This window comes from Atractosteus spatula, chromosome 12 (genome assembly GCF_055471065.1).
Source record: "Atractosteus spatula isolate fAtrSpa1 chromosome 12, fAtrSpa1.hap1, whole genome shotgun sequence".
NCBI classification, from domain to species: domain Eukaryota; kingdom Metazoa; phylum Chordata; class Actinopteri; order Semionotiformes; family Lepisosteidae; genus Atractosteus; species Atractosteus spatula.
The window spans coordinates 37,746,088-37,890,266 of NC_142717.1; the positions used below are offsets into that span (position 1 = coordinate 37,746,088).

At 41.5% G+C, this 144,179-nt stretch overlaps 5 protein-coding genes across 9 annotated transcripts; 2 read left to right on the forward strand and 3 right to left on the reverse strand.

Moving 5' to 3' along the window:
- Positions 1-9,561: 9,561 nt before the first annotated feature.
- On the reverse strand, positions 9,562-48,879 carry cep192 (centrosomal protein 192). Its single transcript, XM_088929718.1, has 48 exons — positions 48,560-48,879; positions 47,055-47,246; positions 46,022-46,132; positions 45,189-45,325; positions 44,303-44,361; positions 43,754-43,898; positions 43,334-43,452; positions 42,880-42,969; positions 42,105-42,260; positions 41,537-41,693; positions 40,693-40,907; positions 40,088-40,207; positions 39,319-39,700; positions 38,570-38,722; positions 38,092-38,156; positions 37,607-37,825; positions 37,171-37,312; positions 36,916-37,004; positions 35,313-36,474; positions 34,795-34,924; positions 32,012-32,183; positions 30,935-31,784; positions 29,630-29,778; positions 29,013-29,243; positions 28,316-28,441; positions 27,461-27,601; positions 27,101-27,164; positions 26,182-26,321; positions 25,486-25,578; positions 24,995-25,113; positions 23,964-24,164; positions 22,866-22,956; positions 21,879-22,058; positions 21,360-21,620; positions 20,751-20,872; positions 20,353-20,462; positions 19,351-19,498; positions 18,702-18,883; positions 18,386-18,509; positions 17,889-17,994; positions 17,453-17,657; positions 16,888-16,967; positions 16,180-16,275; positions 15,575-15,694; positions 14,043-14,170; positions 13,519-13,645; positions 12,739-12,797; positions 9,562-11,955 (listed from the first exon to the last, which is right to left on the reverse strand). The coding sequence occupies exons 2-48, from the start codon at positions 47,219-47,221 to the stop codon at positions 11,817-11,819; spliced, it is 8,382 nt and encodes a 2,793-aa protein (XP_088785844.1). The 5' UTR covers positions 47,222-47,246; positions 48,560-48,879; the 3' UTR covers positions 9,562-11,816.
- Positions 48,880-51,466: 2,587 nt separating this feature from the next.
- Positions 51,467-66,271, reverse strand: seh1l (SEH1-like (S. cerevisiae)). Of its 3 annotated transcripts, none has more exons than XM_088928755.1 (9): positions 65,997-66,271; positions 65,023-65,073; positions 62,179-62,325; positions 61,004-61,215; positions 59,416-59,514; positions 58,200-58,340; positions 57,579-57,736; positions 56,700-56,853; positions 51,467-52,241 (listed from the first exon to the last, which is right to left on the reverse strand). In XM_088928755.1, the coding sequence occupies exons 1-9, from the start codon at positions 66,105-66,107 to the stop codon at positions 52,052-52,054; spliced, it is 1,263 nt and encodes a 420-aa protein (XP_088784881.1). In that variant the 5' UTR covers positions 66,108-66,271; the 3' UTR covers positions 51,467-52,051. The 3 variants fall into 3 exon arrangements, with proteins under 3 accessions (XP_088784881.1, XP_088784882.1, XP_088784883.1); XM_088928756.1 differs by lacking the exon at positions 51,467-52,241 and adding an exon at positions 53,066-54,531; XM_088928757.1 differs by lacking the exon at positions 51,467-52,241 and adding an exon at positions 53,066-54,601.
- Positions 66,272-69,189: 2,918 nt separating this feature from the next.
- ptpn2b (protein tyrosine phosphatase non-receptor type 2b) lies at positions 69,190-94,649 on the forward strand. 3 transcript variants are annotated; one of them, XM_088928904.1, is made up of 10 exons: positions 69,190-69,571; positions 74,835-74,925; positions 77,378-77,478; positions 79,383-79,481; positions 80,746-80,883; positions 81,240-81,449; positions 81,840-82,001; positions 82,396-82,601; positions 83,675-83,773; positions 89,946-94,649. In XM_088928904.1, the coding sequence occupies exons 1-10, from the start codon at positions 69,515-69,517 to the stop codon at positions 89,965-89,967; spliced, it is 1,185 nt and encodes a 394-aa protein (XP_088785030.1). In that variant the 5' UTR covers positions 69,190-69,514; the 3' UTR covers positions 89,968-94,649. The 3 variants fall into 3 exon arrangements, with proteins under 3 accessions (XP_088785030.1, XP_088785032.1, XP_088785031.1); XM_088928906.1 differs by lacking the exon at positions 89,946-94,649 and adding an exon at positions 89,795-89,868; XM_088928905.1 differs by having other exon boundaries at positions 69,207-69,571; positions 82,402-82,601.
- A 2-nt stretch (positions 94,650-94,651) lies between these two features.
- On the reverse strand, positions 94,652-100,290 carry psmg2 (proteasome (prosome, macropain) assembly chaperone 2). Its single transcript, XM_088928907.1, has 7 exons — positions 100,123-100,290; positions 99,827-99,998; positions 98,921-98,979; positions 98,387-98,505; positions 97,511-97,684; positions 96,554-96,674; positions 94,652-95,375 (listed from the first exon to the last, which is right to left on the reverse strand). Exons 1-7 carry the CDS (start codon positions 100,177-100,179, stop codon positions 95,295-95,297), a joined length of 783 nt encoding a protein of 260 aa, XP_088785033.1. The 5' UTR covers positions 100,180-100,290; the 3' UTR covers positions 94,652-95,294.
- A 300-nt stretch (positions 100,291-100,590) lies between these two features.
- On the forward strand, positions 100,591-115,498 carry cep76 (centrosomal protein 76). Its single transcript, XM_088928908.1, has 12 exons — positions 100,591-100,823; positions 102,394-102,549; positions 102,806-102,887; positions 103,288-103,512; positions 105,023-105,208; positions 105,873-105,970; positions 107,223-107,351; positions 108,007-108,195; positions 110,219-110,385; positions 111,015-111,348; positions 112,361-112,578; positions 113,383-115,498. Exons 1-12 carry the CDS (start codon positions 100,761-100,763, stop codon positions 113,519-113,521), a joined length of 1,986 nt encoding a protein of 661 aa, XP_088785034.1. The 5' UTR covers positions 100,591-100,760; the 3' UTR covers positions 113,522-115,498.
- The last annotated feature ends 28,681 nt before the right edge of the window (positions 115,499-144,179 follow it).

Genomic DNA, 144,179 nt, shown 5'->3' on the forward strand with positions numbered 1-144,179 from the left:
GGCCCAACTGTGGTGTTTCCATCCATCCAGCATTAGTAATAAACATATCGGGTAAGGGTTAAAAAAAAGACCACAATTAGCCTGGAAGCACAGGGTGCAAGGCAGGATAGTTTGGAAAAGACAAAATCAATGCGAGACTTGGCCTTCCCAATCTGTGGGATAGGAATGGGTAATGGGAAGTACACTGGCGATTTCAAAGAAATGCTGGGTTGTGCTTGACAGCTCTGAATTTTTCAGTTATCAACTGCAGTTCTTCCTTGCTGAACAAACATGTGATTTCCATCTTCTGAGTTGTCGAGTTCGGCCTGAATCACGTTCTTCAATTCTCAGCTTCAAAATTCCTTACATTTAATTGAAACCGTCTTTTCACTACGTACCCTGAATTCTGAAGTCAAAGACGACTGTTTAATGGGCTGTTCACAGCTTTTCGATGAGCGACTAACTTCTGACCCAATACTTTTGTTCCTTCTAAAGGACGTTCAACATGATCAACTTAGCTGACCCAAGAGGTTAAAGTGAATTGGCGAATAAAAATGGCTCAGTTTATTCGTGAAAAGGGCATCTGTATAGTTTACAATACTTTTGGCTTGCACTGTAAGTGCAATAGCCATTTGATTAAACACATGCAAAAAGACCCATAAAGAGCCAATGAAAGACTAGTAAACTATCCAGCAAAACCTCCTCCAATTTACTCAATTCAAGCATCCTTGGGGCAAGGCAGCTACTGTACCTTGAAGGCTTTCCAGAAAATCTCTCAGGATATTTTTTTTTGGGCATACAGCAGATCTGTTGTGTAGCAACGTAGCAATAGAAATGCAATATGGCACTGAAGGGGAAAAAAACACTAACAAGACAGGATGCTTGCTATCACTCCAACAAAGCCCTGGATGGATGCAAATTATACTTGGAGACAGAAATCTAATTTTAAAAGACCTCACAAATTTCACTTGTAATCAGCAGTATCAAACACTGCTTTTGAGTATACATTCCCGAGTATTTCAGGGGACCTAAAACAGAGAGTGGCATTTTAGATGTAACATTCAAACAAAACACCTTCCAGAACATAAGCAAGGCTAGTCTCCGAAACACTTTTAGCATTTTCTTAGCCTTCCGAAGACGAGTTACCCCCGTTTCCAATCCTTCAACTATTCATTTTAAATCCACAGATTTGCTTTCTTAACTATAAAATCCCTGTGGCTACTGCCCTTCCTCAAAATGAATTATTCTGGTAGTTTTGAAGGGTTAGGAAAAATCTAATCCATCTCGGCACTAAAATCCTTTGGAGTAACAGATGAGTTCAGCAGGGATTTTGATCAATATTTATAGGGCACATATTTCAACAGACTTCTTCAAAGGAAGTTCAAACGAATTGGAAGAAAAAGCATTTTAATAAACTCATCGGCCCTAACCCACTGGGCTGCTAGGCATACTCCATACTAACAGCAGCAAAGGCCCTGGTTTATTTGAAAGACTAATTAAGAGCATGCAAATTCAGCGCAAAACTCTCCCATCTTGTCAGGTACAGCTCTCCTTCAGTTATACACCAGCTTTTCGATAAGTGCTTCTGGAGGTTTATTTCATTAGGCCTGCTGAAGAAGGACTGGGTGTGCACATGCAACAATGGACTACACAAAACACAAACCTCAAATTGGTGGAAACATCTCAAAATAAAATTGAATGCTTAGGCCTGGATTCAAAGATGTTTGCAACCTTCTCTATACTTGAATCCATCGAATTCCGCAGGATTCCTTTTCTCCAAAAATGTTTTTTTTTCCACATTCATATTACAAAAGTCAAGAGATGTTATTCTGAGATGGTTTATGGTTAGTTGGGGTTTTGAGCTCAGAACTTCAAGGTGCATTAGTGTCAATATTAAAAAAAATCAACAAGTGCCAGAGAAAATTAAATTCTTTCCACTTCATCCTGCAGGATGCACAGATGTAATGGTACACAAAAGCAGAACGAGAAGACCTGAGGAAAGAGCAGCTTTGGCAAGATTTTCCAAACAGAAATTGAGAGAAATCTCAAAGAACTTGAAGAAAAAGCTGCCACTGTCGGAGTAACCAAATAAGTTTTGTGCACAACCAAAAGCCACTTCAAGGATGAAAACAAAATCTGTTGCATTTGGTACATTACGAAAGACCATAAAAGAAAACCAGCTCCGTGATGCACATCTCAAAGAAACTTAGAGTGCAGCTATTAAACTGAATGAAAAATTAAAAATTCAGTTATTCTGTTAAATAATTTTCCATTAATTTTTCAAGGAAAAAGGGTCAATTACAGCAGCACTAATTCTAGAATTACCATCTGGTAAGGTAGTGAGAACAAATCTCAGCATTTGCTGGACAAAAAAAAAAGAAGGAACTTAGTGTGCAACAGCTTTGCAGGCTTTATTATTCATTTGCTTGACACTCTTACCCAAAGCGATTTATACTTGAAGTTCAATTTATATAGCTGGGCATTGTACTGGGACAATGCAAGTGAAGCACCATGTTCAAAGGTACAGCAGCATCCCCATCTGGGACCCTCCAGCTAAAAGTCTAATCCTAACCACTAGTCCACACTGTAGCCTTTAGGAACAGTGTAAACTTACCCGTTTTACCGAAAACCCAACCAAACCTTTCACCAGGCTGCCCCGTTCGTCTGCACAATTCTCACAGAAAATGCGGAACAGAATGTGGAACATTCCCAGCTGGTTCACGAAACCAGAAACTTGTAGACAGGGGTACTCGCACTGTTTCACATACAGTGGCCCACCTTAATATGCCTACGTCAACATACTGAACCAAGCTATACAAGCCTGTTCTGTGATTTTAATTCACTGTATTTAAAGAATGATGCTTCAAAATCCTTCAGCCTTACCACCAAAGGAATCTCTTTATGTAGTTGAGATGTGTATCACAATCTACTCTAAAGTATTGAGCGCAGAGCTTAAACAATGTCAACATAGAGACCAACTGCATGTAAGCAGCTGGAGAGAGAAGTGCACAATTTCACCTTAACAAAAAATTTGGGGTCTTCTCTACAACTTTTCATATAAAGTCAAACATCTTCTACCCATCTACAAAGCAGTCCCTAAATCTCCGATTTCCATCTTGTACAACAAATGCAGTACCCCTGAAGGCTTCCAATGGCCAGATTACATCTGTGAAATATCAAGAGAACAGGATGCACTACTTCATATAAAGGGCTGCTGGAGTCTGGAACTTAGCCATACTGTCACTTTCCTTCTGAGATATTATAATGCACTGCCTATATCAACACAGAGTGCTATTACAATATTGAAGAATTCCAATGGCAAAATATCTGCGATTGAAAATCTGACAACTTTTTTGGACACTCGCCATTTATTGCCCAATAAAGAATGGGAACGCGATATGACATTCCTTGGAGCAGTAATGATAGCTCTCCATTATCACAACATGCTGTAGTGAAATCCCATAGCCCGCAGAAAAACATCAGCTAATCTTACAGGACATTCATGCTGACTGGCCTGCTGCAGTATGTCAAAGAACATTGTTGACATGCATACAAGTAAAGGTCTGACCCAAGCTAAAAAGCAGAAAGAAGAAAATGCTTGGGTTACTGACCCTTCATCAGATGAGGTAGACTAGATGGTCCAATGGTGGATTTTAGCCAAGACACGGGGCTTAACATCCCCGTTTTAACTAAAAGAGTAATGACCAGTAGTCTGGACATCCCATCCAAAGACTGGCATGCTCAGTCACCATACTGTAGACTATTCCAAACCAGGGTTTGATTATAGTGATTGTGAGCGGGGAGAAGAGTGCCACCTACTGGTCCACCAACAACTTGGCACTCTTCGCAGAGTACAAAAAGCAAATACCTAACAATTCTGACTCTTAAATGAAAAGCCACTGATTAGTCTCAACAGTGCAATGCACCTTGCAATTGTTTTACAATATAAAACACTTCATCTAGCAGACAACTTCTGCCTTAAAATGGAACACCACCAAATTACTGTATTGCTCCTTCAGTGCCATCAAAAGAAGTCATTAGAACAGATACAAGGATACATCAAGGGAAAAGGCGGATGATGCAATTAATTCCACGAAGGATCCGAGTGCGCTGCTGACAAAATGGACTATTCATAAACTAACCTTTGTCCATTTGAAATGGAAAGCATTTTATCTCTTTGCCTTATAAACCACCGAATATTTAATGTCGTGATGCTGTCTATTACAATTAAAGAGCACATACTTTTTTTGCTAAATTGTGTATCATTGTAAAAAAAATAAATAAAGGCAAGCAAAAGAAAATGAAGTGGTTACCATACTTCTGCAAGGTCAGTGGAAAAGGAACACGGAGAGGGCAAACACCACCATTTAAAAAGTCTATCCTTGTTGGACTGTGATTAACATTACATTCAGGAAACAGAAAAGCAAGACATCTTTGTGCAGTGGTACTCTGCCAGCATATTATGAAATAAATCACAGGGAATCACAGTAACACCCACCCCGGATCACAAACTGCAAGCCATTCCTGCCTAGCACGATCAAAAATTGTCAACCTCCAATGGCCTTACACCTGACTAAAGCAAATACTGCACACTAATGTAACTCTGGTACTCACACACCTCTTTCAGAGAAACGGCAGTGCAAAACATTAACCAGAAAGAGTGTCATGTTTCTGAAGGCTGTAGAGTGAGCCAGCAGCAATACTCTTTGAGGTACTACACACGATGCTTTTATTTTGAGAGCCCGCAACACGGAAAGACCAGCCTCTACACTTACCGGTAACAGCACGTTAGAAAAAACATGATACCTACAGCCCCCCCCCCCCATCTGAAGCAGGGAGTGAAGTTTTACACAGTGCAGGAGTACATTCTCAGCTTGCACACTGTTGCGGTGAAGCAGACCGGAGGAACCCAAGGGGAGCTGGTACTGCTGGTGTGATTACCGATAATTAACGAGCCTGTCAGACACGGCCTGGTGGCACAGTGTTAAGGTGTCAGCGGCCGTATGCCAGCACCAGGTCAAAGGGCAGCTGGGCAGAGCAGGGGACGAGCCAGTAGCTGTTAGAGTTCCACGGAGGCGGTACTGCCGCGGCTGTTCATGCCCTGACATGCCAAGTCTGCAGGGACATGGGCAGCGACCAAGAGGGGAACTCGCACCACAGCTGAGACGTCAAGAGACTAGGACTGGGGCGTGAAAAGAGTAGGACCAGGCGTAAAGTAATGCCGCCGAGGGCGGAGCTACTTGGCGTACAGATCTCCGAGCCTCGGACGGAGCAAGAGAGAAAAATACACAGAGGCTTCCATGGTAAGACACAGACCGCCTCAGGTCCTAGCCTGCCCCCCGACGAGGGGACACACAACATTACTAATCGGAGGAGAGCACCCCGTACTGAATGGAGATGCAAAAAACAATGATGGGATGTATGAGGGCGTTGGTCCCTTCTGGGGACACCCCTCGCGCCATCACACTAGTTTGCAAGAAAAAAAAAATCTTAAATATTGACAGCATGTGGCCAAGCTAAAAACTGTAGCTTTTCAAGACCCAAGTTTGGTTTTCTGTTTGCCACATTGGGCAAAAAAATTAAACGAGTAATCGTCTGCGGTCAACAGGCATGTCTAACCGCAACTGCAGCCTGCTCAGTGTTCCGGTAAACTGCAGGGAGGGGACATCCAAGAAAGAGAAGATTTTACATTACAGTCCGTCAGAAACATTCCGGCTTCTTCAATTCTTCGCACAGAAAACTCACATTATCCAGCAAGGGTTTCGTCTCATCAACCAGTGCACATCCGCCTAATCACAGAGAAGAACCACTTGCCCTCAGGAAAAACATATACATGGCAATTTGTGTGGTTGCTAAGCGGCCACCTCCCAGAGGGGAAAACGTACTAAAACGTGCGCTGAAACTTACTGGTGAAACGGAGAAGGTTACTTAGAGTATCTTCCAAACAGCTTAGTGAATGAAACTAATAATAGGTGTTCACCGCTTTAAAAATGATCTATAGATGGCACGCAACACCCTGCACACACCTCACAAACACTGCAGCTGATCTCGTTACCGAATACCAACAGGTAGTTAAATATGCGCAACTGTCATTTAGTGGCACATCTGTGGGTCCTGAACAAACCGCATTGATCTCTCATGAAATCGCTGGAGTCTAGACAGCACGCTGCCGCATTAGTCAGCAGGACCTGACACAGTCACGGAGTGGAAAACAAGAGCCGCGCTCCCTTTCCTAACGCGAACTCAGCCTTCCACGGGGGAGCTATCAAATTGTACAGAGCATTTCAGACCTCGACCACGACTACAGATTTAACGTCAGATTTACCGTTGAGAAATGTGAACTTTGGGGAAGGGCGTTCGGGCTTTCTGAACGAGAGATGACAGCTTCGCAGTGCCTCCCTCGCCGAGCGAATTGCGGTCATTGAATTCCCCAAGTATTACCTGCACAAATCTCGAAACCCACCTGCGGCTGTTGCAGGGATGCCCGTGCGGGGCAGCCAGGCAAACACAGGTGAGAGCCATGGTCACAGACACGCTCCGCACAGCCGCGGCGAAATGTTTGCGCCCAAGTTCACCCCGGGGTGGTGTGTGTGTGTGTGTCGGGGACGGGTCTGCCACTTAAGCAGGCAGGAATGGAAACCGCCCCCCAGGCTAAGGGTGCTTTTCCGCCGGGAGTGCGAGAGGGCTCCACGAACACCAAGCCCGCATCGGAACATTTCAACTGAACCGCGCCGTTAAGCTTGAACGAGTTAAAAATAGCACAACGCCGCACTTCAATTGTGCGCGGAGAACGGGCTAACGTTATGCGCCGCACAGCGCTTCCACCGTCTAGTCTGGAGAGCAACCGGGCGCACCCCCGTCAACGACACACAAGTTACCCGCAGTAACGGGGTTTAACGGGAAAATAACTTCGACCTCCACGCACAGGCTCCGCTCCACACACGCCAGACCACCGCTGCCGCAGCAGGCTTTACTCGCGGACCCACCTGCTCGCCAAGCCCCTGCACGGAAAGCAGTAGCGGCGCCTTTAAGAACCGGAGACCTTAAACTTGAGCCCGTTTTCGCCCTGGCTTGTGCGCTCGTCCCCGCAGCAACTTTCCGCTGCCCCGCTTCTCCTCCCTCCACGAAAAGTGCGCAATGAAACCGTCCCCGCCGAGCCCCTCACTCCTCGCCTTCTCCCCTTCCGCTAGACACAACCTTTCAAAGTTTTAGCTGCCGGGAACTTTAAGGAATAGGTGGAAGGAGGAGGGGGGGGTGGTGGTGGAAGAGAGAGAGACAAAACCCCAAAACGCCTTACCTTCCAAACCCGTCCCCCGCTCTCCCGCTGAGTCTAACAGTCCGTAGCAACTCGACTTCCCTCCCTCCGGCTTGTCTAGTGCGGCTGGTCTCAACCTCAATGCCAACGACTCGCAAGCAGCCGCACAAGAACTGTTAATCAGTACGGAAAGAGGGAGGGGGGAGACGGGTTGGCGAGCCGCCTTCGCCGCTCGCAAAAAGCTGCAGCGACATCTGCCGGCGAGGAGTACTACCAACACTATGTGGCGAAGAGGGGAGTTTTTTTTTCTCCTCTTCATCGCCACAGCTTTTAGCTTCGCTTGATAGGTAGTTCCGCACCACAATTTACCAATTAATATCCCTCGCGTTTACCATTAAAGATTTAGAAGCCGCGCCCTTGCAGTTTAATGGGTGAATCAAATGGGCGTTTTAACTTAAATATAATATATAAATATTGCTTATCCTGTATCTGGTACCTACTGTATACTAGCATTTGTAATGTATGTTAGAGTTGTACTCCAGTAAGTACAATAATGTTTTCGATTCTAAATTCTAAAGTGACAACGGATACTTATTTTTATATTCATATTTTATAATTGTTTTATTCGGAGTGTTTCCAATGTTCTCCAAGGTAAATTTGATTGAGCTACTCGTCAGAAGGTGTTGTTTGTTGATATGTCCTTGTAATTCTGACAAAACGCGTAGACTGCAGGTAGCTACAACTTAATAAAGAAAACGATACGTTCATCCAGGTGCTGCAAGAATTGTAACTTCTGTTATCCGACTATAAAGAGAGAGCTCTGCCAGGGGAAATGGCCAGAGAAAGAAGGGGAGAAAAGCATTTTCTTCCTCCCATGCTGCTGTATGGTGCCTTAACTTCACCTGAAGTTTAGGCCACATGATCGTTTCACCTCTGTAGCCTGGACTCGGATTCTTTTCCTGGTCTCCTGAAGATGGTCACCCTCACCCATTCGCCTTCACTCACTTACCAAAAACCAACTGAACGGCACCCTTTCTTTTGCAAACGTGTGTACTAAGTGCACTCCTGTACTGCAAACAATCCAGATGAAATAAAAGTGATAGAAAAACAGTCCTTTGTAAGAGATCAGACGGTGAAGGCATCAGGTTTGACAAGCTTCGGTTTTAAATATCCTTCCATATAATTTCCACCCTCGTTTGACTTTCACAGCTGATGAACTCTACAGAATGAAATCTCATTACAACTGGGGATTTCGAATACTTGAACTGGGAGCCCCTGTGGTCTTCTCAAGACTAAAAAAAACTCTAGTTCTATTCACCTGTCAGTGAAGAACATTCCTTGAAGAGTGTACTTTCTTGCTCTTCTCCAGACTGATTCTGAATTCTGACAGCAGCTATTCTAAAACAAACCCGTGTTACTGTGTTAGTTACATCAGCCCAATTGTAACACCCACCCCTGCTCCGATTCCTGTTAACCACCTCTTAACCCAAATACAGCACATGTATTCAATGGAACACCTACTTCCTGGGATTGGTAACAAAGTGTATTCAATCTTGTTAAAAACACTGTACAGTCTGGTTGGCACGCCAAGTATTTAGACATTCAGACCAACTCCCTCAATGTCTTTGGTATACACATTTTAAGTCTTCCACACCTTAAAAAACAATTTGTTTTATATCATAGGACATAAGCTTTCTATAGCCTTTAAGATTTCTGCCAAACGCTGTGAGGTTGTCCAATTCAGATAGAGCTAGAGGCTTGTCAGGTGCCCAATTAGGACACCATATGTTCTGTAGGCTCCACTTTAAGAGTCCTGAAGGCTACAGCCCCTACAAGCTGCAAGCCAGATCGGTCGACAGAACAGCTTGAATGAGCGTTGGTGGTTTTGGTGCATTCTGTAGACCCTTCCCCCCCTCAAAAAAGAAAAGTATCCCCATTTAAAGACTCGCTTGTTAACTAGATTTAGGTTGAAAACATGCTCCCATTCAACTCCACCCTGTCTGTTTTAGGAAAGAAGTGTACTGTGAAGTCTGCAGGAATTTTGAAATGACCTTTATAAGAACCTATTATTTGTCCGATTAAAGATGAGTGATAAAGTGTTATCAAAAAAGCTTAAACTACAGAAGTGATTAATTCTTTAGTCGTAGACACGAGTGACTTTTACTGAAGAAGCTGAGCCATTTACCTAGCTAATATATTCAACAAGGATCACTTGTGACCTGGGTAAAAGGAAAGAATAGAAGACTTTCAAACCAGACCAAAGAATGAAAAGAATGTCAGATAATCCACTACCCTTTTGAAACATAAGCCAAGGAACAAAACGGGCAGAAAATGCACAACTGTTTATTTTAATACAATTTGTTTTTTAAAAATAAATACATTCTACATTAAGATACAACAAAAATACAAAACATGTGCAAAATACTTTTCTTCTGCCCTTTAGCAGTGTGAAACAAGTGTTAGTTTCCCCATCATAGTTAAATAAGTTATTCTAGGCATTTTAGCAGATTGTGACATTAACCAGATATGGTTCTGTTCTGTCATTTTACACATGGATGATTTAATTATGAAGGCTAATAGAAGTCCAGTCTTTTTTTAAAGTTTACAATAGATTCCCTTTCTAAAGTTATTAAGAAAAAGTTTAAAAAAATTAAGTTTCTTCAATGTTTGTTCTAATTAAGGTTTATTACTCTTTACTGAAGCATCACATTGCTTACATTAACACATTACACTACAGTGGCTTGTTTGGACACACTGCCTTGTCCATGCCTCGATCCACACTCAAGCATGCTTGTGTGCACTCAGTTTGCAGGTTCTATACGCAGTGGCCTGGAAAAGACTTCAGACATTCATTCACATTCTGATAGACAAGAGATGGGTGGAGAGTCAGCACAGTAAAGTGACATCAGCTTGCCTACCTACTGTATCACTGAAGTTGTGGTTGTAGTTTTAAAAGTAAAGCTTGGCTTTAAAACTTTCAGCATCCAATGCCAAACATGTGATAAAGTTTCAGGCACTGTTTTAGTAGATGTGTTCTGTGCTTGCCTGATCGTAAGCATGTACTGTAAACCAAGACTGGCCATCCTTGATTTTGAAGAGCCACAACCAAGCAGGTTTAACTGGTTAATGTCAATAAATGACCTCCTAAAAATGTAAAGCATTTTTAATTTTGGCCAATTTCAGCAGACAATTTGCTCAAATAGTCTATTATCTGAACTGAGAACGACTCTGCAGCTCTTAATGATCACAGCTGGCTATTCCTGACTCTTAGGAATCAATAGATTTAGTCGATCAAAACCTCACGTATTCCAAGTTTTTGTTTTTCAGACTGATAATTTATGGGTAACTAATAAGAAGAGCTGGATTATGGCTCTCCAGGACACGAGGTGGTGACCCCCTGATCTACATGAGGAATGTGCTACTGTGGTCTTGGAGGGTGTGTGTTTCAACAGGTTTTCATTCCAGCTATCCAGATGGTTACTGGATCAACTGAACCCATTTAAATAAACCCAGCTCTTCATTTGCTACTGCTTTATAGAGACCTAGACAACCTGCAGACACAGCTGTCCCCGCAGGACCAGGACTGGACAGCCCTTTTTACACACCAGGACACTTCCCAAGAGCCATCACATGGCACATGGCATGGCCAGCGGGATAGCAGCATCACTCCAGCACAAATGCAGGCACGTCAATCTTAGAAGCATAGAGGATCCATTTTGTTATCTTAAAGACAGCCTGAAAAAAATGGTAGTCAAGCAAACCTTAACAGATGTTTAATGTTTAACAGACGTCTATGGCATCATTTAGAGTGGTGACTATTACTCTACTTATGTGGACCAGATTTTCCTCTTAATGTCCAGTCCAAAAAAAACACTAGAAAGACTATAACCAATGCCTGCTGAAATGGTCATATTAAGTTACAGGGGCTCATACATCTCATGTACTGCTGAGAACTAATGAATGGATAAGTTAAGCCAAGTGGTGATGTTTTACTCACTTTTTATAAAAACATATTGAATGAAGTCTTTATTTCTATGAAAGCCCTTTAGTAAATGTAGGGGAAAAGTCATTTCTGAAAAGCTTTATTTGGACAAGAAAAGGCACTTGATTTTGAATACCCAGACAATTACCTCCTGTAAAAACTATCATTTTATCTGTGCAAAAGGCACTGTGGATGCATGAAAGGGGCCATTCATTATCTGTCAAAGACTACAGCACTCGATCTGCTCATCTCGGGTGAACCCCCCTGGAGCTCTGCAGGGAGTTACTTGTGCACGGTCGCTCAAATCTAAATCCCATCAAGAGGGGACATCACTAAAACCTCCAACCACCGTCAAAGCAAGGAAATGAAACTGACCCCTTTACTTTGGCAAGAGCTACCCAAGTATTGTGCAGAAGCACCCTTGGCGCACACATTAAATGGAAGAAGGAAAAATAAAAGGAAACCCTCTGTAATGTAAAAGGAACAAACTGCTAGAATGATGATACCAACACCACTCCTCAAGGCAGAAGAAGTCATGTAGTACAACTAATGACCTCCAAAGGTAATAGCATGCACAGACTTTGGTGCCTCTAAAGGCAATTAGACATTTTCTACAGCTTCACCAGTAAGTTGAATAGCGAGACTTCCGCACGTGTCGGTCTGAATGAGCAGTAAGGTGGCAAAGTTCCCTGCCGCCCCTGGTTTGAACTGGACTGGTAGGTTGATATAGTGTTGGGACCTGCAAGGAAGAACAGCAGATGCGTTTTTAAAAGGAAAATGCAGAAATCCACCAAGAAACGGCTCGATGAACAGTTCCCTTCATCATCTTCAAATTGCTTATGCTCAATAGCACACAAAACTAAAATAAAATGTAATGGCAGGCACTAACGAGAACACTGTCCTTTCATGTTTGAAAGCCTCCCATTAAAGAAAATGCAAAGTAATAAACAAATCAGTAGTAAGTGGTTTGAGACCTCCTCCACCTTGATTTAAGTACTGCAGCAAGTAATCTAACCAAAAAGGAAATGACAAGCAATTTTACTTTAATCATTCATATTCTGCATACTCATTATTCATTTGTGAGTTACAACTTTAGATCAGCTCAAAGCTTTCACCACGACTGATAATTTACATATAATCTCTTCTGCAATCCAAGCAACAATACATAAAAATGCTTTATAATATGATATATACGAACAGACAAAACCTGTTCTTCCTATATGGTTTTCATATGAAGGTGTATGCAGAACACTGCATTCTGAAAACATGCAAAAACTGTCACAACAGCAGTGCTCACGCTGTGCTATCAAGTGGAAACATCTGAGTAAAATGACAAAAAAGAAGTCTGGTAGGATGACTTTCAATAGATCTGCTCTTAACAGCTTCAGGTTTCTCCAGTGGGAGCTGTACTGGAGTTAATCACACTGTCAACTAAAATCATTGTATGTAACAATTTCTATTTCAGCATTATAAGCTTCCCTGTGACATTGGAAATTGAGGATTTTCCGAACAGATCACTCACCTTAAGGAATATTTGGAATGCTTGATGTGGAATGGCTCCCTAGGGCTTATGAATTTCAGCTGCAATTCAATTAGAAAAGCTAAACATCAAGTCCATGCAGGTATATTAAAACATTCTCAGGAGTTACTACAACATTCACACAATGCTAACAAACGCATGCTTTCAGTAACTAGCAATGGAGGTCGAAAAGCTCTATTGTGAAGTTAATCAAAATGACCATGGTTAACTAGGACTTCCTCACACATGGAGCAGGAAGCACACCCATGCACAATTAATGAAGAACCCTAATATCATTATATGGGAAAAGTGCATTTAAATTGCTCAAATTCCTAAAACCCTCAAAGCAAACTCTTCAAAAGCGTTTGCTTCAGTGTTCCACAGAAGCCGAGTGCAATATGAACACTGCAAAACAGCGGGTCTATGTAGACCTCATTCGTGGGATACCTCTGGTGAGAATTTCACCTGTGGTGGTGAACAGCACCGAGAATCAACACTGCTCATAATACAGACTTTAGAGGAATTGATTAGCCTGTTTTAAAATAACCCATTTCGCCAAATGAAGGACAGCATAACTCTTGCAGCTAGGACATCATGCTGAAATTTCCTCTTTTTTTTTAGCACTCGGGTATCCATGTGCACTTAAGATATTTAAACTCTAAATGACAATTAACATTTGGTTAATTGAGAAAAATGTTGCTGGTTCACTGCATTTTCTGTGGCTACCTCCTCCTATGACCCTAACAGTGTCGCCAGTGGTTCAGTCAAAGACTCCTCACTTACCACATGAGTTGCGAAGGAGTTGTTGCGTACATTTACTTTCAGAGTGCTGGACTCTCCCACTTTGGTCAACGGGAAGGCATAGAGATCCTGGGGCGCGTACACTCCCCGCCGACTCGCTTCCTCGCCGCTGAAAAGCAGGGCAAGAGTTTCCTACTGTTCCCAGAGTAATGGGCAGAAGACAAACTCCTACGACTCACTCTCCATGTCGTAGTGGCATGATGGCACAGCCCATGGACAAGCACAGGCCAGTTCAGCACTGCTGTGCCGAGGCACCAGGTTCCGATTTTACGACGATTAGCCCAATTAAAAAACAGAAAGATGCAAAAACAAAACAACCATCCAGAAAAGTAAGAAGCAATGGGCAACCAGGCATTCTCAATATGCCTACATCGAGCAATCGAGTTGTACAGCATGAAATCTATCTGCAATAAGACGGGATCTACCATCCATTAATGGATCCTGGAACTCAAAAACAGGCTTTTAACCTTTCTCCACAGAATGGGTTTAATATGCAAACTTCTTACCCAGGTTTAACTGCAGAAGCATCTGACCCAGATCTCTTCCGCACTTTCACAGTGGTCTCCGTTCTTATCAGGGTGTTTTCAGGGTCTGTCTTCTTCTTTAGGCCTGCTGCTGCCCTATCTTTTACTCCCTAGGATGAAATTTAAAATAAGGCTTTAAAACTTGACATCAAGAAAACGGGGGCAGGGACACTTATGAGGTCACAGTTTACTGGGGTAAAAAAAAAAATAACCACAATCAGACTTATGACCAAGGTTCTGCTTTTTTTAACCAGTAATTGAGGCCACGAAGCCTCAAGACATGAATATGGAGCAAGTCAGGTCACGCAGTGAGCCATCATTAATCATTCCATTATACTAATCATTTCAATTAATCTTCCCATTACCACAAGTAGTTCATCAGCAGATGCATACATAGTGCTGTAGATAACTACAGACATTCTGTTGTACATCTTGATGAATATCTACAGTTTAACAGGACAGCTAATGGATGTTTATGATTTGTTTCTCTTCAGTCAGATAAACTGGTGCAATGTGCTATTATATTAATAACGATGAAAAAGCTCATTGATAATAAGATATTTATAGCCTTAAGATTCAGTTTGTCAAAAGGTGATGGGAAGTATTGTTAGTTAAAATTATGGTAATAATAACAGCTATTTCTAGTGCTGACCTCTGAACAGAAAATAAGATTTCTAGACAAATACTTGTGTTTATGGGATCGCGAACAATGTAATATTAAAAACAGTTCATGAGTCCGTATTCCTTATTTCTGACTAAACGATCTACAGAACTGGTTGTTAAATGTTAACATTTTCTGTTCATGGATTGACATCGGAATGTTGGTATTTGTGGTATTTTTAAGAAAACACTGTATTGTGTATTCACAGAACTGGCAAGAGGTCTAATATTCTTTAGCCCTCCCAAACCAACCATTAGATGCATGAGCTACGAGTTGCTTCCTGACAAAAACACCTGGCGGATTTTCACACATCCGTCGAAAAATTTTACATGTGGCCTCAATTTTTCCTCCCTCTGTAATGGGGGGGGGGGGCGGGGGAGCTTTCTAATGAGACGGTTAAATGATATCATTAGAAGTTTCATTAGTAGAACCTGTGTATGCAGTATATACATTTTAGAGATTGGGACATTACAGCCATTTTAAAAGTCTAAGCGTGAAAAAAGTACAGAGCCCATCTATGTGGATGGATCATCCAGGTGGAGGATAGACAGGTAGTGGAGGGGAGTCCCCATTACCTGTAAAGCACTTTGAGTGGAGTGTCCAGAAAAGCGCTATATAAAGGACATTATGTAATCTTTATTGCAAGGGTTGGAAAAAATGCTTTTTAAATGGCCTGTTGCTTTTTTTTTTTAAAGCATTCACGGACCTTCTCTTGAGTGAACTTGTTTAGCAGAAATCATAAAAATAAATGCCAGTTTTAATCTCATAGTTTACATATATACATATTGCACTAGACTATATTCTAGCTTCATTCTGGGAACACGTAAACTTCAGAACAACTTAAAGCACCCACTGTCCCGCAAAGCTGGAAGCGAATCCGGTGTTTCATGTGCGGCTCTGCTACAGGATGGCACTCAAGGTCCCAGAACTGGGCATAGTCTCCTCGGTCCCGGGGCAAGAAGGAGACTGGCACCTGCGGCAAGCAAAAAAAAAAAACAACAACTGAAAGCTGGCTCTTCACTACGTGATGAAATAACAACATGCCCATCCAGTATTGTTGAAAATATTCAAGGCTGCAGCTCAACAACATTTTCAAACAAAGCTAGGAAGCATTACTGCAGCTTGCATTTTAATCATCTGACCGCAACTTCCAGTTTTAACACAGACAAAAGCTTCAAGTCCTCAAACTGGTCGAGCAGGTTTGTAAGACCATTCATTATAATAACCGGCCTGAATAGGGCTTTTCTTAAAGCTTTTCTATACTTCCAAACAGAGAAATAAAGATGAGAAACATAAAAAAGCGTCTTCATAGTTTGCAATAATCATAAAATAATTCTAAAATGTTTTATAACGCCAAATTTGTGTTTTACTTTCATGGTAATAAATACCACTTCTTTTACGTACTCCAGAAATTCCTCCTTGCCTAATCCTGCTTTTCCCCTGAAAGCGGGATTTTACCTTCAATTTCTCCTGGCTTCCCAGGGTTCCAGAGACCCGGGAGCACCTGAAGGCAGTGTAGGTAGCGCGATACACATCTCCGCTGTTGTCCACCCCCTGGGAACATTTTAGAGAAAAGTTTGCTACCACAGTCTGGGAAAGAGGGCTTTTAAAAAGAGATGAAACCGATGGATTTCTACTCCACCACATCCCGTTGAACACAGCTGTTTCTGTAGCCTGCATCTCTGTAGCCATTTTGTACAGAGTGGAGAGCCAAGTCAACAGACACCCATCTGAACCTGATACTGGACATTGCACTGCCCAGTATGATATTGGCAGACCTGCCAACCTTGCGTTTTTGTTTTTGAGTACCAAGCCAGGGATTTTTGCTAGGGAGTTAGGTGCAGCACTTTCAATAGTAACTGCAGGCACCATCACAGAAGAGCGATACATGTCGTTTGATGTATATTGTTAAGTATCGCTCAGCTTCAAGCTGACTGTAGTCTCCATTCCCTGCACATCTCTGAAAAAACAATGTATTGCCAACTGCACTACAAATATGCAAATGGAGACAGCACTGCAATAGAAAAAGCTCACAATTTGATCTGGAACGCCACTCAGTCAGGACTCTGGTAGACATTTTGTAAGCAGTGCACATGCGGAATACATACATCCAATATCAAGATTAAAGTTACATGATAGACTCTGGAGAGGGAGGCGGGAAATCACCTTAACATAAGGAGGTGCAAATGATGACAGATACCATCGAACTTCCTCTTCACCACTGTTCTCTACCTCTAGACAGGACTCTGGAGAAGAAAGAGGGTTCTAATCAGAACAAGGGAAGGAGCGTCGCAACTCGCTTGTGTCACACAGAGCTGCTGTGAGGGAAGTACAAAGTGAGATTCAAGAAGTCCATTTAAAAAAATATATATATTTATGCGTTTTTCCCCCCACATTATTTCACCAAGGTTTGTATATCCAAACTTGACTTCATCCAAAACAAGATTCAACATTCTCTGTGACATTCTAAGCAGACACACACCGTTTTTCCAGTTAAAAAACATTGATTAAAAACAATATTTGCGATTCAACCAAGAGCAATATTTTTCTTTCAATTTAAACAATGTTCTGGCAAAGCTCAGTACAATTGCTATCCTTTTACTAGCAGCTTCTCAGCCACAGAATTATTCATTTTTGAATGGCAAATATACACGTTCTTCCCTCAAAGGGTAATCTGTGGATTTATTAAAGGCCTGAGAGCCTGCAGGAGACATCAGTGCTGGAGTTCTACCTGAGCTCTCTCCAGACACTGTGGTGGGGAACACCAGGGTCCTGTTCTTGATCTCCACTTTAGTAGGCAGGGGCATTGGCTGTGGTTTAGCCACGTGAAGCACTGGGGTCTCCGGCTGCGCAGTCAGTACGCCAAGCGGCTTTGCTGAAGAGGCTGTGGCCGACAAATCGAGGGCCAGACCTTCGCGGATCTGCACCTTAACGAACTACATCAAGAGACAGCAGAGGATGTTCACAGTGGGAGCTACAAATAAACTAAGTCACTACTCAAACAATATGAAGGCCACGCAAGCCAATTTATTAGGTCTGATCTCCATTTTTCCACACTTCTGGCTAAAATGTATAAGTACCATCCCTTTTCAAAATTGCAGGAAAAAAAAATTCCAATATAGAAGCTGCCAACACCCCACTACCCCTAAAACTAAAGCAGCATTTACCTTCTGCTGATTGTCACACTGGATGTAGATCTTCCCACTCCAGGGCAGAATGGAAGATTTGGTAGCAAGGGATGGGTTGGGACTAATTAGAATTTGCAAGTGACTCCTATGAGATGAAAAAGCCAAAAACAGAAATTTTACAACATTTCATTGGAAAGGACTAAACATTCTATTAATGAAGCAAAACTAAATACAGTACTAAAAGCATACCTATGATTTTTTTTTCTTTAAATTTTTTGATGGTACAAGCAATTCATATTAAAAAAAATCAAACAGGACCTTTGTGCATTAAAACATACCAACAGAATGTGAAGATTAAGAAAAAAACAGATCTATAAAGCTAAAAGCATTTTACTGGAAGGATTAACCTAGGTTTCAGTTATTTAACTCTGTGTGGTTCTATGGGCCTCCTATAACCTGAATGTCACAATAAAAAGGAAAAAGCTCAAAGCTCATGATGAGGTTTGACTGACTGGAATTCTGTATTCTGTACATACTCTGGCTCAATGAGTCCGTGTTGTGGAGTGATGGTCAAGCAGTGGGCAGGCCAGGACAGCTCAAAACTGAGAACTCTGGGGGATTTGTTCATAATTTTCACATGTCCAGTGTCGGCAGCACAATCTGCAAAAATGGGGTCTATTAACGCAAGTGGTTCAAGCAACATCACACTGCATATTCCCCAAACACAATGTGTATGCATCTTACATAGATCACTAAAGAGGACCAGAAGTTACAGAAAGCAAACAATTATTCCCATTTAAGAATCTTCCTACTCTAGTTAAAAATTACAAATCCCAGCGATGAGGAACTCACTGATTGTTGGAGCGGTCAGAACCAGCTGCTCTGGAACGACACTCCAGGTGTCTGGAGGTTCGCAGGATGTACTCAGAACGGGATCTGGAACATTCAGGGCCAAAGGAGGGCCCTGAGGTCCTTTCACCGGGAGCACATCGAGAGAAACGTTGCCGATGTGACGATCAGAGCTCCCAAAGCCACTGTAATACAAACATCCTGAGGTCAAACACGCATTTCCCCACCTTCGTTGAAATCTTATTCCCTGCAGCTACCTAGCTGAGGCATTAGGGCTGAGACTCATCAGAAAAAGACCAACAGCACCTTGCATCTTTAACCACGATACAGACTTGAGGTTTATGCTTGGTTTGAGCTCATAGTAATCCAAAAACCAGCCATGTCACTTTCCCAGAACTACCAAACATAAAATAAAAATCTATCCTAGCTGTTGCAATTCTTACACTTCTGCAATTTACAGTAGTGAAAGCTATAACCGTTTTGCCATCTTCTATAAAGTTCTCATCATCTTTCAAAACGCATTCAATAATTCCCTTGGAAAACCAAGCCTTACAAAATCTCACAGAAGTGTCCAAGAAACCCATGAAATGAAGAAAACATGCCAATAAGAGTCTTTGATAGATCTGACCGAAGGCTACCCAGTCCAGCATACCTGTCTGCCTCAGAACTGCGTCTTGGAGAAGGCTGGTGTGACTCTGTACAATCACGAGCTTCTGAACTTCCCAGCACAGACAGGATTACTTTGTTCATGCTGCCATAGAAAACCTGAGCATCATTAGGCCTCTCAGGTAGATCATACACTACAAAAGAGTAAACAAAAACCAAAAAAATTAAACTTTCAATAATAATAATTCCTTACTTAGAGCGACATTTCAGGTCACTTCACAGGTAAAGCAGACACCTCTCTATCAACCAGTGTGCAGCCCCACCTGGATGATGTAACGGCAGCCCAAGCGCACCAGTACATTCCCCACACACCAGCAATCAGTGGGGAGGGGAACAGAGTGATGAAGTCAATTCATAGATGGGAATTATTAGGAGGCCATGATTGCTAAAAGGCCAGGGGGAAATTTGGCCAGGACAAGAGGGTTAACACCCTTACTCTTTTCAAGAAAAGCCCTGGGATTTTTAATGACCACATAGAGTCAGGACCTTGGTTTTACGTCTCATCCAAAGGATATTGTCTTTTTACAGTATAGTGTCCCCGTCACTACACTGGGGCATTAAGACCCACACAGTCTGCCAGATGAGCACCCCCTACTGGCCCCACTAACACGTCTTCCAGCAGCAACCTTAGCTTTCCCAGGAGATCATCCATCCAGGCACTGGCAAGACTCACACCTGCTGAGCTTCACTGGGTTCCCAGTTGTGAATTTCAGGATTATATAGCTGCTGGCATGCCTTTGGGTATCATTCCACTTTTCTCTAAGCACATTAAGAGTTCTTAAGATTGTTGTACAGTTTTAAAGCATTGGAATGTACAACCTTATCTTGGGGAAACGGGGAACCTTGGATTTTATACATACTGTCTTTCCACATCAATTCAACGAAATAGCTGGTTACACTATAAAAGCCATAAAAAAGACCTGTGTGGAATCTTAATACTACGAAAGGCAAACTCAGGCACTAGTCTCCCCCCCCCCATCAACTTTACCTTCTGTTACTTGCTCCTCTCTAAGGAACCTTTCATTGAAGTTTATATTCTTCAAGAGGCTGTTTTCAGAGAGTACCCGCCTTCCAACCTCTGGTTTGCTACACAAAAACCTGAAAAACGAAACACCCACATGCACACTGTGATAATCATATAGTTAAAACCTCCTGTTTCTAAGGTTAGACAACAAACTACACCTGGATGCTCGAGCTGTGTATGTCTACATGTTCTGAAGCTGCTTTTTGAAAGGCACAAAAGGTTCAATATGGAAATGAACCTTAAGTTTTACAATGGCACCAAGTATTGATAAATAATCCCCCTCCCAAAGGCAGATTAACACACTCATCTTTTGATTGCAAAAGCATCAAACCATAATGAACACGTTTATTGTTTATAATTACCTCCTGAACTGCCGTCTTGAAATTTCATCTCCACAGAAGAAATAGACCGTAGACAAGACAGAACTGCTGGACTGGCACAAAGCTTGCTCCCTTCTCGTTGACTTGCACAGCAAAGTGATAACCTGCATCAATTAAAGCCGAACGCCACTGAAAACAGAAGTAATACCTCCCCTGAGCCACAGCACATCATGCAGCCAGACCCCATCAGCCTTAGAACAGGCTACTATAGGAAGAGAACTACAATTTCTCACGCACAAAAAAAACCACTTGAATCCTGAACCATTGCATGTTATAGTTAAGCAGCTCATTAAGAAACAGGAGCATCATTTCTTAGTCTATACCAAGACATTTGTTAGCATGAAGCAACAGTTCCTTATTTTAAAAAGTATAAAAATCCATACACATTTTTCACTTCACAAATCTCTTCTGCATGTGTGGAAAAACACCAGGAGTTCAGGAATTTCACCATCCCCTTTACTTCTCTCTGGGGTCAAGTCGGTGCGACTGTGTGACTGTGCGGGACTGGGGGAAAGTGTGCTGCAGGGGCCCCTACTGAGCCCCGGATGTCTTGTGTCTTGGGCCGTCGTTCCAGACCGCCTCACACTTTACCTCCTGAGTCCTCTCCTTCAGGACAAACTGGGCTGGAGATATGCTGACGACCGCGGAATCCATTAGCGTCCGCGTCTGCAGGTCCGCAAAGGCAACCGCTTTGACGAAGGCGGCTCGTGAGCCGGTGTTCCGCATGCAGAAGGTCAGTTTGCTGACTTGGCCAGGAGCGATGCCGTGCAAGGTGACCACATAGCTCTCCGACAACTTCTTCACCTCCTCCAGTATGATGTTGCTCGTCCCTCCGTAACCTGATAATGGAATCTGAAGGGGGGGGGGGGGGGGGGACGGAGCAGGACAAAACCCAATTAACGTTCAGTAAACTACAGTATTCCAGCCTCAATCTACAGGCTGAAAACCAACCGAGGCAGAGACTGAACACTGATGCAAACATTAATACTGATCCGGAGAAACACTGACGTACTGCTCAGTTCAGCTACTTAGGTGTAGCTGTTTACCTGCAGGCAAGACTCATGAAAACCTACACATCAGCGTTTACAAATTCACCCGACATTTGCTTACAGTGAATTTTATTCCCGGCTGAGAGGAACGCATCCCCGACTGCTTGATCTCCAGCTTGGCGAGCATACACGCAACCCGGGTCGGAGCAAACAGCAAATGGATAGACGCATCTTCTCTGGGGCGGATAGCCAGCTCACGATGGTTTGTTAGCCTCTCTTCTGGACCAAAGGTACTCTGAAGCTGTTGAAAGTGAAAACGGCGCATCAAGAAAAGACACTGGTCAACTCCAGCTCATCACAAACTGAATATATACTATGCAGGAGCAGTTCTTCAGTTCCAGCAATCTTTATTACCCGTAACACTACCCGCCCCCCCCCCACCATTAACAAGTTCCATCTTTGCATACAACTATTTCCTTAAAAGCAATGTATGCAAAGCTCATACTGTGCTGATACAAGGAAAATCATTTAAGTACAATAAAATGAATTAAAATAACTATAAAGCACAAAGCCAGAAGTGCATCAAGTGCTGTACAAATAAAAATGAAATATTATGAAGTAACACAGCATGCATGCAAAGCAGTAATAGGTACACTCTGTAAGAAAGTTTAAGAAATAAAAACATTACTGCAATGCAGTGTAGGAAGGTACCGAAGGATGTTTTGGATCACGGGTGCTATCTAAAAAGACAAGCCTTGAGCAAAAGTGTTAGGAAACTGTGCTGTTCCATTTTTCCAATGAGTGGGCAGCTCATTCCACCACTGAGAAGCAAGGCTAGAGAGAGAGGAGGAGGGCTCTGGAACTGGGAGACAAGAGGAAGAATAGAGAGGATTATACGGTGTGCAAGGAGGCAAGTTTTGAAATCAACACAAAAAGGGAGGTGGCAGAGGAACTGGAGTAACAGACAAGCATGAGGAAGACCAGGAAGAGAGAAATTCTAAAGGAGATGTAGTGGTGAGGTAACACTGGCAAAGAGACTGTAAGAGGGCATTAAAGCAGTCCAGGCAGGAGAGCTCAAAACGTTGCTCAGGATAGCCGGAGAGCCCACCTGAAAGCAGTCCTGATCCTGCCCTCTGATCAAGAGCCGCAGCTGCTGCACCGAGCTGGAGGAGTTATTCCTTAGAACAAGCTTCTGCTGTCTGAAAAGCAAACAAGGAATAAACATTTCTTTAAGTCCCCGCAATTATGACTGGAATGATCAACCTTCAATCAGGATCCGATCAAAGACCTCCTGCCCTACGCAAGCCTATTAAATCAGAGCATCAGTCTGCCGATTGGCCATTGTCGTCCAGGCCATTCACAGTCAGAGTCCAGGCTCCATTCCACAATAGCTGTGCTTCAGGACAATGTTTCCACAACAGTCTCAGCTCCTAGCACACTTCAACTTTTCATGGCACAGTAAATTATTTTTAAATCAACATTAATTTTGCAAGGAGACACAGACTTTGATTTTAATGTGAAATTTTAAACTTCTCTTATTTGACTAGAATTTCAAGGCAAAATGCGAGCTTGTCTCAGTGAATAAAACCGAGAAGTATTTGGTTCAGTGCTGGAAAGAGTGAAACACTCTTGATCCACACTTTCCACAACACTCTGTTTGGGGAGCACTGTTTTAGAGATTACCCTGCACTCCCAAGTCAGCATCTCTACTGGCTGAAGTGAACGCGAGACAAGAAGAAAGACATCTGCCAATTCAGTTTAGGAAGTAATTCAGGACTTAACATGTATTCCAACCTATTTTACATGAATTAAAGTTTTCTGCAATAGAGCTATGCCCTAAAACTTATTAAAAAAATCTTTGTTGAGAATTAATTCAATTTATTCCCAAGTGTCACTTGGTTACAAAAAGTTCTTGGAAGAATCATAGCAGAACTGAGGAAGCCATGAAAAAAAATTATCAAATGAGCTGAGATCAAGCAAACACACCGAGAACTTTCACTTCACAGATACATTAGTGATCACAGCTAAGCTGCAGAATTTTGCAGCGTACAGGCTCTTAAGTGCGAACTTGAGACTTTAGACTACACATCAAGGAAAAGCCGCATGTGTAGGGTGTAACATTTTCTTGCATAAAAATACTGAAAACAAACTCTGCAACATAAAACTACGAAGACACTACGAAGAACCAAATTCCTACATCTCTTACACAGCTCTGCCGAGAGTGACACCTCCCCACGCCATGAACTGCTTATTGGAGAGAATGGGAGGCACTTCACTGGGCAGCACAGGGTTTGCAGACAGTGGTTTTCCGGATGAGAGCGATTTCTCGGCCTCCTCCGGCGCAAGCTCCCCTTTCAGCATAACTTCATATTGAGGCCCAGTTGGCAGCACCAGGATCGTCAACACACTGAAATAGAAATGCATACACCCATGGACATAAGGCGATCATGATGCATTTTAATATGGTTGACCTCCGCGCAAGTAGTGTGACTCAGAAAACCCCTTTAACTACATTAGAGCAAACACGGATCTGAATCAAAGAGGCAAGAACAAACTGGGCAGCCTTGCGAAAATGTCAGGTCATTGGTGCGGATCTTCCTCCCTCCCCTCTCCACCACCTATCATTCACGTGTTTTGTGTAAAGCAAAATCCATCTGTGATGATCCTCCACACCCCTTGTTTAATGAATTCCAATTACTCCCATCCGAACACAGATACCAACTCCAAAACCAATAGATTTAAGTTCTCATTCATACCTGTAGCCGTATCCTTACTTAACACTTGATATTCTATGCAAATATATATATAGTTGTTTTCTTTCCCCTACACCAACACTGCTGCTTTAAAACAAATTCTGGGGATAATCAAGACTCTCTCTCTCTCGAGAGAGAGAGAGAAACTCTGGCGCTGGTAGGACAGTGGTGCTCAATGCCTCTCCGGGAGGACCAGAAGATAACTGGTGACTCTTCTCCCCAAGCTCTGAATTAACCAATTGAACATGCCGAAGTATTTCTTCGATCTGTTGGGCACCCAACCGTTAGGCCAACTCTGAAAGATCTTTTTCAGAGATCTTTTGCTTTACAGAAACAAAACCTGCACGTTCCTGAAAACACGTCTAACCTCATAAAAGCTCGGGGCAGTACTACTGTGCACCTCAGCAACACGGCTGGTCATCTCCATCTCCGTACCCACCACCGTTCTGCTAGCTCTTGAAAAGGAGATGGAGAGCTGCCTCACCTCTCTCTGTACTTGTTGCTCCCCCGTGCAGTAAAAGAGATCACAAGCCCCTGTTCATCCCCAGCATGGAGGTGAAGCTCCTCTGGTTTCACTGAAAAGCAGTCTTCAGAGTCCGTACACTGTGGGTTCAAGAAACAAAACATCCGAGTTAGAATGTCTGTAAAATGGTGAATTAAAAATGAAAAACTGAATGGGGAAAAAAGTCATTAGAATACAGTGGTTTCCAGAGAAAAACAGTGAAAACTTTAAAATGAGTTTTTTATCCCCCAGTTTTGTTAATTAGCAAAATAAAGGTAAAGGAAAAACAGCTTAAAACATTTGCTTGGTTTTTGACTGTCCTTCCTAACAAACTGCCAGACTTATTCAGTTGGTGACACCTTCTTGGTTCCCGCACCAAAATCAAAAAATATCAAGGTCAAGAGAGACACAGTTTGAATAAATTTGGCATTTGTCAAACTAGAACTGAGACAACACAGGCGAAGCAACATTACCTTTATCTTCAAATGAACATTGATGTTGCCTGCGTTCTTTAAAGGTAAAGTCTGTTGGACGGTTTTTCCAAAGGCTGCCAAAAGATGAACAGTCTGCAAGAAATAAATGCATTTCAAAAAGGCAGTATTTCCAAATAGGGACTAAGTGGTGGAGGGGCAGAGCAGTGGCTCTGTGGCTAAGGATCTGTGCCTGTGGCTGGAAGGTTTAAATCCCGCGGCCAGCAGAGGAATCCTACTCCGTTGGGCCCCTGAGCAAGGCCCTTAACCCCACTGCTCCAGGGGCGCCGTACAATGGCTGACCCTACGCTCTGACCCCAAGCTTCTCTCTCCCTGTCTGTGTGTTTCATGGAGAACAAGCTGGGGTATGTGAAAAGCGAGAAACGCCCTGGGATTTTTAATGACCACAGAGTCAGGACCTTGGTTTTACGTCTCATCCGAAGGACAGCGCCTGCTTACAGTATAGTGTCCCCGTCACTATACTGGGGGCATTAGGACCCACATGGACCGCAGGGTGAGCGCCCCCTGCTGGCCCCACTAACACCTCTTCCAGCAGCAACCTTAGTTTTTCCCAGGAGGTCTCCCATCCAGGTACTGACCAGGCTCACACCTGTTGAGCTGCAGTGGGCTGCCAGCTGTGAGTTGCAGAGTGATATGGCTGCTGGATGTCTTTGCCCGACAGGGACACTTGGGGCTCACCTGCAGGTCCTTGGGCGCGTGTACTCTGGCAGTGCCTGATCGGGCTCGGAGAGGAACGCTTCTGATGACCTGGCTGGGGCCAGGGCTGTCCACTTCAATGTCAACCCGGGCAGCGTACTCCTCCGCCGGGCCCAGCTCGCCTGCGGGGCAAAAAAAGAACCCACTCTGCACTCAAGTAGGAAAGCACTGCCACGGGCAAAACACCCAAACTAAAGTACGACAAACTTAAATACATTAAGTAACAAGTAATGCTGAAAAGAGAAGAAAGAAAAACGTTTTGGCTGTGAAGCCTCACACCCATGCGGACGCAGCTACCCACCTCAAATATATAAAGTTAAAAAATATTACATCTCATTTTATTAATATAATAGTATAAAAGTTATGATTAATAACATTTATAGTACATATATTTTATACATCCTGATATATAAAAAGTACTCACGAACTAAGCAGGTCACATTTTAAGGTGTGTGTGTGTGTTGGGGGGGGGGACTGTGTTGTATTTGAGCTACATCAGCCCTGCAATGGGCTGGCCCATCCAGTAGGAGAGCAGTTGTGCCTTATCAGACCTGCCTGTTCTTCGGGGATAAACTCTGGTTTTCTCCAGTCAGGGTAAGTGGCATTTTCATTATAGATGATATCAATGCCACTAGACAGCCATTAAAGCATCTTCTAACCCCTCCCCAATCCAACCCCCCTTCAAGTTATTGCACCAAGGCAATCGTATCTATATTTACAGACCCCACCAGACAAAAGTGTAGCCTACTGCATCCCTCAATCACTCCATTACTCTTTTTCCATGTCTGTTTTGGGAGATCTGTCTGTTCTCTACACCATTCTCCATCTAGAAAACAGCCATCTTAAATTTTAGATGTTTTTTGTAGTACATACAGGAACCAAAAAGGTGTTCTCACTGTACCTGAGCTGGACACATATTTCTGAGGAGCACGGAAATGAACCCACACCAAGAAGGTTTCTGGATTCTACACAAGAAGGAAAAGAAATGTATAAGCTCCGGATTTTTCCCCCCACTTCCCCAGGATCCTCCCCCAACATGACTTACACCATGCAAAAAAAAAATGAGTGCATTGCTAACTCCCTAAAAAGCAATTTTGGACAGACGGGCTATTAACAGCTTGTGAACAACGCTCAGATCGCGCTGCGTGAAACCGAGACTTTCAACCCCAGCAGAGCGCCCCTCCGCATCACGGGTGTGGAGTGGACGTGCCAGTTCAGCTCCCAGTCACGCCAAGGCAGAGACGGCGCTGCCGACGCGTACCTCCCCGTAGTTGGCGTGCATCACATGGCTCATGACAGACGGTGCGGCCAGCGGGGAGACGCTCCCAGCCTGCAGCACTCCCTCCGCTGGCGCGGCGACGGGGCTTTTGGAGAAAGTGAAGCAGCGCCAGGCTGTGGCATTCTAGAGCAAAGAACAAAGGAGGTGCCGTTTCTTTTCAGAAATTCAAGATTGTCCTCGGAAGGGGTGCTTCCAACCAAACAAGATGCAGGAACTACATAAAAGGGTCAACCAAATCTTCCCCCCCCATTAACCTCTCTCTCATACAAATAAAAGAAAATGCACAAACTTCCACCACATGAGAATTTTCTCACTTTTTGCGAGCCAAACAGCCACACACACACACACACACACACCACTGGTGTGGCTCTGTTACCGATTTTCTAAAATTTATTTTCATTTTTTTAAGTTCAAAAAGGATACAAAGGCAAGCTCAAGTAAAAAGAAAAAAGAATTCCAACATCCAAACCTCACCAACATTTCTTTCGGCCTTTGTATACCCATTTTATGTTATCAATAATAAGTAGCAAAGAAGACGGAGAAGACTAAAATTGTGATGCTTTGATTGTTATTGCCAGTAATATAAAAGACACCACTTTGTAAAGGAATTAAGTTTTCTGACAGTATAACCGAAAATATGAATATACACATCCACCCTGAGGTGACACTCAACACGCCACATCCAAACAGCGCTTTCAACCCAAACAGCGCCTCAGCTAGTATCCGATGACAGAGGAACACCCGTGGCTGCTGAACAGGCAGAGCACCTGATCGGCTCTTCCTCTCACAGCCTCTGCAGGAAGCAAAGCTGAAAGGTGGGGAAGCCGCCTCACTCACCGTGCTGATCACCAGTCGGACGGGCACGGTGGCGTGGGTCCGGTTGATGAGTTTCAGGGACAGGGCTTTCACGCTGCCACTTGTGAGGTCGCCAAAATCCAGAACACCCGCTGGCCCCACGTCCACCTACGTTTGAGCAGAAAAGACACATTTTACAACAAACGGCTGAAGCAAAGAAATGAACCTTTAAAATAGAGAGGCCAGAAAAGAAGCACGACCTGAAAAGAAATGCATTGCTTACTATAGCTCTTGACTCGGGTCAATAACCTCAGTTCAGCCAGACCAAAGACTGAGCTTCACTAAAGTCATGAAAACCACAGTTTACTCAAAAATCAGACGGGCCATTAAGACTAAATCTATGATTTGAGCTCCTGACTGCCTGAGGCGGTAAGTCAATTTAGTTCTCTACATGAGAACTGCACACTATAATCCAGAGCTCCCGGGTACGTTACTGTGCTGCCGTTTAACCTTGCACAATCCTGACTAGTCAATATGCCAGCTTTTTTGGAAAATGATCAACCAAGAGGAAGAAATTAGGTGGTGCCACAACATTACAAGCAAGGGCCACGAAGAAATGAACACAACGAAAAACAAGCAAATTTTAAAGAATACAGAACACATAAGCACAGCACAAAAGGAGCTTTTCACTCCACGTTCTGCAGTCGGCATAAGAGCCAGCACGACTCCATATACGTGCCTCTAATAAGGGGGTCTCCGCCATGGCCATCAGGACCACTTTCTGCGCGAAGGCTTCCGCCTGCGCCACGGTGCCAGACTCCGCGGAGACCGGCCAGGAGGACACGCTGAGAACGCAATGGTACACGCCAGCCTGGAGGGGGATGAACAGCACCTTCTGCTCCTCGGTCGTTCTGGGTCCAATGATGGTTTTGTTTTTCACGATCAGCAACTGGTAAGGCAAGGACTCCACCTGCAGCAGACACACACGGTATAGGGGAACACATTCACAGATGGGCTCGTACTGACGGAAAGTCCTTTTTGGACATTATTATTTTCAGATTATGACGACACACGCCAATCATATTTAAACTTTCTTTAACACTGAAACTTCACTACCTTTAAACAAGATCTACATTTATAAACGTGACAGACTTAAGTCATATTTAATATTTTTTGGTGCGTTCTGTTCTTAAGTAAGGCAACGGAACACACGCCTTTCCGTGATCACATTCACAGAGTGAATCGATATGCTGGGAAAATCGCTGCAAGGTCCAAACACGGATGTTGTGCAAACACCAAGAAAGATGCAAGCACCTCTGGAAATATAAAATACATTTTCCATCCTCATAAACGGACCTTCTCCCCGTCGATAGACAGGCTGGTGGGGGCCATGTTGACCTGCAGCCAGCGCTCGGTTGGGTTGAAGATGCTCAGAGAGGTCTGCGATGCAATTCCAACACAGCACGCGTGGGGAAATTTGAGCTCTTCTGGCACAACAACACGTGCTGGGGGAAAAAAAAAAAAACACTGCCATGAACTTCTGGAAGAGCATGCTTTGTTGTCGTGTTATCCCAGCATTTCCGTTTTTAAAAACCTTATGTACCAAAAAAAAAAGAGTTTGCAGTGTAGAATCCAATACTTCAAGCAAGTAAAAAGGTGCTCTCGAATGCAAAGTTAGTAAAACAAAAAAATATGGAAGGGTCTGTCAAGACAAGCCATTATTCTATTCAGGTGGGGAGCTGCGTCAGCATGCGTAGGCTGCAAAGGAACAAGTAATAGGTTTATTCCATTATGAAAAGAAGAAAGAGAACACAACGTTTCGGCCGTGGGCCTTCTTCAGGTGAAGGCTCCACGGCCGAAACGTTGTGTTCTCTTTCTTCTTTTTTTCAGCATGGAATAAACCTACTAATTATTCTATTCATACTAAGTGGAAATGTACCAACTGGTTATATTGGTACTTAAAGGCACTGCACAAGGTTTTTCTCGAACTCAGGTCTGAATAAATCTGTAATCAGCAGTGTTTAAATGGGAAAGATGCACTGAATAAGAGTAGGGCAGAACTTCTGCTTGGGTAGAAGTTTCCGTTGAACCCAGAGGTCAGGGCTTTAATTCTCATATCTGCCAGAAGGAAGAGAGAAAAGCGCATTCCCAGGGTGGTTCTGATTCTTGGTTATATTATCGTTCTGAGGCAGCGCGTGGGGAAGATGGTCTGGATGGAGGGATGTTCTGTGCCAGTGATGACCCTGGCTGTCTCCACCACCTTCTGCATGAGCTGAGCAATTGCCATACCAAACTAATGCATCCAGTGAGAATGCTTTCTATAGCGCATCTGTAGAAATGCATTTGTAAATATGTACCAAATCTCAGAGTGGAGAACAGGCAACAACACTTCCTCACAGATTGAGGTCTGCCCATTAGGAAGTCCAGGCTCCAGTTACAGAGAGGAGTTCTAAGGCCCAGGTCCAAGAGCTTGACCTCGTATTGGCATCCGTGCAACAGCATGTGGAAATGATGGCCAAAGTATGCACTGTACTAAATATACATTAACTAGGATTCAACTTTTCACCCCAACAGACAAGTCTAAACTACAACCACTCGTGAGCTTAACTGAGGAATAAGCACAGACCACTGTATGACATTCACAAGAATCGGACAACCTACCTTGGACATCCGCAAGCCCTCCTCCAGCCCACAGGTCCAGCGCTCCCAGGTCATTGTGGGAGGTGTAGGGTTTGGCGGCACCGATCAGGGGCGGCTCCAGAGAGGAAGGAGTCCTGTAAAGCTGGACTGGATTCAGGAGATGAGTGGAAACTGGAACACCGAGGGGCCCTGAACTCTGGACGTGCCCCACTGGGTTGCTGGTGCCAGGCAGGCTGGGAGGAACCCCATACAGCCCAGTGGCTGGTCCCACGTGGTAGAGATGCAGAGGGATATCAGTTCCCAGGTACTGCTGGGCAATCTGAGAAGTGAACAGGGAGCGGCCAGTAAGGAGAGTGGGGACCCCGGGAGGGAGATCCTGCACAGACCCCTGAGGCTTGAAGCTGGAGATGGGAACGTATCTCTGGTCCTCGGAGCCGAAATGCCGATGGCTCCCAGCAAAGACGCTGGCGGGGGCTGGGTCTCCGGCGTGTTTCCACTGCTGGGAACTCTGGTCAGCGCTGAGCTGCGGCTGGATGCTGGTGGCGGTGGAATAACCCGAATCCGTCGGCGTGGCGCGGGAGGCAGCGGGCTCGGAGCGCCGCTTCTGGCTCCCCGGGCCCGAGGCAGAGCCGCCGCCGCCGCCGCCGCTCGCAGGATAGGAGCCGCATTCGCTGTGGCTGCGAGCTCCGCCGGGATCCGCGGCAGCCCGCCGCCGGTCGTCTCCAGCGCTCCTGGGTCTCGGACTGAGGGCGCCCACGGAACGCGCCCGAGACGCAGGCCCGAGTTCCGCTACGCCAGGGACGCCCTGCTGAACGGGGGGAGTCGGACTTGCCCGGACAATGGTGGTGCTCAGCGCAATGCTGCTGTTAGTCTGAATGCAAAGGGGGGAAGGGGAAAAAAAAAAATACAGGTACAGATGGTGTATACAATAATTTGCTTTCTTGCAGTGCAAGAATCATCTTGCACCACTTATGGCAAAATCCTCAAGTTTGTCTTACACGCACAGAAGAAGAGTTCCACTGGGGCTTTGCTCGCAGCATGCGAGGCTCTTGGCTTAGTACTGAAGGCTGAAGCTAGGGGGCGAGTCCTGCTCCTCACCTTGTTCTTCTCCGGGCTGGGAATGCTGGTGCTGTTCTGCAGCGTGCTGTCGCTGACGGAGATGTAGGTCAGCCTGCTGAGGCTGGGGCTGGAGCAGCTGGACTGCGGGGACAGCTGGCCACAGGCGCACCGCTCTGGGGCACCAGTGCGGGGCAGAGGAGATGCGCCGGACCTGGAGCAGAAGGGAGAGGGCACCAATTACAGGCCAAGCAAATCCAAAATGACTGCTGGGGAGTGGGGAGATGGTGCAGGAAAACGGTCATCTGTCAAAGCAAGTCAGAAAACTGACACATCACCAATACACAAATGACATCATTTTTAAAAGTCAAAAGTTTACATTTTTTTTATACAAATTAAAGATGAGATCCTCAAAGCATTTTATTGCTTTTGAGTTCTAGTTACTAGCAAACAAAAATACATCATAACCAGACTGCAGCTATCAATGACAGAATTATCAATCTTCTGATTAGAATGCCACTACTGAAGTGAAGCCAAGATAATGGAGTTATCCCAAGGATGCCCTGTGGTTATTTCAATACATAAATCTTCTTGGCATGAGTCAAGACATTGGTCCATTACTTCACAAATGTATTCCCTCTTAAGACCCATGCAGATGGCCACATGAATGTCTGATAATTTGCTTTAGGAATACACAACGCTCACAGCATGCAAACCAAAAAAAAAAAAAAGAACACCCCAATTATATGGATGCATTTTCAGAATACAGGCATCTTAAAAACTGTCATTTGTAAAACTTTGTCAAAACTACAATGACCTTTAAATTTTAAGAGATACTTACTTTTGCTGTTAATGCTAAAATTGATGCAGTTTAACAAGTTGGCAGATTAAAGTTTATCAGTAGTTACAGTGCTAGAAGGACTGATTTCACAGAACAGGATTTCAAGTCCACATTTTTGGGTGTACATGACTTTTCTTCCTCTGTGATGACAGACAACCCTTTGTGAGAGTTTTAGCAGGCAGTATTACACAGTTTTTGCCAGTGTGGTTGTCTCATAATATTACATTATCATACATATTTTAAACTGATGTAGGAGTTACATGGAGTGCTCAATTATGGCACTGAAATTTTACAGGTTACAAATGAGAAGAATACCAAAGTACCCCTCACCACATTAAAAAAAGGAACTGCCAAAACTTACAAATGTGCATCAAAGAAGTGTAGCAAATGTTTTCTAAAAACTAAGGAGGAAGTCTTCCACAGTAGTTATTTGTACACGTTACCAGACCTATGGCTAATGAACTCATGAATTAACTACTTAATAAAGTAAAGGCTTTACTCATGGCATTTTCTTTCAATCAATTATTCTCTCTCATGTGGATGGCCGACTAATCCACCCATTTAGAACAGGTCTGTTAATACTTTATTCATGTTTGGTCTGTTAAATACCATTCGCTCAGTAGGCATTAAGTGCAATGTAAGTAATGCCTGTCAGTTCCCATTTAGGCATTAACAAAGTGGAAAGAACAGTTTGCTTGGTGCATTAAAGCATGTGTCCTTAAGGGAATAATAACATGCAGATCTATGCATTTCTAATTTAGACTACGCCCTATTGCTCTCATTCCATACACAGGAGGCAAGTGCGGTGGAGTTTGTTCTTGGCAAAGGAAAGGTACACCAGAGACTTATTATATCCCTGTTATATCATTGAAAATGGTGATATCGCTGCCTCTGCTATGGCAGTTTGAAATCACTTGTGGCTCCCAGAGTTTCTCCCCAAACAGTATAAGATGGAACAAAAATTTCACATAATTCTAAATATTACTGTTATCTTTGTAGCATTGGACTGAGAAGTGTATTTATCATAAATTAAGTCAACAAAACCCAGGGCTGTAAGGAAATGTGGCCTTTTTTTCCCCAATAATTTGTAAATCCTCCTCTGGCAGGGATTACACTGAAAAGACTACGACGACGACTCTAGTGTGCCATGAGGTTCTAGCATTTTTGTCCATTCCTCCAGACAGAGTTATTATATTTACTTCACAAACACAAACTAAAGGGTATGAACATCCCTCATGATTTTGAATCACCGATGCTTCATTGGATTAAAGTCCGGAGATTTAGATGGCTAGCCTAAAAATGTAAGAATTAAGCATTTTTTGTTGATTTGAAGTGTGGTCATGCTGGAATGTCCATTGCTGGCAAAGTTTACGCTTATTAATACAGGAAAAAGGCTGTTTGGCTAAAAAGTCCAAGTATGTGTTGGACTTCATGATGCCTACGATCTCAAAAAGGGCTCCAGGACCTGAAGAAGCAAAACACCTGCAAAACATAACAGACATGCACCCATACTTCACAGTAGCAATGAGATGTATATTAAATACAATGCTCATGAGCATGTCCAAAAAGTTCACTTTTTTTGTTTCTTCACACCACAAGACATGGTAACAACTGTCAATCAGATGGAGTCAAAATGCATACTTGTGTTACTTTTTTTGTGAGTCATCCTCAGAAAAGGCATCTTTCTAGCAGCCTGGCCTTAAATGCCACATTCATGCAGGCAACATTAAAGCAGGATGTTTTACTATATAATATTACCTTGTTTTCTCTGAAAATCCAGTAACCAAATTAAAGCAGATCACAATGTACACCTCTCAATACACCTCTAACCCTGAAGCACATTTTTCATATTCTAAAGTTTTAATGTTCAATTGCAAACTGCCTTTAAGACCCATAAGAACAAAACTGTCTGAGGATGCTACCACAAGCAACAGGTCCAGAAACCAGATAGAAACTAGCTCTGTAAGAGGGTGAAGTGATTTACCCTTCAGCACCCTGTGATGAAGTCTGGCTGGGAGAAGAGTGAGTGAGAGGGGATGTGGAGGGCCTGAAGGTCATGTGGCTCTCTTCGGGATACTTGGAAGTCTGCTCAGGAGATCTGGATCGGACAGCATCTGCAACAGGGCAATTCCTTCTAAATCAACTGACTTGGGTCAAGTCAAGATAAAGAACACACAAAATGGACCATGAATTCTAAGCACTGTGGTAGAATAAAAGAATGAATAGCAATCAGCAATAAAAAAAAAACATTTAAAATCAATTAGTTGAAACAAAACCCCTGTAGATGAAAGTATAAGTACATTTCCCCAACACCTCTATGGGTCACATTAGGCTGCTTATTTATCTAACAACTTATTTAAAGTGGATAACTTTCACAGAGCATCTGTGTTCATAGGTACTGCAATCTGGCAATAACCCAGGTTTTATACATGGCAGGAAATTTAAATTGTGCAGGAAAACTCAATTAGAAAAGCACTCAGTGTTCTACACAGCAATTCTTACCATCTCTATTTTGTGACAGTGCCACAGGAGAAGGACTTGGGCCCACAAAACTGACACGCTTTTCTGCTCCACCTCCCCCCTTCCCCGCTGGACTCTTCACCGCCGTCTTCATCTTCGGAGGACTTTCCCCTGCGTCGTTCGGACTCTGGAGACCGGCTTTGGCGCTTTTGTTGGAAGGCAGCCCCGACGGCGGGCTCCGCTGGCCTGGCGAGTATCTGGGAGCCGAAAGTGCACAGCCAGGCTCATCTGCCTTCGGGCCGCTAGCGCCAAGGACTTGAAGAGATGTCATCTCTGAGCTCGAAACATTTGGTCTAACCGTGCCTAACCTTGTGCTGCTTTTTCCATTGTCCTTAGCCAACCCTGAATTGCCGTGCTTCTTTACAGTGCTGCTAGGTATCGGCCTTTGCAAACCACCCCCATTAAAAGCAGGAATACCTTCTAATGCAGTACCACAGGCATGCCCTGTGCTTACAGACCTCTTACTTGCAGCAGAGGAGCCAACAGGAGCATAGCTCGTCTTTGGTCTCGGAAGAGCACTTCTTTGTACAATCTCTTTTTTGGCTGAGCCCGCGTTTCCGGTCACACTCGTGCCAAGGGAAGGAACTGACAATTTGGTATTGCTGGAATTGTCTGCATTACTTCCCCAATCAGCAGCGTTGTCCTTTCTATTACAGGCACTTGTGCAGACGCCTTCCTTGACCCTGGAAGCACCCCCATTGTCCGCAGGGGGAAAAGAGTCCCAGAGCGTCAGTGGGACACCAGCGCCGTCAGCCCAGTCAGGAGAGTCAAAGCTGTAGGGGGACACTGAGCGGGTCTCAGCTTCAGTGTCACTACCAGGAATCTCGGTTTTCTTCAGGTACTTCTCAATGTCCAACACACTCAGCTCTCCAGCCGAGGTACTCTTCTGCAGAGCTTCGAGAAGGCTGTTCTGTTCCGACTGAGAATGGACAGCACGCCCCTGCACTCCTGTCTGAGATTTCTTGCTCTGGTTTTTCTTAGACAGCTGCATTATCATGGCAGCAAGCTGCGCTGGATCGGAACTGACGGAGGCATCTGCTATTGCGGATGCAATGGTGCTTATGCTCAGCATAAAGTCTTCATGAGAAGAGCCTCCATTTCCTTTACACGTTTTCTGACTACTGGGGGTGTTAGGCTGCAGATCCTGAAGATGGAAAAGAAACTACTGATTGGAGTGTACCTATGCACACTTTGATCAATTCACCAGCAGCAGAGAATCGTCACAAAAAAAACAACATGATTTAGAGACCAGAAAAAATTGCTTTTATGAAATGACAGTGCACTCGGTTTCCCTGTGCCAGAAGCAGGAAAATGAATGAACGGTGCCTCAGCACAAAATAAAGCTACTTAAGTCACATTCTCATAGAAGTCTTATTCTAACGTTTACAGTGACATTCTTTTGGCAGGTAATTAAGAAGATAAAGTCACAATTCTACATAAACTAAAATGTGTTTTTTCCAACATTGTGATTTGTAATTGAGATAAGTTAAGATTGCTTTTTCCTCATCTGTGCACAAGGAATTCTATTACTTCACAAATAAAAGATTTCATTTTGAATACAGAATTATCCTTTCCTAAAACAAACCTGATTGTCCTTTTGAAGAGATTCCTTACGAACTTCTGCTTCAGGTACAGCCGCTGACGTCTCTGCTTCTAATGTTCTGTCCAGATCTTCTGCATGCGATTAAGAGAAAAAACATTGCAACAATTTACATGAACAAACCTACTATACTCTAGAAGCAATGTAATATTCACATAAATTAGCATTAACACATTAAAACAGTTTTCCCATCATAATACTATTCCTATCATTAAAAGGAATTTGTCCATTCTCACACACCTGGGTTCATGGTTTCGTCCGCGTCACTGAAGGTCAGAGCATCGTCAGACCCTGGGCTGCCTTGGGAGGAGAAACCGGAGGGCCTGATCAGAGCAAAAGGCTCCCTCTTTTCTGGAGAGGTGATGACGTAACCAAACGAAGGCTGTGAGAAAAGAACGCGTTACTATTTCCATCATCCCCACTCTTCAATGACAAAAGAATTCAAGAAATGGGCACAGAAGACCGATCCGAAAGACATACCTAACATTATGATGTTTCAAGACCACCTTAATACTACACACCTGACAAGGTACATCTCACAGAAGAGATTTTATGGGTTTTACATTCAAACAGTCAAAAGGTTTCTCCAGGACCTAGCATAACACTGCCTCCACATGTTGTCAAACCAATGTGTTTAGCGGTCAAGGTAAAAAGCAGACGAGGAAAGGCCACCGACCCGTTTCACGTCGTCCTGACCTTCGACTCCCAGGCACCCCAGAGCCTCGGACCTCTGCCCGAAGAACTGACCCAAGGACAGGCGCAGGTAGCTCTGATTGCTGTGCTCAAACTCGGAGGAGACCTGCGATGCTCGCATGAGTATGGAGTTACTGGAAGGAAGCCTCCAGGAAGTGTCTCCCAGCCCGAGACTTGTGCTCTGGGCCACCATCTGCTCTTCCTTTAAGGTTACATATAAAGACAGAGACACACACACACATTAGAAGTCAGATATGCTCACACAGCAGTTTTACAGAAGTGCAAAAGAAATGGAAGCACAACTTGAGCAGTATGGCACAGAGCCAGCCTTCACACTAAAGGGAAAGTTATCCATGGTGTGAAGAAGACCAGCGTCTTCTGGGCTGGTTTTATTTCTAGAGTTCAACCAACCTTCAACCTCAACATTTCAACTCATTGCAGTCATGCCAACCACACGAGAAGTCTCACCTGTATGAAACGGTTCTCCTTTTCAAATTCCTCTTCAGCTTCAGCAATTTTTTCAAGAGCATTGCCTGGAAAACGGGCAAAACACAAGATTAAGACATCTGAGGAAAGAATGGTACCAGATTTTTGCCTGGCACACTCAAAAACCTTTAAGTGGATTTCAAAGATTCAGTCTGCAGGTGCAGGAACAGAATTTTATTTCTGACATGCTCTGAAAAATCCAGATACCTTTTCTTTAAAAATAACAATGGTGGCACTAAATAAGCTGTCAGCACTTCTTACTGCACACATTTCTATAAAACAATGAAACACTATGATCTATTAAACCACATGTGCCACACTGCATTGCAACCATTATGTTAAGTAATAGCACTGTGACACAGATAGCACACCTATAATTACACATCATATGCAAACATGATTGTAGCCGAGTTCAATGTTTTATCAAATCATGTTTTTTGCACAGACGGTCTCTGCTTACTGGCCGAGATGAAGTCTTCAGTCTGAAACTGTTCAGCAGCATTTTCTAGTCCGTTAGCCTCCAGCTCCTTCTCAAAAGAGGAGTAATATGCCAAATCGGTCACCCATTTCCCTTCCTCGTTCTGGTAGACCACATCATGCTTCTCATTTCCCTCTGAAACAAGAGAAATACCGGGGCATTTCATAATGTTCTACATAGCTTAAAAAAATGACACAAATCCGTTTGTATGGAAAATGGCTCAAAAGAGCCCTGTGAAACCTGACAGAGCAGCAAAAGCTTTAAAAGGGCACCTGCAGTCCCAGTTTTACAGACTGATTTTTTAAATCGAAATAAATCGACGTTATATGACGACATAGTCATTGATGTCATGGGAAAAAATATACAAATTGTGAATCAGACACAAAACCGTGACCTTTGTGAAAATACTTTTGTGAAAAGTCATCATGTTGTCTCAAACTCGCATTCGAGTTCCCATGAATTTCAACGGGAAGCAGGCCTTCCTGCTCACTAGTCACAGTAATGCAGGAGCGCATTCTATTGGGTTAACAGAGATGTATTCACAAGCTGGCTTGTTTACGGTGTCATAGGGCCACACACACGTCACCAGACGTTTGTTGCCTTGTTCTGAATCGCAGAAAACGACACTGTGCATACCTGGAAAGCTAGTCTATTTTGCGATGCAAACTGGAGTAATGTTTTACACATGACTGTGCGCATTTTACCTTTAGTGCGATTCGAAATGCACTCACCGGGATTTAGGTCGGGGGCCGTGCTGTCGGGGCAGTTGCTCCAGCCATCGTCGGAGTCTTCCATCAGGAAGGTCTGGGACAAGTACTTGGCCTCCAGGGAGGGCCGGCACCCGGCAGCGAGGAGGTGCTCCTCCTCGCTGTGGCTGTCCGTCTGGGGCTCGGGGGCCGGCGAGTCCCCGCAGGGCCCCCCCCGGAGCCCCAGCGCCTCGCCCTCATCTCCCTGCGGAGGCACCACCTGGGAGAGGTGGAAGCTGCTGGGGGCCTCCTCGAGAGAGGAGTCCGACCGGTCGGGCGGCACGGAAGGTCGGGGGGCAATCCGCAGGTACAGCGAGTCCAGGTTCCCATTGGCGAGTGCGGCGGCCTCCTCGCTGTCCATGGCACCCTCCAAAACATAGTTCAGAGCACCCTCAGAAAGAGCTGGGCGACGTGAAAAACACGTCACCAACTAAACTGCTTTTCTCGCAAAGGCGGCCCCAAAACTTTTTAAAATGAGGAGAAAATGATAGTTTCTAGATGTAAAGCAAGCTGAAACACAAAATAAAAACTGAAAAAGGGGCGTTAAGCGAGAAACAGGTTTTACGTGCTCTAAAGAAAAGCACGCAAAAGAGGGCTACACTTAATAACAGGACTGAAACATGTACGTTTTTGGTTTTATAAATGCTTTGAAAATAAATATCAGCTGGCTAATATAAAGGCTGAATAGAGTAACGAAAGTAAATAAAGCCAGGTCTTTGGATATTTCCAAGAAAGGTAATGCTCATGGGTTTACCAAGGCTTCCTGTCGGTCTAGAGATGTGGTCCTCTGAAACGCAAATGCAGCAGAAAGCACCAGCTCAGTGGTGGAAGACCCAGCTTCTCCCGTTCCAACCGGACCCACACGATCACCCATCTGAAATGCATAATCAAACCGTCCCAGTGCCCAGAGAAAACCCTTCACATTTGTGGCTGAGCAGATAACCAAAAAATTAAAAAGCCTGAAAACACTGAAGAAGAAAACGAGGCCTGGTACATCCAGAGAGAAGCTGTGTTGACACGATGGTCAGTGGAGGAATTAAACACAAAACTATGCGAAAAACAGTGAAAGGACTGTCTGGAAAAGGGCAGAAACTCCTCTGTCCTCGAACAGGCCCATTACTACGGTTGCTGCTGGATGCTTTCTCAGCCTCCTCAAGAGAGAACTTCAAGTGACCTTTCGGGCTCTTTTTACAGGATAAGGGAAGCCAGTGTCCTTGTTACACAATTGAAGCAACTGATAAACTTTTGTTTATACAAGCTAAAATGCTCAAGTTCGCACGGCATTAATCCAATCCAGCACCTACATTTCTTGCCGTTTTTCTGTGACAATTATCACGAAGGCTACAAAGAGTTTTGTACCTCACTGTGTCTTGGGACCAATTCTCTGCTCGCCAGCTGCAAGGGCAGAGGCTCGTCGTCCGCCTCATCTTCGGCACCGTTCCCACCCACGATACCCTGGCCCCGCAGCACGTCATAAGAGGTAGTCTGCGCGTTATTGGAGAATAAGGGGACGGTCGACACTCCACCATCACTTCCCTCCTTGTCACTTCCACTGCTCCCATCTCCTCCTCCACCTGTCCCAGTATCCAGAACAAAGCCACAAAATAACAAATGAGACCACCTGCTGGAATTACTCATCAGATACCCGAAGGAAACTAGAGGCTGGATTTAGGTCAATATCGCTTTCACAGTCAACTCTTATAAGCCTTAAAGATCTCTGTGGGAACATGTTAAAAGCTTCTATGAAAAATACTCAGAATTGCCAGTTTTGTTATACCCTCCTAATTTGGAAAAGTCAACTCAAATAGTATTTTCATGTCTCCGCTTACAGCTACGATAACACCTGGGCAAGGGGAAGAACGAGGAGGTGCAGACAGACGACTCTGGCCACCAGCAACACAGCCCCATACAGGAGGTGAGGCGCGATATTCACTGACAGCGCAGCATACCTGGGAGTTCCTGGGAGACCACAGAAGTGGCTGCCTCACCATGAGCCAAGGCCAATTTATCCCACACTGCTCCTAGGTGATGCTCAGCCAACTGTGTACAGCTGCTTGAGAAATCGAAGCCCGAGTTGGCTAGTGACGTGACCCAGGCCCAAACCCATGATCACAGAGCTCTATGTGCATGACCTCCCTAGCGGGGGTCCACTAGGGAGGTCCTAGCACTGAGGTTTTTTTCTAAACCAGACATTTTACCGTACCTGTAACTGGTGAGCTGATGACCTGACCCTCAGCTGAGTGCCTGAACTCAATCCCGGAGTTCGTGGCCAGGTTCCGTGCTCTGACGGGGGTTTCATCATCATCAGAGCTTCCCCCTTCCAATCCAGGCCTGAAGCTTGGATGATTGCTCTCACCAACCTGGAATAAAAACACATCACAGCTGGTGCGTCCAAAACCCCAAAACCTCAAGAACTGGCCTGAAACCACCACCACCCCAAGGGTTTGAATCAATGCCATGTGATTCTTCTTGCTGAAACCCAGGACAATGATTCCCCTAGAGTCAGGGCAACAGTACCAACTCAAAAGGAATTGAGACCGAAACCTCCAAAATTTGAACTGTGCTATATGTGTGCTTGTACATTTTAAGTGCCATTGAGCAAAGTTACTTTTTCTTTTTGTACAAGAAGTAAACCGTCTTGTGCATCAATCAACAGAAACCAAGCTTCAGCAACATTTAAAAACAGCACTACCCAACATCCTACTAAAGCAAGCAATCCTTAACTGTTCTATTGATATGAGACTGAAATGTCCCGTCTTCGCATTACATACCAGCTGTCTGGTAGTGCTGGATAACAGGAATGCCCGTCTGGGGGCACTACACCGCAGGACAGCCTCCAGCTCATCTTCCGTGTCCTCTTCATCACTGGCAGGACAGGAGTCCATACCTGTAGCCGCCAATCGGATATGGGGCATCTGAAAATCATCCTTGAAACAACAAACAATGGCAAATTAAAAGAAAAAAGCCGTTGGAGGATTTGTATTCTTTACAAGTGGATGAGACCCTTAGGTCATTCAGTTACTGAAGACCAACCATGATGCTTATGGCAGAAGGACCTCCTCTCAATTGTAGCCATTATAAATGTTCTTATTTTGTTTAATTGTTACTGAAAGGTTTGGATGGGAAGCCTTCATTCAATTCAGCATGAGCTCCCAAGCACATAACAGGATCTTCCAGGGAAATCATGCACTGGGGTGGACATCTGACTACACAATTCCACTGGAAGAAGCCATTAAAATCAGTTCCATTTACACAAGGTTTTGCACATGGCTGTTGAGCCCATGCAAGAACCAATTGGACCAAAAACTAAACTGCAACCAGTTTAAAAACCCAATTAACTTATCCCAACTTCCAAATTTCCATGTCCTTTTGGAACTATAAGGAAGGGTGTTTAAAACTTGTTCCAGACCAAACAACCTTTCACACCATGTTGGTGAAGCCAATACTCTGTTTTGTTTCAAGACCTGACTGGATAAGAGCGATTCAATTAACTACTAGTGGGCAAAGCACACATTTCCAATGATTTGTAACTTTTTGGGCAAATACCTGCTCATAATCGTCAAGAAACTGACAGCGATTCTTTTCTTGATCAGATGAACTCTGGAGAGACTCATTTTCTTGATTTCCATCAAGTTCCTAAAAAGTATAAAGTGCATAACCGGAAGGAAATCGGATTAATAAAATGTCAGCATTTTGAACTTCAATCAGTTTTGGCAATACGTTACAAAATGTTCCCCTTTTATTTCTTCAATTTAGAAAATTGGGTCCTTTGAACAACACATTTTCAACAAATGGTGAAAAAAACAGTAGTTTTAAATGTTTCTCTTTTGTCATTAAAAGCAGTCATAATTGCTTCAATGTAGCCAAACAGAGCAATTAATAGGAGTCCCTTATTCCTATTCAGCATGGGAAGCCCAGTGCTCCAAAGACGCAGAACAATCATTCCAACCAAGGTCTTCGCTAATGACTCAGTGCTCAAAGAAATATGATGTTTACTCACTGCTGCAGGGATCTCTTGCCCTTCCACTTGTCCTCTCTGCATAGCTGGAGGAACCAATGTCTTAAAGTACAGCTCCAGCTCACTGTCAGGAAGCTCGGCCACATCAATGTCATCATCATCTGAGGGGGAAAAAAGAAACGTCATCACAAACCCCAGTCCACAGACCGCCCAGAAGCCACACACCCCCTGTACTCCAACACGAAACTCAGGGTTCAAGGTCATCCTGCAGTCACTTCAGTTTTGTTTTTTTCTTCAGACAGGAGACTGACATCGTACTAACTACGATCTACCTGCTTAAACGGCGCTTTCAGAAAGAAATTTTCACCAATATCTGAAAAGATAACTTCTACCATTCGCCGACATCAGCTTTTGTCCAGTGGGGGAAAAAAAAAGTTATAACCGAGGAACAGCACAGCATACCCATACTGTCACTGTTCATGCTATCCAGAGACATCAGTTTTTCATTCTCCAGGAAGCTTGAGAGGCTGGCACTGCAGTTATCACTGTCTGCTCCCTCACTGGCAAGGTGTTCTTCCACTATGGTCTTGGGCACAGCCGATGTGGGCTGAGGACAAATGAACAAAATGTTAAAAATCTTACAATCATCACGACCAGAGCATTGTGCATTGTGCAGCATCTGCAGGCCAAGAATAACTTTGTCTTCAAAGGTTGTCCAGCATGCCACTTGAGAATGGCAGCAGCATTTATTTGATGGGCATATTCAGACACCACTTGGCATTTTCTAACAGGCAGATGAAAAGGCATAGCAGCAACAAAAGCAAAAACAACAAACTGCATAGAGCACGAAATCAAACAGAAATCCAACACTAATAGCATGAATTCCAAGATTTCCGATTTGCTTATCCCAAAGCAGCCAAAGACATCCAATTACAAATAACATCATTTAGTATGCAATCTTGCAAGACTGTAGAAAATGGGATTTTACTAATTTGCAAACAGATGCATCACCTTTTGCGTCATGATTTTTGTTCCCAGCTGCAAGTGCGTAATCAAACCCGTAGAAAGTTCTGCAAAGAAAAAAAAATCCATTGGGTACACAAGTTTGGACACATAGGAAATTTTACTTACAGACTATCGTTTATACGTAGTGCTGACCAGTTACAAACAAAGTGCTCAATGCATCACGTGGCTAACCCACTTTCAAAGCTCTTAACTTCAGTTTCACTAATTTTAAAACATGTGTGAAATTAAGTCCTTAGCTTCCTTTCTGCCTTGAAACCAGACTTTCCACTGCAATAAGACACAGACATGAAGTCTGGTTCATGCCTGTACCCACTGCCCCTCTTGATCAATGATAGCAGGATATGCCAAAAGAAAACCATAGCATTTCAAATTAAAAATATAATTATGGGCTATACGCTAGACAGTGAGGATGAAGCACGACTCCAGAGTTTGACAATTTTGAAGATGAGATGGAAGGCGTAAGAGACGCACTGGATTTAAAAAAATCAATGTAATTGATAGACTAATGGAACATCTCAATGCTAGAACACTCCAGCCGAAGCCTCATGAAGAAGCAAAACTTGAGACGTTTCATGGTATGTCTTCACTGCGAACACCCAAAATCAGCATAAGATGCACGGTATTTCCAAGCACCCTTTTCAATTTACCCATATTGGCAGTTACCAGGGTTAACCCCACCCTGACAAACAGGTCAGACAACCATCACTCTCCGACTCAACAGCCACGCACCCATTAACAACCCCTCTTCGGTTTTACAGCAAGATTTTTTTTACATTTAACCAATGGGTCAGCCAGTTAAGGAGGCCAAAAACCACTGCATTAATATGCAACCCAACAGTTATCATTCACATCACGGCGGAGCCACCAGTACCGGTGCCGTGCTCGGAGTTCCTCCACGTGGGCCGGCCCGGCGGGTCGGCCTCGCACGCCAGCTGTGTGTCGTCCAGCTGAACCTTCACCAGGGCATCCGAGATCCGATGGGCGGCGATGAAGCTGTCGGCGTCGCCCCTGCGTGGAGAGAGGAGGAGGAAAACAAGGGCCACGGTCATTAACAACTCGCCCAGGAGGGGCCGATTCACCCCTCAAAGCAAAACAACTTCTTGGAAGAACGCTGGGAAACCCACGATGCTGCAGCCCACCCAAGAACCTCCGGACATTTTTCCCCAATGCCTCTCTCTGTTCGCAGAGGAAATTCAAACTTCGATTCCAACTAAAAGTAGAAGCACTAGGTTTGAAATACTTCTGCAACTGCAAAAAAAACCCTGCACTATTTTTAAAGCCTTGTTTGCATGTATCGCTGTTGGAAATCACTTATTGGAAAAGGCACGATCCGTGTCCTGGAATGTTTGAGGTCAACACATCAGTGAAGACGCAGAGCAAGAATGACCTCGGCTCAGGCGCCAGGAATGCAGCAAGGAGAAGAAACAAGGTGGGATCCCTTAAATTCCATCAGCAGTGCTCAGGGAGATTTTGCCACATCCCACAAGCCTTGCAGTCAATTCCTCAAGGAATTCTTTCCATCCACTTTAATGGTATAGAGGGCCAGCAGGGCTGTCACTAAAAAACTCCAACGTATCCGCTCACTTCTAAGATCTTCCAACTGGATTTGACGCCACTCACAGTTATGACTGATTTAAAGTCTTTCCAGCTCTAAAAGGAAGCAGTCTCCTTACATTTCGAGAGATCCTTTTCAGGGTTACTTACAAGTCATCTTTAAAACTGAGAGAAAATCTTCTTTTGTCCCCATTAGATGACTGGGAGTTTGAAAGAGAAAGTGGACCAGCTTCCAGGTAGGATGCCTGGACATCGGGAGCTCTGCAAAAGATGTCCCACATTTAAAATTGTGAATTGGGTACGAATGAATGAAGCAAGGCGATATTCATTCATCCACTTGCACAAAGGGCCGGTTACCAACGAGAAAAGGCCATTAATATACCCATCACCACATAGGACCCCAAAGGGTTCGCATTACAAAATGATCCAAACATTTCTTCATGCACGGATCTAGCATAACAGCTGCTACATTATTACAGACCAGAAATTAAGGGGGAAAAAAAACATTACTTTTGATGTTTTTCAGTAATTCATCACAGCGCTGTTTTTCTAATGTTCTCTATTATACTCTGTGTAACCGTGTTTTACAATTAAGGCAACATTTATTGCACAAGATAAAATACATGCTCAATTGACAGATTGGAACACAGAACTGAGCAGCAAGGAAAAAAAATCAAAGACTGGATTTAGACGTTGCCGTAGCAAATCATGCTATTAGCTGTTTCAATTAACTGTTTTTTTTTAAATGCAGTGCTAAAAAATTAAACGCTTTACGGTAGACGCTGATGCCGGGAATTTAACTGACAATAAATTATCTTTTTGTGAATGGGCTTTCCGCAACCTTTTAGAAAAAAGGCTTATTGTGTACTTCAGTCACTCGGTTTAATTACTGCAGTAGCAGCTAGAGTGGAAGATTAAGTTCAAAGAACTTTTAAGAACGTTTCACCTCTCCTGGTAGTCGCACCACCATCCCGACCCCCAGCAGCAGTTTCTACAGAGCACAGCTCAGGGCAATCCGTTTTTAAAACCAGACCCCTTTGTCACTCTTCTCTGCACTGTATTTATTTACAGTCTGGGCTGGAAACAGGAAGGGAGCCGGTCTCAGGCCGAGTTATCGGCCCCTCAGCAGGAAGCCCATGGTAAAAAAAAAAGAGCCCCCAACCCCCCCCCAGCCTGGACCCACCTGCTGTCAGCTCCTGCTCTAATTTTAGCCACAGTGGAAGCAGCAACAGGCAGCCCCAGCGTAGAGCCCAGGGTCACATTCCCTAAAGTGCCAGTGCTGCTGCTCAGGGAGCTGGACAGAAAGCTGGGGAACGGCTCATCTTCTATGTTCCGGAAGCTTTCGGTCATGTTGCGCCGACGGGCTCCAGTTTACCTGCTGGAAAGAAGCCCACAACGAGGGAGAGACACTTAGAAGACGGCTCCATTGCATCCATCCAGTTCTCAACCGTTTTATCCAGTACAGGACGACGGGAGCACATCCCTGCAAGCAGCAGGCGCAAGGTGGGATACACCCTGGGCGGGACACCAGTCCATCGTGGGGCAGACACACAGACACTCCAGGGCCAGTTTTCCCAGAAGCCAATTAACCTACCAGTGTGTCTTTGGGCTGTAGGAGGCAGCACCCAAAGGAAACCCATGTGAACTTGGGGAGAACAAACATACTCCATGCAGATAGCGCCCCAGGAATTTAATTCGGGACCTCGGTGCTGCCCCTATGCATAAACAGTGTAAGTCAAAATCTACCATCACCGTCGTGCTTCTTAAAAGTAGCTGAACGATAGATTCCAACATAACGAGACGGAGTATTCAATTAATTGTTCAAACTTTGGAATTCCTATATACCTTTAGTAGAACAATCGTTGTGGCTAAATAAAGGCCACATACAAAACACCGCAAAACAAGGAACGCCTCGCAGTTCTACACATTTAAAAAAAAGCTTCATCCTGTGGGGGGAAAAAAAAATCCTGTTTTGCAGGGAAACTAAGTGACTACAGATGTTCAAAGAAAAATTATTGGTATTCGGGACCGCAAATCTCTTTAAATGCAATTGTGTTCCAGTTATTTGAATGGATTTCTGTTAATCGGCTACCGTGCTAAACTAGGGCACTAAAATCTTGTAGTTGAAGAGCATAATAAAATCAACAGAACGAAATGTAAAACTGTCACTTCACCATGCTAACGGAGCCGCATCTACCTTTGAAGCCGTCAAAACCTGCGCTAGTCTCGCCGTTTGCTTTGAAACTCCTAAGGAGACCGATCTTTTAAAAAAATAAACATTAAATCAAAATGCATAAACCGTAGGTCGTTACAAATGGACACGCATTTCAGTGAAAACGCTTTACCGGTGCTTATTCAGTACAATCGTTATATATGACCATATAATTCAACTCCGTATGTTAACATCGAGTAACAGAGTGCTGCCATTACCAGTGTGTAGGTGCTTTCTGCGTCATCTTGACAACAGCTCACGGCAAATAATTAGATATAGCAAATTTCGACTCTTATGATGTCAAATACTGCATAAAAAAGGCTGAATCTCCTCGACCACAGGCCGGAGCTATACTGCAACTCCGCAGAAAAATCCCACTGAACTGCAAGAAAACTCTCCAAAAAGTTCCACTTTGCTAACGAAGCATCGTCTGACTTGCCTCTTTTAATGACACACGTAAAATCGACGTTACGTACCTTAAAATCTCGGTCTTCGCCCAAGGAGCCGAGCAAACAGCCCCCAAATGCCCACTCCTACCGTCGGGGAACAATCTGCAACAGCCCAAAAAAAAAAAATCTCACCCTCTCGAAACTGGAAACCGCTTCATACAAAATTTGGGTCCCAGCTTCGAGTAGCGCAAGTACACGCAAGACCTGCGAGGAGGCACAAGTCCTTTCGAAACTTGAGGAATCTCAGATAAATTGAAACTAATTCCCAGATTCCAACCGCCAAAAGTTCAAACCGTAGCGGGTTTTTTTTCCCCCCCTTGGCTGTCGGCTATATTCACCGACCTAAACAAAACTACTGTACACGCAACTCCTCCTGCCATCCGGTTGAATTTATACACAGGAAACCCGCACAGACGTCACCGCCCGTGGGCGGGACCTCTCCGCACCCGTGCTCGGTGATTGGACAAGACCGCTGTCCACAAAATACAAAGACCAGAGGGGATCTTTCCTCTTGGGAGAGTTTTTATTTTTAAATGAATTGGTTCAGAGCCGTCTGTAATGGGGATAGTCATACATTTTCCACCAAAACTTTGTGCAGCGCGGAAAAATAGACTAAGCCACACGTTACGGTTATTTATTTGGGTCTTTTGCATGTGGTCCGTTCCCTGTCTACACGGCGTTTGAAGGATTGGTAGGCAGTTTTGGAGTCCGGGTGGGGGATAATGTAAAGATTTTGTAGGAAATCAATAGTTTCACGTTAGGTCTCCATTGCCAGTCTTTCCTCCGGAGAGCTTCGAAGTCTTTCAGACTGGTAATGTTTCCCAATGTCTAGAGTTCTATCTGAAAGAAGCTGAATGCTATCCGATACAGAAAGTTCTGCTGAATTAAATGTTTTTCTTATTTTTCGTAATAGTATAATGTGCAATGTTTTTCTTCTCTCTTTTTTTTTGCATTCTATTTAAATGTACAGGAGTGCCGGGTGTCCATAAAAAAATTTCCCTCAGGGGACAATAAAATCTTATCTTATAGCCGCTCATTCAAACCCTGTCCACACCCCACCCAGGGCGGGGAGCGCACATGACAGCCCACGCCTCGTGACACAGCCCACCCGCTCCACGCAGAAGACAGAGCCACGTGATCGGGCTGACAAACGCGACTGGACGCCCAGATCCGGTCAAGAAGGACCCTGCCGAATTCCAGCACGAAATCTCCAGTTCCCGCAGAGCCAGGGAAAGGGGTGGCCTCATTATGCCAACAGGCAGATCAAGTAAGAAGTTCAAGTCTGGGGGTTAAATAACTGTGGTAACACAGCTGGCGTTCAGAACTGGATTTGTATACCCCTGTCTTTACCAAGTGTGCCTGGAGCCTGATATTTTACTACCTGGTGAGGATTAGCTGGAGAACATTCATTAAAGAAAGAAAAATAGTTTTGTTTTGCATCTGCGTTCTGCTTTCGCGTGCATCGCCAATTTGTGATCAACAGTACAGAAGTAGCACTTCTATCAGAGACTGATATATCGTATTGGCTTATTTATGTTTATTGTTCTGCGTTGTTCTGCCAGCAGCCATATCACCCTGCAACTCACAACTGGCAGCCCACTGAAGCTCAGCAGGTGTCGGCCTGGTCAGTACCGGAATGGGAGACCTCCTGGGAAAAACTAAGGTTGCTGCTGGAAGAGGTGTTAGTGGGGCCAGTAAGGGGTGCTCACCCTGTGGTCTGTGTGGGTCCTAATGCCCCAGTATAGTGATGGGGACACTATACTGTAAACAGGCGCCGTCCTTCGGATGAGACGTAAAACCGAGGTCCTGACTCATTGCTGCACATTGGTGGTGGTGGTGGAGGGGAGTCCCCAGTACCTGTAAAGTGCTTTGAGTGGAGTGTCCAGAAAAGTGCTATATAAGTGTCAGCAATTATTATAGAGCTGCAAGAGTCAAATTACATCAAGAAGATTAGAGCATAAAAACAAATTAAGAAACCTGAACATAATTAACATATGTTACAGTATTCAAAGACTTTTAAAATGTCTTCTAGTACTTCTAAAGGTTATTTCTTCAAGCATTGCTCCTGGACACACAGAATCCTCCATTGTTTTGCTGATTAAATTGTCAGAGGAACAAATGAAAACTTAAAGCTCAGAAGTACAGAAATACTGTATATTTACTAGACCTTGTTAGTGCACAAGAATGGCTTTTTAGAATTATCTTAGAAACACAACTGGCAAACTACATAAAAGTGGGGCATGAAAACAGAACTACTGTGTCCATGTATTTTTTGTGAGAAGTATGAGTAGTAACTGCCGCACAACATATACTGTACTATTCCCGTTGCAGAGAAACTAACTCACGAGTGATCAGTGCAGGTCTTGACAAGGATAAAAAACTGTTTCGACACCCCCACAGCATTATTTGAAAAGTCTTGGGTGTCTGTGCCAGCCCTGTCTCTCACATTACTACCTCTAGCAAAAACTATTTGGAGAAGAAGGGAGAAAAGGCTCATGGGCATTACAAGAACATATTTTTAAAATAAGACACCTAAAAACAGATCGAGCAAAGCGAAGTTCAACAATGGCAAAAATGTACATTTCCAAAACACGTAGGGGTTGTTCCTTCCGAGCATATCTTAGTTTTGCTTTTCCGTCACTCCCTATGACCTTGTCCGAAAAACCAGGGCAGTAAGAAAAGTTACGTTACAAGGAAGAAGAGATGGAGTATTTTAGGGACGTGTGACTAACTAATCTCAAGGGGAGTTTCTAAACATTTGCACCCAAAAGCAATATGACATGACTTATGCAGAAGACATATGAGTAAAGTGGCTTTGTAAGTTAAGCAAAAAAGGGGAAGGAGTATCCTGTCAGCCGTAATAAAATCGTCTTTTTATTTTATACCATGAGGTTTTCACAGAGAAGCTGGAAATTGCAAGGCAAACTGAGACGCTTTCAGCTTGTATCAATCACTTTATTTTTGAATGTTATTGTTTCAAAGTTCAAAGTGTAGAATGTTCCATTAACAATGATTCTTGCTATTAGTTGGGGAGAGAAGAGGTTTAAGAAAGAGGAATGAAACTTCCGACTACTGTCCAAAAAGCTTCTGCAGACACCCTTTCAGGATTAAGACAGCATTACGGGACGAGTCTTTGAAACAACAGATGTGTTAATACACCAAAGCCAGCAAGCTGTAATGTACAAGAGGCTTTTTAGTGGAAATAAAAGCTTGCATTGGAATCACAGGCACTTGGGAAGTAGCCTTATAGCGCACGGCATTTCAGAAATGGTTTCCTTCTACAACTTGTTTTTTTCATGAAAGAAAAGCACAAAACGAAGAGACGATTTCACTGGCGGACAAGAATACAGCGAATTGTCTGCCAGGTATTCAGGAGGGCCAACAAAAATATCCAGAAATTGTGTTGGTTTTTTTTTGGTCAGTGGAAAAAGCAGAAAAAGACAAGAAAAACAGAGGTTTGCTCGAGCATAGCCTGAAGTGTCAGCCCTCCCCCCGGTTGTCCAGTGGTCTAACACCCTGTTACACCCCTTCGTTTTCGGGCAAGGGGTTGAGGGGTCGAGCAGTGTATCGTCTGCGAGGGTGAGGAAGCAGCAGGCTGGCAGAGTCAGCGTCACAAGTTTGCTCTATCAGAGAAGGAGGAGGCAGAAGTTGGGCATAGCTGGACCATCTCGAACCAGCCCAGGGGAGGTCCAGAGGGGGAAAGAAATACCTGAAACAGTGGAGACAGAAACGGGACAAACAAAAAAGAAAAACAAAACAACAACAACAAAAAAAGAAACAGAAAGAAGAGAAAGGCAGTAAATACAAGGAGAAATGAGGAGGGGGGAGAGAACAGACTGCATGCTTTAAAATAAAAAAGGAAAACAAAAGTCCAGAAGCGGACCAAAGTCAGAAACAAAAAGAAAAAAAGAGATACAGCACAGTTGCACGGGAGGGTTATCAGATGACTAGTTTCTCAGGCGGTTATTTTTTTTGCCAACTCTAAGGACACAGATGCATGTCACCTGCATGTACTGATTTCAGCCCACGGGACGAAATGGTCACAGGCATACGTTTGTCCCGAATGGAGCGAAGTAGGATGCTTCCATACATCACTCACAGACATGTTTCATTGCTCCCGACCTTGAATAACGTTTCTGAAGCTCAAGTCTCTGAACCAAGACATGAACGTTACAGGTTCAGGTCCATAGCAATGTCAAGTAAAATAAATGGCCTAATGGCCATTCTTTGTTAAGAAATGGCAAGAAAGTAATAATCAAGTAAAATGAAGTTAATCTGAAGGAACCCTACAAACTATGGAATTCTGTTCAAAGTGGAAAGGCTGCATTTTAATTAACAGAGGACAATCTGCGTTCAGGATACACTCCATGAACTGTATGAAATATTTTGGTTTTTGACCTATGTTTCTTCTTATTCTTACACAAAGGGTTACTAAGACATTAAACGAATTTGCTTAAATGAAAAAACTTGCCTGTAACAAGTTCTCTTTTGAAGGCTGTCATCGTCAATTGTCAAAAAAGAAAACTAACCTGCTTTTTATGTTTTGAATACTTTTATTTTCAGAGATCAACTTGCACCTTAATTCTATATAAAATATTCTCAGACTTGACACTTTTTTTGTTTGGCACACATGCAAACTAAAGCAACCGTGTTTTAACATTTCCATGCCATTCGTTTTTTAGTATCTACTAAACAAAGCTGCTTCAAAAATAAAAATCCATTTCAAATTTACCATTAATCACACATGGCTTAAAAAAAATGCAAAGCAAAGCCAATTGGACAGTATATGTTGGCACAACAGAAACAAACAGAACAGATCTGTTTATATTTATTGGTAAAACATGTGAAAACAAAGAAAAGGACAAAGTTTACTGAAGTAAAAAAAGTGAAAATTTTATTTGACATTCTTGGTTTAAATCTTTACCAAAGAAAATATAATAACAGTCAATACAGAATCAGTTTGTCCAGACCATGTGGCAGGTGAGGAAACTATCGATGTAACTACCGTCTAATATTCAAATGTTTAATTTAGAAACTTTTAAATTTCCTGTTTTCAGAGACAGGCTGGGTGAGACCATGCAAGTGATACTGTTGAGCACATTTTGCCTTTGTGTTATTCTATTTAAAAACAACTTCACAAAGGTTTTCTCTAGACAACTTTCCATATAGCTCTGACACTAGAACACAAATAAATTGCAAATGAGAAAAGCCCACTTTGGCCACCTTACTCATTTGGCTGCTAGTAGTAATGTGAAAAGAGGTCTTGGGCTATGTCTTTTTTCAAACATTTTACAAAGATTTTGAAGAGAAACAGCTCGTGTAAACAGAAAGCTGATGTAGAGGACAAACAAGTTCTCACAGAAGGACTTGTGTGCAGGTTGTCTGTAAAGTTGAATCACAACTACAACAACGATGTTGGGGATTCAGATCTTCCAAGTTGGTTTGAGAGGATGACAATCACACCCAAATACACACAAACACACTCTGAACTCAGAGGTTAACAGGCTAATTCAACTGTGCTTGGTAAAAGAGTTTAACAAAAGCAATCACATCAGTCATATCACTCCTCTGAATAGCAGAACAGCATTTTGGTTGTATTAAATCAAAGGCTAGAAAAATAAATTTAAACACTTTTGTAGTAATTGCAGCTGAACACTGATTTGGTCTAGCGTGTGAGGAAGCTGTCCAGAGCAAACCTTTCTGCAAGGCATTGTCCCAGATCCGGAAAACCGGAGCTAGCTGTCCCAGAGCTCACTACAACTGCCTGAAGTTTAAGATGCAGCTAAATTTCAGTATCAGTTTTAGATAAGTGCAACCTGTCACATATATATAGGTCTTTTACAAATTCCTGCCCATGTAAGGATTCCAGTATGAACAAACTGGGACAGACATAAGAAACAGCCTTTGGGGTTTGTGATTAGTAGTAAGCAGGCTGCAGGTGTGTCTTGGGAGAAGTCAGCCGGCGCAGGGGAGGGGAAAAAGGAGTTCTCTTTCCATTCCTGTGTGCATGCAACAAGCAGCAAAACAGCAAATTACTCCAATTAGCCTGGTATCAGCTGAGCTTTCTTTCTGTCAAAAAGGACATAATACAAGTGGAGAAGGCAGTTTGAATCATTGTTCTGAAACAAAGTTTCAAAGCATTTCATTCTTGATACATTCAAACACGAACACAACTCTAAATTAAGAAATCTGAAGTCTTACCACAGCATGAAACGGAGACATGACGACTTAACAGCACTATATGGCTTAAGAAACAGGCTACTACCCAATCTAATATAGACTAAAAGCCAAAGATTAAGAACATTAGGGGACGTTTAACAGAACTGTGTAAGACTCAAGATGCTCCACAAAGGGGCCCTTAAGTCATTTACAGTTATTGAGACACTGACGAACAGCTGAGGTGTGAATCTCAAATAAGAGCACATGCATGTTCAGTTTCCTTCCAAATGGAACCAGTACTTTTCTGAAACAACTACTGAAAGTTCATTAAGTAAAACACGTGTACAAATCCTGGGCTTTTGCCCCTTAAAACTATACACATGCACCCTCATTCAATTTAAGAAAGGTTATTTTTACACATATTACATTAAGACTACTCTTAGTTGAGCACTAAAATGTTTCCCCTTCAAAGAATTCTGAAATACAGAATTCAGACAGCGTAAAAATCACATTTCATCCAATTCCGTTAAAGGTAATTTCAATTATCCCAGGTCACTTGCGATGGCTGATTGCATACTTCATGTTCCCGGGTGTTTTAAAATTGGTGTTAGGTTGTGCTGGTGTCAGAAGAGGGTTTAACACAGAAAAAACTAAAAACACTTATTTTATTCCTGGGGGCTACAGTGGAAGTTTGATCCATCTTCAGCACTCCTTTATGTCTCACAATCTGGTTATTTCTGCATTTGCCCCCATGACATTTAATGTTGATGGTTTCAAATAGTCACTGTATCTGATTCAGGTACATATTGAAACAGTCTGGGATATGGCAAATGTTATGTTAATGAAATAATTAGATTGAATAACCAACTTTGGGTAGAACAGCCAGTGTGGTCAGTAAATTATTTCAGCACTGTGATTTGGTTTGAATGTTGTGGAATGTTAGATACATAGCACACAGATTATTGTGGGAGCACTTCATAACATTTTAATTTCCTGTTACTTAACCCTCAGTTTGTGCGACCTGAGCAATTATTTCTGCTGCAGGTCACTGAGGTTTTTCCTGTATATAACAAAAAAATCCTTCAGACCTTATAACAGATACCTTCTGGATTCACTCACAGACTCCACTAAGTGTCCATAAGTGTTGAAGTGGATTAAACCTCCATTTCCCCCACTAAAAAGACTATCAACAGATTTCCTATTACAGATAGCATTACAAAAGCTGCTGTAATAATCTGCGTCTCTGTCCAATTTGACACCTACAGGGGACCTTAAAAACTATGTACTGAAGGATAAAAGACGTGGTTTCTCCAGTTTGAAACTATACTGTTTTTTTCAGAGAATTGTTCACTGTTTCTGAGGTATGAGTTTGGCAACCTTTGTTTTGCTGCAGACAATTACTTCAGCTGAAGTAATTAAGTGTGTCATGACCTTCAGCTTTCCAGAATTGTATCAATACACTGCACTGCACCTTGTAATTACTAGGAAATAAATGGGGATAAACAATTTAAAAATAAGCCCTAACAAACAAGACATCTGTAATGAAGTCAAAAATCAATACATAAAGGACAGAAGATTTCAATAATTCATTGTCTGTACATTTTTAATTAAGTCACTATCGGAGACAACTCATTTAGAAGCATAAATTACATCTGATTAAAAACCTGCAGTCTCCTTAAAAGAATTAGAAGTGTTGGCTTCTATAGTAGTAAAACAATGCACAGCTTCTAAATTTCCTGTTTTCCTATTAAAGCGAATATGATGTGATATTAGGAGACCTACCTTATCTTATTGCAATGTAAAAACCTTACATCTCGAAATGTTAGTAATGTACAACTATGTACTGTATCTACATGGGAACACCCCTAGCAATAAAGGTGCCAAACTCTTTGCGCGTTTGTCATGCGTTCAGTGCTGAACAATCTCAGGACACTGGGGTAAAGCAGAATTTTCACAGCAGCTTTGCAGGGCAGGTGAAACAGGCCAGACCCAGAAGTGTCACACCTACCTTCCAGCTGAAGAGCCATTTAGGGAGTTTTGAGAGGCCTGACCAGCAGACGCCGCTGCCGAATTCAAGATGCCCTGCTGATTAGAAGACCCGTTCACTGGACTGCCGTCCCCCTTCAGAATTCCTGTGCACTTCCAATTATCCATGTAATTAGCTGGAAGAGAATGATCCATAGATATTTAGATAATCCATAGATAAAAGCTAGAGAAAAAAATCCAAAACACTGCATCACAAACAACAAATCCCGGCTCTTTCCTGCGCAAGATGCTTCTGATGTTTTTGACCTGGACAGTGGATTAAGAACACCTCCAGACAAATGTGTAAAAGATACTCCTGTTGCCAGCAGGACACCTGAATCTCTTGTAGGATGGAGCTCGTTTTGCCCTCTGCTGAGCATGCAAGCCCCACTCTTGCCTCTTCCAATTTAACTTGGAAGACGCAGCTGGATAAAACAGGCCATTCCCGGAAGTACACCTTCACAGATTACCTCTGGATTGAAGTGGCAATCTGAATTAAACATTCATGTTTCCATTTTTTGTCCACTGCCTCTACAAGAAAGTGCTTTCAGGAAGTGCACGAGGCACTTCTTTACTCAAAGGGTGGCGGGAGTGTGGAACAAGGCCCCCCAGCCATGTGGTTGAAGCCAATACCCCTGGCTTCTTTCGTGAAACAGCTTGATGAGATCCTCAGAGACAATTAGCTTTTGTAACTTGTAACTGTTCAGGTATTCAATTTAAGCATGTTCACAAACTGGTAAGAGATTCAGGAATTGGATGGAGTAATTCCAATTGTTATAGTTGTGAACATCCACTGGTACTATGATTTTGCCACAGCGTTGTTGTCGGGTACAATCTCGGCAGCAGGAGCAAACAAACTCACCTTTCCATAGCCGTACACAGCCATCGTCCCCAGAAGAGGCCAGGAGAGTGCTGGTTATGTTCCAGCTTACTCGCCACACCTGGGAGTTGTGGTTCTCGAACTGGGCCACAATCTGCACTTCAAACTTCGTTGGTCCCGTCGAAGAGCTGGTTTCTCGTCTATCCGGCAAAGCACATAAAAAATTGTTAAGGGAGTGTTAAACTGGTTCTTCAATGAACCTGTAACAGCCCGTGCCGAGATACTATATGTATGAAAAGGTCCTAAAAATTACCAACTGAGACCAAGAATAAATTGCACCACCTGTACCTTGTGAAAAAATACACTGCCTCTGACATCCTGTATTGCTAGATATTAAAAAAACAGCGCTCCTATAATATTACTTTTATTCCTGCTGTAATAAATAAAATACTTTAAGAGCTAAAAATTGCTCAGCTCACTGTTCCTCTTTTTCTGACATTCTCCTTCCCATTCAGACTTTTTCCACTGTTAACTAGTTTTTTCCAATCATATTATATTAATTTATCAGACAATACGATAAGTCTCAGAGTTGTTTTAATAAACGAGGCGAGATGCACCGCGGATTAAGACTGAACACTCAAAGCAAATCTGCAGTCTACTCACCGAAGAGGTATTAACTTGAATATGCGGACGTCTTTGGTTGCTACCGCCAGCACATGGAATGACCGCCCCAGGTTTGGAGCAAATGCAATGTCGTGAACTGGCTCTGTGACCGTCATCAGTGTCTCTGCCTTTGCATACTTCCTGTAGAGGTATCCAGAGCAAGCATATTGTCAGATACTACCCTTCCTGAAACAAAATCTGGGACAGTAAAGACTCCAGCCCAGATCATACCAATCTGAGAAAACACTAACAACAGCGCAGTGGGCTAGTATCTCATCAAAACTGGCCAAGTCTTTCCTCAGTGTAAAGCTGGCGTCACAGGAGTTGGCCGGAATGTCAGGAATGTTTTGTTCAAGACATTCAAGGCCTCCCGAGAGCCTTCATCAGTCAAAGCTCTTGCCTGACCGCTGCTCGAGCCAAGACGTGTGGAATAATAACAACCACAGACTGCAACAGTTGATCGACAAAGTATCTAACAAACCCGCTGGAAATGACCTACCCAGACAAGCCTGGGTCAAGCTGAACCGACTAAGAACCGGACATGGCCGTTTCCGGGCCACCCTACACAAGTGGGGTCTCACTGATGACCCAATTTGCGAATGCGGCGACGGCAAGGAGCAGACGGCCGGCCACATTCTGTACTCCTGCCCTCGCTTCAGGTGCCCCGGCAACTTCACCGATTAGGATGATGCCAGCCATGACTGGCTGAGGCACCTGACTGCGACAATATAACTATGTAACTTCTGCATGTTAAGCTCATACGAATAATAATAATGCTCGAGCTCCAGTATCACGGGTCTGAGCCCAGGTCATGTCACGAGCCGACACTGACCAGGGGGTCCCCAAGTGGTGCCACACACTTTACTGAACACCACGGAGGGCAGGGTGGAATTAGCTAGGATTAACAGGCATGGAGTGCCATCGTTGAGAGTCACGCCTCTCCTCCAGTCAGCACCCAATGTGTTGCCCGTGTGATGTATTAAAATACAGATGGCTTGAACATCTGCGGGCCAGTCCAAGACGGGAAAAACAATCGAGCTATTCCAAATTAGGGGTGTGTAACAATACTAAGTGACGTATTTGAAAACGGAAAAAAGGCTTCTAGAAAATAACCTAGTTACATGCATATTAATTTCTACAAATGCAGATACACTGAGACGAAAGTACTGGATCTCCAACCATGAAGTGAGTAGCCTCAAGCAAGGTGCACACCAACCTCGTGTTTTCATTGTACTCGTATATCTGGACTTTGCCTCCGTACGCAACGTTGCTGTCGTCACTTCCCACTGCAATCATGGGCGAATGTGCCCGGGAGCTAGAATATGAAGCAGAAGCAGTGGGTTAATTAGGAGGGGTTGCAGATGGTGTTTGTCATCACTGCCTTATTAATCATATGGCTTAATATGGATCAATGAAGGGCAGCTCAGCTCATCCCCGACAGATCCTTGACAACCATACAGGACTATCACTATCACACTTTTCAGAATAAAACTGGGAAAAAAAAAACATTTAATTCAGTAACAGTTACCTTCAGGTAGTTAGTATATGGGTTTTCTTTTTATTTTTGGTTTAAAAAGTCAGTTCAAAATTCACTCACTGGAATCATAAAAATAAAATGCTGTTACAATACAATTTTAATTAGGAGTGCTTCACAATAAACTCGAAGCACTGTATGATAATACACAAGTTATACACAACAGACACAAAAAGCAAAACAGCATACAATTGACTTTGGTTAAACCATATTCAATAAAATGTAATTGGAAACCATTAAAAATAACAGAGGATGGGAGCAATGTACGGATGAAGTGCACTTCTACTTAAAAAGTGCCACAAATTCCATACATACTCATGCCTAGTTCCTAAGATGATAGGTGTTAGGTGTTACCATGGTCTAATCTTGATTAAATAAAGATATGTGTAAATATTTAGCATCAAACAGCCAGAGCAAGGTTCTCAAATGAGCAATGCCATGCAAGTGGAACAAAAATACAGTTGTGACAATCCTTGTGATGTTTTCAGCAAACATGCAGTTCACATGAATAAACAGGGCCAAAGGTAACACCATGTTTTTTAAATAACATCACCATCAACAACAACACTGACGTCACCAACTTTACGAAGCCAGCTTTGCCTATAAGCAGAACTTCTCTCCTGTCACAGTTCAGTTTAAGAAAATCCTGTGGAACACTCTAATTGTGGAACAAAGAATCAAAAGAGCCAAAAATTACAAACTGGCTCCAGATAGCCAATTATGAGTCAAGCGCAGCAAGACTGTCACCCTATGTCAAGATTGAGTAAGATGCCTGGATTTACAGTCAATGAAACAGATATTATGTCTCTGTCTATATCCCATTTGAAAAGGATCCAAGTGCTCATTAGATGCAGAAGAGCAAGTATTTGCACTTATGAAAAATAAAGACAAAATCAGTGCAACATTCTTGGTAAAACACAGCTAGTTTGACATATTAAATCTGGGAGCATCACAGCTAAATGTTTTGTATAATGGTACCTTTAAGGATGCCTTTTACCTTGTGAAACTATGGACAGGTAGCACGCAATACCCCTAAAGCACAGTGTGGGTGCAAGACAGGCTGGAATTAAAAGCAATGATGAACTTTGGCTGATGCTTTTATCCAATATACATTTGCACCCATTTACACAGCTGGGTGTTCTCCTGGAGCTGTTTGGGTGAAGCTCCTTGTTCAAGGATGCAACTGCATCTTCGCACTTGGGATTGGAACCCAACGACAAGTCCAGCGCTACGAGCTGACAGCTCGATACACCAAAGAGGAAGCCATCACCTGGAGGGGTTCCAGGAAATGCAGCTGCAGCTGAGCTTGCAGGAGATCTCGTGCTGCAGCGACCACTGGCTGAGGTTCATCACATCAGGGGCCTCATAGATCCGCACCACCCCGTCAGCTGAACACGTGGTCAGCATCAGGCCCATGTGCTTCGGAGCAAACTTAACATCTGTTACAGACGTCCTGCTGTCAACAAGCGTGGTTCTCTTAATCTGGAGAAAAACACAGAACGTCAGGGAATCCGTTTCCCCATTTTATTTATAATAATTAATAATTGCTTACACTGGACACTCATCTCAAAGTGCTTTACAGGTAATGGGGACTCCCCTCCACCACCACCAGTGTAGAGCATCCACCTGGATGATAGTGCGCCAGAATGCCCCCCACACATCAGTGGGGAGGAGAACAGAGTGATGAAGCCAGTTCATAGATGGACATTATTAGGAGGCCATGACTGGTAAGGGCCGATGGGAAATTTGGCCAGGACGCCAAGGTAACATCCCTACTCTTTTCAAGGAATACCCTGGGATTTTTAATGACCAGAGAGTCAGGACCTCGGTTTTACGTCTCATCCGAAGGACAGCGCTTATTTACAGTATAGTGTCGTCGTCTCTATACTGGGGCATTAGGACCCACACAGACTGCAGGGTGAGCGCCCCCTTCTGGCCCCACTAACACCTCTTCCAGCAGCAGTCTTAGTTTTTCCCAGGAGGTCTCCCATCCAGGTACTGACCAGACTCACACCTGCTGATCTTCAGTGAGTAGCCAGTTGTGAGCTGCAGCGTGATATGGCTGCTGGGTGATTTTAAGCAGTTGTATACACAAAAATGCATGAACGTCAGCACAATGTGATCCATAGCCCCAGATCTGTGTGGGTTCTAATCCCCCAGTATTGTGAACGGGACAGTATACTGTAAAAAAGGCATCGTCCTTCAGATGAGACAAAAATCCCAAGGTCCTGACTCTCCGTGGTCATTAAAAAAATCATCACCGCCTTCCTCGAAATGATTAGGGATGCTACCCTTGTGTCCAGGCCAAATTTTCCCCTGGCCTTAACCACTCATCAATACAGTACACCATCAATACAAAAAGCATGCAGTTGCCATTTTCAACAGAAAATCTTATGCATTAGGATTCTGGACCTTCCTTCCGGCCCGGTGTGCACCGCAACTCACCCAGTGGCTCTGCCCGCGCTGCTTGTCGTTGGACTCCCCGACGATCTCCTCCCACACCGCGGCCGTCCTGTCAAAAGAACAAGAGGCCAGGACCTGGCCGAACTCTGGGTGGGCCCAGGTCACTCTCCACACTGAGCCGCTGTGAGTCTGCAAGCACACAAGACAATCGCACGTTTTTCCCGGATAGCTCTGGACAGTCCAGGTGTCTAAACATTGGAGATTGCGTCACTAAGTGCTAAGATGATGCATTTACACAAGGCAACACTGACAAAGGGAAGATTGTACAACAAGGCTTGTAGGATAAAGACCCAATTGCCAACTTACCGTATAGACTGCACAATTAACAGCTCTAGAAAAGGCCCTCATGCCAAAACCTTACCTGAAAAGCCTGGCCAAAAGCTTACATAAGAATGGCACTATTGATTAAGTTTAGCGAACACATCCTTGCCTGCTTTAGCTCTGCCTAAGAGACATTTTTGGCTTTACCGCCTTGGCCGTCTCCTCGGGAGCCTCTCGAAAAACCCAAACCCAGTCCTCGAAAGCCACCTTTGAGCAGGCCTTACCAGGCGATCCACCTACACATCCGACCTTTTCCTAACTGCTTTATCCAGGACAGGGTCAAAGGGGAGCTGGAGAATATCCCAGCAAGCAACGGGCGCAGGCCAGGGTGCACCCTGGACGGGACGCCAGCCCATCGCAGCTCATTCTCTCACTCACACACACACACTGGGGTCAATTTTCCCAAAAGCCAAATTTTCCTACTAGTATGTCTTCGGACTGCAGGAGGAAATTGAAGCACCCAGAGGAAACCCACACGAAGATGGGGAGAACATGCAATCTCCACTTCATGAAAAATCTCTTTGACAAGAACTGCCTCCTGTACTCTTTTTCCAAATGCACTTCCAACTAATTAAGAGGCGAAACTTTTGATATTGCCCGTACACATGGGCTTGACAGAAAAAAAGGTTATTTTTTTATAGAAGGAACTAAAAAAAAAACTAACAGAGGTAGAAGAATGACAATTTCGCCACATGCAGTACAACAGTAGAAGCTGCAAGCGTTTCTCAGTCCTCTGCTTCTCAGGCCTCATTCAGGCCGTTGGAAAAAGTACTTAAAAGCAAAACACCACAACCGGGAAACTTAAGAGGAGGCTTTCAAAAGTACAGCACCACAGTCTGCTCAACCCAGGCTGCTGGTCAGTGAATTCAACAGTACCAAGATCTGCGCTGAATCTAGTCGTTGGTGTGTGTACTGTATATAAGTGTAGCTCTGCGCGATACAGAAACCTTCTCCTCGGGTTTCTCATTCCAACTCCCCCCACACCCACGCTCTCAGTTGGAAAGCCTCTGCCTGCGGTGGTGGTGCTTGCTTTTCAGTGTCTGCTTTACATTCATTTCCATTTTTCTGAGAGGACAGATTATCTGCCAACCACTTTATGAACCATAACTCACGAAGGTCTTTTAAAAAGAAGATTCGCTTGAATAAATGAATGACTGGCAGGCTCCCCTTGGAGATGGGAGATTTAATGAGAGCTCTTTATGAAGTCTGACCACATATATTAGCACGACTGAGAAGAATCCATTTATGAAGGGTAGGGTTGAGGTTATAATGCTGGGCTTTCTGAACAGAAAGAATGCTTTTTGGTCTGTTTTTTTTACACTTGTGAGGCTTTGCAACACTAAGAAGAAAACTAAAAGACATCAAACAACAGATGTACGTTCAGCCCATCTGGTCCTCATGGCTAATCAATCCCAGAACCCCAGCCAACCATTTCTCGACTGATCTTGGGGAGTCTGCAACATGCCCAGGAAGTTCAAGGCACCCAGGACTCTTAGGATATGTCTCCACAGTCTGCAGAGCACACGTGCTCTCGGCTCCCCCCACCTGATTTTCTCCTATTCTCTAACCATTTTATCCAGTCCGGGGGCAGGGGGGAGCCGGAGCTTATCCTGGCAAGCAACAGATGGTAGGGAGAGTACACCCTGGACAGGACAGCAGTCCATCACAGGGCCGACACGCATCCACAGACACGCACGCACTCACACCAGGCCCAGTTCTGCCAGAAGCCAGGTAGCCTACCAGGATGTTTTCGGCCTGTGGGAGGAAGCCAGAGGTGAGCTCTTCACCCCACTGCCCTCAGGCAAGAGATATAAGACCATACGGACTCTGATCACCAGATTCTTCAATAGCTTCTATCCACAAGCAGTGAGATTGGCAAACACATTTAGCTATGCCCCTCAGACCACACCTACACCATCTACCTCATTATGATTTCTTATTTATTGCACATCTCCCAGTCATTGTTTACACATCTGTATTGTTTACATTCAAACTGTCTACACGTTTACTTGTACACTGTCTACTGTTTGTTTGTATATTGTCTTGATGCACTGTTTGCACTTTGTTTTGTTTTTTACACTTGTTTTACAATCGAGAGACTTTCTGTAAGTAAGAATTCCATTGTACCAGTAAATGTACTGGTTACATATGGCAATAAAGTTCAAGTTCAAGTTCAGGTAGCCCACAGAAACACAGTGAGAACCTACAAATTCCATGCAGGCAGCACCCCAGGGCCTCACTGCACTACTGAGCCTCCACTCGATCCAGCTTTTCAGAACCTATATTTAATTACCTCAGGTCCCCAGTTTGGCAAATGATCCAAGCAGAAAGAGCCAGAAAAAATATGCAGCAGAGACAAAACAGGACATGATGCAGGAAAAGGCCCTTTGCCATGTTCAACTAATTCCTGATCTACAGTGTCATAGGCGAATGAAAACACTTTTATCAACACATTCAGGGCAGAAGATAAACAAAAACTAAGCACTGGTTTTGAATAATCCTCACCTTCCAACTGGCTGTGCAGTGCCATTCTCCGTTTTCACTTTTGTCCCAGACCTGAAACAATCACAGAATCAGCTCTTGTAAATATTTTCTGTGTATTTTTTTATCTTTCTATAAATAACACTATTTTTTGTCAAATAAACATAGATTTTTGCTAATGGGATCAAACATTGCCCAGTCTTTCCAGAAAAGCCATGAAATTCTAAACTTTTTTAACGATTTGGGAAACAATAATTAAATAACTGGCGCAAACTCATCCTTGGCTTGAACATCTAAAAGCTTTGAAAATCATCTCTGCATGAATGTTAGACAGCAGCAGTAAATACTAAAATGTCAGGATATTCCGCAATACGTCTCAAAGTTTTATATAGCCATGTACAAACTACGAGCTAATGTATCAAGAAAAATAATTTGATTAAAAATCTGTTGTACAAGTGTGTGCTGTTAAGGGGAAATTAATGAACCTTTATCTCGGTGATACAGTAGTAGTAAAATATACCAGCTATTAATCTTTTAATTATGTATTATTTGTGAAGCTTGAACGTCTTAAAACGATAGATTTAAATAAAACTATTGAGCAAGTCGTACGTCTTCAAGTGGCGCATTGAGGACTTCATAGAAGCAAACGTATACTTGAGGGTTTCTGGTATAGTATAACCTGCTATACCGAGGCTTTATAAAGGACTGTATCCGAGCTCTTCGTGGTTAAAGTCTATGTGTTCCCGGGCCAGAGGGGAAAACCAAATTCAAGCCCCAACGCAAGATGAGTTCACTCGTGACATTCACAGACCCGGCGCCTAACTCTCAGGCCTACACAGCCGGTTTGTTTACATGTTTGGTTACAGAAACGCTGCAAGCCGATTGCTTCGTGCAGCTGTTAAATTTACGCTTCCTAGCACGATGGGTACTCTGATTTATTGACAGGACTCCTCGGCGTTAGGATGATTTTTTTTTTAACCTCGCATGAAATTAATTACCTTGACACTCTGGTCGCTGGAACAAGTCGCCATTCTCCTGCCGTGAAAATCGTAGGAAACATCGTGGATCAGATCTTTGTGATCCGCCGCAATGCTCCGAGCGACGAACATCGTCCACCGGCGTTGTTCTGAACTCCTCACAGGCGTATTTTAAAGTGTTACAATTCACCCCCCAGACTTTCTTTTTCTTGCAACCTAGTTTTAACTACATGTGAGCGCAGCACCTACGTTCTCCAACCCATTTCTGGCGCCTGGCATCATGAAGTCATTACAGCAGTCCACCACAAGATGGCACCACCTTCTCAGCGCCTCAGGCTATTCCTCTGTTATTTCAGTGAGAAGTTAAGTTTAATATGAACACATTCTGGGAAGATCCGATTTTAAAATCCCTCAATTACAGTGTCCCATCTAGCGTGTGTTTAGTTATTATGCACCATGATTTTATTTCCCAATAAAAGGAATTCCCCCAAGTTATTATCTGATGTAAAAAACATCATTTACGGAAGTAATGTGCAACAGTTCTTAAAAGCAAAGCATATCTTCCCAACACTGCTAACACTGCCACACATCAGATTTTATGAGCGCTTTCCAGGAAGCTAAAAAAAACTGAACATTTAAAAAATCTTAATAGGAAGTTTTGTCAACACAAGATCCGTATGGAGAATTGATAAAATCATACAGATTCCACAGTTCGTTAATAACCTCATGAATTTGGATGAAGATTGATTTAGACATAATATAACAAAAGAGAAGTTACAAACGAGAGAATAACAGCCAGCCCATCTAACCCGTTTGGTAGTAACTTTGATAAAGGGGTAGCCGAACAATGAAACGATTTTCCAAATGATTTTTAAACTTAAAGCACAACCTACATATTCTCCCAAATAATGCGTTAAATATAGTTCAGTTAAAATGCTTCTATTACTTCTATATGCTGTACTTTTAAAATGTGGATGTCTGCGGTGATGTTTATACACGTGTACTTAAAAGTCATGTCCGGTATTGTAGTTGTACAGCAGCGCGGAGAGGTTGTAATGACCACAGGTCAGCCACTAGAGGGCACTCATATCATAAAATGCACTCGATGGCCACGATGCACTCACGCAGTATAAGGGTAAGGTATCACAGGTGATCATGTGGCAGTTCCAATGAGCTATTCAAATTCCTGAAAGCCCCTCGCCACCTCAGCTCTGGAGCTTCATGACTTCTTGATCATCGGCAGCAGCAGCACCATAGTTGTCCAGGCAGAGGAAAATTACAGCAGGAATCTCGAACACTTCTCTTGGGGAGGGGGGAGGGGGGAGGACAACAGCAGCCTAGAGCCTAGACACTCTATTGTCCACTACTGTTGTTTTTGGATTCTCCCACAGAAGTACCAAACACACAAGCAAAACATAAGAGTCAAATAGTCACAACATCAGTATGTGATACATAAATAAATGGGTAGTGGGGGGACTACATTTACATACATTCACTGACACAGACGTCTTATAAAAGTTTTTATTTGAATTTGGTACCCTGTACAGTCTCTCTGAGGGGAGTATTATGACTTGAGAATGCAGAGGGTAGGTGGAAACAGCTGTGATGTTCCTCGCCATTCTGAGAACTGTATTGTGATATAAATCGCTGAGCTGGGGCTGCTGTTTTCCAATTAGTTTTCCTAGCTCCATGCCACACAGAGAACATAAGAACGTCTACAAACGAGAAGAGATGCCATTTGGTCTCCCTAGTTCGTTTGGTAGTGAATAGTTAATTGGCACAAGGATCTCATCCAGCTGCTTCTTGAAGGAAGCCAGGGTATCGGCTTCAACCACGTGGCCGGGGAGCTTGCTCCACACCCCCGCCACTCTGGGAGTAAAGGAGTGCATGGGGTTCCCAGTTTTAACTGCATGTCCAAGTAGTTTCCACTTGCGTCCTCAGACTCACGTTTCTCTCTTCATCCTGAAGAAGTCTGCTGGATGAACCAAAGTGAAAATAGTGAAGGAACCGCAGTTTACAAATTCCATCAGAATAAGAAAAACATCACAACCTGTTCAGTTTGACTAATGCCAGAAACTGTTAATGTGTATTAAGAAGCGTTATTGTTGCAATTGTTATTCTTATTAAAAGATTAAACTCATTTTTTTCATTGCCTGGAAAGCTGGATGAGAGCTGTCAAAAATTGCTGGTGGTTCCATGTGGCAGTCTGATTGCACTTAGCTCATTGCGGAGTTCTGATTACACCTGAACCTAATGAAATATCCCAGACCCTAACACTAAAACTAAGCACTGCCCAGAAATATTCCCAAACACACTGGACTGTGTCTAACACAGTATCAACACCATCATTACATTAGTGAAAGAACAAAGATCCAAAAAGAATAACTTGTGTATTTCAAGTTTCCTGTTGACAGTTAGCTTTAACAGTTTTAGCAGCAACTGTTTTCTGATAATTGTTACACATATATTAAATATCTGTGAGTAGCCATTACAAGATTTTCGATCGCTTGTGTTCTTCTCGGCTGACCTGTTTTCTTTCGTAGACCGTTCACTTAGAAAAAATCAGCACATGCAGCTACCGTCTAAGGTCAAGATTTCGTATTCTAGTGAGGGATATGTTTTACATGGCTTCACATTAAAGAAAAAAAAAACAATTTTCGCGAGGGCGAAAAAGCAAATAACTTCCCACAATTTATCACCACCCTTAAAAGGCTAATGTTCATTTCAGCAGCTTCCAGATGGGCAAGCACGATACCGGCACGACACTGAAAAGCGGTAGTCACCAAATGCCTTATTCCGTCAATGAAGTTTTGATTTGTGTCGTAAAGAGGACACGCCACTTCCCGATTCACATGAAATCGAGTTATAACCTTTTTGTCAGACACAGCTTGACATTTTGCTCGGTTCACACAGCGCCGGTTTTACGCCCATCTCCTTTCCTTATTTTTTCCCAACAGTTTTCGATACAGTCATGCATGACACGTTATCGTTCATAGGGAGGCATAAGAAGTACGTAATAGAGAACGAAGTTTTTTTTTTCGCTGCGGTTTGATGTTCTTGAAAAAGCGGCAAGAATATTGCAATTGTAGGCGGCGGCGGCGGGGGGGGGGGCGGGAAGGGTATATATGTGTGTCTGTGTGTGTGTGTGTGGTGGCTGATTAACCTAAAGCCTACACGTCCAGCTAAAAATACACCTGTCTAACCAATGACATTCATTCCGCCCGGAGTCAGCCCTGGGCGCAAGACCTCCCTCCGCCGTCTCATCGCACATCCGACAACCTGCCTGCGCCTCCTCTCCTCTCGCGCCGCAGCCCGAGCAGCGAAGGGCCCCCGCCAGTGCGCAGGCGCGGGCACAGGCGCCGCTCTCCGCGTTGATGTCAGTTACACGGACACGCAGTTTGTTTCGCCGTGTTCCGGCAAATGGCTCGGCTGGAGGATGTGTAGCGACTGAAGCCGTGAACGCCGACAACTGACTCAATTTCTACGTCCGCGGAGAAGGGAAGGGGGGGGGGGGGTGGCACCGCACCGGCAAAGCAACGATGGATCGGGAGTTTCGGGACATGGACTCGGCGGGCCGGTGGCAGAATTTGTACTTCGTAAGTCTCAACTCGCGTTTTTCGTTACCCCCTCTCCGCAGCAGCTGTGCTCTGGGAGACGTTTGAACGCCTGGCTTCCGACTTTTCCTCTAGGAAGTTCTTGGGCCGCAGCCTGGCCTCGGCGGCGCGCACCGAGCCCGCGAGGGGTACTGCGCCTGCGCCGTCCAGACCAGTGGCGGCGGTGCGCGTGCCTTGCTCGTTACCAGGAATTGCGGGAGCGCGCACCGGAGGTTTAAGAGGAATGTAGTAGACGCTAGAAAATTCTCCTGGATGTTTCAAACAGCGATTTAAAACAAAAAAATAACACCAAAAAAAAAGCTTCGCAAACATTGGACGTATCTGAAGCGTGTAGTGAGTGTTAGTGTTGTGTCTTAACCTGAAAGCAGGTTCTCAATAGTAATTAATCAGATAATCGTATTTCGCTCAGTTCCAGCTGCGTAAAAGAAACTGACGCTTAACTGCTATTCGTAAACAATATAGTCACTTAGGGTGTAAAAAACTTAAGCCGATCATTGGCTTTAAACGCTCCAAGTGACTTAATGTTTTGTGTTGCGTAGCGCAGCGTTGCAGCTCTGTATTGTATATTATCCCTACCAGAGGATTCGCAGACCCCAATTACCAGTAATCCTGCACTTCGCACCCTAAGCTGAATACAGGTGTGCAACAGCACGCCTGTGTACGAAACTGCCCCCTGAAAGTTCGAACAGTTCGCTTCGACGTCAAAGATCGCTTCCGGTAACGTGCGCCGCGCTTGTGTTCTCAGCAGTGGGACTTCCCCAGGAGCAGACACGAGCGTGTCGCCTGCACAGACTGCGCTGTGGCCGTGACTTCCATGAGATCATGTGGTTTCTCATTCATTTTGAGTAGACTGTTTTGACCGCTGCTTATTCCTAAAAAAAAAAAAGGGGTCGAAAGACCACATTGCAAAAGCCACATGCCAAGAAAGCTTTCTGCTGACTCTGAAGTCTGGTCGGAAGTCATGCCTTTTTAACGACACACCTGTAAAAAACAGTCGTTGCCACGAAAATCAGCTTTTTACAGTAATATTGTGGCTTCCGCGTTTCGTTTCAAATCCCCATTGTTAACAGTGTAACAGTTGTGACGACAAAATCGGTAGCAGAGTTGGAATGCCTATCTGCGTGTTATGAACGTGTTTTTAATGTTCTTGCGTTTCTTATGTTTCTGAGCGACTGGATGAACGTTATCTATCCACCAGTGCCCCCATTAATGGAAAATATGACTTATGCAATAAGCAGGGGGTCAGTCAGGACAGGGCCGTACTGCAGTATTAAAATCCTAAGCACCTTTATCAGTCTGGTTTAATGAGGAGTGACAGCGACTCACATCTGTCTCCATGTCGAAAGAACACTACTCGTGTGCAGTATTGGTGCAAAGCACTCCTCTCTTTAAAGAGCTGCCTTTTAGTTTAAAGCGAGCCCACATGTTTTTTTTTTGCTGTTGCAATAGGGAACATCGCCGAGTGGGCAGCAGTTTTAAAGGGGGGATGAAAAGGTGTTTTATGTGTTTCAAAACAAGACGTTATATAGCTCACTGCTAATCATGTTTTTTTGTGAAAGCAGTTTTAGTATTTTTCCACTGTTGATTGCATTTTTAAGTGTATACATATTTTTTGGTTTCTTAAATATAAAGATAATACACCATTTTTATTTCACATAAACACCCACCCTCCCCAGTCTTCTGCTGTGACAGTATATGGGATGCGCTTCACCAGAGAATGAATGCAAGAGAAACAAATGTGCAGCCAAAATAACCTCCCTCTTTTATATGTTCAGGGATGGTAATAGATATGAATACATGGCTAGTTTCTTAATCATTTCTGGAGTACATGGAGCTGTGCTAGCTAAAAAGGTGGGATATTTTAATAACAGTAGTTTGCACTACAAATGCCATGAAAACATTACTGCAGTGAGATGTCTGTGTAAATGTGACGCCTTATATTCGGCATAACTTGTAAGAGCATATCTGTGACAATGAGAAATGTCAAATGTAAATTGCAGCTGTTTTAAAGCTTGTATAGTTTATCGGTAAGACAAAAAAAGACCAGTGAGAATTGACTTCTGTTTCAAATGGCAAAAGCAACAGATACAAGGGTGTCGTTGGTCGGGTCGGGTGGGGTGGGGGCAGCTGAAAGGGGCAGCCCCTATCACCCCCTCTCACCAAGGTCAACATGGAGTGGCTTATTTGACTTTACTGGAAAAGAGAAGTCCAAAATGCCACACCCCTCCAGGCTTTTCATGAAGTAACATCTACAAAATGACAAAGGAAGGCTCCAAGTCCCAGCACTACTGCCTCATCTCAACGTCAGACAAAAGAAAGAAATAGAAAGTTCACTGTAGAATTGTTCTAGGGCAGTGGGTCCCAGCCTTGGTCCAGGAGAACCACTGGAGCTCCGGATCACCAGTGCTGATGAATGCTTTGAATTGACATGCTTGTTTAAGACTTCACAGTAACTAGTACAGCAGGATTGTGTGCTGAGTTTCACAGGTGCCTTATTTCAAAGGCACTGAACCTCTTCCTCATACAAAACATCAAGCAGTGTCTCCTCAACCTGCTGATCCTTATTTCTGCCTTAAACAGCTGTTTAAAAGTTGATCAGTCTTTGACAGATACAAGCAGTGAAATGTCACGGACTCCTACAGTTTTTTGCTTTTCACCACATTGGTATGAAAGCAGCGAGCAATGACAAATCTTATTCAGCTTTTTAAGAGTAAAAACGTGGAAGCACTTTTGATTAAGGACTCAAGCAAAGTTCCGGTTTTTGCTTGCAGCAAGAAATACTGCATTCTTAGTCCCAGTAAAGGGTATCACTGCTCAAGGCTATGAAAGTTAATCAGGAAGCACTATGTTTCTGTTTTTGGAATAATATTTTACATAATGACCTTACGTGTTGTAAAAACCTAAAATGGTCAGTTCTCTAACTGACATGTTTTTAAACACCTGTTTTTTTCTTTTATAGTAATGTTTTAACAAAGGTGCTTAAAAACAATGTTACTTCATTTCCTGTTGAAAAAAACCTCAGTGCTCCTTTTATATACAGTATTGTATGCATTAGTGTTTTGGGGTAATACAACAGAACAAAGTCTCCTAATTAACACCTTTCACTTAAGCATTAAAGTGTAAAAAATAAGCTCAGAATTTGTTTTTGGAAATATAGGCCTATATTTTAATATACAGTATTGAGCACTTTCAAGTGTTACTCTTCTACAGAGGAAATAAAGCATTTTGTCTTAAAAGGTCACATTAGGCTAAATGGAACTTATAGTAAATGTAAAATATTCTTAGAGTAACATAAAAATGCATTTCTTCACTGTTTTGAGATGGGCGATTGTTTGAAAACAGTAACCAAAATAAAAATGGGTTCTCGTGTAGACAGATTAACTGCTGTACTTGATGTGAGCTCTGCCAGGAAAGAAAATGGTCACTATTGATCATTGATTACATTGTCAATGCCTAAGTGTTATGACAATTGTTTTTTTAAAAAATATGATCAGGTGAAGGTATATAGTGTGACATCAGGTGAAACGTTAAAGCCAAACCATTAAAGAATAAAACAAAAAGAATAAAATAGGGTAGAAACTTGAGTTTTGTAACATCAGTAGCACATATAAAAATATTGCATTAATCAAAAAATTACCCCTGCGCTCTCCATTTCAAAAAGGAGCTATTTAAAATTAATATCAGCTAGAATCTTTTAAATATTGAGTGAGAAACCTCTGAATCAAATCTGCACAAATTCTCCACCAGTTCTCTACCAGTCCATCTTTTTTGTGTGGGTTTGCAGTAATTTTTGTCTATATGCAGAAAAGAATGAAGGTGGCACAGAAAGGCTGTCATAGAAGAACAAAAAAAGAAATACTGAATAATGATGCACCAATGCTCTTTATTTATTCTGTGTTGTCATTTGTATCCTTTAATTGGGGAAACATTCTGAATTCCCCCACCTGTAATTTCAGGTTTCTCCTTGTGTAGTTGTTCTATAACAGTGTATGTACTCTAATAATAATGAATTTATGTAGGACCTTTCAACACAAAATCCTAAACCCGTTTATATATAGGAGGAGACCATCTTTGTCTCCTACTGAGGTGTGTCGCCCACCTGGGTAACGCGTGGCAGTCGTTCTGCGCCAGCAGTTCCACTACACAGCAGATCAGGAGGAGAAATAAAAACTTACTGCACCAATTGGGTAAGAGGCACATTGAGGAAAGACAGATTTGTCCATGTCCTGAGTGGACATGAATGGGACCTCTGTTTAATGTTTCAGAATTGACTGAAACCAAGAGTAAAAATACATTTTGTGGGCCTTTTGAGTATGGTTTTTCAACTCGGCCACTATCTCTAAACTGTGGACAGAAACACAAGTGCTGAAGTGTATAATGGCTTGTTGTTCAAACCTGGAGCTCACTGTATCAGTGAGTCTTCAGGCATCAGATATAGCAGAACAGGTGATGTTTCTCACCAATGAGTCAGATCACATGTGCCTGAACTGTAATCAGGCCAGCTCTTGGCGAACAGCTTTATTCTGGTCCACCTGACCCCTTCACTGCTTGACTAGTATGTTGTGTGGCTCCACCTGGGGAATTCTGGTCAGTCAGCTAACGGCACAGATTTGAATCGGTGATACAGTCTGTGACCTGAATGCACAGCTTTAGTAGGTGAGCCACCTGAGGTATGTGTTTTTTTTTCTTTGTCTCGGCTCTCAGCTTCAAGCCCTGCAGCCACAGGCAGGGGAGAGTGAGGAAGAGTAGACAGGCTGCTCCAGCCCACCCTCCTACGAGCCTCTCGCCCTTTAACACCTCGCTGCCTCCGCAGCTCTGCCTGGAGGCTCAATGATGGGTGAAGGAGAGACGTGTCCCTTGACTGGTGCTGCACAAACCTGCAGCCTTCCTGGTTGTCTAGTAACCTCATCCTTGGTGGGATGAGCCACTTATATGTCAGTGCATGGGGGATCTCAGTCACAGTCGGCTAGTGACACTGCCTGTATCACCGAGCTCAGTCTCCAGTGGGGAGAGCACCTTCACTGGCTAAGCCTCTTGGCAGCTCTGAGATATTAAAAAAAAAAACAGCTCTCACTCGTCACTGTGAATGGGTGTTGTAAAGTGATTTGTCCTTCCAGAAGTGTCCAGGAAAGTGAATAATAAATCATTAGACTGTCCAAGGCTGCTATAGGAATCTTTCCTTCATGCCAGTGATTTCACTGTATGTGGAAACCTGTTTATAATGTTTCTGCTTGTTCTTTCTCAGGAAATTCGCAACCAGTCACATGAATGTCCATACAGAGTGGCAAAATATCCGGAGAATCGAAATCGAAATAGATACAGAGACGTCAGCCCATGTAAGTATCCTAAATCTGAATACTGCATACTTGACAAAATAAACTTGTGATATTAGTATTGATAGGATTCTTATGGTTTTTTTTACGTTATAAAGCCTACATAACCTTATAACTTTGCCCAGCAAAAGCTTTTGGGAAATCCCAAAAGATTTACTAAGTAATCAGTAAGTAAATGTAATTTTTTCAACAATGTATTCATTTGTATTTAATATGAAGGCAAAAGAAAAGTAATGTTACTTGAATGCTTACAGTGTTAATAATCCTATTGTCATGTTGCTCCAATGTTCTGTAGTAGTGTTACAAAACCCTAATTTCCAAATAAAAAATGTAGGACTCCTGATCTGAGTTTACCTATTGCTGTGGTATTTTTAATGCTAAATATGTATTTGCTTCATGTTTATAATGTACAGTTGGTTAATTATAGATCTGGTGTGACAAGAAAAAGACTTTTCTGCTCTTCTCAGATTGTTGAACCAGATTAACAATTTTATATCTCAATTGTGCAATTTCACAATATATATAGAGTGATACAATTCAGTTGTACTTGTTTTTAACTTTCAGAGTATTAGAGTACCTTTTTATCCAGACGTACTACATATGTAGGTGTTTACAAACTCGAAAATCTTTCAAGTCTTCCAACATTATTACAAGATCAAATAAAGGTGTTTACTTAAATGTACCAAGCTATTTTTTTCCATACATCTTCTTAGATATACAATGTATATACAGTGCATAGGTGAATGTAATGCATCCATGAATGTACAGTGTAATTATATTAAAAACTGTAGTTGAAGATGCTTAATAACACCTATTTGAGAAGATAAGTGTACACTGTTAAGTGTCAAAGAGCTCATTTATGGTAGTTCATTTTCTATTGCTTTCCTGTCATGTTTCTATTTTAAAAACTCACGATATGTTGTTTAGTACAAGTGTGTAAAACTGCAAAAATAAAGAATTTAACTGTGAAATTTGTGGAGAAGGCACACCATATTTTCCTGCTCTGCGGTTTTATGTGTATTGTGTACCTTTAAATGTGCATTAATGAGTGAGAGCCATGAAACTGATACTAAATAAAGTAAGGGCTGAGGGCCAGCTGTTAGGTTTTTTGTTTCCTGTTTTATTAATTAGAAGTCCGTTAAAATGCTCGTTGCTTCAGAAATTTATTTTTGTATCCGATCTCTAATGTGCACGATTATGAGTTATCTGATCACAGTACGTTTGGTAAGCAAAATCTAATCGAGGATTACATTTCATTGAGTTCTTTCTAGATTTCATAGTCTTGAAACTGAGGATTTCTAGTTGTTTCTGAAAGTGAAGGGTGTTCTTTGAAACATCTGAAAACTGTTGAAGAAGAGAAAATTGTTAAGGTCAATGAGTATTAAAAGATAACCTCTTAGAATTAGTACTCCCTCGCCACCACCGGCCACAGCCCATTACATTATTGCTGTAGTAGAGCTTCATTTTGCTGAAGTCTTTCCTGCATCACAGATCTTTCTCGCTCGCACTCCACTGAAGGTGATGTAATGTTTCCGAGAAAGAATGCCTCTGTGGGTTCCCATAAGACGGGGCCTTTTTTTGCTGTTCATTCAGACTTGCAAAAATGTGCAGTAAAAGCTGTTCTGTACAGACAGAGCCAAACAGAGTTAGTCTACTTCACATATATCAGAGCAGGTATAAATAAAGGAGGAATGGGAATGGATTGACTTATAGATGTGTCCAAATTCTATAAAAGAGAATTTAAACCAATTAAAATTATATTAACTTTAATTAGCTTATTTAACTTGGCTTTAATTAGTTTATTAAAGTTTGAAATCATAGATTAACAAATAGGGATAGACTATCTCAGGGACAGTAATACACAAACAAAGCATTCTGATTAAGTCTTGCTTGCTTTTGTACTATGAGCGAGGTTATGTTGGTGGTTGTTGGCAGCTGACTTAAGTTAGTGCTTCAAGGTTTTTCATTTTGAGCACGCAATGTAAAGAACATTTTTGAGTCTGTCAGAAATGCTTATGATCAGCTTTAATTTGATCTGTTAAAATATTAATATTAGAAATTGAATGCGAATTTATACCTACTTGACAAAAATGTGCGTATGAATAGATGCCTTTGATCATGTCTCTTTTTAGCAATCCTTTATCCGATAGACACCACGTGTCATACTTGCACTGCTCTGCTGAAACACCTACAGTACTATATCCTGAAGCACGGAAGTAACTTGCACAGAAAAAAATGTGATAGCAATAAAAATGGAGTTCGAGTACACTGCCCCTTTGATTTTGTTTCTATTCAAAATGTGGCCTTTGCAATCATCTGACGACGTCTTAATTCATAGATAAATCCTCCAATGTCACTAGGTGGTGTTTTAAATATTCCTTTGTATATTAAACTCATGTTTATTCACCGCTTTATGCATGTCGGGGAAAAAAAAAATCTGTTTCATTTGTTTCAGTTGACCACAGTCGCGTTAAGCTAGAAAATGCAGAAAATGATTATATCAATGCTAGCCTGGTTGTAATGGAAGAAGCCCAAAGAAACTACATATTAACTCAGGTAGGTACCTGCAAACTGTGACATAATCATTTTCACTGTGTGGACCATGGTAGGACACAGCTCATGAGTTCTGGGTTTTATTCCGGAGTGGGGGTGCCTTCTGTGTGGAGTTTGCATGTTCTCTCTTGTCCATTTAGTTTTTCTGTGCCTCTTAGGTTTACTCCTACAGCCTAGAGACATGCTGTCCATGTTAAATTCCAAATTGCCCGCTGTAGGTGAATGTGGATGAGCCGTGAAGGACCGGTATCCCATTCAGTGCGTAGTCCCAGTTACGCCTGCAGCAGGGCTTTGACAGCAGCTCCAGCATAAAATATTTAAAAAAAAACACATTAAAGTCAATTAAAAAGTAGAAATCAAATTGTGCAGTGTGCAGATTGTAAAAGCGGGGTGGCCTCGCTGGAAGCAGTCTGCAGTCCAGGAGGCTAGGGTACCTTTTCTCCTCTATGCTTTGAGTGAACACATTTGTGTCTGTCCAGTATTGCCGAGGCAGAGTCTGTCCTGAAAGCGTATGGTGTGGAACTAAGTGCACATCTGATTTACCCCCATGTTGGATGTCAGGCTGCCACAGGGCTGCTGAGGAAGGAACAATGTATATTTGCTGAAAGCCAATCAGACCTGTCAAGTATGTCTTTGGGAAAGTGGTAGTTTACCAGAGAGTCTGACAAATGTCCATGCAAATGTGGGCAGAACATGCAAACTCCACACATAAAGATACTATATTTATTGCCAGAATTTATATCTTGCCAGATATATGTATCTATACAGAAAAATGTACATTGCCGTGTTGTTGGGTATAAAAAACACATTATCATTTAAGGTGAGGGATGGATAGAGTATTTTGTCTTGAAATGGTTTTAATATCACAGCTGTTTTGAGGTAGGGATTATTAGATGCACTAACTTTCAATTTCAAAAGGCAGTGTTTACTCCTGGCTGAAATTTTTAGCAGCGCCTGTTTGTGAGTTCTTGATTGAAAAGAGTTATGTCTTTGTTTGAAAGCAGACTGAACACAAGACTAATAAATCACAAGGTTGCGTGGGCTTGTTTTCTGCAGTGTGTCTTACTTCTAAGATGTCAAACAGCTGGGAAGAAGCAGAAATAGTTTCAATTAAAATGGGGGAGTCATACATAAATTCATAAATTCCATTTGTGGGCTAATTTGTAAAGTTTTCTTTACTTTGTCCCCACACTATAAGCTATCTTGTGATTTTAAGGTATACGTAAGGTATTAAAGTTACCACTACTAAAAACCTTTTTATAACTTTATCTGGAGCTCATTTAGGAAGAAGCCTATGTAGGAGGGCCATTCTTCTAAACATGTTTGTACCCATCCTATATATTGTATTGTAAAGACAGTCAATCTTTTATATTTGTGCAACAAGATGGTGTTTAAATATTAGAAATTGTCCGAGTTTCTTTTTTTTTCTGATCGCTACATACCCTTATTAAGGTCTTTGGTCTCCCTAAATACCAATATTTAAAAATACAGTATAGTTGACATTTGTGGGCAGCACAGTAGTGCAGTGGTTAGCATTGCTGTATCACAGCTCTGGGGTCCCGGGTTCAATTCCGGACCTGTGGTAAAGTTTCTATGTTCTTCTCGTGTTAGCATGTGATTCCTCTGAGTGCTTTAGTCTCCTCCCACAGTCTAAAAGTGTACTGGTAGGTTAATTGGCTTCCAGGAAAATGGGCTCCAGTGTCTGTGTGTGTGTCTCTGTTTGTGTCTGTGTGTGCTCTGCAGTGGACTGGTGTCCTGTCCAGATGGTACCCTGCCTTGCGCCCGTTGCCTGTTGGGATAGACTATGGATCCCTCCCGTCCCTGTATTGACATTTAGAAAATGAATGGAAGGTTACATCTGTTTTTGTTTTTTATGGAAGATGTTGACTCCACTTGTATTTCCGCAGGGACCACTTCGCAACACTTGTGGTCACTTCTGGTTGATGATATGGGAACAAAAGAGCAGAGCTGTCATCATGTTGAACAGAGTCATCGAAAAAGGCTCGGTAAGGAATATTTCATTTTCGTTTTCTGAAATACGGAGGGCCAGGCCACGTGCACCGAAAATCCTGTTGGCAGCCGGAAAGTCAGTTGACTGAAACAGTAGTACTTACAATTACAATTTCATAAGACTTGAGATTCTCCTGTGGTCTGTGGTAATTGAACTAGGTCATCCTATTCATCCTATTCACAACACAGAAATCATCCATTTGCAGGTGCAAATGAAAATGGAAATGTTTCTCGACTAGCTTTTAGCTTGCCTTAGTTTGTACTGGGAATGCATGTACTCCTAAGGACTAACAGTGTCTGTGCTCTAAGGTATTTATATTTTTCACAATAAAAATTGTAAATCTGGAAGAGATGGCTGAGGAGTGTACAGGAAATAGATCAGAAACAAATCTCTATATATAGTTAATTTGGAAAAAGTAATTGGTTTCACAATGAATAGGGTTTTGATGAGTAATGGCATGTACACTTGCCATAAACTACTTTGCCTACAATGATTAAGCCTAAGTCTTTATTAAGTCAACACCAACACAGTTTCTGTGCCACATCACGTAACCATTTGCCAAGCATTTCAAAGTAAAGGAAAATCTGCATGCAAAGCGTACCCTTTACATTTACCACTGACTTCTGACTGATTATTGTGTTGCTCATGTTGTGATCATGACTCCTTTTTTTTTCCTGGGCGATTAAGATGAACCAATTTTAAATATCGGCAGCATATGACTCAGTTCGATAAGAGTTTGATAAAACCTGATCAATAATGAAAACACGAATGCTAAAACTCCTCATTAGTAACCCTGAATGCTACATTAAAGCATTTGTGTCTGAAATGTCTTATTCATATAACTAGATGCTGTGTGTTAGGATAGTTGGTCAGCATGGCATATCTTATAGAGATTTCTTAATCAGGAAACACAATAAAACTGGATAAGCTATTAGTAAAGAAATTAAGAAATTCATTCAAACAACTCTTGTATAAAGTGTTACTTTATACACTTTTATTTTAACCCTTTTCTTCATGTTTTGCTCGTTTATTCTATGTCTTGATTGTTTTTTTTGATAAGACCAAATATATTTAATGTTTTTTCCAATTTAGAATAGACAGGGATGTTCTTTCAAACAATGTAAGGAAACGCTAACATTTTCATTCAGCAGCTTCAGCAAAGTAGTCTTTAGTCCATTAATGACAAAATTTCTCCTGTAGTATTATTAGAAGTATAGTTTTTCCAGAAGAAGATGACTTTACTTTTTTTTTTTCCACAGGAAAAATGTGCACAGTACTGGCCAACAAAAGAAGAGCGAGAAATGTCTTTTAGGGACACTGGATTTCATGTGACGCTACTTTCTGAAGATATTAAATCATATTATACAGTACGAGTTCTGGGGCTGAAAAACACAAATGTATGTTGTATTTTTGAATTTCCTGTATTGTCCAGTGTTTTAATCAAAGTTCAAATTTCAAATTTTGTATTTTTCTTTTCCTTCATATTCTGATCTGATCAAATTTCCTATATCCTGTATGGTGGTATTTTTTTCCTAATCTAGAAATTTAAGGAACCTTCTTCTTTGGTTTTGAAAACTTTTTAAATGTACGAAAGGCAATGGTAACCAAGGTTTAAACATTGCCTCCTGCTGGTCTAATGATGGAAATTATGATTTAGACACTGGATTTTTAAAATATTGATAAAAAAGTGAAAGAGGGCTGTCTTGTATATCCTTTCTAACTCGATTCTCATTTTGTTTTACCGTTTGTCCAGACTGGGGAGACCAGGGAGATTTTTCACTTTCATTACACCACATGGCCAGATTTTGGAGTGCCAGAATCTCCAGCCTCGTTTCTTAATTTTTTGTTCAAAGTCAGAGAGTCTGGCTCTCTAAACTCTGACCATGGGCCAGCTGTAGTTCATTGCAGTGCTGGAATAGGACGCTCAGGGACATTCTCACTGGTAGACACTTGCCTTCTTCTGGTAAGTACAGAAACCAGTTATTACACTCATGTTAGTAGTGCATTAAAAAGGAAGTTGAATATTCAGGAAGTAATGACTAAAAAGTTTGTACCCAGAATGCATCTGAAATAAATCTGTAGACATGAATAAGGTGGCACTTTGGTGAACTGCAGAAAAAGATACTTTACAGCCCAAGACGGCTCTAAAAATGTGCACTGTCAGTATTGCAGTGCAGTTTCCTAATAAAAAAATGTGATTAATCATTCCTCTTATTGTTTTTTTTGTGATGTAGCACTGATTCATTCAGACCATTTGTGCTGTTTGGATAAGTAATACATTTTGTATCCTTAAAAGCTTATTGCACACTGTGCAAAGAAAAATTGGGTAAAATATACATATATATTTTTACAGATGGACAAAAGGAAAGATCCTTCGTCTGTGGATATTAAGAAAATACTTCTGGACATGAGAAAGTACCGAATGGGACTCATCCAGACTCCTGACCAGCTGAGATTCTCCTACATGGCTGTAATAGAAGGAGCAAAGTACATAATGGGAGATTCCTCTGTTCAGGTACAAGCTGCTGTACTAAGGCCGAATTATGTGCTTCACATTGAAAAGGACAATTTCAAACAACATAGTGAACTGCCATGTCTGTCAGATGAATTGAGCCTATCCTTTTTCAGAATGTGGCAAAAAGATCTGCAGCTGTTTGTCTCGGAGGTGTATGAGACTTGTATGGATACTCCATTAAAAAGAAATTGACCACATACTGTATATAGTGGTTAGGGCTGTGTAGTGTTCTTCTTCCTTTTAAGACCAGTTATCTTTCCTCTAAGCAATCGGGAATATGTCCTGTAATGTTTTTTTTTTTTGGTTCAAGTTAAGCAAACAAATCTCAGGTCTCAGAAATGTTCAATTCTGGCATTGAGTGGTGACATAAGGTGGCATTTTTTCCACCTTACAGAAACAGTGGAAGGAGCTGTCCAGAGAAGATCAAGAACCCGCCTGTGATAACTCCCCGTCAGCACAGCCCCCCCGGCACAGCACAGAGAAGTTCAATGGGAGCAGGGTGTCGCTCTCGGAGGAGAGGGAGGAGCCTGAGCTGGACAGCTCAGCGGACACGAACATGTCCAGCAGAGAGCAAGAAAATACGGATGGCATTACAGGAAGGCAAGTACACCCCTACATCCTGCCACCTGTATAATATAGAAGTTAAATACACCTGCCACAGAATAGAGAGTAGAGGAGTTTATTGCCATACAGTAGGTACATCATTGGAATTCTTATTCGTAAAGTTTTCTCAGGACATGTACTGTACAACACACAACACAATGTAGATGTTACATTACAAAAAGTTATTAAAAGTCGTGCACGGTCTGAACAAACACTGGGGGAAAAATGGATCGGATGGTTTTCCCCTCAGCACATGGAATGTTTATATTTTCTTTGTTGTGAATTGACTGCTGAAGCTTTTAATAGCCGAGTCTTTTTTGAGAATAAAGATAGATGCTAAGATGGTCACTGCAAACAGTGAGGTAGGTGTGTGAAACCCACAAGACAGTTCCCTTGTCCACCTTAAATAAAGAGGACATTTTAGAATGGCAGGGAAGCTGGTAATCTGGTCTAGTTCTGAGCTATCACAAAAGACACCTGCGGCCCATGGCTGGATATCCGATTTCCCTTAATATCTGATATAATTGGAGAGTCCGCATTCTCTATTATACTTTGATAGCACCAGTAAATTGAAACAGCCACATACATTGCCTTTACTCCATAGGATACTTCATCCAAAGTATGCAGTTCTGTTCCCCCCTCCTAATCCCTGTGGCAACATATATTCCTCAGTTTCACAGTCCACAATTAGGAGGAAAACCGAGATACATTGGAAAATAATACAGCAGTAGAGAATTTTTATTTTCTTAAAAATATATTGTCAAGTTAAGCAACATACAGTGCAAAAATATATTAACAGACGAAGGGCTACGCTTTTAGGGACTAGTAAGTGTGGTGAGTTATTAATACAATCAGTGCCCTTATACTGTATATGGTGCTTTGCAAATGTATTCACCTTCTCGATGTCGCCATTGTAGACTTTAGATTGTAGATTGTAGAACCTTTTGGAATGTAGAAACCTGTACAATTGCAAGTATTTTTTTTATTATAATAAATTCTTGATTGTAATGGTCAATTATTTTTTAATTGTTAACCTTGTGTACGCACTGAAACGTATCTTTTTTTTACAGTGTTCGCAAGAGACACAGAGAAGAGAGGATAGCAAACACTGCACAGAAGGTGCAGCAGATGAAACAGAAGTTAAGTGAAGCAGAAAGAAAAAGAAAAAGGTGGTTATACTGGAAACCTATTCTCATTAATGTTGGGGCAGGGGCTGTATTTTTCATTGGATTGTATGTGTGCTCGAGATTCCTTTTCCAGTAAATGACTTCTTGCACTAAGATTGCACACCAGAACTTGTTCAATTGTACCAGTACCTGAAAAAACAGTACATTTTATTTGGTACAGGTTGTCTGTGCATAAATGGAATAGGGACACATTTCTTCAGGTCAAAACTTGGTGCATTAGTTCAAAATGTGTACAGTTCAAAGCAAGATCACAGCATAACATCTCAGGGTCTTTTCTGGCTTCAGGCACAATTAGTACCAAAAATACAAATCGTACTATACACTTCTAAGTGATTGTGCTAACGATTTAGATTTGAGTTTCTATATGCTTTTTACTCTTGTGCTTTTAGGGGTTTTGAAATTTAGTTCTCAGTCTGTTTTTAAGTGACAACCTTGTTTTTGTTATTTTGCATCTTATGTCTGAAAGTTAGGTTTCACAGTATAAATCTCAAGCAGGAGACCTGTATAATAGGGAGTTCTGAAATTTTAAAAATTATAGCAAGTCATGATTTTTTCTTCAGAATAATTGCATAAAGGTCATTATAGTAGCAGGTAGTTCTCAGGGCCTTTAGGAATTGAAGAATTTCTGTCTTTTCATTCACTTTAACTAGCATGCTTCATTCATCCTCAAGATCCTACATGTCCAGAGTTCATCTTCTTATTCATGGTTCATAGTGTTGTTCCTGTGAGTTGAGTATAAATGGACTTTTTGATCTACATCATTTAATAGTCAAATGTGTACCTTGACTGTAGGGTTAGGATCTGCTTAGAAGATTTAGCTACACCTTTATGTAAAGGTGCTTTGTATAGACATACCTTAATGACTGCATTCTAAACAGTGAGAACTGCCATGGCAGAGTCTTCATTGAGCTCTCCCATTCTGTTTTCTGTTCAGACAGCAGTGTAGTGGGGTACAGAGTTATAACACACTGCAGTCTCATGTACAGAGAGGAAGCAAACAGACCTTGAAACAATGCAGTAGGCACCACTGTCCCCTATCTCTTCAAATCCTGTAGTGCTTCAAAAAGATTTGGAAGTATTAGGGAAACTTTTGGAGTGTGTCCGGTTTTTAGAGAAATGCATGGAAAGCCTGTAAAAACTCGGATAAATTAAGAATTTGCAGTGTCTGCAATATAGCTCTGATAGCATCAGCAGACATACCTGTGCAGGAGTTTAAACAAAAGCAAGACCGTAACCATTTTATTTTTAAATCATGCAGTTCAAAATCCACAGTCTCTTAACTGTACCCAGTGAACTTAGATCCAGAAATTACAAAAAGATATTTTAAATGTGACCCGAATCTGCTAGTTAACGTTAGTCAAAACCACTAATCCCCAGAGGTCACGAGAAAGAAAACTGAATACTACTGCAATAAAATCTTTTTTGCATAGGTATTTTTTTTAATAGTTACATGTTTGTTTCTGAAGAAACATTTCAGCTTGTTTTTTTTTTTCAAGCTTTGACTTTAGAAAGAGCTGATGTAGAGTACTCTTCGTGGTTCTCTGTGCTTAACCTTCTAGGAGGTTTACATACAAACATACATGTGCTGATCTGCTGAAGCTGTTAATATAAGATCATAAATGTATCCCCCACCTGAATTAAAATAAATTCTTGACTGAAACAAACTTCTTATTCCATTTCAAACATTCCAGTTAAATATATCAACATTTCTCTTAAAATGGGTAATGTACAGTATATGTGCGTATTTGCTAATATTTTAGTTGATAAGGCATTTGGGCCATTTGAGCAAATCTGGGGAAACCGTATTGTCCCACGTAAAGCAGTGAGATGAGTTACAGCAGCCGACCACAGCAAATGCACTCACTCTGTCAGTTTTTGTCTACTGCAGAGGTGTACAGTCCGGCTCCTGGAGGGACCAAGTCTCTGCAGGTTTTCAAACTCTCTTTAGAGCAGCAGCACAGGAGGAGATCGGGAGAAGCTGTTAAGTGGGAGTGGAAAAGCTGCTAACCTTCTTGTTTTAACTTGTTAAGAGCTGGGTTGGAATTAAAACCCACAGACATACCAGACCTGCAGGCCCAGGACTGGACAGCCCTGCTGTACAGACCACATTGTGTGCAGTGCCACTGCTGTAGTTCTGAGATGGGCTTTCCTATTGTTATTCTTCTTTTCACTTCCTTTGAATTAAAAGCTATATGCCTTTTTATTTGGGATGAAATTCCGTGCCTCTTTTCTTTAATCGTGGTGTTAACCATGGCTGGCTGGAATATTAACAAGTGCTCAATTTCAAACAAAGCACAACTAAAGATGTCATACAAATTAAATATAAATGAGTATTCAATTAGAAAACAAAAGTTGTTTTTTTTGGAAAAAGTTTTGGAAGCATGAACACAGTATCCCTCATGATTGTGCAGTTTTTTCATCGAGTATACATGTACATGTGTCCTGCACTGTTCAGTATTTATGAACTTCAGATACATTTTTAGTTGCCAAGCAAAAATTTTCAATTGGGTACATGTTAATTGGGTACGAAATGGAAGCGTTTTTGTTGTTGTCTATTCTGTTGCATTCCATCCAATCACCAAAGGAGCTTGTTTGCAATGTTCCTGCAAGAAGAAGATGTAGTGTATACATTATCATCATTAACATTAAAAAGAAAGACAGTTTGCAGCTATCTGGGACAACTTTCATTTTCAAATAAGCAACTAGTTCAGAACAGGGACCAGACATCTTGGATAACAAATGTGTGCCTTGCGTTCCAAGGCACGATTTCGCACCATACTTGATGTCATTCCGATTTTAATTCACAACATTCCCTTTTGTTCTTGTTCCTTAATGCTTGTCTTTAGTGGAAGTTCTCTAAAGCATTATTCCTTAAGAGAATAATCAGCCCAACCTCATTAAAACTGAAATCGTCCTATGCAAGTTATTTTTATCATGAAGTAGTTGTTCACTGTTGAGCGTTTTTTGTTGTATATTTACATGATGACAAAAAACATTTGTCATTCTTTCAAAAACACCTTCCAAGCGGTTAAGTTCCTTTACTGCCAAGTTCCGCAATGAATTACGAAAAGTGTTTCTCAGCCAGTTGAGACCAGGGTCACGCTGAGATAGAGGTCAGGAAACTTGTAGTTCTGTCGGTCTTGTATGGTATAATTTGAAAATCTTTTCAATGTTTATTACAAATATGAACTTTTCTGATGCTCTGCAGTTCTAAGAATACAGAAAATAAAGTTTAGAACAATCTCCCTGGTGGAGGAAGCAGCAGGAAAGACAGGCCTGCTTAGGTTTTTATTTCAATTGTGAATAAGTTGCACAGTAACCTTCCCACGGCAGTGAGATCTGTCTCAATAGTTAAAAAAAATTGAAAGTTTTAGTTAAAAATATTTGGCAGCATCACTGCCCATTGCTGTATTCAAACATTGTGAGTATTGTGTTATATTTGTCGTCTCATTATAGGCTACATGTTGAAGTTGCCTGTAGACAATTAGAATGTTTTATTGATGATTTGGTATTTACTATGACTTTAAGGCAAACTGAAGAATTATGGTTTACAATTAAGTACTTTTGTATTGTGCAAGTGAGGATTCTGAATGATTTTGACAAATCTAGTTATCTGACAGTATTAGACTTTTGTTTGACACGTTTATTAAACTACTTGTTCTATAAGTCATTCTATGAGTACCCCCTATATAATTTCTGAAAGTGCACTTTAAAGCTCTGATGAATGAAAATCAAATCTCTTATTTAGCTATGTTCAACATACATTCCTTAAAAATGTCTTCCCTTTTTTGGGATGTATGTAAAGTTAAATCTTCCAATATACTGATAAGGATCACATTGCAAGTTTCCTGCTCTGATAGAAAAGCAAGATGATATTTTTTCCCTTTATTCATTTTCTGGATTAATGTTACTGTAGTAGCCTCCGTACTCTCATTCATCTCTCTGCTGTGCCAGCCTGACTTGTTATAGCAGTCTGTGAAGATGTTTGTTCAGTATTAATTTAAAACATGGCTTAGTTGTACAAGTGGATTCAGACACTCCTCAGTGCAATACTCTTACACCAGCAAGGTAACAGTAGACAGTTCCAGAAGTATGGCCAAGTGTTATAGCTAGAAACCAGCCTGTATTTGTTTGCAAACTACTGTGAAAGATCTGTCTAGAGGTCAGTTTCCACTCAGAATATAAAACGTGCAACTGTTACTGTATATCAGTTTCTTGTCTTTTGTTGTTTTCGTATTCCCACAAAAAAATCATAAGAGGTCAACTTCTTGCTCCGCCCCACAGACTTTAAAACTGGAAGCAGTTTCCGTACAGGAGTGCAAAATCTCTAGTCAAACGCTAGCACCTCCTTATCTGTGGAGGAGATGATGTGTATTATCCCTGACAAATAGAAAAGGACCGTGTGACCATTTAGGCTGTTGTAATGAGACGTAGGACCCACCATAATGTTGTAGCACTGTTATCCAGCTGTCCTTTATAAGAATATGCATCCTTTAAACTGCTTCATCTTTTAAAAAAAGCCATTTTCTCAAACAATGTACCCAAAATTGTACAGAGTGTACAAGCTACCCGTCTGTTTAAAACACCAAAGTCAAAGACATCAGCCCTTAGAACCTGTAGCTGAGATGCACAACTACAGCCTTGCTATGCCTAAACAAAGAAGTTAATGTCTTCATTAACATCTTGACACTGTGCGGAGTCACATGCAGTAAATCAGTTGGCAAAGGTAATCGTGTCGTGTCATCAAAATATTGACCCCGTTTGAAGGAATATTTTCCATTTAATAGAATATTTTGGCGGAGAAGTAGTTGCGATGACACGGCGAGCTGCCTTACAGAGTATTGCAGTTTTGGATGTAAATGCCCCAGACAAGTGCTTGTGGATGGCAATGTTGCGGTGCTGGCTTGCCCATGGGGAATTGAAGCCCATAGTCTTACACTGGTACATATTGTCATTGAAGCAGCAGGCTCGTGCTTTATGTGTTCTGCAATAATGATTTTAAATGCGAATGCTTAACATCAAAGACGTTGAGCCTTCCTGGTGTAAACAATGTATTTGTTGGAAAAACACATTTAGCTTTCATTATGTTCTGCCATAATATGTGAAGTTTATAGATGTCTGAGGCTGTGCTTGCAAAATCCTTTAACCAAGTATGATAAAACTTTTAATGAATCTGCTTTACATTGCTGTGAAACTGGTTCGGCAAAGGTAATCCCATTCAGATTTTTAACTCTTGGGAAGAAAGGTGTAATGATTGTGTACGTACTGTAGCTGAGTGATGAAACACTGTATGACCAGTCTGTCAGGCTTACTGCCTTGTTCAGGGCTGGGCACTTCCCACGCTATTGCAAAGTTAACTGGTTCTTAAATAGCATTTAAGATACTGGTTCATTTCTGATGTGATGGCATGCCAAACTTCAGAAATGTTTTTTGTAGTTACTAATAACATTGTGTGGAATCCCAACATTACTTGGAATAAAGGGTACATAGATAAAAAATATGATAAGAACACGTAAAACAAGATTGTAAGAAAATATTTTCCCTTTGGTCAAAGTAGTTGTACAGCAAGGTGAAGCTGTGACTGCAATAATCTGCTTGGTGCTTCAGTGACTCTTGAATGACCTGGTAGATTACAGCCCCTAGAGCCTTGTATAAAATTTTTTTCATCTGGATTTTACAGGACAAATGCATGAACTAGTAGAACTGAACTAGTCTTATGGTGTGTCGATATTTATAGCTGTAACTCCTTAATTTTCGGTTTTGTAAGCTTGTTATTTTTGTATTTAATAAATGTTTTAGAAATAACTGTTTTGCCTGTGTCATTCTTGCTGAGGGTTCATGCATTAAACTACTGCAAAGCTCTCATCTCTGTGAGACTGTGCTGTAGAAATGTGCTGAACTTGGATACTTCCTTAAAAATGTGAAATGCTATGTTGTAATTTTGTGTTGTGGAGAACAGTAAAAATCTGACATGTTTGTAAGAAACTATCTTGCCTATTTCAGGGAGGATTAATGCAAAGCAGGGAGGATGCCTGTGTCTGCCCAGGTGAAACTGGGGAATGTTGGAACAATTGCAAGGACTGTCTTAGCTTTTCGAGGAAAAGGGGGTTTGTACTGAAACAGTTTTCTTTATGTTTTGCGTTGTATGTCGCAGGCCGAGAATGAGCAACACCTAACACAGCTGACCCTGAGAGTAACTGCAGCTCTAGTCTTGTCCTCGAATGGGCCGCAAATCTACACCCGCAGGGATCTTCAGCCACACAGTGAGGTCACCCTCTGCTTTGACAAGCTTCATGTCCCTTTACTGTTTACAACGTAAACTTCTACATTCTTTGGATGAAGAAAAATTAAACACACCAGCATGGGACTTCCTCTGATGGAGCAGATTTCATGTATTGTCACTTTTTTGTCACCATTGCTTGTAATTCACTTAAAATACAGAATGAATTGGAATATGCCTATCTGCATTGACAATTTGTAATGCTCTATTTTTGTTATTTTTAAGGCAGCATTAAATCTTCTATTTTTTTAAGTAGTTACATGAAGATTCCTTGGCTTGCTTGCCAGGAGACTGTGAACCCCACATAGGGTTAATGGAAGAAAGCCTTCATGACCCAAAGGGAAAACTGCAGTATTTACATAATGCAGTATTCCATTTTTTGAAATTACATTTGTATTGGTACATAAAAAACTACAGATGTCCAATTTGTTAACTATTTGTATTTCATAATAAGGGAGAGGAGTGTTTTGCCTTTCACTGACCTTCATTTCAAAGTATTTTGGAGGAGTTTTAAACTTTCTAAAACAGTTTTCCTAATTGAAGAATATAAAAGGCATAAAAGTAGCATAGTATAATGTATAACATTATCTTACACAGTTTGTTTTACATAAGAAAAAGCTGTGCAAATGTCAAAGGCAGAAGACCTTAAAGAGGAAACCAAGTTTCAGCACCTCTGTTCTTCAGTAAAATGAATGAATGATTACCGCAGAAACAGAACTGGTGTCCCTGATGAACTATTGTTCCTTTGCTCTCATGAATACTTGAATCTATGTAGTATCAGTTGGCTGGAAATTAGGGGAAACTTAAATGGAAACATACATGTGCTTGGTGGATGTCCTCTGTTTATGAATGTTACTGACACTTAATTTGCTGCCTTTTCTTGCACTTTCACATCCCAAAACGTGCAGAGAATCAGTGACAACAAAGCACATTGGATAGTAAAAAGGTTAAACTTTGTTGTGTGTGAGTTGGTTATAGAAACTGTTCCGCAGGCTACACGCAATGAATTAAGACTGTTTGGATCGGCACTGCCAAACAGTCCCAATTGCGAAATGACATGGGATTAGATTATCCATTGCACAATAAACTGCATTGGTGTACCAGTTCTGTCTCCATGCCAGGACTGCACTACTTTTAATCACATTAGCACTGTGCATTGCTTTTCTAATTGGGTTTTGAAAAAGAATTTACTTGCTTTGTGGGAAAATTCGGGATTTTGTGGAATTTGATTGCACTACAATTAATAAACATATAAGTGGTGTGACAATTTTACATTTTAAACTGTCGCACATCAAGTAGCTTATTACAAAAAAACAGAATTTGGCTTTGACAGTCTACGTGTAGCCACAAAAGATCATTTTTAATGCTTTATAAATGTAAATGTGAAGAAAAAAGGATAAAAAGAACATGGACCCACAGATCTAGTAAAAAAAAAACTTTGAAAATAGTAGAATCAACCAGATGGAAACTCTGTCTACTCCAAAACACTTGTCAACATTTCGGCAAACTCGAGCCTGACAAAGGCTCTACGTTTTTAAATGTAAACGTGTGCCTGCCGTTTCAGAAGTGAGAGACCACATCAGAGAACACAACCTTGTGACTTCCAGCACAGACACATCCAATTATACAGCACTGCAGGAAAAGGAAAACTAAAAATAACTCCTTCTCAACAAAAGACAACGGGGGCCAACAGTGTTAGTAAATGTAATAAAGAGACTGTTGTTCTGTCGCTGGAGGGAGGGAGGGCACATCAGGGTCATGTGCAATGAGCAGGCTTGGTCTTTTAGAAAGAGAGGGTGCTCTGACTTTGAAACAACGGGCGCATTCGTATTTGTAAACTTTTAAATCTGCCCTCCAGAATGCAAAACTTAGAACAACAATCAAATCCTATTAAATCATTTGGGTATTCTGATAAGTGGAGTTATTGACAGGTGTGACTAATAGAAATTTCTCTGTGGTAGTCCATATAAAAAATTAAGACAAAGTACAAAACCCTTCAGTTTCTTAACCTTGCATGTATGCTAATTTGCATAAAGTGCTCTGTGCATTGCATTGATCAAAGAAGACTAATGATGCAGATATCTTTGTAGTTGGAATTACTGAGTCGACCTTTCAAACAAAATCAGATGTGTATCTTTTCTGCTGCCTTCCAAGAACTAATTTCATGTTCCCAGAAATGGTACAGTAGATGTGGTAATTCTATCAATTCAGCAAAGTGAAAAGCAGTATTAGCAGGAAAAGGCTCCCTTTCTTGAGATTGTGGACAACATAATTGTTTCCAGGAAAATCTATAATTTACTACTGTTTAGTGGCTGTGGGCTTCTGAAGTAAACTCACATAAGGCTATTTTAAGGTAACCATCATGATCCAAGACAAATTTAATATCGTTAGGCATCTGAAATTCTACTACAAAAAATACATTGTGTGATGAGGAATAATTTAAATCATCCAGTCCTCAGCAGGCAGATGCATTTTATGATTGAATATTATTAGTATGCTTATTGCTGGATTTCTGGAAAATGCTGTTTGTACTCCAGTAATAATGGAAACATTATCCAGCATCCAAATAAGAAAGGATGCCAAAGTTTTTTTTTTTATTCAGAGATCAAAATGTAAAAATTGTAATGTAATGCTTTCCACCAGAGGCAGCATTTTAAGAAAATGCATTTTCCATTACCTTATGAAAAAGCTTTCTGTAAGTAACTTGGGGATAAATCAACATCTGTACTATTTCAGATTAGCTGAATTATTTGTTAAAACGTAGTTGTACAGGTAAAAGTAAGGAGTTAAGTTAAAGAAGGTAAGGAAGTACAGCAGTTAAAATGATTAATTAAAATGATTTCTTCAGCCATTCCTGTTTTACAGATAATTCTGTTCCCGATTTTCTGTTTTAAAAATCTCTGATTACACTTATTGTATTTGTTTATAATTATTAATATACAGTGGTGTTTTTATTTTTTAATTCTTCTGGCCTCATAAATCAGAATCTATACTGAGGTTAAACTATCATGAATGTGATTTTTATTTACCTGATTGAAAACTACACATTTTGAGGTAAATGAAGGCTTTTTCACATGAAATTGCTTTGTACAGAACATGTTTTGGAGAGATGTCTGGAGTAGTGCTCCTAGCAATCAAAACATGTTGCTAGATCAATTATTTTGACATAACTAAATCTGCACTAGCCAGCTATACCTGGTATCTATTTAAGGCAATCTTCTCAGAATGGAGTATCTATGAAAACTAATCTCATTTGGTACAGTACGTATGCCATTTGTTGATGCATACATGATGGATGCTTTCCTCTGCACAAACACCTGAGCAAGGAATATTTGATCATCTCTGGTTTATGTCTGAACTATAGAATCGACTGACAATCACTGCAGTTTCCTGGCAAGATACTCAAAAACAAAACAATCTGGTGAACGGACAAGAAAATGTAACACTTAGGGTGAGTGTTCTGTATTGCTTGATATTTCTGTAAATTACTGTCACTTAGAATACCTCATTCCTGACATGGAACATAAAAGCAAATTGTACCATCAGTTCTCCATTAAGGAAACAAAATAGCTTGCCTTTTTTTTTTTAACTGATGACTTGAATCTGTACATTGGAACCTGTCTCATTCAGAACCCTGAAAACACTGGATTCAGAGTTATTGTTTGGTGTTGGCACAAGGCTCTAATGCCTCAGAACCACCAGAGAGTCAAGTGCTCTCTTAGCGTTGAAAGGCACCACTCTGCTTGCCGAAGGTCCTTTGCAAAATTCTGTGTATTTTCTAGATTAACTTCTCAGGCTTTGTTGCTTTTCAGGATTTTCAACATGAATGCATTTTAAAGAAAAGTGACAGTTCAAGATGCTGACAAGACACATAGGTTATGATAAGCCAAATTTGGGGTGAAACAGAAGGCTTGTAAATGAATAGCTGCAACAAACCTTTTGATTTCATCCCAGAAAAAGAAAAGTACTCACAGAATGGGACTGATTTTAAAGCATTTGTAGGATGTTTCAAAGAAATCAAGAAACCCAATTTCTGTGGCCTTGTATCAAGTGAGACACCATTCTGTAGTGCAGTACAGTAAAAGTCTGTGACTTCTTAAGAAACCAGCACAAGTCTCCATCTTATTTCAAGGCAAACGTAATATATCAAGTTTGTGCTGGCGGTGTTTAAGAAAATGCAACTTACGTGTTATTAAACATTATAGCTAAGAAAGATTACCTTTTTGTAATTTTTTAAGTAATCATGAGACCAAATTATCTTTTTGTTTATGGGAAAAAAAGCAATATTTTATGTACAGTTAATGTATAGATGTATTTTTTGTGTGATCAACATTGGAGTGTTTTACTGGGTTGAGGAATGATTTTCTTCTGATTATTTGCAAGATTAGCAGAAGACTGACCTAAATCAGGATAATTTTCTGTCTTATACATCATGATTTTTCATTTATGACTCACAATCATTGTGTACTGGTGTTGGGGAGGGTTTTTTCCAGTTCATCATCATATAAGACAAACATTTTGTTTTGCTGTTAAACACCATCATTTGTGATCTATGTTGAAATAAATTGAATATCGTCATTCTCTTTTGAATTCTTTATTCCTTGTTTTTTATTGAGTGCATTAGAAGCTATAAGAGAGACGCGCCAGATTGCCCAGCTTATTAAGTGAAAAACGCATTCTGAGCTCAATCGGTTTCAGTAAAACAACTTTTTAAAAGATAAATGGAGCACTTGCAGGTTCATGATCTTATAACTGTTGAGATCATAAATTGACGGGCTTGGGACCATAAGTATTTTTGTGGATGATGAAAATGTCTATAGACAAGTGCATTATCGAAAAAAATATATAAAATGCAGCAACACAGTAACTCTGTAGATAGTATACATTGTTAATTGGGTTAATCTCTGATGGAAATAAATCCCCAAGCAAAAACAAGAAGCTAGTTGATGTCCTGCAGTTTTATTGTTTGAGACGTATATCAATGTAAATCACGACTGAACTCCGTCTGACACCGCAACAAGGAAAAAAAAAAGCAATATCGGCTTCAGATCTCCCAGCTAACAAGCTTGTTAAGCAATTTTAGTCATGTTCACAGGAAAGTGCACTTCATCATAACGAAGGCAGAAGCACGCGGCTACTGCAACCTTAAATGTTTTATATAGCAAGCAGTTTATGGAAATGCTGATCTTCTGCAGATGCTGGGAAGCTGTTGCAGTCAGTTATTTAGAAGAGGGCTGGAGGGAAGCCACTACCAAACAGGAGCTTCCATGAGGAAGGAATCTTCCACTGCGCAGCCACGTTGCCCTGAGGAAGAAAAATGTAAAAAAAAAAATATTCTAACTTCTAAGCTCATACTGTGAATATAAACACGCACACACAGCTGACTCCCAGTGTACTCGTTCCCCTGACACAATGTAACTGAAAGCTGGTCCGAACAAAATAAAATACAAGTAGACGTTCGGTATTTGTTGCATAAATAAATGACAGCATGAACGATTGTAATAAGAAGATCAGATCATTTTACAATGTCTTGTATTAGGAATTTGTCTTTTCGCATACCCCAGCTTGCTCTCCATGAGACACACAGACAGGGAGAGAAGCTGGGGGTCAGAGCGCAGGGTCAGCCAGGGCCTTGCTCAGGGGCCCAAGGGAGTAGGATTCCTCTGCCGGCTGCGGGATTTGAACCGGCAACCTTCCAGCCACAGGCGCAGATCCTTAGCCACAGAGCCACGGCACTGCCCCCCTTGTCAATAACATGTATTGACTACCAGGTATTTTGAGTAGTGCAAAAAAAAAAATTCTGAATTTTGCCAGATATGCATTCAAAATTTTTCCACACTCCAGCAAATCGGTATTTTGTGGAACCACCGCTGGTTTTAATAGCACAAAGCAGGAACTCCCCGTAGCCATTCAAACACATTCAGGCTCTTCTCAGTAGGATTTCTGGACATACCTCTTCGTGCGGGACTTCTGCAGCTCCTTGAGATTACATAGCTTGCTCTTGTGTGGTAAGCAGTAAAAAAAAGCCACAACTTCAACTGACCTGATGTCCACAGGTTGTGAACATCAATCAATCAAGAATGATGCCTTATTCTTGAATGATGCCCCCGTTTTCCATTTGACAGTAGGACTGTATTACTTAAGCTACCATACTGCTGGACAATCCTTGAGCAATCAGCATTAAACACCTTCTCATTTTCAATATACGCTATTCACTGGATGTGAAAACATCTGAACATTATTTATTTAGAAAAAAAACAAATATGATTTTATTCCATGCAGTACTTAAAGTTTTAGAATTCTTAATGTTTTTATGTAAAAAAGGTCACAAATGTTATCTGTACATGAATACTTTTCACAATGAGCAGCTGGGCTGGCATCCTTGGCTAAAATTATAGATGGTAAGACTGAATTTTCCATCCTGTTAGTAACACCCAAATCTAAACAAAACCCGCACAGCTAACTCTTGTTGAAATACTTACGGGCTTCTCCACCAGGTGGAGCCACTCATTGAGGTAGTTCACTAGTGCAAAAGCATGTGGCATGTTGTCACCTTCGGAGCAGAATATCAACAGCACTGCTAATGGGATCCCTTCTGAACAGCTGCAATACAGAAATACACAAATCTCTCCCAATATATGTTTGCACTGCACAGAAAATATCAGTTTTATTCAGACAAGTCCAGTACAAAAAGTGTGGTGAACTGTATGTGTTGGCACACATGGTAAATCTAGGTTGACAGTTATAAGAATGTTTTCTTTTTATTGTATTCAGTATTCACAAGTAATAATTACAATTTCATATATGTCTGCTTCCTAGTATTATCTACTACACCAAAAGGAATAGTTTGGACAGGGGTCACTGCCAACTTTTTGCCAATATTTTACAAGCAGGACAAATCTACATCTTTGTAGAACACAGTGTACGATCGATCAGAAATGCTTCCCAAACAAGACCCGTAGGCTTTTAGTTCAGCGGGTCTGGAATCAGTCCCGAGAAGAGCCTGACAGCCTTACACTGACAGACCCGATACAAGTATTCAAATTCTTCAAAGACACTGACAAAGTCAACCCTGTGAACTTTTTTAGAATTCACTAGAAAAAAAAAAGAGTAGAAATGGGCAACGAATTAATGTGAACTTGAGTTATTTGTTGGCTTTCTCTATATAACCTTAGGGCTCTGGCCTGTACGTTCAGATACATACTGATTTCTCTCTCGATCGTTTGGTTTGTTACATGTACATCCAGCATAAAGCTCCCATGCTATTTCAATGAATTAATTTGAATTTAGCAATCAGATTGGTGGAATACAGACGACTTTTAACTCAGCGGGTTAATTTAAGAATAAGGCCCTGAACACTAGTGTAAAAGGGAGAATAGTACATCTAGCAGTGAAGGCTTCACTGAAAGTCCTGAACGCCACAGTCTCGCTGGACGTACCAGTCAGCGTAGAGGGTTTTAGTGACACCTCCTCCAGGGATGTACAGGCGCTGCTCCGTGTCACTGATCCCCGGAAAAGCCGACACCTTCTCCATCTCTTTCCAGTCCAGCTTCTGCAGTCCATCTCCGACAACACTCTGCATGGCAGGGGTGAGCAAATAGCGCAGAGGAGTGCTGGAAGCAGAGGACGGAATATTTATTTTTTGTTAATATAGTCAACCTCATATAAGCATAGAGATCCAAAAGACCAGGACAGCGATTCAACGAGCCCAGTCATAGAGACTGAGTGTCGAGCAAGCGTGAGCAGTGAGGTACGAGACTTCGAGAGCGTAGATATCGATGATCGAGTAGAAGTAAAAATGCACACAGCCAAGGTGGGCCTCTCGCAGCCAGTCCCATGTGGTCAATTTAGCATTTTTCAATTGACGACCGTATTTGTTTTATTATCATCATTTTGTTTGTTTTGTGCGCAGTTCAATTTCCTATGTGCGCTGATTTCATAACCTGTGTGCGCACTTACCCGCGCACAGCTCAGAGGGAACATTGCTCATACCACACATTACTACACAACAATTCAACTAATGTAATGCTACTTTACGATAAAGGTATTCTCTATCTTGCGCAGAATAATTTTCCATCCAGAACATGGGAAGAAAAGGTTTAAACGAACTAAGCTTCTGCCTGTCTGCTTTATTCTTCTTATTCCCCCCAAAATTTTGCTGCTGAAAGACCACACAGTATCAGCAGTAAATCTGCTAGCCACTTGTTTTTATCTACTGGGTCAAAGAGCCATCAATGTGAAATACTACATTAAACACAGAGAAGGGAAAGACAAAATAACATAAAACCGAAGATAAAAGACGAGTGGTCTCTCACCTGAGGAGCTGACGGTCATCCCGATGATGAGCATGACAGCTAGACAGGAGGACAACTTTGGAGAATTTGTTTGTCTTGATCCAGGAGACAACACGTTTACGAAACTGCCTGTATTTCGTCTAATAAGGCAAGAAAGAAATGATTAGGCCTATTCGTGTAAGTTGAATGGTCATAAAAAAAAGCTGTACTAACAAAATGACAGACTAGCTTTTTTTACTACCCATAATTTAAACTCAAAGGAATGGAACATTGTAACTTATACGCAAGCCAAGAAAGCTGCAGAAGTATACAATAAAAGTGATATAATGAATGCAACTTCACTAGCACTGAATGTGGGATTATCAGTTTATGTACTTTTCTTCTTGAACATTCACTACACTTCAGTGGGGCTCTACACAAATATAGTAGTCCTACTTGTGGTGGAGTTAATTACTCCGTCTACCTTCTTAGACAGGTTAATTACCCTTAATGACTTAATTAGTCTAATTAATTCATCTTATCAGCCTACTTAGCTTCTGGTCCATAGCTTCTTACCTGTATGATGGGAGCCCGGATCTGAAGAACAGCCAGCTTTAAGTCAGGCAAAGAGTACACTGTGCACAGACAAAAACAGAAAATGCCACTGACATTTCTTTGGATGTGACTTTTTATCATTAAATCTATATACAGTACTAAATACATCTGTAACACAGAACGTGCAGACTTCTATGGAAAGAGGCACAGCACTTGAATTGTCAGAATGTTACATACAATCTTGGTCACTACATCATAAAAAATAATTTGTTGTTCTTTCATCAGTCCAGCAAAGAACCACCAGACATTCAGGGACTGAATGGAATATCCTATACGAACAGGCTACACGCACTGAACCTTTTTCATCTTGAACACAGAAGACTACAAGGGGACCTGAACCAACTTTTAAACATTCTCAAAGGCAGTGACAAAGTCAACCCAGTGGTCTTCTTTAGAATAAACAAGAGGACACAAGTGGAAACTGACAGTGAATAAACGTGAGCGTGAATTATTTGCTGGTTTTCTCTAGAAAAGCTTACGTTCTGCCCTGTATCAGAAAAAGAATATCCACTATAAGTGTGAGTTCAGATGAATACTGAACGATCTTTTGGTGGATTACATGTACGTCCAGCATGAAATTCACATATTATTTCAATAAACGTATTGATTTAAATCTACAATACTTAAAGATGCAAATTATTATGCATTTTAAGGATGATCTTAAATCACTACATAACCGATCTGCTGTGTACTATAGCAGGTTCAGGCTATTTACAAGAGTTTGAGAACTACAACAAAACTACCACACATTCAAGACAAGCTGTGTCAGTTTGGTACGGGCTATCTAAAAATTCTAAACTTCGTTGCATCCAGACGCGTTGATGCATATACGTATCTTTGATGAGCAGAATCCGTCCACATACTAACCTTCGGCATTTGTACTGAGTTCAGATGAATCTTCTGGCGATGTGGCATAGGGATTATTTCCTACCATGGGTACTAGACAGTCACTGTGGAAATAGCCCACTCGAGGCATGTGAAGTGTAGAAATGACCAGGTCTGTTGCAAACTGTCCCACGTTTCCCACCGATACCGCCGGCTACAATCAACCACAGGATAACAGCAAAGTAAAGGAACGGAAAAATATATAAGCCCTTTTTTAACATGTAAATTAAAAACTAGAAAAAAACAATATTAAGCATAATGTAAAACGTCTCACTTACCATTATAAGGGTAAACTCTTTGAAAGAGGGCGCTGAGCACCCAACCGGAATAAACATGTTTGCGAATAAGAAAAATAGACAATTCGGTAAAATGATTTTTAACTGTACTAATGTGTACAGAATGACAACTTTCCGTTTCACTACAACTCCATGCTACTTCCAGGGTCCTTCCTTGACATGACGCTTGCTTGGAGCCTGTTACGTTGAGGGTGGACTTATATGGTGCCTGATGAAAACTAAAATGACTTTTTGTTAGACACAAAATATATTACGAAAATGTAATTATCTTTAAAAAGTATGGACAAATATATAAATTAGGTGTAATATGTGTGCTATTTCCCTTTGCTGCATTTTACTTTGTACAAGATTAAGTCGGGCACTACAATGGATGGCTTCCCGCTGGCTTTTCCGCCACGGTTTGAAAGTTCTGTCTGCTGGTTGGTTGTTGTGGGGAGGAGATGAGTTTGACGGTTCAGAGTGCTGCTTTCGAAAACCTGGAAAGCGAAATCAGCCCCCTTTTTTTTAGTTTGACCAGTTTCAATTTAAGTAAGCAGGGGGGAGTGTGAAAGTAGCCACGTAATTGAATAAGTAACGATTTGTTCGTTGGGACTTCTATCCAGTCGACATCCTCTGTGAGCATGTCTCTTCCACCAGAAAAGGCGTCTGAGCTGAAACAGATCATTCACAACCACTTGACAAAGGTGAGTACAGTAATAATCTCACCAGAGACGCCTGCATGCTTTGGAGAAATAATATGATCTTAACCCATCGTCCAGACTTTCAAAAGAAACGAGTCAGTAGCTTAAAGTTTGCGGGAATGATGTTGTAGCATTCGCCACTTTAGTGAAAGTACAGGTAGCTAATGTGACAGGTAACAGTCCGTCTTTATAAGCTTTAGTTGCCCGATTGCTGTGCTCTGTCCACGGTTCTGAATTGTTGTCTGATCTCTTTAAGTTCCGAACTCTGTACTTGCCAACATTAAATAGTTCCTTTGGCCTACAGTTCTTAAAATTTTTTATTAGAAATAAACTCAAGCATTTTTCGAAATAATCAGATAACCATCATCGCACTCTGAAGACCCACTGGGGAAGGCCTTGGTACAGAACTGTGCTTCTTGTAGGTCCAGGGCGACCAAGCTCTAAAGCATGCTACTGTATTAGCACTCAGGAAATGGGGATATGTACCACGAAAAATCATATTTTAATGTGAAACTTTTAATCAAGGTCGTTTTCAAGCTGTATGCGGCGGTTTTTTTGTTGAAGATACAGTGTAAACAACTTTTTTTTTTCACATTCACATTTTGCATCATTCACATACTGTATCTTCTACGGTAGTTTGATTCCAGCGCTGACAGCGAAGATGAAAGAAGGCCGTTTGTCCAATCCACCTGTTTTGTTAGTAGCTGATTGCTGTTTCTTGCCAGAAGCCAGGGTACAGGCTACAACACAATGTCTGGGTTGTTTGATTCATAATACTCTCACCCTTTCTGGGATAACGAAGTGTCTCCTGATCTTGGTTTTCACATAGGTTTGAGCCATATCCTCTGCTTTGAGTTTCAATTCAGTTCAAAACATTTTTTAAATGTGAGTTTTTGCCAGTTTGCACTCATGTGCAGCTTACTTGAATTTCTTTGCTTTCCGGGAGGGGAGTTTCGGGGGGATTTCATAATTGGAAAGTGTATTCCCTTTACACCTATTACTGGCTGCAGGATTAAAGAGAATTAGATCTAGATGAACTTGTTGGGCCTGATCTCTATTGTGGACCTTTTCACTCTTTGTCCTTTGTTTTCATATACCTGTTTCCTCCATGATACTAGAGAGAATAAATCTTCTTCCAATTCAGGGTCACGGGGGAACTAGAGCCTATCATGCCAAGCTGTGGGCACAAGGCTGAATTCACCCTGGACAGGATGCCAGGCCATCTCAGGGTAAAGAGGGACACAGACTGAGATATGCACACATTCACAGCTAGGGCCAGCCTTCTCAGAAGTCGGTTAACCTACCAGTGTGTCTTTGGACTGTGGGAGCAAACCAATACGAACACAGTGAGAATTTACAAACTCCATGGAGGTAGCACCTCAGGAATCGAACCCGAAGCCCCAGAACTGCCAAGCAGCCATGCTGGCCACTGTGCCACCTTGATGCCCCCAATTTAATACATGTTGCTTTGTAAACAAAAGGAAGAGCGTGGTTTTGCTCTTGTATTTCTCCTGATGTGAATGCTGCATGTTTACTAAGAATGGAAGAATAAATCTAATGGATGCATGTGCAGATCGATATCCATGGGAAGATCCGGGATGTCTTGGCTGAGACCGTGCGGGAGGAGCTGGGCTCTGGACATCACAATCTCTCGGAAGAGGACTTAATACGGGGTTTGCAACGAAGGGGGATCGTCGATGATGTCATGAAGGATCTAAGCTTTGTGCAGGTGAGTGTTTGATTCAGATCAGGATTACAATCCAGTTTATCTCGCGGTATCTTACCAACACGGAAAACTATCTCTGTTTTCTGTTGTTTCCATTTTAACTCTGTATCTATGTTTTCAATAATGAAGGAAGGACACTTATTTGTTGGGAAGTGTGCTGTTAAGTACATGACACTGTATAAGAGTGACATATTTTCCCCCCGTGAAGAAGTCTCCTGATGTCTGTTTCCATTCCCTCTGTGTGCGTGGCCTGGATTAGGAATTGCCAAGCAGAGAGGCCATCTCTACTCCTAAACCCTCAACACATTTTGTCGACAAGGAGCCAGCACAACTCAAGAAAAGTAAGAAAGACTTTTAACGATATGCAGTGCAGTAATGTTTGGTCTGTTCAGTTAAATTGGAAGAAATGAACTGGAAATTACCAGTTACCATTTAAATGGCATATTACATAAAGGCAAAAAAAATCTTACAATAGGCAATCTGATTTACTTCAGGATATGTGTTAGTGTTAGCTTTTTGACTCCGAAAATACTGGCTTAACAGTTTGCTTGCTTACAAAACAATCGTGCAGTACTTCCTTGCTTTACAAAAAAGTAGAAATGGGATTTTGTGAGTGTGAACATGAAATAATCCTTTTGTCACTGTTATTCAACGATTACTTTAAAATGAGCCTAATTTTAACTCCATAATCGTATTAATGGCCTGTCGGCGTCTCCTAATTGAGGTTAATTTCTTTTCCAGCCAACATTGACCCAACGAGAAGGTACCTTTACCTGCAGGTTCTTGGGGGAAAGGCTTTTCTGGAGCATCTCCAGGAGCCTGAGCCATTACCTGGGCAGGTGTGCTCCACATTCACCCTGTACCTGCACTTCAGGAACCAGCGTTTCCGCTCCAAGCCTGTGCCCTGCGCCTGTGAGCCAGATCTCCAGGAGGGCTTCCTGCTGGAAGTCCACAGAGAGGGTCCGGGTAAGAGCTGCCTTCCGCAGCAACAGACTGGGACCTTCGTTCATCATTACACAAGCGAGAGTCCTTATTATCCCTGAGCGCCAGTTTGTTTTACAGCAGCAGACAGTATAACTAGAAACACACAGATAATCAATACTCGTATATATGCTCAAGACAATCATCTTTTGAGCAGGGGTGTGGCTACAGGTACAGTATAAATGAGAACGGATATGCAAAGTGATGGATCCACATTTTTTAAGTTTAATATTTTATTCAAGAGCTAAATGCTCAGGGTAAGATAGGTTGTAGTAAATGTCAGCAAAAGTAATTGAGTGGAGGCTCATGAACTCAATATTTGGAGGAAGCACCATTGGCTGTAGTTGTGGTCTGTACTTACAGTACCTTACACACCAGCTTAGTGCAGTTTTTGCCTGTTTTTCTTGGCAGATTTGCTCATGTTCTCTCAAGATAGTTATCACGTATAAAAAGAAATGTTTAAATAACAGATTCTCAATAGGATTCAAGTCAGGACTTTGATTGGGCCACTCCTGGACATTCACCTTCTTATTTCTGTGCAGTTTTTGCCTTATGTGTTGCATCATTGTCTTGCTGAAAGACAAATTTTGCCCAAATTTTAAGTCTTTTTTAAAATTCTCCAGTACTTTGCTCAATTCTCAATCAGTCAGGTCTCTTCAGACATTTCTGTCACTCTCCTGCACTTGGGGTTAATTCCAGTAGCACCTGCGGCTGTATCCAGCTGCTTTATAACAGGGTTTGCGCCAGATGTAACGCTTTGCATTTAGACTAAAAAAGTCCAATTTTGTCATGTCTGACCGCCAAACCTTTTGCCACGTGTTTGCAGTATCTCCTGTGGGATCTGGAATGTGTTTTACAGGGCTGGAGAGGCAACCAGATTTAGGCAGTGTCTGGGTGCTTTCCACTTCTTACAGACTGACGTCACAGTGCTCAGTGAGATATTAAGAGTCTCTGAAATGTTTTCATACCCTTCTCGAGATCTGTGCCTTTAGACTGCTTTATCCATGAGTTGTTTTGTAAGCTCCTTGGTCTTCATGGTTGAATCTTTGATTGACATTTGCTACCTTACTATTTACAGGCATAATAATAATAATAATAATAATAATAATTGCTTACAATAATTGCTCAGTGGGGAGGAGAGCAGAGTAATGAAGCCAATTCATAGCTGGGGATTATTAGGAGGCCATGATTGGTAAAGGCCAATGGGAAATTTGGCCAGGAAGCCGGGGTTACACCCCTACTCTTTTCAAGAAACGCCCTGGGATCTTTAATGACCACAGAGAGTCAGGACCTCGGTTTTACATCCCATCCAAAGGACGGTGCAGGGTGAATGGTCCATGTGGGTGGCATACTAATTCTGAAATCATGAGAACCACCTTTATGCCACACAAAGAGAGGCCACTGCTTGGCACATCGTGTTTTACCCAGAACTAGAGGGTGGTGTATTTTAATTACTTGAAGGGTCTCAGGTTTTTAATTGTTTAATTGTTTCTAGGTGACAGCAGTAAGATGGCAGATGCCACAACAATGTTGTCTATTAGTGATCCAGTTCACATGGTTCTAATCAAGACGGACACATCAAGTGAGACTTTGCTAGTTTCCTCCTATTTCCTGGATTGGCGATCCGTCCTGAGTTCACCGAATGGAAGAACTACTTTAGCTGTGGAACTCCTGGGAGTGGGTAGGAAAATGAACATTTTAATTTTATTTTTTTGTTGAAACGTACCAAAATGTGGTTATTTTGAGTAAGATAGGTTTTTGACTGTCTTGTAGAGCTGTTTGTGAAAATTTAGTATCTGCTCAATATCAGGCTTTTGAAACTATTTTGATAAATAGTGTCCATACAACTTAAAATGTAAGGCATCTAGTAGTTGCTTTCTCCTATTTCTAATAATGTTTTACAAAAAGTAAATAGCACTATTATTTGAACCAGCATTCCTCTAAGACATTAGTTTTCTGTAACACACTTGGGGATTGAATTTTAGTGTCTAATCCAGTATTCGGTAAAAGTAAAATCTATTTTTTTTTTGTATTTGAAGACTTCCCAAATGAAGGATTTATTAATCATCTGTTTTTGAAAACACATTTGATTTAAGCTCACTTATCTGATACCATTCCCATGATTTTAACAGTGTATTGCAGCGTATATGTGTAAATTACTGATTTGGTAACCCTAACCCTAGTGCAATCCTAATTAGGATATAGCTCCAGCTCAGGTGCCTTGTCTCTGAATCTTCAGACATAAGTACACCTTTGCTCTGGATCCAGAGATAGCGTCTCTGATCTTAAGCAGGTTTGAAGGAAAAAAGAGAGTTATTCTGAAGCTTCTGCATTCAATTCACCAGGCAGTGAGTCCAAAGTGCCAGTTGGTGTCCTTAACATAAAACTGGAGCTCTACCCACAGCTACCTGAGACCTTGACACCCGATATAATCAGCACGCAGGTAAGAACCTGTTCTTTTTCAGATAGATTGACTTGCCTGTGAAACCAACTGCAACAGAGTACTGAAATTTGACATACATACAGATGGGGTTCGGGGGAACACGTATCATCAGCATGGACCAGTGGGTGCTTCTCTGGCAGTTTTGACACTTTCACACCTTTGGATCACACTATGTGTCCTCTGACAGTTACTTGTGAGATTAGTGCTTTATAGATTGTACTGTTGTTGTCCATGGAAATATACAGTATTAGCTGTGGTTTTATTTGGGAAGTCACAATTAATTTATCCAAATAGGTCAGTTTTATAAGAACCCTGTATATTAGTAGTAATTGTTCCAAATGAGGGACAAAGACAACTCAGTGTTTGATCCCTGTTTGTAAGATAAGATCACTTTATTGGCCATATACAGTTTCTTGCATTAGGAATTTGTCTTTTCGCATACCCCAGCTTGCTCTCCACGAGACACACAGACAGGGAGAGAGAAAAGCTTGGGGGTCAGAGCACGGGGTCAGCCATTTATAAGGCGCCCCTGGAGCAGTTGGGGTTAAGGGCCTTGCTCAGGGGCCCAACAGAGTAGGATTCCTCTGTCAGCCGCGGGATTCGAACCGGCAACCTTCCAGCCACAGGCGCAGATCCTTAGCCACAGAGCCACCGCACCGCCCACATTCTGCCATGTGAAGAAAGAAGCTGAGCCCCCCCACATTCACTATTACCCACCTGCTCATGAGAAGAGGGCCTTTGACTCCTTTCTCCTCTCCAGCTGTGATCTCAGCTGGATATAGGACTGCGTGCAGCATCCACAAGCTCTGCGCTTCTCCAGCAAGGCTATCGGCATTGGATGTCAATCTCATTTGTGGGGAAATAGCTTGTATTGTACACAGCTGCCGACAATTGTATCACTCTTCTTTCCAGTGGTTTCAGCTCTCGTGTGGTCTAACAAACATCACAAACGTCGAGTGGCGGTACTGATTCTCGCCCGTTTTCACAACTGGCATTTCTCTTGGGTGCCAGAGCCACAATGAGCTCAGAGTGTTTATTGAAATGGAGATGTATATTTTCTGGAAGCATCAAAAACATTGCCCATCACACCCCTCAAGCAGTCCCAAACATTCCACCAACACACAGGCTGCTTCCTGCTTCCATTCTGCTTCGCTTTTCTTCCTAATGGTAAATGCCAGACGAAGCCAGATTGTGGGTGGGAACTGGAGTTCTGCGTTGCCGCTGGTCAGTGGGTTTTATGTTCTTTTCCCAGCAAGCCCTGGAGCGACAGAAAAGCGCAGAGAAGGAGCGTTTATTCCTTGTCTACGCCAAGCAGTGGTGGAGAGAGTTCCTCCAGATCCGGCCTTCACACAACACAAAGCTGGTCAAGATCTTTGCACAGGTTGACACCGGACTAATTTTATAATGTTATTATGTTTAATATTAAATACATTTTTCATGGTGCCTTTTTCTATAGAAGGACATTTTCATTGGATTTTTGATGCAATTTAGTGTCTAATGCAAGCTGGCAACGCGAATGGTAAAATTAACAATCAGATGTCAAATCTTTAAACACCAATTAATATGTTGAACAGTCACTCCCTGTTGTTGTAGTGTGTCGTATAAACTTAGTGTATAAAGAGAATCAAGTGTGAAAAGAATTGGGAAGTACTGCAAATAAAGAGTCTGTACGGTATCTCAGTAGAGTATCTGCTGAAAGCCTCGAGGTACTGTACGTAAACCCAGCTGCTGTGCTTTTAAGATAAAGCTTTAAAGTCTTTGGACTTTGAGGGTACGAGACAGAGGAAGATCACAAATGCACTGCAGAGGTGAATTACAGTATAGTTCATGTCCCTCTTGAGGGAGGCAGAGGTTCCAGAATGGTAATGGCGTATAATATACATTCTCCTGGCAACAAATTAAAGTGTCTCTGACCTCTTCCGAAAAGAGGAACATAAGAGACAACCTCTCAGGGCAGCTGGCTGCTCTGTGTCAGCCGTAAGGAAGTCTTTGTCCCCCCCGGTGGCTGAGGACTCTCTGCTCTGTGCTGTGCTCAGGACGAGAACGGGACGAACCGGCCCGTGTGCTCCTATGTGCGAGCGCTGCGCGCGGGGCGGCTGCTGGACACCCCGCGGCAGGCGGCGCGCTTCGTCAGCCTGCTGGGCCACGAGAGGGCCCCGGTCATCGGCGGCGGGGGGAGGCAGGAGCAGTGGTGCACCCTGCTGGCCTTCCTGTGCAGGAGCAAGGTAACCCCGTCCGCCCGAGACCTCATATCCCTTCATCTCCTGCCTGTGTACCGTCAGACAGTACATGGTGCAGTTTGGTGTTGGAGCTTTTGTCTGAGGACAGCTCTTTGAGCTCTGCGTCAGATCATCGTTCCAAATGAGCGTTTGTTCTCAGCTGCTGATTTGACGAAGTAAGATGACGCCTGAAGAAGGCTTCACAGCCAAAACGTTGTGTTTTCTCTCTTCTCTTTTCAGCATGGAATAAACCCTAAGTAAGATGTTGACAATCACCTTTTTTGGAACTGTGCTTGAGCTGGGGTAATTAAACTAGTTGGGGTGAAACACGGGGGTAACTCGAGCCCTTATGATTGTTTTAATATAGAGATGGAAATTCTGGTGCTTCCCTTAATATAGCCATTTCCTCCTCATTCGTACGGTTAGCCCCCTTGCATAGGCCTGTTGTTTCTGTATTTTGCAGCATCCTATGACATGAGGGAATCTTAATTACAGTTATGAATTTTTTTCATGTTACTAGTATTTTATATTTGCCATCTAACATATGATAAATTCACATTTAAATTCTCCAGTACTCGCTGCAGATAAAAAAAAAAACATAAGTGAGTCCTTTTAAACACTCTTTACATATTTCTTACCGGTGTAAATTTGGAAAAACCAAAGTTTCCTTTTCTTTTTGTGTGGAGGGCGTGCCGCATTCTTTAAATTGTAATACTAAATCCTATCCTGAAGCACTTATGTGTAAGCCTGTTGTAAGACTAGTTTGTATACAAGTCAAAACTTGCAGTGCAGACTTGTGTTAATTTTTAGTCATCTCACGGTAGATCAACCCTGGAGTGTAAATTGTTGTCATGTATGGCTGAAAGAGTGAGTTTATATACAGACCATCAGGAGAGTCCGACAACCAAACCTGTCTAGAGTCTCAGTATTACAGCTTGTCCTCTTGGACACAGTGGTGGTGTCTTTATTTCTGATTTAAAAAAATTAAAGTAATCAAATTTGGTTTATTATAAAGATATGTTGATGAATAAAAATCAGTCATATTAATATTAGATTTTTTCTAACGCCTTTATACTGCACCTAAACCAGAAATATTACCTGTGAAAGATGCCCTAGCCTTCTCATATTCCTTTTGGAATATGGAATATGGATTTCCCTTTGGAGATAACAGTGTTTGTCTTTCAGAAGTCAGACATAAGTCACACGCAGAAACTAATGTACTTTAGGTCACACATGATCCCTGGACATCATTTCAAGTAAGTCCATTTAGCATCAGTTCCCGTCAGTATCACTGCTCAGGCTAGGTTAATAGTTCTGGGAACAGTCTGTCATCTGGACTGCCTCTCCTGCTGTTCTTCTGAAGGGTGATGTCTCAACTTCCAAGAAAAGAGAAGAAAATCCTTTCCTGGAAATTACATTTATGTAAATAAACATGTAATTCTCTTTCCTTCCTCAGGATATTTTTCTGCATTTTTCTGACGGTGTAAACATGCACTGGACGTTTTCTGTGGTACAGTACAGGACTGCATTTGAATGACTGCATGTCAGTGAAAATAGATTTAGGCTTTTTTTTTTCTTTTATACCCTTATTTTTAATCAAAAACACCCAGTACCTTGTCCACAAATTTATTGATTGAGTTAACATATATTTTAAACAGTTTTCTGAGACTTTAACCCACAACCGCCTCTATTCGTTGTGCACCACCTGTTAGTCTGTTAGATTAAGAACACGGGAAAGTTTACAAAGGAGAGGAGGCCGATTGGCCCCTCCAGCCTGTTTGTTAGTAAAACTGTTAAAATATAAGTAAAAATAGTTTAAAAATTGAGCTGTTCTAGCCCTTTTCCTCAGCCACATGAGAGTATTTGAAAAGGTGAGTATTTTTTTAAAGGCTCCGCAAGGCTAATTCTACCTGAGCTCAACTGTCTTCCAATCTGCGGGCGGGTGTATTGTAGGTGCTTTAGTGCCTCGAACAATTGCACGCCTGATTCGACGACACCGATTCCTCAACTGCCGCCACCTTGTTTCCAGGGCGACTGCGAGGATCATGCCACCCTCCTCTGTAGCCTCCTGCTGGGCTTTGGCCTCGAAGCCTACGTTTGCATAGGGACCAAGGCTAAGGGAGTGCCCCACGCCTGGGTGATGACCTGCGGCACCGAAGGACCCGTTACTTTCTGGGAGAGTCTCACTGGGCACAGGTGGGTGAAAGACTTTCGCCCTCATCTGAAGGTTAGCTCGAAATGTGCCACTTCTGTGCTCAGAACGGTCATTACCATAAGAGCTAGCCTGCTGGGAGGAAATCTGCCCCGTGTTTTCTAATCTTAATTCTGTCTTTAAAAAGAGCTTTGTTTCAGTCTATGCTGATTTTTTTTTTTAATTTAGGAGCCCCATGTGAGCTAAACCGTCCATTACAGTACATCAAGCGGTGTGTTGTAGGACCTGAATCAATTCAAATCACTTCACACGTCGCTGGAGTAGAGATCAGGGCAGGGCTCTGATTGCCTGCGAGCTGTAATGACTGGTCTCTTCCTGGCCGAGCAGGAGCAGTTCAGGAAGACCACCCTGCAGGGGTACGGAATGGCAGACCTCTTCAGAGCACAAACCAATTACCTTTAGAAAAGTCAATGGGTGGCCTGCATTTGTGGGTCTGGTAAATAATCCCTATAGGGCTTGCAGATCAGTACTCTTCCCTTATGCCAAAGTTGTATATACGCTTTTGGGGAACTTTCCCAAGCAGCATTTTGGGGGGGTGTTTCTATAATAAGTGAAAACCATCCGCACCCTGGCTGATGCCCGCGTTAAGGTACGGCTGACTTTTATCGCCCAGGTACGCTCACCAGCCCGTCAACCCCGATGACCCCCCCCTGGCGCGGCCGCCGAAACCCTCCCACCCCTACAAAACCGTCGGCTGCGTTTTCAATCACAAGGCCTTCCTGGCCAACTGCCAGGCCTCGGACGCCGTGGAGCTATGCGTCTTCGACTTCCGCAACGAGTCGCGGTGGAAGGCCATGAGCGAAGACGCCATCCGTTCCGTGTGCGCCCCGGGGGCCACCACCTCCCTCCCTCCTGCCCCCCCTCTGTGCGCCCCCGTCATCGACGCCGCCTCCGCAAGCAACGAGATGGAGCTGCAGATCAGATACCTGGTGTCTGAGCACAGGAAGGTAACGGGAGCCGTTTCTGTCATGGCTGCGGTGTGATACTGGTTCTCCTGGGTTTCGGTAATGGGCAACCAAATTCACACGCCACCTCTTCCAGACACATCCCGTGCCACAGTTGTTGTAGTTTATAGTCGTACTATCTGCATGACATGCATTGCATTTATGTAGATTAGACTGAATCCCCCAGGTGTCTATTTATCCTGTATTCCTCAGCCTTTGTATAAGAGCTGTGCCGCTTCTAAAGTGTTTGGTTACTCTCTTTAATTTAGTCTCATTTGCAGCTTTGATGAGGTTATTGATTATATCAAAATCATCTGTGGAAGTCAGAGACATCTTCGGCCCTCAGCCTGGTACCTGTCTCTTATTTTAATGGATTTTTATGGATTTCTACTGTTTTTGATTTTTAGGATTAACATTTTATGTGAGAGCTTTTCTGAAAATCTCAATATACCTTAATGTAGGCCAACCTTACTTGTATTAATTTCTTCCACAGCTTGTTCAAAGAAGTCTGGCAGGTTAGTTAAATAAGACCTTGCCTATTATGTATACGGAATCTTTTATGAAACAGATGATCTTCTCATTTTAGTTATTAATATTGTTTGCAGTATTTATACATGAAATAGATGGAAGACTGCCCTGTCTGTATTTCCCTGGTCCACTTTGTCCCCTTTTGTATCATATTTGCCCTTTTCCAAATCGCTGAGAACCAGCTTTGTCTCCAGGGTTTGTTGAGATGTCTCAGTGATGGGTTGTTTATTAAGATACAGAACATCTCCTTCGTTACTGCTAAAAAAGTCACCAGGTCCAGCCGATTCAATTCGTTAATGACATTTTGGCAGGAAGAACAGCTCTATGCTTTGATATTGGCTAGCAATTCAAAAACAAATGATGATGAAACGGATTCAAATGCAGAGAGTGGAAGGCAAGAACACACAAGTGGATGTGGTCAGGAAGAGAGCCACAGAGCTGCTGCAGTAAGGAAAGGGCGCTGTTCCCTGCCTCCTCCGCTCTGCAGGACCTGGGCCTGACCACGGTGTGGGATGACCACCTGTCTTACCTGCTCTCGCCTGCCCTGGCGGCTTACGAGCTGGAGCGCGCCACGGGGGTGTCCTGCGGCAACGAGGAGTTTCAGGACGCCGTGAGGAGGGCTGTGCCCGACGGCCACACCTTCAAGGGATTCCCAATACACTTCATCCACAGGAACACCAGAAGAGCGTTCGCTACTTGTCTAAGGTACGCAAAGCAGAACGGCCCCGCGCCGGTCTCCAGCGCCAGCCCAGCGTCCGAGCAGAAACTGTCAGGCTGTGCCCCGAGGCGGTCATGATCCCTGGGTGGGGCTGACTGATTTATGATTGATTTAGCAAACCATTTCTAAAGCAGTTGATTTTAACCCTCGGGGTGGTTTTCTGGAAATGCCTTCTCTCCAGGAGCTAGCCAGGGACTGGAAAGATCTCCTAAATGTTTGCAACTCTTTCTTGCTCTCTCTCGCTGGTGCAGATCGGGGCAGTACTTGCACAGCACTGGCTAACAGCTTCTGCAGTGCTGTACTTTTGTTGGATAGTTTAAGAAATAATGTGTCTGACAATGTGTCACACACAAACTAGCAGTACTTCTCATATCCTAACAACATTCACTACTTTTTGCCTTTCTTTTCTATTTTCTTTTCTCTTTCTCTATTTTGTTGGAGGAATTTATGAAGGTGCCGTACAATTGAGGAAATAGTTGTGTCGTGTTGCATTGTAGAAGTGTGATTTTAACCCGTACACGAAACAGCCAATTCAAGATGATTTTTTAGCTTTGTTTTTATTTGAACAGGACCAACCAGTTAACTAAAAAAATAATCCAATTCCACAATATCAGGTTAGAGAACAGAAAAAGTACACAGCATGAAACATGATGCTTGTTTGCCAAATTTCAAGGGGGTTATTCCCATTGCGAATGATAGACCAGCCCGATTCAGATGTCAGCAGGTAGCGCTGTTGAATCTGGGACGCTTGAAGACAAAGGCCTGACAGCGCTGATGTTACCCTTTCCCAGGTCTCCGTTTTGTGACGAGATTGTGTGCTGCCGAGGGGACCATGTGAGGATTGCAGTCCGAGTGAGAGTCTTCACTTACCCTGAATCTGCTTGTGCGGTTTGGATTATGTTTGCCTGCAAGTATCGTTCAGTACTCTAATGCTGCTCTCCACTAGGAATATTCTGTCCATCTCGTCTGTTTTGCAGTGTTTTGTCATTTTTTTAAACAGGACATCAAAGTAACAGTTTGTTTTATAGATTGTAAGATTCTGTATTTATACTGTATACTTTAAAAAAATAAATATATATTTTTATAAGAAAACAGTACAACTTTAATATCTTGGAGTGATATACTGTAGAAGCTGTTGTACATTTTGTCTGATAGTACAAGCTAAGAATAATTATTTGTAGCCAATGATATTTTGATCATGTTTGCTGGAATTGTTTACAGAGTGTCACACAATCACAGCAAGGTTTAGAAATCACATTAGCATGATTAAACAACCAAGCTTTATTCAAATCTGGCATCCCTGTAGCAGTTATAAAGGACTCCAGATTCTTGTTTTCTCTTGGACATTGTTCTTAATCCTCATCCTCATAACTTGCACACACAGTAAAAAACACATATGGACACATGCATAGTTGTAGTTTGTTTTATTATGTTGGAAAAATAGATTCATCCCTTTTTTTCTTACTTAGGTTAGCCACAAATTAGAAGAGAAGCCTAATATTAAAATATTACAAATTGTCCAGAGCAATTCAACACCTGTAAAATGATCCATTAAAGTATTAGTTATATATCTTTGGCTCAAAGGATACTTGTACTGGCCTAGAATAAATTAAAAAGGTATGTTTTTAGCTAGTATCCTTTTCAGTCCAGTATTACCTCTTATGTCATGACTCATTTTATGTAAGCAGTTTTAAAAAAGTGTTCTTACTTCAATGAAATCAAGTTTCAAACAATTTATACTTTGAGGGTCAGAATTTAGTAGGTGTTCCAGGTCTCTAAAACCTCAAGAGCTGGAGACCTTTGAAAAGTTAAGACAATGATGAGCTCAATTAGGTCATTAAGAGCAAAGATGGGGCAACCCAATATACCTCAGTACAGCCTAAGTAGAGATTCTGTCTAGATTTTAGTAGGCACAAATACATTAAGAAATGCTTAATCTTGCATTCAGTGAATGTGTGCTTGTGGGAAACATGATGAAATGGTCAAATGTATGCTTTTCATAAATGTGTTTTTGGTTTAAGCCTTTAATCTTACAGATTGTTAAGTGAGAACAGCAGCACTAAAATGTTCACATGGTAAATGCTGAAGGCAAGACAAAGATGAAAAATGCGGGACACAGCTCTACCTCCTTCCTTTTGATGTGTTTGTGCTGGGATGGGAAAGGACAAGGCGATGTGTTTGGAGAGTGCTCTGGGCTGACTCCGATGTGAGTCATAATACAAATTAACAAAAAAAACGACCCAGTGACCAAAAAAAACAGCACTTTCATGGACGTGTTTTTGCCTTTTGGATTTTTTAAGATGGACACGATTGTAAAGCAGTCAAAATGTAATGGGAAAAAAAAACAGACGTAGAAGGCTGTTTACACAGTCTACCTCAGTTTCTCAAAGCTCTTGATTATTTTGGTGTTTCATGAGATCTAGAGGTTTTTGTCTTTTAAGGGGTGGTGTTGACTTCAGTGTCTGTGCGTTTTGCCCCATTGGTCCAGTTCGGTTAGTAGCATATTCACCTAAACTCTTGAGACATGCAGTGTGATTAGTTCACATTCTGCAGATTCTGGGTGTGAGTCTATAAAGGACCTTTCTGTGCTGTACTCACTTGCTGTGTTCAAGGTTATATCCTTGTCTTCCAATTACATTGCTTGACCTATATATGCTAAAAGACCTGAATTGCTATTTTTGTGTACACTTACTCGGAGCCTACATATGATTTTCTCATTCATCATACTTTTTCCTCCCTTTTTTGTGCAGACCACTTGCCCTGCTTGTTTTGACAAAGAATCGAAACGGCGGTTTTAATCTTGTACAGTTTTTAAAATATATGAATTCTGGATTAAATTTTTAAAAATTAATTTTCTACTAATTTATCAAATTAATTTTCTATCTCCAATAAAATCTGAATAATGTATTAAAAACGTGTTTCCTTTTGTTTCAGCTATTTATTAATATGTTTAACATTCCTTTACATGTAAAGTAAGTGTTCGTCTGCCTGCTTTGCAAAACCAGCTATACGCCCTGTTCACGTGTGCTGATCTCATTGTGAAGCCACAACTTGTAAGTTCTTTACCCTTCAGCCTAGTCAGTTGATGCTCTGCAATAAAAAGTGAATAAAACGTCCAGACAATTAGACCTATCCCAACAAACAAGAGACACAACACCGAATACACCCTGGGCAGGATGTCAGTCCATCACAGGGCAGACACACAGACATGCACACACCTACACCCAGGGCCAGTTTTCACAGAAGCCAATTAACAAACCTGGATGTTTTTGGACTGTGGGAGGAAACCCATTTGAATATGGGGAGAACATACAAACTCCACATACTTTAGATAGCACCCCAGATCCTGAATTGAACCCAGGGCCCCAGTGCTGCAAGGCAGCAATGCTAACCACACATGAATGCCGCTTTCTGGATATCTTAATACGCAATATCATATGCTCTCCGTTGCTTGTTTAAAGAATTTTAACAAGTTGGTTAGGCAAGACTACTTTTTTTAAATCTTTGTTGACTATTCTTTAGGATTTGATTTCCATATAAGAACTAGTTTTTAGTTCCAATAGTTTCTGTAACCTTACTTGTAATAGAGACTCACTGGTGTATCATTTTTTAGTTCATCTTTCTTCTTAAGGACAGGCACCACATGAGCAGTTCTGCAGTCCATGGGTATGTGGCAGCCAGCAGTAGTGTTATAGCGCTTCAGCAGATCTGCCACCAGAGGGCGCTCTGCCCTCAATTACATGTACATCGATTCACACGTGAATCTGTTAAGTGGTGAAGGTTGAGTATCACATTCTCGCGTGGGTTTCATGTAGGCTACAAGGGATTCACGGTGGTAGCTGGTGTGAAGTGGTCAACATACTGTAGGTGTTTCTTTTGTGTGTTGCAGAAGTTTGGTTGAATACATTTCCATTGTAGTACATTTTCCTTTCCGCTGTGGTTTATCCATGTGCTCAGGCCTCACGCGCCACCCGAGGAGAGGTAGGCCTGTCACAGGTTATTACCCCTTTTTATAGCTAATAACTTTTTTATATACAAAGCGAAATCAAGCTAGATACCATCCTCATTTAGGGTATGAAACACTAACTCTGAACAGTGAGAAGCGTGTACAGTTTAAATACTGTATATATCTCTAGATGAAGGTTAATGTGGCTTTAGGAAAGGTAGTTCCTGCTGAACTAACTCGTTAGAGTTTATTAAACAAGCAATAGCTGTAATGGATGTGTACAGAGTGTTTGATCTGGTATATCAGAGGACAGGAAGCACTTTTTTTTATGGGGGTCTGGAACATGCTATCGAACAGTTCTCAGAAAAGGGCTGGATGGGATCCCCGCTGAGATTAGCTACTAGCAAATGACCTGATGCTACTCCTTACTAGTGAACAGCGTGCAGCTCTAGACCAGTGTAAGGGAACATAGAGTGTAGGGAACTCCAGAGAGACTGGAGTGAAGAGAGTGGACAGCTTCACCTCTGGAATTAAAAAAGGAAAAGGTAGCTCTTGCCTGATGACCTTTGATAGACGGTTTTGAACACAACAGCAGTAAAAAATGAGCATATGGCTTTTTTTAACTTCAATGCATGAAAGTAATAAAGAAACCAAGTTCGGCAGCTGCATGTATTGTGGAAAACAACCGGAAAAACAACACAGGTTCATGTACAAGAGGAGTGAAATTCCTTTCTTCAACACTAGATGGCAGGAAAGGAGAAGCAAGGCTTTCTTTACCCAGTTTCCAAGCTCTTGGAGTTCAACACAGCATTCTATAACTTAAATTAAGAAATGTTCAATGTATCAATGTTATGATAACTAAAGCAACTGCATAGTAGATACATTTACTGCTTTGCATTTAGGTTTCACTGTCTACTGAGTGAAAAAGAATATTAGCTATCAGTACATGAATCACTTGGTGACCTGGGATGCTTGCTGGCACCATAGCGTATAATTTATTCAGCTTCATCAGATAATTCATCCATACATCCATTTTCAAGAAACCGTTTATTTCTGCTGAGGGTTCCTTGAACCCAGCACCAGGCGTAGAAGCTTCGAGAGCTAAGCTGGACATCAGGCTGCTATAGCAGGGCTTATTCACAAGCTAATGGGCAACATACAGTAGCCATACCCGCTATTTCAGTCTTTTTAAAGAAACCATTTGCAGTCCCTTTTTTCTTTTTAAAACTGATGAAGCATCCACAGAACCAGTAAGATTTTCATTTAGTGGGGATTAAATTTAAAAATTCACAACCTAAAAAAAGTTAAGAAACCTTTCAAGAATGCAATATCTCATTTGTTTCATATGTTGAAATAAACACCATAAAATTTTCATTGGAAAAGTATTCTCCCCCTTTGCATTATCACTCTTTAATAAGCTCTGCCTTAACCATAATTTGCACAAAATATTAATTGAAATCCACTGGTGTGTTTTCCCACTGGATGTAAGCACGTGTGGTACAGATATGCAGAGTGAGATGCTCACTCTTGTGCAGAAACAGACCAGCCAGTGTAGAGGTCCTTATTGCTCGTGAGCAGCACCTTGCCTGCAGGAAATGGGGCGGCGCTGCAGGCGTCGCAGACCCCCGAGCATAGGAGCAACAGGCCAGGGGGAGTGGTCAGCTCACTACCCGCACACTGTCCCCTGAAGTCCGCCGACCAGGAACTTGAAGCAGGGGTCTCCGGATGTCACTCTCTTCTCCCAGGAAAAGGAGGCCACACGGAGGAGGCTCGGAGGAGGCGGACAGCTCGCTGGAATCCCTCGGGGAGCAGGCAGGGCTGACTGGAGGGCCCAGGAAAGGCTGGAGAGGAAGGGATGAGCCACCAAGGTTCAGAGCCGTGCTGAGCCCTGAGAGCTTCACAGAGCGGAGGGGTCCGTACTTTCAGGCTGGGCAGGGACCTCCGAACTGGGGTGGTCCGGCTGGAGGCCCCCAGGAGACGGACTGATTCAAGGCGCTCGCTCTTAAGGAGGGGCGTCTCCTACAAAGTCCAGGCCAGTTGTGCGCTGTCAGCATGGCCTCCTTGTGGGCAGCTCTCGGGGGCGGGGGGGGGGGGGGGCGATTTCCTGGTTTTTGTGGTTTGTTGGGAATTTTCGTAGATGCCAGTGTAAGCAAAAAAACATCAGATGTTCTAATCACATGTAGTGGGGGGAGTGCTTTCGGCCAGGAATGAAATCAGAAAATGGATCAGAAAAATAACACCACTGATCCAAATCAAGAAGTCCAATCTGATCAGATCTGCATTTGCAGTTTGTCTTAAACAAAGGGAAACAGTTTGATAGCTGATTTGAGTCGGGATTATATCACATATTAACTGTAACAGGATTGTGTATGTATAAACAGTGCAATTATTAGAATTATACATGCCAGTTGACGTTTATTTAAGCTCAGTGACACATGATAGGTGATGTATATTGGAGTAAGGCTTTGGTCATCCCTTTGCAAACTCAGTGAGGCTTTTCTGCTGTGTCAAATTTTAAATAAATAAAATGGTCATTTCACTGTATTGTTCTCAAATCTAGTCAGAGGACAATTATTATTCAAATCAGGCCTTGTACCAGTAAACCATTACCATATAGACACAGTTGAATCGGTTCTTGTTTGGTAGAAATAAATTGTTTTGTGAGTCTGGGGGGGGGGTTGAACTGTTAAATGCTATTACTCTATGAAGCAATCACAGGCTGTTGTGTCTTTCCCACTGGTCTGTAAAATGGATCCATGGAATGCATCAGATGACTCCGAACTTCTGGAAGAGCTCTGAGAAATGTGCCGTGAAGCGACAGAATGCGAGGCTGTGTGTCTGACCTTTCAGCAGGAGTGAACTCGCTGAATTGCGCGTTATGCTAAACAATAAAATACCCTCCAGAGCATGGCGTCATGCAAATGACATGGTAAATAGTTTGTTAGCAAGGGCTGCACTTTTTAATGACAAAGTAAAGACTCTTTGGCTCAGCTCCATATTATTATTCTTTTATATTATACTGTATGTGTGTGTATGTGTATACTGTATGTGCACCAGGTGGGGCTGCACATTGGTGGTGGTGGAGGGGAGTCCCCATTACCTGTAACTGCACTGAGTGGAGTGTATAAGTGTAAGCAATTATTATTATAAATTATAAATTATTATTATTACTATTATTATTATTATTATTATTATTATTATATTCCTTTTTCTGTCATTGTGGGGGTTGCACACGTAGATGTTTGTACAACAAAAGACAGTAACTTGAAGTATGATTCTGTCTCACAATGACCCGTTTTGAAGGAAAAACAGTAATAATTTTCTGGTGGCTCTTATCTATGTCTTGATATCTCTAGTAGTTTTGAGTTTGTATTGTCTAAAAAAAGATTATGCCTCATTGTAATAATAATAATAATAATAATTGCCAAATATAATAATAATAGCCTAATAATTATGTTCTCATAATAATAATAATAATAATAATTTCCTTTCATTTCTCAAAGTTTGAATCCCAAAGGATTTGAGACAACATGGTGACTTACAGTACAGTACTTTCACAAAGTTCACGGCTAGGTACTTAATTTGCAATTTTTCTATGTCAATTAATTTATTTTGTTACCAAGATATAATAAGCTACAGTATCTGAGAAATTGGGACTGCAGTTTCCCTTTAATAATAGTAAAGGTTTGTCCCTAGCTAGTCATATGATTATCAAGTGGGATTCTAAAATTCTAAATTAAAACGTACAAAGTGTGACCAATAGTCGTTATTTCCGGTCTTCCTCTCATCACAGGCTCCTGCAGTGAAAGTGAATTACTTGAGGTCCACATTGCAGTAGAGTGAGAGTGTGATTCCATACATACCCCTAGCTTTCTGTGATTGATATTGTAGTCTTACAACACTGTTGGGAGTATTTAGAACCCCAAAAAGGTCAAGGTGTGTATTTTTGTATGAAAAGGAAAATCCTGAGCTCCATGTAGTAAAAGCCTGCTGATACAGTACGCCCTAGTGTCTGCTTAAGATATGCTATTAGTGCAACATTTTGTTTTGTGTTTCGGTATTGACTCATGCCCTAATAAGCAGAAAACACATTAGTGGAGTGCAGGAAACATTGACTTAAACCTGCATTTGATGAGCACGCGAGGACAGCCAATTAATTCAGTTTTGCTGCAAGCTAATTTACGATTCCGTATTTATTCAAAAGTTGTTGAACATGCAGATCAGGGAAGACAGTCTAATGAATAATTCTCCCTTCCTTGGCATGTGTGTCTCCACACATCATTATTGCACCAAAGGAAATGAGACTCACAGCAGAGGAAGCTTTTGATGTCTAGAACTCAGGTATTTTTCACCCCATATTAAACAGCATCACACAGGTGTAAATGTCTAATGGGTCCTGGGGGACCTGTGCTCAGAATGGAGAAAATGAGGGTTTTCACACTTGTAGGAATAAAGGGCTGGATTTAATGTCACCTATTCCTTTGTCCCCATAAAGCAGTGTGTTTGTCTGCAGATTTTATGCTAATTGCTAGACATAGTAATATATCCCAGAAAGCATGAGCATTTACAACTATTTAGGAGACATGTAGAGTTTTTGTCAGTTTATTTGCAAGAGAATTTATAACGCCCCGTTCTCGCCACCACCACCAAAAATAAATGCTGATTTTCTGTGAAGTGGCAATGATGTTTGCTCTGAAAACCTGAGTATTTCTCACATGAGCCAGTATTGTATCTCATAACTTCTTGCTTACTAAGCAGGAAAGAAAGAATTGAATCATCGTCTTGGTCCTCAGTGAAGAATGTCAGTTTTGTATGAACGCGGCGAGGAATGATTTAAAACTCATGACTTCACACGTGTCAGCAGGCTTCATGGCACCACAGGTAGCACAGGCATTTTCTGGATTAGTGCAACACACATTAATTACGTAAAGGTTTAATACTGTGTATGAACCCATATCACAACATTGGCTTTCAAAAGCTACGCTACGAACCTACAAACTCTCAAGAGCTGTCAACTGGAAAGGCTAGTCCAGAAAATTTGAAGGAAGAGTTTCTAGATACACAAGGCCCTTAACCCCAACTGCTCCAGGGGTGCCGTATAAATGGCTGACCCTGCGCTCTGACCCCAAGCTTCTCTCCCTGTCTGTATATAGCCAAAAAAGTTATCTTAACTTTTATAAAAAAGGTATTAGTTTCCAAAGATCCGCATAAGATCTGTATTTCATTGATTAGATCATGTTTTGTTTATTTACATAAATGAAGCTTTGTTTCCTGACATTCCTGTACCTTGTAACTTAGATACACAGTACCTGCCTGAGACAGACTTAGAAGCATTGAATTCCATTTGAATTAATTAAATTTTCCACAGTTTTTATTATCTGATATAACAACATATGCATATAACCCCTATGAAGGTAATATGTTGCCTTAGCAACTACTCTTGCCAGTCCAGTTTTTCTCTACCTGACAAAACAAACTTCGATCTGTTTCAATCATATAAATGGAGCCAACGGTTGATCAGGTACTTTACATATATTTTCATACTTGCTAACATTTTCAAATTTAAACTTTGAAAGATTTCTTTTTGAATTCAAGATCAAATTTTTTTTTTACTTGCTGTCATGATACATTCTGCAATGGAATGACAGCTACTGTATGTTACCACTAAATCAAAACAGTGAAAATGCACAAGTATTTTTCCATTCCAGCACACAAGTAACGTAAATGCAATAGTTCTACTAACTACCTGTACACTTACAACCCTTATGCAATAACACACAGAGAATCAAAGCTGAGCTGGCAGATGAAAATAATCGAAAAGGAGGCATTGTGAAGAGTAAGTGTACCATTTTGTGAAATTAGTCTTTTGGGTCTTCACATTTCAGTTACTACTCCTTGCATTCAGGTTGGGAAATTCAGCCTTGCAGCACTGCATCCAGTGTTTGTCTGTTTATGCATGTGACTACCCACTAGAGGGGAGTGGAGATTGAAGATAAACTCCAGTACAGCCTCAATGAGCAGTACTGAAGTACCGTACCTGCATTTACAATCCATTTGAAAGTACCTAGTGATGTTTTAAGGTGAGAAGATTGCCAGATGAGAAACAATGTCTCCAGGTCTTGTGAGCCGAATTGTTAAAAAATAATTTTGTGAAACAAGCCTTTTTTTGGTCTAGGGCAGACAGGAACATTTTAGAGGCTGTATGTAGTTGTTAAATTGCACACCATAGCTTTAATTATTTAGATACCCTGCACAGAATTTCATTTATTAAGGCTGCATTCTTCTTGAGATAGATACTGCGAGTGTATGTTATACTGTCAAGACAAAAAAGGAAAGATTGTAATCTAGATCTGTACTGGGGTCATTAAGAATCGTTAGGAGCTGTCTTTGTCTTCAAGATCCTTATTTTAAGCTTTTCAAAAGCTGAAAGGCAAAAATATTTTTCCATCTGACACGTCCTATTTCTGCTGCCCATCTTCTGGCTGACAACAATGCCTTTGCTGCCATTTGTGTATTTGAATGACAAACACTCCATGAAGTACTGTATCTATCCAAGAAGGCTGCAGTGGCTAGTTACAGAATAAACCTGTGTGAACGGAAATTAAGGAAGTTCAGCCTAGTTTATTCTTTATTCTACACAGCTGTGCTTGCTGAGATCTAAAGATCTTAAGAAATATCCATTTTGACCTTATCTGCTTATGACCTCAAAGAAAAACCCGACCAAGGGTGTAAGCTACCTTTTTTAGCAACACAAGGCACCCGTCTGAATAAAAATTTGAGTCATGTTGTGGAGAGTAGAAAAATTATACTCTTTTTTAAGCTTTTCCACTACAGAATAATGCTTTTGTAGCAGATTAAAAATTAGAGTTCCACCAAATTTGCTAACATCTAGAGTGTGCACATTAGATATTTTAAAATCAATTACATTTTGACTAAAGATGAAAGCAATAACAATGAATCACACTTGAAATTAAAATATGCTATATTCTCATATACAAATAATATTTCCTTAATGCATTTGCCATGAATATATTATGTAAAATGAATAATATAAAATTGTGATGCTGAGTGTCGGTGAAGAAGTTAATTTGAAGATATTAGTTTTATGTGTTAAATAGACCAACTAGGAATTATTGAACGTCTTAAAGAAAATTTGAAGACATGATCTCATTATAAAAATAATTCAAACTGCAAGATTCGGGAACTGGTCTCAGTTGTATGTAAATGACACTGCAGTGATAATAATACTGATTAATTTAATATCTGTGAAACACTCCAAAATCAGGATGGTGAAACCTATAATAATAAACTGGATTTGAATAATACAATAATAAATATATAGCCTAGTGATTCAGTTATGCATCTGTGGTAAAACATATTGTCATTCCTTTTTTAAATGATCTATATTTTGTATCAGTCTGCATGTCAAATTACCAGTTTAATTGAAATTAAAGAATCGTAGCACATAGACTAAGATTATTTTGCTAAAATGAAATCACCTATTGTGCTCCTTTCCTAATTCTGTTTGTTTTTTTGCTTGCAGGTGATTTAACAACTCTTTATCACAGGTTTCATCAGTATACAAACAAAAAAAGTTGTGTTCAGTCTGAGTAACGAGGAGGTGTTTTCAGAGGGTGTTAGTTTTTTTTCTCAGGATGTAACTTCCAGATCAGCAGCTTGTGGTTATGGCACCACTGTGGAACCGAAAACAAGTTTTGAAACATCGAGCAATATCAACTTTCTTCGTTTCTTTCTCTGCCTTGCTCTTCTGATTTTGAATGTGAAGGTCCTGCAGGGATGAAGACTGAAGCACAGAGTACAGGAGAAATGCATTGCATGGCTCCGGGCTGGATGGGTAATAAAGTCATTAATTCAGCTGATTAAGTTGGCCTTTGGGTTAAAGAAAAATCATATCCGCCTCCCTTTGAGATGTAACAGGGGACTTGCAGAAGAGGAAAACGCAACCTAATTAGTGTAGAAAACAGCTAAAAAGAATGAGAGGGGAAAGAAAGACAGTTTGACTGAGCTATTAATGAGACATGTTTGGGGTGAGAATGTGACAAGCTCATCAAAAAGCTTCCTTGCCAGGCGAGCCGTTCTTTCAAAGACAAGTCAAGGTACCTTTGAGCTTCACGCTGATACTTAATGATCGGAAACTATGAAATGATAGAAAAAGTGAGGGCGAAATGTCAGTTTGTCTACAGTTTAATGAGCTTGTTGTTGTTAAAGGCAAAAGAGGAGGAAAAAAAAGAGAGGGAAGAAAACAAGAGTGTTTTCTGCAGTCAGGATGTCTCTTGATAACAACACGTCCTGAAAAGCCTTAGGGTTTTTCATATTTTAAAGAAAGAAAAAACACTGCGTGTAATTTAAGTTGGCGGGGGAGATTGCTTTCACGCAAGGCACTTGCTGTGGCAAAGTCAAAAAGTGCAAAGCAAATTGACGTTGGAAAGGAAAAGAAAAAAATCAGGTCATGATGGAGTCCTTTCTCTCCTAGCCTTTGACTTTTGCTGACTTGAGTTAATCTCAGCCATAAAATGTGTTTCCCTGACTGACAGAAAGAAGAATAGACACAGGAATGTGATTTCTGTCTGTCTGTGGGTGTGTGGTTTTTTGGTGCTCAAGAGAAACTGTATTAAACTGTATTATACATAAAAAACTTTCATACACTTTTCTATAAATCTGAAGTCTGACACCACGGTTTGGTTGACTAAAAGCTCTTATTTTTGAGAAAGGGTTTTTTAAAGGAGGCTCTATTTAATTTTGGTTTTAGACATTTCAAAGTACAAAAATATAGGGTTCGGACTGCTGATTTGACTATTGGGTCAGGATAAATAGGCTATCATAAAGAGCTGGAAACATAGAATTGCTGATCTGATTAATGGATTTTTTCTTCTTATGTTCAGAATGTTATGTACTGTATAAAGTTGGTTATTTACAGTATATAGTTTCAATCACTCTGGATACCTTTCAACACATGTGTTTTAATGATATTTTAATTGTTGAAGAGAATTTGTATGTTGATCTTTAAATCTGTTTTTTTAACAAGTTAATTTGATCTTTCTTACACTTACAGATTTTGGAATTGTTTTTGTGACGTTATACCATCTTACATTCCGTTGACAAAATGTAAAGATTTTGCTTTATTGCTGATGTTTTTTTGCGAGAATACTTTGAATTCTTCAAAACTCTACCTAAACTTTTTCTTCACTGCGCTATTTGAAGGTTTTGTAAGAAAGAAAATGAAGTCAACAGAAGAAACGCAGAGAGGTTTAATTTTGCTAGTAGCTAATTGATCCATAGATCTCACCCAGCTGCTTCTTGAAAAACGCCAAGGAGGAAGCAGTGGAAATTTCCATATAAGTGGAAATGTATTCAAAACTGAGAACAGGTGGCACTTCTTTACACAAAGAGTTGTGGGAGAGTAGAACAAGCTACTCAGCCTGGCTTCTTTTAAGAAACAGCTGGATATGATCCTTGGCTCAATTACCTACTAATTACCAAACCAGCTAGATGGGTCACATGGCCTCATCTCATTTTGCAAACTTTCTTGTGTTCTTATAAAACCTTCGCATTGTGTACATTTTTTCATCCTTTTTTGAAATAGGAAATTAACTCTCTGAAATAGGAAATAACAAACTCTCAAAATGGCAAAATAAAAAAAAAAACATTTAAACATTTCTTGCGCTATTAGAATTATTAAGTCTAAAATTAGTATCTTGAAAGATCTGTCACATTTTTTTTTTCAATTTCCCCTTTAGGAGGAAAAAGCAGGTGTTAATTTAGTACAACGGTAAGGGATTTATTAATACGGCTCAAAGTATTTCTTGTTAAAATAAGAGGTGCTACCTTCTCTTAACTGTCAGTTCCCAATGATCTGGTACACTGATATTCTGTTGTTAGCAGATATTAGCTTCCAGAGATTAGCAGAATGGCCTCATTTCATTTGTATCTTTCTCATATCCTTTTTTCTTATGAATGTAAATAGTTGTCTTCAAATAGTGATTCCATTCTATATAGATTATATATAGAATGTATATAACTATATAGATTATTCTAAATGAGGTCTTGTTAGAATTTTACCATTTGAGCATAACATCCATTGATTTAAATGCTTTTAATTATATACCCTAACATTCAACTATTTGCTTAGAAAATGGAACACTGGTTTTATTGAAATAACATCTTCACATTCACAGTACCATGGTCATGTGACCCGGAATTCTTATTAATTATGCTTGGATATGAAAAGGCTAAAGAAATAACCTATTCAAGCATATGTAACCATACATAACTCTAATCATGACTGACAGAAACCACTACAAGCTGCAAACTTTGAATCCGATCATTCAAGACAAAATGTGTTTTGAGGTTTCACAATTAATGCTATCAGGCCATTATTGTTCTAGTTAATATTCTCTATTCCCAAGGAATTTATTTAATTGTAAATTTAATTTAGAATAGAACTGTCACTGGTTCACCCTATTATCCAATTTAAGAAGATGCTCCAGAATGTCATTGTTTCATGAACACATTATCTCAGGTAATTAATGTCAGATGAAATCAATTGGAACATAAAGTTCCTGAAATAGATACGAACTTTAATTGCTTTTCAGCACAAATGTAATAGATTTTGTTTTTTTACAAAGAATTTTAAATGTTACTATCCATAATATCTAGATAACTTAAAACGAATTATGATTGAAGTACAGAGGTGGATGCCAAAGCTTACACTTAACATAAAGAAAATATTGAAATTCAGTAATAATATAGAGCAAAACTTTTAAGTTTCACCGATACACAAGTTGGTAACTGATTAGCATTACACCCAATGAGTTTCTTCATATTTAAGTTCTATATCTTGTTAAAAACTATGTTTTTTTTGTGATTTATAAGAAAAAAATATAATACTGTATAAAGCACAAGATCAGTTTTAGTTTATTAGATGATGGATTCCATTATAGCATACAGATTTATTGCTTTCACCTTGGCAAATGAAATCTTATGTGATGCAGTATTTAAGTATACTGCCGTGCACTAGATAGCTGCAAATGAAGTCATCGTATGAATTTTGCGCATTGTCCCTGTGCATGCTTCTTCTACAAACCTGGGCAGGAATCGTAAACATCTAGTATTGTTCTGCTCTTTCCACCCACTAGAGTTTTTCCCCTTTGTGCAGATTATCTATATGTTATTAATTTTATCTAAAGCAATTTACAATTGCACTCATTTATACAGCTGGATATTTTACTGGAGCAATGTTTGTCAAGTACCTTGTTCTAGTGTATAGCAGCAGTGGGTCTGAACCCACAGCCTTTCTGTTACCAAACCAGAATCACACTGCTGCCCCATTCCTACCTGCTTTATTTTTCAATAACCCTGACACATCAGTATTTTGTAGTACAAAATGTAGCTTTATGTAAGTTTATGGATGTGTTCAGTGGAACAAATCATGTTAATCATGGGAAACACAAAAAAAAACTAGTCAATTCCATTCAGCTGGTAAAGGTGATGACTGATCTGCTGCAACACTTCACTTTGGCTGCATGTATACAGTTGACCTTGAGTAATTATGATCATGTTTCCATAGATTCTGCTCCAAGTAAATGAAAGATCGCTGAATTATAAGTGGCAGCATGGGCACAGTGGCTCAGCAGTTAACATTGCTGCCTCACAGTGCTGGGGCCCTGGGCCTGGTGCCTGGGGTGTTAACTGTCTGGGGTTTCACACAGTCACTCATGTGTCACATGTTCATGCGAGTTTCCTCCAGGTGCCTGGTTTCCTCTGTCAGTGCAAGAGCACACTGGTAGGTTAATTGACTTCAAGGAATATTGGCCCCGCTGTGAGTGTGAGTGTGTGTCTGTGTTTGTGCCTGTCATGCCATGTGATGGATTGACATCCCACCTAACCCGGGTGTATCCTGCCCTGCACCTGCTGCATGCCAGGAGAGGCTCCGGCTCCCCCACAACCCTGTATCGGATAAAGCAGTTAGGAGATGAATGGATGGACATATAGTCCATAATCAAGATCATTATTTTGGAGAAGCAATGATGTTTCCTTTGGCGCATTTCATCGCAAGCTATGCTGAAAAATATTGTTCTTAGCACTGTGCACTGTTTCTAAAACGACAGGCTTGGTTTCTTCTCACCCAACAGAGTTGTTATACAGACATTCAGGAGGAGGTCAAATTGTAATTTCGCAATTTCAATCACTTACACATAAATATCTTGCCTGCTGCGCACCTTTTGTTTACCCTTTTCACGCATCTCCTCCCACCACCCTATCTTTACCCTTGCGGCTGCCTCCCTGGTTCATTCCTCGCAAGCAAGGTTTTTTTTGTCACATTTGACCATACTGACTTCTTTCCTCAGCCGTGAAATAGTACAACAGTAAAATAGAAGGCTCCACAACTGAAATGTTGTAGTTTTTTCTTCTCTTTTCACCATGGAATAAACCTTTTACTTGTTCCTTTGCAGCCTACGCATGTTGACGCAGCTGCCTACTTGAAGTTCTAGTAAAATAGATAGCACACTATCGCTTTTCTTTTGCCAACTCGTCACGTTTTTGACCTACTATTAAAAGAAACGTTGAATTCGTTAAAAGAGAAGAAAACTCTAGTGAAGGCAATGAGTAAATTGTTGAGGCCCATACCATATGTACTGTAACGCAGGATTGAGTTTAACTTGTCCAAGGAATTTGCGCTGCTGTGTATGGTCATCTGGATGAACAATTATTGCTTGTTCACATCTCGTGCTCTTGTTAAAAGCTGCAGAATAAATGCAGAATCTTAGTCTGTTACAACAGTAAGGGTGGATTTGAATGGCTGGCCTCTCTGTTGTTGTGTTGATGTGCTTCACTGGGAATCTCCTCCTTCCCATCTTTGATGTCTTTGGATCCTTGCATTTTTCCCAGCATCCTGGCCAAGTTGCCCCTTGGCCTTTACTTCACATGGCCTCCTAATAATCCCCATCTATGAACGGGCTTCATTACTCTGTTCAACTCCCCACTGATAGCTGGTGTGTGGGGAGTATACTGGCACACTGTGGCTGCCGTCGCATCATCCAGGTGGGGCTGCACCTTGGTGGTGGTGAAGGGGAGTCCCCATTACCTGTAAAGCAGTTTGAGTGGAGTGTCGAGAAAAGTGCTATGTAACTGTAAGGAATTATTATTATCATTATTTCTATTTATCTTTCTACTGCTTGGATTCATGGTGTCAGGGAAGCAATGAAGTGCCCTGATGAGATCAGTATGCCAGGTATTTACTGAACAGCGTTTCTTTCACTTTTTGAGGATTTCAGTCTTGGGGTCTGGAGTTGGATGACAGGGCTGCGTGGCGACACATTGCTGCTGTCACGATCGCTAACCCCTCCTCTTAAGGGCGCTCCAGCCCTTCCTTGTTCCTTCCCATTGTCTGCACCTGTTCCCTATTCCCGCTCCCCCTTAAAAGCCAGACGCGGACCTTACTCCTGGTTCCTCATTGATTTCCGTATCGTGAGAGCCCGGGGGTCCTGCTGCGTCTGGCTCCGTTATGGTTTTAGCTTTCTATTCCTGATCCCCTGCCACGCCGGTCCCGACCCGGCTTATGGTTTTAACCCCTGGATGGATCTCCTGGCTTTGGACTCTACTCTCCTGTTTGGATTCCCCGTTTGGACTTTGGCTTTGTTTGTTCGCCCGGACTCACTTCCCCAGGACACCAGCTCACCTCAGACACGCCCCCCTGTATCCTGACCCTTTCCTGCATGACTTTCTCCCTCGTGTATCTTCACTATTCTGGATCGCGTCGTCCGCATAGGGCCGGAAGGAACTGCTACATGACGGCTGCCTCACAGCGCTAGGTCTCTGGCTTCAGTTCCAGACCTGGGGTGTTCTCTATGGGGAGAACTACATCCTTTCTGCAAGCCATCTTAATCAATGCACCAATCTCCTTGTTAAACATGAAGTTTGAAAAGGATGCTTACATAAAATTCATACCATGAAATGCATATCTCAATGCCCTGAATGGAAGTTTAATAAGACCATTAATTTGACTGTACATTCAAAACAAAAATCACAACAACTTTTATTCCTTGCAAGAAAAAAAAATAACCTCGTGCTGAGAATAGCTTTCGGTTTCTATTATTTGCCTCTTAAAATGTTTTCCCCATTTTCCCTATACATTCTGTGCATGTACTGTAGTTTACTGACTACATGAATCTCCAGGCATGGGGCAGCATACTCACAGACACACCCTTTAAGAGACAACGTCAGCTAGCCTATCACTTGTAAATTCCAAATTGAAATATTGAGCAGTGTTCAGTAAATGGTAAAACCACTGTCAACATTATCTAATCTACATCACTCCTCTGTTTGGCATGCTCCTGTCAGAGGGCATTCTTATCAACGTTTTTCACTTGAAATGTATGGAATGCTCACAAAAAGATTTCACTACAAAAATACAGAGAACAGGTGACTGGAAATGTGAAATCTTCTATTTAATGAGAATACAAAACTCCACGATAAACAGTCAGTAGATTTCTCCTTCTGATTGATTTGGCTAAAGGTGTTCCGGTTTGGTTAGACAGAAAGTTGTTGAGAAATTATCATTTCTGACAGACATGCATTGTCTGCATATGACTTAAATATGAAATACTTTCAAAACTGTGTGGATTAAAAGGGAAGGAATTCAATTCACACACTGCTAGGAAAACAGGGTGAGGAATTTTGTATCATCCCCTTCAAGTCACAAAGCACATAGACTCTGGCCTGAAGGTCTAAATATTTCATCTTTAAAATCTCTCTTCCGCACGGCTGATGAAAGGACTGAATTATTGTTTAACCTGAAAACAGCTCAGGATAATAATTAGCTATGGAATCAAATTACATCTTGTCATAAAATGTTGTTGATTTTAAACACCCAAACACAGAAATATGAAAATAAAATCTGAACCTGTTTTGTTCTTTTTTTTAATTTAGAATTTTAAACAAGTGCTTAATGTCGTTGATTTGTGGTTACAAATACGTATCAAGTGATGAGAAGAGTCATTACAACAAAACTCACTGTCAGGAAAACTCAAATTTCAAGGAAGAGATTTGAAATATATGGAAAATGCATTTATTTTAAATTTATCATAAGGGTACAACTCTGCAATCTGGTGAATTCCAAAGTTCTCACTTTTCTCAGAAGTCAACCTTGTCCCATTGGGTGAATTTAGATTGGCCCAGAACCTGTTATAAATGACTGGACAAAACCCATTTTTTCACCACACACACTGCAGTGAAAGACAACCAGCTTGCTCTGTTCTCAAATAATTTATCTCAAATTTAGAATTAGTCTTATTTTTTTCCTGTAGGCTATAAACCTCCACACAAGCCATCGACTTAATGAACAGTGACTTAATGCACAGCAGCTTTAAAACAAAGTATATCTAGTATTGTAGTATAGTGAGTAGACATCGCGAGGCAACAGAACGAGAGAGTGGAAGGCGGGAATAGATGGATTTGTGTAGTTAATAAAATAGTTAAAATAATATAAGAACGTCTCTTTATTAAGATTTTTTTTATTTTAACTATTTTATTAACTACACAGATCACGCCCTTACACCATATATTCCCGCCTTCTACTCTCTCGTTCTGTTGCCTCGCGATGTCTACTCACTATACTACAAGTATGATAATGCTACAGTATATCTTATTGCATTTTAGCTTTATTTTGGATTTTATTCTTCATAGGGAACGTGTCGTAATAATGAATTTGCATTACATTCTTGGAGTATGGAGCTCACTCTTTCTGTCTTTTTCTTTTATGCGTTTGATGAGTTTGCCAGTTTGTTACTGTTTCTCTCTTTCTCTTTTGCAAATTTTGCAGTGAGGTTATGTGTGAGACTTCATGCACTTTTGGGAGAGAGAGATAATAAAGTGAAAGGTGTTTACAACTACTAAACCCGGCCTGATGTCCTTCCTTTTCTGACACCTGACAATTGACAGTGGGCACCTCAGCATGTGGTTGGAATCCTCTAGCCTTGACGCAATCTGAAGGCTGATTTCAGGCTGACAGAGAGGTGCCTTTGGGAAAATCACGAAATAAAGTGAAAGCTGTTGAAAAAAATGGCTCAGATTTGCACCCAGCCATCTTTTGTTTTAGTAAATACAGCAGCTTTTTAGTTGAAACCAGGCATCCACATTAATTTCTTCTGCTGTAACAAGCCAGGATTAGAGTCATTATTTACTAGGAATAACAGGTAAGGACAGGGGATATCCCTAACAGAGTGTAAAACAAAAGGTTAAATCCTAATCTCAGTCACTTTTGCCCACCTATGTTTAAAATGTATAAATATCACACTTCATTTGATTTGCCTGCGTGTTTCATTTTTACATCCTTTCCTTAACCTCTTCTTCACCTTTTCAGCAGCTTCCTGGCTCATCCTCCATTAAAGAGCAGGGAGGAAGATTCTGACAGGGCGGTGCTTACAGAGGGATTGTCATGCTCCTCAGTCAACTTACGCTAATAAAGCTCACTATACGAATGTCTTTACCTTAATTAGGGTTTGACTAAACTATTGAATTTAAAATAATGTACAAAGTGAAACCAGGACTTAACCATCTCTGGAAACTCCCAAAGCATATCTAAAAAGAAACCAACAGCAACCCCCCGACAGAGCTAAGAGAGAAGATGTGAAACCAGCTTCATGACACAGTGTACATGGGTCAAAAACACTCCTCTCCGCACATGCTGTCAAGAAAATGTAAGTGGATCAATGATTAGTGGTTTTGGAAGTAGAACTTATAAAGATTGTACCACAAATTTCATCCCCTATTCTAGATAGTAACTGCTGCCTTACATGAACGTAAAGGCCTTAGATGAAAGCTGCAATCAAAAGACATAAATTGTTTTTCATTGCCTTGCAAAATGGAGTTGTAAGTACAAAAAGAAAGAAAAGCCAGGACATTTGGGTTGCAATTGTAAATCCTTGAATGAGTGAAACACATCCTTACTAAAACTATCTACTAGGATTTGAATGTCTTTTTTTACTCCAGTGTGGAAAAGTGAAAGGAGAATTTCCATCATTCTTCTCCCGCAATGTAATCTACAATGCATAAGAGGCAAAACCTTGAAGTCAAATTGGTGAACTCTGACCTTCTTTAAGCAGACACCAAGGTACACAAGTGTTAGGGTTAAACAAAGTCAACGTAAAGAATTGTAGATATATCACTACCAGTTTGGCAAAGCTAGGCCTCTTGCTGACCTTTCACACTGCAGAATGGAGAATTTAATCTTCTTGTCTCTTCCTTTTCCAAATTTTGAATTTTTAAAACGATAGAATTCTATTATCCCAAGGGAGGAGAAAAGGGAATCTTAGAAGTAAAAAAACTAAGCAAAGGAAGCACATTCATTGTCTCATGGAGTCTCAAGCCTGAGATTAATTGGCGGGAATGGATCATTCCTTTCTGGCCAGCGTCTCCCTCTTTCATAATGTTAACTTGTTAACATTGATGGCATATAAAGAAGAATACATTTCAGGACCAAGGTATCAGACGTGAGACCTGTGGTACAGTCAGAGATAGGCCAAAATCATCCAGAATAGTTAGCAAATGAAGTAGGTATTCAGAGACAATCTATTAATATTTTTCACGTTTTCGATTTATCAGGCAGGAACATCTGGCAAAACCAGATTCATCACACTACTGCGTTCATCCTTTAATATGTTATATACGGTAGGTACCCACCCCTTTAGGTCACATCAGGATCTTTACAGTATGTTATTAAAATTCCTAGTTTAAACCAGAAGTGCTGCCATTTTACCAGCAAAAATTTGCACCAAAGAGTATCACAGCTGGCTTTAGCTTTGACACAATCTTTGATTGTATCTGTGTCACTGCCATGCAAAAACCCCACTGTCGGATTCATAAAATCATCATTTTAATCACATACTGTATAGTTCAAAAGAATGTTTTGCTCTGTTCTTGCTCGAGGATCACTTATTCCTTCTTTTTTTTTCCAAAAAAAATATGCACATCGATATAAAGACTTGCACTGATTTTTAGGTTTTTTCAATTCGCCTTTTTTTTCATCTTGGCTGCATATTTGCTTAACATGAGGGATAGTGAAAACGGCTAGTCATGAATACTTCATAAACTCTGCACTGCTTCCTTTCTGTTTACCCAAGAAGCAGGACTTTAATAGTGCAGCAGTGTGGCGCTTACGGCAAGACGCGAGCTCTAACACCAAGTGTGTTAAAACTTTTACAACATCTCACGAAGCCAGCACTGGATTTTTAATTAAAAAATAGCAGGACAAGCAGAGCTCTCGTATTCCAATGAAATGTAATGCAATGCAAACACTAGGGAAGGCATGTGGAATTTCTCCAGTCTGGGGATGCATCTCTCCCCTAATTTAGAGCCTTCCTTTTGTTACTTTAAATTCACGTGGGCAAGCCCTAAAGTCAAAATAGAACCCTAGTGGTCATTTTCTGTGTGTGGTGACATTGAATCTTGTTAGCTATTTAAAAAAAATACCACTTAACATCATTCCAGTCTGGGGCAATTTTAAAATTGGTAACCCTTAGTTGTGTACTGGACAGGGAAGGAGCATGGCAGATATTGCAACAGGGAACAGTGCATACTGTGCGTAACGAGGGGACACCCAACAGGTAAACAGAGGTTGGAATTAAGAAGAAAAGCAAACATTTCCCTATTCACATCTCCCAGGGAATCTATAGTTCCAGGAGATTGTACACCATACCTAGGATGGAGAAGTGTAAATGAAAGGAAGTGAAAGTGATGATAGCTGGCACCCTTCCCCCCTCACTCCATTTCCTTTAATCACTGGAGTTCTTAATGTGGCAGGGTCAGGACCCTTTTTTAACACTGAAGAGCTCACAAACAGCGAGGAGACGGGGGGGGCAGAGGGAGGGAACCAGATGAAAAGGTCTTGTATTCTGGTACAGGACACAGTACATCTGGTCCTCCAGTTTGACAAAAAGAGGCTTTGTCCATTTATGAAGATTAAGTAGGATATTAAAAAAAAAGGAAAACATCTCTACTCAGCTGAAAGAGCATGTCTTGGCTACGCTGGAGTCGCTGAATATTGGAGCGCGCGAAGCACACAAACGCGCCCTGTGGTGGCCTGCCAAGTCACTGCTAGGAGTGCCGAACAGGAGGTCACTCGAGAAGCACAAGATGGAATCCACCATTGTCCAGCTGGGCTCCATGCAGGTGCTGGCTCTGGGAAGAGGCCAGAGCTATTTCAGCCAGGCTTTCCACAGAGGTCGCAGTCAGACAGAAAGTGGCAGTATAATGGGGTTTCCATGTTTCCCTTTCATGCTGTCACAGAAAGTGGCCCGTCTGAATTTAAGCTTTTCAAGACACGCAATGCCCGCTGGGCAGCCAGGAGGGAGGTTTTTTAGACCGTGAATGTCAATAAACACTCAGGAAGAGGCATAACTGGCAATGGTTTGGGATGAAATATGCCATTGCTCTCTCTCCAACTCCATCGCCCACCTTCTGAGTGCAAAGAAGAAAACATTTCCATGCATACGTATTCAGATTAAAATACTCTGGCACAGGCTGTATAGCTGAGAGTTATTTCCTGTTCTGTTTAACAAATGCAGTCTATCTATTTTTTTTACTCCTGGGTCACACACTTGATACAAACAACATGGACAAAGACAAAGGAGTCCTCTCCTCTGTGTTCAGTAAGCCATACCACTCCTTCTCAATGTCACTTGGCCTTGTGAATGTTGTAGAAGAACATCAGTGTTGGCATTTCCTTTCTTTCAGTACATTAATCGGGCAGGGGAACAGAACAGCAAAATGAATAAAATAAACAGCAAACCAGCCATCAGCTTTCCCGATTAAAATCAGGTGGAATATGCCTTTAATTGCACTACGGCAGCAATGCATTTGCAGTTCTTAAATCTCTCCAAATCACCGAACAATTCAAGATAAGTTAAAGCACAGTACTTCTAACCAAAAGGTTGTAGCTCCAAATCCTACCATGTCTCCAAAGAGGAGACACTGCTGCTGAGCAAGGCTCTTCACTCCAATTGCATCAGGAAAATACTGAGCTGTGCAAATGAGCACAAATGTAAATTGCTTTGAATAAAAGCATCAGCTAGATATTTAAGTTAATACTAATAATAATAGTTCATTTTGGATCATCCTGACTCCTCTGTGCTTAATGCTGCAGTCACTGTACTTCTTACAGTAAAATAACACGTTTTCCTCAGTAAAATTAAATATCTGTCAATACGTCATAAGGAACATTCCTTCATTGGAAATGATAAATGTTATTTGCAAGAAAAGTTACGATACTGCAGAGTTTGGACTGAAGTTAAGTTCTAAAATATCTTCAATGCATCTCAAATGGGTTTTAATCACCCTAGACAAGACAACTGGATGATTTTGTCTTTGATTTGGAGAAAATATGGAAGGTCTATCACTTTTCTTTTTCATTTCACTTTATCGGATGTGGGGTAATTCGAACAATAACCTTTTGAGTACCAGGCATAATACAAATATATGTGTCTAAGCTCTTCAATTTTTTCTAGACAATTTAAATAATAAACCTCCAGTAAGAATGTACACTAAACATAAAGGCATTCTGTTAATAGGAAGCAATTTTGATCATCCCCCAAGAATTCAATTACAGACCATCCCAGAGATAACCAAGATTAAACTGTATCTAACAAAAACAATCAAAGCCTATCTGATGTTAAGGTTTAGCAGGTTCCTGCAATGCAAACTGCAGGCTGAATGAATTTCTTTTGTCTTAACATGTACAGTATTATGACTACAAAAACATACCACTGAAGAGGTTGTACGTCAGCACTGCTTCTTTTTCGCCCTTATAATGAAAATATCACAGGAGACCCTGTGGGTAATAGTGACCTTTAGAAAAACGTAGCATTTTTTAACTTGCATGCCTGCTCTTTTGTAGTGTTCGTGGCCATATACTCCCTGGAGCTGTATGGTCGGATGACTTCAATGTTTTAAGTGCTTGTAGATCTATATTCTCTGTAAATAATTTATTTCAGCGACTGAAGGGGGAGACGGAAAATACTGGAAACAGCAGTGAAAAGTTTGATAGAAACCCAAAAAACACAGCTGGATACTTTGCTTTGAATAACACTTAAGTACCTGACAATTTAAGTTGTGTGTGTTAGATTAATTCTGCTTCAGCCGAGGAATAAACCTGAAAGCCTTGCACTGAAAGTGAGCTTTATTAAGATGTAAATAATGATTAATTTGTGTCACCACTTCAATGTTACCGACATTGTTAAATATCTGAACACAGTACTTCTTTATGAAATGAGACGTTTTATGTAAGGTACCTGAATGAATTCTAGAATAGTAGCACAGTCATATTTTCCTGACCCTGGGTTGGGCAAAATGGTTTCACGCACCATCATAGTCACCACACCACAAAAAACCTCAGGGCGGTCCCCAACCATGATTCATGACAACTTTGCAATGTGGGTAGGATAGCTTTTCTCCAGGCTACAGACTAATACTTACCGATGCTCCTTGTCTCAGTTCAAATGCTCATCCGTTTGTGCACCATGGTAGCCAGTATGACTTATTGCATCTTGCAGATAAAGACATTAACTCACATTTTTAAAAGAGCAAATACAGAGGTTGTGCTTGTCTAACTAGAGAATCTAAAATGCCAGCTCTTCTGAAATAACCTAGAGTGCACACAGTTTGTCTAATATTTTTTAGCTCGTTGAACTAGAGAAAAAAAAGAGGAGTCAGGTCAAAAGAATGAGTGATATGAGAGTTAATCAATAATTAGTCGAGCAGCAGCATACAAGATACCACTTGATATTTTAAAGAATTTAGGAGCCTTGATTGACAGTGGATGAGATTTATTCCACATAAAACAGACTTTCTTACCCACAACCTTCAAACCAAATGGGCATTCAAATCGAAATTCCACCGTTTGGATTTTCAGCAACACAGGGCTGTTCAGCAGTGCTTGTGGAGTTTGTGACTGGTATCTGGACAAGATCAAGCTCTGCTGTTTGCGAAAGTAACAGGGTGTGTCAGTATTGCTACATCAGTGAGAAAATGTGCCCAAGACTGCCATTGTCCACTGTTCTCAGGCAGACTTTTCCTCAGTTCTAATCCTGGCTCCGGGCCCCATGTAAAATAATTCATAATTCTTCATGAATGCATAATGGTATAAATACTGTTTATTGACATTTTTAGATTGATTGAAGGTGACATGTATCAATAGGCAGCAAAGAATCAATGTAGAGACAGAATTACATCCTCATTACTGGACTCAGAATCAGAATCACCACATTATTCTGAAGAAAACAGAGGTGGTGATACCAAAGACATCTTAGTCAAAGATGTACTCTGAGTATTCAGGAGATTAGGTGGGGAAGGATAACATTCATCAGGTTGTAGAAAGCACACCTAGTTCACACATTGTACCACAGAAAACTTCCTGGAATAGTTATTTTTACACACTATAGAAAGAGGACTTAACAATCCATGTGAATTTGTATTTGCTGTCTTTGCATGGTATAGCGAAGAGGAGAGAGGCTGTCATAAATTAATCTAAAGGAATAAAGAAGAAACCCACATATATTTTACATCGCAGCTTTTAAAAGCAATCATCTCAAACGACTTAATTATTCCATATCCTCTGGGAGTAGACTCTGCTAAAGCTGAGGGGACAACTAAGAGATGCAGAGCGGACCACAGAACTGATTCTCTGATCTATACCTCTCGTCTGAAAACCCACATTACACGCAAGAATTATGTTCTCCAAAACAGGGGGACTTGGATATAAAAGGGTGAGCATACAGATCCGTTTTTAGCCAGATGATGACTGGCTTGTGTTTAAGGCTTGTCCAGGCCAGCCTGACTTCTTTTTCTAAGAATGCGCTAGAATGAATCAGAAAAAATTGCTCCCTCAGCCCAACACGAAAAAAAAAACAATGAGAAGTTAAAGAGGAGACCCCTTTTCTGGAAAGCAAAAAAGCCAGGTGTCCTGTTTGTAGTTTATGGAAGGTCAAAAGATCAGAACTATGTTCTTGAAAATGCTGCTCTGTTAAGGGAGGTGTGGGGGAAATTAAAGAGGACACTTGTGGGATTAATGGGAAATATTTCCATTGCCCTTTTCCAAAATCCCGGCCACTTTAAAATTTAGAACACTTTCTTGTACATACAGTACATCTTTGTATATTCCCTTTGTCTTTGCACCACTGTCTGGGGATTGCTGGGGATCCAGCAATGTTGTTGACCCAGTCATCAAAACTGTCCCCCTTATTAAAATAAATGAACTCTCCCACAATGTCTGTAATGGAATGTCATCGGAACGGATGTTGCTGTTTACTCATTCCTCCCAGGAAATAAACCCACCCTCATAGTGGGGGTCTTCAGCAGCAGTCATGTGCCATCTGGAGCTCCTCTCAGGCTTGGCAGAGACTTGACTTGGAGCTGTCCTGTCTTACTGTAGTTAGAGGACACCGTGTATCGGCATTAGAATACTTTACCTAAACTGGTTTCTGTCACACCCACTGGTAAATATGGGGGCAAATATAAATTGCTTTGGATGAAAGCATCAGCCACAAATAGTTTGTCACTTCATCCATAACTCCAGTGTGCACTACAGAGCTTTCTTTGAAATGATGACAGATGTTAGAAAACAAGTCATTGCACCCATACTAGTGCCTCTATAAACTGGTGAAATAAATGTCTTTAGCTCTATTGTCCTTTCCGTTCAAGTGTCTTGTGCTTTCTCCTGTATATAACCTACATAATAGAATTACTTACATCTTGTTTCATAATAATTCAAAGTTTCTTTAAGAACATAAGAAACCCTTACAAATGAAATGCCGGCGTTCTGCCCTTCAGGTTACTGAAGTCAGGGTTTAGGCTTTAAGAACACGCCTCTGCAGTTTGTTCCAGACTCCCACAAGTTCTTTGCATACAAAATGCTTCCTGTTCACAGTTCTCAAATTGCTGTGTGAAAAAGCCATCGTCATTCATCCACTAACATTGTCACGGATGTGTTCTGGACGGTGTGATCAGGACACAGTCAAGGACTCCTGACAGAATTCTATATTTTTCTCAGTTGTAGCAATACGAAGGTCACCCATCCAGATCCCAAGGGCTGGAAGGTCTCCTGATATTCCTTCCATCTGACTTCAAGCAGTTTCTTTAAGCACACTGTATCCCCAAAGCCTGTGGGAATATGGAGCTTGTGAAGCAGAGCTTTGCACCACTAGTTACTCAATGAACACAAGTCCAATGCAGCATCTGTTACCATGTCGTGCTGAGATCACCAACTCTGGAGTTTGGGAATCCACAGCTCAGCAGGGACTCGCACTGATCGAGCTCACTGGGCGTGAAATGAGTCTGGCCAGTCTCCATGGCTGTGAAACCCACCTGTTCCTCCTGCTCCTATAGGATCCATAAAGGGAGATTCGTAACATGCCCTGGTCATTCTAATTCGGCAAGCACACTCGTACTTTTTTAAAATTTAGATCGACAACGCAATAAAAAAAACACACCCAATTAAAAACTCTCTGAATGAGATACGAACCCAGATTTGATCAAATTCCAAAGTTCCAAATTACATAAGATTGTTTTCTGCTTTACTTCACGCGTTAATTGTTTATTACAGTAGATGGCATGAAAATACAGCTGGGTTTGGGAGATATTTTGAGGGCACTTTGCCAGGGGTCGTGTCCTGTGGCTAGAGGACTTCACGCATATAGAATTGTAACAGAAGTTGTAATAGAAAGTCGGAAGATTAGCTCCGAATAGCGCCGCCCTTCCGGTCTCGTACCCGGGACTTCTCCGGTACCTCTCTAGCGATCCCATCTACAGCCCGAAGCAGATCTCTGGCTCACACAGTACTTCGCAGTTCTGAGAGGGTGTTCGGATCGACTGGGTCTCTGCCATTTATTAGCATTTAAACGGACTTCACCATTCATTTTCACTTTTCTGTTGTAATTTTAACAATCGTGTGATGAAAACGTGGAAAACATAACCTAACACGCCAAATGTGAAAATGTGCCATGAGTTGAATTACATTTAATCGTCACATGCCTGTTTTCCAGGCGTATTCAGCATTTTTATAAGACATCCATCCATTAAAGTGTAAAGAAAGAAATATTTAATTGAAAGCAAAAACTATTTTAATAATTCGTTCAAAAGGAATATGTAGCTTTTTTAAACAAAACCCGTGTGATTCCGTACGAATCGTAATTTAACAATGTCTGCTTCATTCTTTTTCCTTCAAAACGAAATATGTCTGAAAAATAATTGCCCTTTACAAAAGCTGTTCCTTCCCCCCCCCCCCAGCTTTTATGAAAATCAGATTCAGGGGCACCTAATTAGCTGGGTTTCACAGGAGAGGAAGGAGAAAGATGTGAATAAATTGAGAAAGAAAAAACAACAAGCCCGTGATTAATGTGAAAAAGCTGCAACACTCATCAAATGATAGAAAGATAGCGCTGTTATACAGGGCCCCACAGAGACACTTTTGTTAGAAAGGTGCTCTTCGAATATTGTCAACAGTCTCGACAAAATCTGCTTCAATTGTTCCAGGTCAATACACGCGGTCATATTGCTTATACTTTAGAAACCTCTTAGATTAATTATGAGACGGTCCTAGATTTTGGATACGAGTGTAAATGTGTTATAATTTAGGAATTACTATTTGGCATTCCAGAAGAAAATAGATGATTGAGTTTGTTCATATGGATTGTGACTTAATTAACACACACTCGATTTACATAAAGAGGAATGATAAATGCGTCTTGTATGATCTCTTCTAGATTTTATCAGAAGACACTCAAGCTATGGTGTTGCCCTGATTGCCAAACTCGTACATTGTTTTCGAGAGGTGATCAGAAAACGTGTTTGGTTATCCCAAAGATTCAAATGTTGTTGTTTTTTTCTAGAAAGCGTGTAGTATAAATAATTAGCAGAGCGCTTCCACTTCAATTTGAACACGGTGTTGTCGAACCGCTGCCTTTACAGTACAGTATATGGTATTAACTGTGATGCATATTTATTTCACTTCGGCCCCGATCGATACACCTTAGTGTTTTAAAATACAATATTTAAGCACGTTTTTCATAGTTGAATAACAATCATAAAAATGAGCTATCTGGCTTTTTCACGCAGTTGGGCAAACTTAATAGAGTTGTCTTGGTTTTTTTTTTTCCCCTACGAGATGGAAATCTTCGCTTTTGTCGCAGTTTCATTTTTTTTTTTCCTACTGGCATTAATAAAGCTCCTCTAATAACCCAGGGAAGGCAGCTAATTAAAATGCAGCGGGGTGTAGACGGCGGCCGATGCAGAGCTGGCGGTAGCAGCAGCCGCCTCTCGCTCTGTCTTTTGCGTCTCCAGTAATCAGCAGTCCCTCGGTTTCGCCGCGCTAATTGACGGGAGGAAAGCAGCGGTGCGGGCGGCGCGCACAGCTACCACTAATGGAATCGGCACGCCGCTCTCTGCCTGCCTGACTCGTCTCATTAAAACCTTGAACTGAAGAAGGTCAAAGGATGGGGGTTGCTTTTATCAAGGTATCTGAAGCCTCTGCTTTGTGGCATAATAATTCGGCAGCCTCCTGCCGCCTCTCCGTGCAAGGAAGCGAGCAGGGAAGCCCCGCAAGAGCGCAGAAAAATAAGAACCGCAACAACAACAACAACAACAACACAAACTATATCGATAGAGTTGGGGTTCCTGAAGAGAGAGAGAGAGGGTGTGTACCGATAGATAAAAAAAAATGCAACACGACCACCTCCAACAACAACAGCAACAATTAACAACATCGTGTAGATGTAGATACGAGGAGGGATCGTCGTTCATGCCACCTCATTCCTACCATAATTTGCTTTTACGAGTGGTTTGTTTATAGAGAACATTCGCTGTCTTGAGACATTTTTCCGTTTCTTATTATATACCACTGTTTCCTTTTAGGAAAAATAACATACTGCGCAGTACCTATGAACAAGCAACTGTCTGCCTCATTTGATACAGATTATGTGATTTATTCATGTACACGCTTTTGCACCGGCTATTTCTTTTTACCGTTATCGGGTTTGCTGTAGTTTCATTGCTGATTATTCTGAGGAGATTTTGAGTGACTGAGGTCAGAGGCCTGTGTGTTTTTATTATAAAAGCTAAGGAAAACAGGTAACGGGCTCCCTCATACACGTCTTTGCCACACGCATTATGTTTAGAAAAATTTGGTGGGAATTGTAATTATTTTCAGGCTCAAAGAGTATTATCTATCCCTCGGATTCATCCCAAAGAATAAGGTTGAGGGAAGGAATTTTCAGATGAAAAGAGAGACAAGCACACTACCAGCAAGGCCACGCTAAGCAGCTTTAAAAGAAAAAAAAAAGAAACAATCTGTAAATATATTCTTATTGTGCCCTAGTGGTATTCTTTTAGGACTTGTCCAAGGTGTGCTTGAGGAATCTTTCTAAAATAACTCCAAAATACAGGTCCGTTGACAGAGATGAAAAAAATCTGTTGCTCTGGTAAGGTACTGCTCTTGCCGGGTGACAGACTCAAATTAACAGTGGAACAGTGGAAAACAGCAAGCGCTTTTCACCTGGAGACGTAATACCCAGAAATGAAACAGAGGGTTGTTTAGCGCACGTAGCCCTTTACGTTCCGAATGAATGAAACATTCCC

Bases quoted from the DNA above. Each gene is read 5' to 3' on its own strand.
- cep192 (XM_088929718.1), bottom strand. From the start codon at position 47,221: ATGACCGAAAGCTTCCGGAACATAGAAGATGAGCCGTTCCCCAGCTTT. The intron at 37,005-37,170 runs GTGTGTGAGAAT...AATCGCATGCAG, and splicing joins GGACGAAACCATGAACCCAG to AAGATCTGGACAGAACATTA. The intron at 19,499-20,352 runs GTAAAGTTGATG...ACTCTTTTGTAG, and splicing joins AGAGGAGCAAGTAACAGAAG to TGTATGATCTACCTGAGAGG.
- seh1l (XM_088928755.1), bottom strand. From the start codon at position 66,107: ATGTTCGTCGCTCGGAGCATTGCGGCGGATCACAAAGATCTGATCCAC. The intron at 65,074-65,996 runs GTAATTAATTTC...TGATTGTTTCAG, and splicing joins CCAGCGACCAGAGTGTCAAG to GTCTGGGACAAAAGTGAAAA. The intron at 62,326-65,022 runs GTGAGGATTATT...GTGTGCTTGCAG, and splicing joins ACTGCACAGCCAGTTGGAAG to ACTCACAGCGGCTCAGTGTG.
- ptpn2b (XM_088928904.1), top strand. From the start codon at position 69,515: ATGGATCGGGAGTTTCGGGACATGGACTCGGCGGGCCGGTGGCAGAAT. The intron at 77,479-79,382 runs GTAGGTACCTGC...GTATTTCCGCAG, and splicing joins GAAACTACATATTAACTCAG to GGACCACTTCGCAACACTTG. The intron at 80,884-81,239 runs GTATGTTGTATT...CCGTTTGTCCAG, and splicing joins TGGGGCTGAAAAACACAAAT to ACTGGGGAGACCAGGGAGAT.
- psmg2 (XM_088928907.1), bottom strand. From the start codon at position 100,179: ATGTTTATTCCGGTTGGGTGCTCAGCGCCCTCTTTCAAAGAGTTTACC. The intron at 96,675-97,510 runs GTACGTCCAGCG...TCTGTATTGCAG, and splicing joins AAAACCCTCTACGCTGACTG to CTGTTCAGAAGGGATCCCAT. The intron at 95,376-96,553 runs GTAAGTATTTCA...TTTCTTCCTCAG, and splicing joins TCCACCTGGTGGAGAAGCCC to GGCAACGTGGCTGCGCAGTG.
- cep76 (XM_088928908.1), top strand. From the start codon at position 100,761: ATGTCTCTTCCACCAGAAAAGGCGTCTGAGCTGAAACAGATCATTCAC. The intron at 110,386-111,014 runs GTGGGTGAAAGA...TTTATCGCCCAG, and splicing joins GAGAGTCTCACTGGGCACAG to GTACGCTCACCAGCCCGTCA. The intron at 111,349-112,360 runs GTAACGGGAGCC...TCCGCTCTGCAG, and splicing joins TGGTGTCTGAGCACAGGAAG to GACCTGGGCCTGACCACGGT.